This window comes from Triturus cristatus, chromosome 4_1 (genome assembly GCF_964204655.1).
Source record: "Triturus cristatus chromosome 4_1, aTriCri1.1, whole genome shotgun sequence".
NCBI lineage: Eukaryota > Metazoa > Chordata > Amphibia > Caudata > Salamandridae > Triturus > Triturus cristatus.
Window position 1 is genome coordinate 1201689641 of NC_140585.1, and position 144179 is coordinate 1201833819.

The following is a 144179-nucleotide window of genomic DNA, read 5'->3' on the forward strand; positions in this document are numbered from 1 at the left end:
GGGACTGCCTGTTGCTTTGTTGTTCTGGCCTGCTGTTTGCTGCTTCTGCCCTGAGAGAGAAAGGACTGGACTTTGCTTTCTGAATCCTGCATTTAAGGTTCTCCAAGGTCTTGTGCATGCTTGCCTTCTGTTAAGCAGTCCCAGGACCATCAAAGACTTCACCTGCATCTTGTTTACAGCACTTGGACTTCTCTGCTGGGAGTCCTGATTGCCAAGTGGTACCAATTCCAATTCCAGAGCCCTTGCAATTTTGTTTCTGGTGCAACAACACAAGAAAAGCAACATCTTCGTCGTCAGCAATGCCGCTGCCTGCACCGGAGTGAAGGGCACCGCCGTGAAGAGCACGATGCACGGCCCCGACTCACACTGCAGCCCTGCTGATGCTGATGACAGCAACTTATCAATAGGGGTTGGCAGAGCTCACGGAGTGAAAGAGTTACTGAAAAACTCTGTGGAATTCCGCAGACGTCTGCGAGCAGGCAGAGGGCGCACAAACACTACTAGAAACAACAATGAGAGTACACAGCCGTGGCAAACCACCCCTCTGAATACATTGAAAGAAACAACCAATTTGGGATTGTTTGCTGAAAATCCTTCAAATTGCTTGTAACTAACCCTCAAGTCGCAAGCCAGTGTGACTTCCCGACTTCTCAAAATAAAGTAGTCCTTGGGGATGTGGGAATTAAGAGAATGAGGAAAAACCATCTGTTTTGCCACGGTCATATCAATGGTCAAGAGGGACCATCGTGAAGCCGTCGTCAATGAGCCGTGAGAGGAGCCGGAAGATATATAAATGCACCTGTGGTGTGATGGTCCCTAGGCTCACGTGTCATGCCATTACACCGTAACTTCCTGCAGAGCGATATCCAGCCAGGGGAGTTAGGTCTCTGTCAGAGAGGGAGTAAGCAGCAAAAGTATCTGAGCACTTCCTGGGACAGCAACAGCTGCAGAGCAACACTTCCACCTCCCAGACAGGAAATGCCGACCCACTGCCCAGAACACACCACCTCCCCGCCAGCAGCAGCTGCACAGAGACAGAGCGCAGACAGGAAAAGTTAAGCAGGGGAAGGGTGAGCTTCAAATTTCGGTTAGCGTGCCGGTAAACTCCGCTCCGCCGGGGGATGACGGAGCTTTGCCAAATTCCGCACTCCAAGCAGAGCATAGAGTGGCAAAAACTCAGCAGACTTCACTGTTCAGCCTGATCTTGGTCTGAATTAGGTGTGAAAGAGGTGTGAAAACTGCTTACACTGGGAGGAGAGATGTGAAGACCAGTTGGAATGGGCACAAGAAATTAAGTAAGAGGCCTACCTTGTCAATAGCAAATGTTCTGTGACACTTGGAAAGGCCCTAGCTTTTGTCCAGGCTGGCACCTAACCCAGTGGGAGGAAAGCCACACTAAGAGCTGGTTTTGAATGATCATAGAGGAGGAGATTGCTTATTATCCTGATCATCCTGTCCGGGTGGTTACACAGGCTCTGCACAAGGGGAAAATGTTTTCCCCATTTCACATTTGGAGAGTGGGCAGCACTAAGAGATTGTTTTCAGTAGTGCAATTAGGGACTACTGAAAAACTGTGTAGGGTTGTCCATGGGAACTTTTACCCCATTGGCACTAGCGTGTGCCTATCATAAATGTGACACCACAAGGTACCATCCTCAGAACGTTTTCTGGAACTGCAGAAGATCAGATGACTGGACCTGCTGTCTGTGCCCTGAGAGGAGATTCGAAGGACTAGACCTGCTCCCTCTTATACCCAGGATAAATATGTATACTCCAAGGGTCAGTTGACTGACCTCTGCATGGCTACAGGACACAACACACTGCGAGAGGCCTTTTATTGGAAGTACCTAGCTTACTAGTGGCAACTGGATTGGACTTTGCTATTGGCATCTGCCAAACACCCTAAGAATCTTCAAGTGCTGGGATCATTAGATGTGTTCTCCTGTGGATGTTTGGGCACCAGAAGAAAGTTGGGAACCTTAGAAAACGTTTTCTCGAGAACTTCAAGGGGACCTTGGTGAAATCTTATTCGACTCACAGTTCTAATGCGTTGTATTGAATTTCAGCAGTGCCCTGTTCAAGGCTCCCAGCACCTCGCAAAAAATTACTAAGTCCCATTCTGCCTTGGGACTTAGAACATTTTCAGAGAGAAATCTCCAAAGATCCAGAGCTCCAATAGGACCAACCAGCTTCAAATATCCAGAGTTTGGTTCCTTAGCTTCGGCTGTAGTTCAGCAGAGGCCCACTTGGGGAGGATTTTTCTTCTCATAAAGAGACAAAGTCCCTTTCTGTGCTAGGAACTTATAAAGTTTTTTAACTTTTTGACTTCCAGACTTTCACCAGGACCAACCCTCTTGTATCCAACCAGGGCTCCATCATGTTCGGCCTCAAATCGCACCAAGGTTCAAAGACTGTCATTGGTGCTTTGTGCTTTTTGCCTCTATTTTCACTTAAATATTTAAAAATGTATACCTCTGTTTCCCCTTATTGGATTTTTGTCATTTTGGTCTTACTTTGCTCACAAATGTTTTCTCTTCATTTTAAAACTGGCTTTCGAATTTCATTGAACTTTGTGTGACATTGTGTACTGTGTATGCACTTAAATACTCTACACATGGCTATCGATAAGCCCCGACTGCTTCGTGCCACTCTACAAGGGATTGAGTACAAGTCTATTTCATTAAATTTTTGTGACATTCTAACAGGTGTTGGCTTTATCCTTTGAGGTGGGCACTTGCCCACTCAAATTATAATTCACTTTCCTACACTAACTGCTGGTGGTTGTTGGTGATGCAGGGCTGGGTAAAGAAAACTGTTGTTTTTCCTCTTCGCTAGATGGGTCCTTTCCCATCAATGGAAGTCAGTTCGGATGAAGCTGTCAATAAGTGCCCCCCCCCCCCATTTTATCATCCATGGACGTTCAATCTAGTGGCAACTGAGCCAACTCTTGGGGATATTAAAGGGGAACCTACAGTGCTGAGCTATATAAAGTATTTTCTCCAATTCCCAAGGGCATACTTATTTTGCTGGTCTTGTTTCCAGTACTTTCTAAATCTGATTTAGCCTATTTAGACAATTGGAGCTATCTAAATGAACTTTGTAACTATGACAATTTTCTGTAAAAAAGTCAAATTCAACTGTAAATAAGTTGTAAACACCCAATTTTATTTATCACTTAGTTTCATTCAGGTTAATGTATAATTAAGTCTTGTAAGTTGTTTAAGTGTTTTTCTGTGTGGAATTCTTGCCGAACAGAGCTCCTCTGCTTCCTCAAAGAAGTGATTGGGCTGTGGCTCTTTGCGCCCAGAGGTCATCACACGGTCTGAACACGTTCTTATAAAAAATTATTTCGAAGACGGCCGCGTTATGAGAAATATATTTTGTTTAATTTTTTTCTATGCAAAATGTGGTTGTGCGCTTATCTTTAAGTTCAAATAGAAAAGTTCGAACTAGCGAATAGTATCAAAGAAGTGTAGAACTGAAAACAAAATTATGAAAAGAAACAGAAAGTATAATGCAAGGATCCTAAAACGTTCACTAGAATAAAATAGCATTGAGGATAATTGCTCAAAATGAATGTTCACCTAAAGGAGTTCACTCTCCTACGCTGGCAAGGCAGGACTCCCCAAGAACATTATATTCACATATCCAGTCCTGTGAGAGGCTCCCCATTGTATCATATCGTAGAGGTGGTAAGGGGGATTGCTCATTGGTTCTCTGACACTGGTCACTCGGTAATTATTAATAATGGTACAAGTGAGATTCTTTGTAAGAACAAGGTGACTTTGTAAATAATAAAGTAGAGTATGCAAACAAAAGATTATTTCATGTGCTACTTTAAAACCGGCTTCTACAACGAGTAGCGCCTGAGCTTCATGGAACTCTATAGCTACCTGTAAGTAGCTCTCCTGTATGTAACTCAGCCCACTAAATTAAAACTTTTGTTTGGTTGAATTATTATGTGTATACCACAATTGAAAATTGTATATTTGAGATGAAAATATGAAAAAAGATGTGTATTTTCAGAACTCAAATGCGGATGTTTTGAAAAGAATGGTTGCATTTTTTTAAACATAATTAAAGCTGACATTTGAGTGATAAACCCTCCTGTGTTGGGCAGGCTTATTACACGTATTATTACTGTGGTGCCAGGAGCATTGCTGGCTGTTATATATAACTCATTTAGATGCATTTCAAATTGATAAAGCTTTTTTCACATTACTGCTGGCAATCCCGCCTGATGCTCTCAGGTGATCACAGCTGATCATCTTGCATGGGGTAACCTCTAAGGTAATCTTGTCAGATGTGGTCACTATTAAAACACTAATAATATTAGTACATCAGGATGCATTTCTTCGAATATAAGTAGCTCTAGTTACAGAATAAGTTGGAGACCCCTGTTTTAAAACATTCACGAGCTGAGTAGGCATAATTATATTTTATTAAGGAAATTTTCTGAGGTGCTAATCATGTTGCTTGGTGGCCATTGCAGCACTTGTCAGAAATCTGGGCAGCCAATACGGTGGTCAATGGTTTGACCAAGGAATCATCTACAAGTGCCATGAACCATCTCTGGAACTTATTCCAAGTGGCACCCTTGTATTGGTTTATTTATTTGAATAGTTGTATAAAGCGCGAACAAAACCCCTAGGGGTATCAGAGCGCTGTACAGAGTTGACGCAAGCAAGGGTACAAACACAATGTGCAAATAGGTGAAGTTACAACATAGTGGAAATCGATCAGGTTAAGAGTTGGCGGTATCAACGGTGCCCTAGAACACGAAGAGCAAAACATCATAAAATAAAACGCACCAGAGAAGTGCAATACGAATCAGGGAATTTTAACAAAAACAAGAACGAGATCACCAGTTAATGCAATTAAGGAACCATAGAGGACTAGATACAAATAGGATAAAAGCATGCAATAACACGCATCAGTGTAGAACAACAAGAAGGAGGGTATTAATAAAAACAAGAGCATGATCACAGGGTGATGGTGTTAACTTGTAGCAGGTAGATCTGCCTGCTCGGTCTGGGTGAAAGTAGTTTTGAGTCTGTGGCTGGTAGCAGGTTGGGCAATGAGGTCAACCCACAGCCAAACATCGGCTTGTCCCAGTGTTATGTACAGCAGCCAAAGTGCACCTAAACAGAGCCGGTTTCAGGTATTTCTTTAGCAAACAATAACTAGGTTTAATCATAGAGTCTAGTCCAGGTTGTTCCTATGGATTCCACCATTTCTCCTACAGGTCCTAGCTCTCACTCTTGTTTTGGTTTACCTTCAAAGTTGACATGGTGGGAATGTCTTTGCTAATAAAGGCTTTGTGAAGCTGCCCAATACTTTGAATGCTAGCCTTTATTACATTAGATGGCAGTTGTGTGTTTCAGTGGTGAGTGGACACATGTTCACGTTTCTATGAAATGAGGCACATGCAGGTAGCATGGTCTTAGATCCTCCGCATTTTTCATATTTGTGTTTACGGGATCCTGAATAAAGAGTTCCAATAGTCTAATAGTGATGGTACTAGTAACCTACTTATCTCAGAAGTGGTGTAACAGGCCTGCTGTACATTGCTTCACAAATATTGGAGACACTTTACAATAATTTTATAAAGAGGCCTTTGCAGACTACCGCCATACTGCCACATGCTTTAGAGTACCATATACCCCCTGCACGAATCATGCTACAATCTCATCTCTACATGTCATAAATATATTTAATTTGCAAGTCCGGCTAAATGAAATTGTGACTGAATTGTGATTGCACAAAACTCTTTTTCCAAGTATTTCTAAGAGACGCCATTGACTGCCGTTTAGGTTCTGCAATCGGCATCGGCTAGACCTGCTGCGCTGGCTTCCGACCATTAATCAATGCCACAAGCAGGTCTGCCAGGCATGTTGGGAGGTAGGAGAGTGGAAGGAACAGGAGCTTCGCGTCCCAGCCGGCAGAGTATCTGGTCCGTGGGTGCACCGCTGTAAGACCATGCTCCATGCAGTCAGTAACCAGTGATAGATTGTGATTGCACCTCTGCAGAATTCCATCAGCTGTCTTATAAACTGTACAAAAAGGAGAGAAGATAGTTGTAGATACAAATCAGGAACAGCTCTAGCAATGATATACAGTACGGTCACCTCAGTTCAGGGTCAATGTACTGTGTTGACCTTTATCTCCCAAGTGCAGAACCAAGCATTACAGGACATAGAAAGTTCTATGTGACACCTGATAACATTTTTGGCACAGCCTACATCATGAAAGTAGCCCAAAAAGTGAAAATACCCCCACTTTGACCAAAGCTCTGACAGCACCCAGCTCGTGATGTAAGTCTGAACCTCCTTAAAAGTCTTCTCACTTCCATCCAAACATCAATCCATCATCCTCTCACGCTTCATCTACCTGCTCATGTCCACCATTTCACATTTACATTCTGTCATCCATTCATTTATTTTCATCCATTATTCATTCAATCTTTCCCCATTCCATCCGTTGGCCATTCCATATATCTAGCCATCTGTTCACCATCCAATATCTTTGCATGCATCCATTCATACATACATCCACCCATGTACCCATCATTTGCTTACCCATCAATCAAAAAATCCTTTCAGTCATGAGTTGTTCCTTTTGTCCTTTCTTTCGTTCATCCAGCTATCTTCTCAGATTTTCATGTACTTTGCAATCCATCCATCCATCCTGTCAGATTTCCATTTACTATGACATCCTTCTATCCACTCAGATTTTTATTTACTCTGTCATCCATTCATCCACCCATCTACACATCATTTCACCCACCCACCAAGCCAGCCATCCTTTCACGCACACATATTTTCACCCACCCACTCATCCACCCAACCTTTCACCTAATCATCCACCCATCCTTCCAAACACCCATCCATCCTTTTACCCACTCTGCCATCCATCCTTTCATCCACCCATGCATCCACTCGTCCATCCTTCACAACCTTTTCTAGCAACCCACCTTTCTTTTTCCCTTTAGTTAATCATGATGTCTTATCTGTCAAGTTGCAAATAAGAAGCGCATAAAACACCCATCCCTGCTTTAGCTGCAAAAGCTGGGGTTCACTACCCCTGGCATATAGCACCAAGCTCCCTGTACGGTTCAGTATGTTGTCACTGCTTGCCATTAAAAAGAACCCCAAAACATTCTCGAAGCTGAAACATCTACACCTGTCTCAAACTTTTCCCAGCACCTACGCCCGACCTAGTCTCTTTGCTCTCTAACCACCTTAAACACACGGGCCGCCCTTGTCTCCTCCTCACCGCATTGCACCCCACTATGTACCTGGGAGATTACTCTGATTGCGTTGGGATACTCACGTTTATCAAAGTACTGCTGCCCGTAGCTCTGCTTCACCTCAGACGAGGCCCTCTCCCAGACCCGGGTTAGGCATTCACGCAGGGCTCGTGGTTCGGTGACTTGCGTCTTAAAGAAGCCTGGCTCGATCATGGTGACTTTCACTCCGAAAGGGCTGAGCTCTCGTCTAGGGGAAATGAATGAAACCAGAGCATTGAGGTTAAAAACGCCTTTTTATTATGATACTTCTGAAGATTTCATGAAAACCTGGTGTGCACACGCATGTATGTGCAATCAAGTCAGTGGTGGCTGGTGACATTTGAAAGTGGTAAGCCGTGATGTTTCCTGATTAGTGTCACATGATGGCACAAACACAACAGGGCTAGTGTTTGGACCTCCTGGATGTTCAAGCACTACTCTGTAATTTACGGCGTGCCAGTGAGCGTGGGGGAAGGTATATCTACCTTCTTCGCCCAGCTGGCGATCCTTTTCCGTGCCGAGGGCACGCCCTCTCCCTCCCAACTGCTTACCCGGCGTATCGTCTGGAAGGGTGGCTAGGTTAGGAAGACTGTTAACTTGTTCTTTTGTGTTGCAGGCAAAGTTAAAGGGTGTTCCAGAGGCTGAATGGTACATAGGAGTACCCTCTTCAGGACCAGAAGAAGGGTGCACATGCCAAATAGCCCCAGGAAGTCCTTATGGTAGGACCCTGGAGGAACGACGGCGCTTCGTTAGTTCATCAGGCAGTTGTAAACCTGAGCAACCGGGGGCTTGCCTGGATACGCTCCGCCCCCTCAAGGGGCTTGAGTAAATGGGTGGACTGGTGGTCCACAGGATGTATGGGGTAATCCCCCAAAATGTTAGCACCAATTGGTTATGCCACGGTGCAATTTGGCTCATCAGGTGAGCAGGCAGCAGAGGGGCTGCCTGCCCTTGGATCACCCGTAAGTTGACCCATCCTTTTGGCAAATTTCTTATTCAAAATAAACTTGCAGCAATTTATTCTCCAACAACCAATGTGTCTTGCGTGTTCTTTATTCTGGTATTGCTGTGTTTGCGGGTTGGGTATTGCGATATTGGCACTATGCAACTTGCAGTAGCTGCCTGACTCGTCCGCAGAGACAAATGCCTCACTTGGCTCTTGTTACACGCTAACAAAAAGGCCTGGAAAAGGATCGTATTTCTTCCAGGCCCATGCTTAGCACACTTAGACACAAGTATGTAAATCCTCCCAGATGGCACAACCGACTGGTACCGAACTTCAAAAAAAAACTCAAACGTCACAAACAATCACGTTCACATACACATACAAGCAAACATACACGCCAATAAAGCATATTATAAACACACCTACCACTGATGACCCGACTCAACCACCAGACTCCGCTCTATGATGGAGTCTCAAAGACAAGCATGCGAATGTAGCCGAACTCCAACCACACCCCGGGGCGCATAATGGCAATATAGCGCTCTGCTGTAGCTCTTTAACAGCATCAATCTATCCCAAGAGCTTTTTCCTAAATTGCCCCTGCTTCCTCGAAGGTGGTTTGCATTTAGCGCTATGGGTGATTGTACTCATTCACTGTCGCTGTCTCTGATGTCACAGCAGTCCCTCTCAAGCCTCATAAGGCAGAATACAGGAGCCCTCTGCAGCCTTTCACGTCAGAGCATGCCATGCAAAATCTTCTGCAGTTTTGGGGTCCCGGAGCTGGTCGAGCGGCAGTGGCTCGGTCTTCCTCTTACGGTGGCATGCCTCCCGGCTGCTGGAGCCGCGGTTCAGGGAAAGCATCATGACAACTATGTTTCCCGTCTGGTCAGGGATGTAGCTTTAGGAGGGGCTTTATGGGGTGAGAAGACCCTCTAATTATTTCTCAGCTGAGTCTTGGCCTCCGAGTCAGGGAAATCTGAGCGCAAAGGATCTGGCGTCATGCCCCACCGCTGCCTGCTGAATGCACGTCATCATGCCGTGGTCCCACAGAGGTGCGGCCCACCAACTACACCAATCCGAATGCTGCTTTCATGTTGTTTGTAGTAGCATGACTGCAGCACCCGGATTGGAAAGGGCAGGAAGACACAACGCTCCTCTAGAGACCTGGAGGCTGCGTCTCTGATCCTTCGGCTCACTTCCACAGCATACATGGTGAGCAGCTGAGGCACGCATGTCAGGTTGGCCATGGAGAACGATACGGCCAAACTGACATGTGTACTTTATTGCACTGCAATCATTGCGATGGGCAGGATGGGGCTGCCAATCATTATGCTTGGACCAGCCAGCCCACGGGGCGTCATTGGGCCAGGCGTGGTTACAAAAGTCACGGACGAGCCGTAACAATTTCACTTTAATACTGCAGAATAACATATATATATTTTATATGTGCCTGTGCGATGGCTGACAAGAAGGGGGGCAACGCCCAGGTGCTCCTATGGACGCACCGCTCCTGACAAGTGCCCAAAAGAACTTCTGGCCGCGATACACTGAATTCGTCTTGTGGCCTCCTCAAGAACTAGTTTATTACGATACACTCCAGTCAGTCTAACAGGAACTGGAGACTTTGGTTCAGAGACATTCATTGGACAGTAAAATCCTCGTATGCATTTTTAATGCCCCTCTGATCTGGGAGGTTGAGATCCAATGTTTGAAAAATATTAGGGAGGTACTGTTTAGAATTCTCCAGCAATTACTTCAATATCTATAGAAATGAAAAGCCAGGCATGAAGTTTTCACAGCCTAGTAACACTAAACGGAAATATGGTAAGGACTGTCATGCCAACTTTACACATTTCCTATAGGAAGAGCAAACTTTCAGATCGAACCTTTTTAAATATGTCTTACCTTTAAGGTATCATACTTTTTGAAAGCGTCTTTGACTGACCAGATGTTCCCTTCAACCTGTCTCCCGTTTGGTTAGAACAGCTCACTAGAAGTCAGACTACTGACATTATTACTAACCACATAGTTTACGTAAGGGTTACACCCTCCGAATATACGTGGAGAAATTACAATGTTACTGTGAGAAGTTGGCCTACTTTCCTACAGTTACCAACTGTAAAACACTAAAAGAAAATGACAAGGGAGGCATATTTTCTATTCTGCCGCGTTGTGGCTTTTGATAGGAAACCATTAACCATATTTACTGATCTAGTCACCCCCTACGTGATGCAATGATTTAAAAAAATGCAGGGAAACAGGCTGGCTGTCGATTCGAGAGGCAGTAGCATTCTGATATACAGGAAAATGTTATATAATAATTAGCAGGGTGGTTAAGATATGCTTCGTTCAGGCATAAATGGACCAACTTTAAGTGAAATACTTGGTCTATTTTTAATTTTAAAGCTCCTTTTATGGAAATTTGCTTTCTCTGTCGTTTTCTCTGTCTTTTTCCCCCTCTCTTCTTTTCCATGAACTACTCATGATTAAGGGCCTCCAACATTTCGGCTCCCTCTGCTTTTGTCGTTCTTATGCGTGAGGCCAATGTCCGAGTACTTTAACAGCATTTCCCCCCTCCGAGGATATGGTTGGTGCAAAGTCCACATACTGGTGGGCAGTGGCACAGCTGCCGGACCCACCTCTTAGCCGTCATACAAGAGCAAATCCTGTCATCTAGAAGAGGTGAACTTTGCCTCCATTGTCCATAGATCAGTTGATTTGGGGGGATGGAGCCATTTGCCTGATTTGCGCAAGGGTTGCACCTTCAAATCAGTGCTTCTTTTCCATCTAAATGACCGATTATTTCAAGTGCCAACACGGTCCCTGATTGAACCACCAGGGAATCACCATGTGAGATAATCATTCCTCACCTTAACTGTAGTGACTGAAAGGAGCGATGGAGCTCTTGCACCAAGGTGCACTCACTACTAGTCGTGAGGATCTCTTCTGCCCGTTCACTCTAAACTTTCAACCCCTAACAGTACATGACCTGCCTATGGTGGAACATTGCTAAGGTGGTATAGACCAGCGATTCTTAACCTTTTGACTTATGTGGACCCATAATGAATCATTACTCCAATCCGGGTACCCATACTGAGTCATTATTGGAAACTGGGGAGCCCCAGCCTAAGCAACATCTATTGATTTGGACCCCAAAACAATAAGAGAAATACAAAACCAACTATACACATACAAATACTCAAATATTACAAATTTTCAGTTATTCACAAACAAACAGAGAAAAAGTTTTCACATTTTCATTATTGCTTCCCTATTTGTATATACTTTATTAATTTTAATTGATTACTTTTCAAATTAGGTAATTTTGTAATCAGTAGCTGACCCCCTTAGTAGACCTCACAGACCCGAGGGGTCCTAGGACCACAGGTTAAGAACCACTGGCATAGACCACCACTCAAGGGAGTAAAAAGCTCTCTCTTTGCTGGTGAATGGTGCTTTTTGCTTTCTGTTCTTACCATCTGAGTTCGTGAACTCAGCAGTTTTGGTATTACAGTCAGAGCGCAGCACCTACCATTAATCAGCAATCTCTGACTAGATCAACATATGTCTCTCATTTGGTTAGAACAGGAGCTTCAAAACCTAGGTAAGGGAGGGATTGATCCAAGGAAATTTTCAGCATATTCACATCAGATCATTTTAAGAGCAATGAGCTTCATGGAAGTCAATTACAAACTTTATTGAATACCCTGAAAATCTGACAAGGATCTGGCCCTGGATTAGATGTTTCACTGATCACCATGTCAGCCTTCCCCCACCCCCAAAAACGGTCAGGCTGGAGCATGAGCTCCATGAAGCTGAAAATAGGTAAAGGTAGCCCAAGTGCTATGACACACACCTCTCTCTCTCTCTCTCTCTCTCTCTCTCTCTCTCTCTCTCTCTCTCTCTCTCTCTCGGCTCAGTAGTACACTCTTTGCTAGTCAGTATTTTGGGAAATGGGCTACAACAGAAACGCTAAGCCAGCGCTTGGTACCCTGCACTGGTCTGGAAGTGTAAAAAGTCATAGAGTCACCCTTTTAAAACCAAAATGGACAGGGTAGATGAAACCAATAAAAAAAAGATTTCCGCTTTGTGCTCACACTTCAGCCCCACTGGTCATTAAGTCAATCAGAGTGCACTGATGAAAAATTCCTGGTCAATATTCATAAACTAAACCATCAATTATGACTGTAGCTGCCAACGATTTCTGAAGGGAGAAAGCTGTGCCACTGTACCCGCCCCGCTGGGGACTACATTACCGACCCCTCCTTGTTCCTGTAAGGTGCTTGAAAAGCGTGTCACCTTCCCGCAGCGCGGAGTAGCTGCCAACGATTTCTGAAGGGAGAAAGCCATGCTACTGTACCGGCCCTGCTGGGGACTACATTAACCACCCACCCTTGTTCCTGTAAGACGCTTGAAAAGTGCGTCGCCTTCCCGCAGCGCAGAGTAGCTGCCAAAAATATCTGAAGGGAGAAATCTGTGCCACTGTACTGCCCCTGCCGGGGACTACTTTACCCACACTCCCTTGTTCCTGTAAGGCGCCTTTCCGCAGCGCAGGACGCAGGTAGGGATGCGCCCGGGCCAAAATCAGGCCTGTCCATGCCCGTCATCGCCCGGAGGATGCTGGGCCGGGCCACCCCCTAAAGCCTGCATTGTACTGAGACCAATCTTCCCCAACAGACAATGGCCAAATGGAAGCTTAAGGCATCTGAAACAGGAGGTGAGATCATCAATACATTGGACTCATTTTTTGATCAGAGCAGCAGATGCCCTTACCAAGGAGATTGAAATTAATGAGCGTCGCCTCTCTGGAAGAGGTAAGACCTCTTATTTCTACTGCAGGTGACACGGATGTGGACAAGAGAGGGGGAATTACTAGCATGCAGTCCACCCAAAGGATACCCCTACGGTTATTGGCTCAACGCAGTAATCTTAACCCTACTAGGACAGTTGACAGTCCCCCATTAGAACCACCGGGAAAACGGAAGAGGGTGAGGGCCACAACTGTTATTATGGCCAAAATTTCAAAAGGCTGTAGTTGTCCGCAATTACCTCAAAAGGATACCAGAGGTTCCTCCTCAGGGGTCCCCCGAAGTACCTACTCCTCCCCCGGCCTTACATCCTTTGCCGAACGAAGATTCCTTGTCCGTGAATCTGGAATTGGTGCTTAATACTCTCTTGCAACCAATTTTACTTAGATTGTCAAAATTAGAGAATATAACCCTTATTATACATACCAAATTGGGGATTGAGCACGTGGATCAAAGAACAGTTTCACAGGGCTATCCAAGTGACCAACAATCTGCGATGGTGCCTTTGATCCAACCTCCTGCCCCAGAGTCAGGTGCTTTTCACCCTACTATTCTTCTGTTCAATCTCCTACCAATCTTTTGGAAATTCCTGACAATGGCAATGAATTTATGGGGGTTATGGGAGTTTGCATCCAGACTTTATCCACCTCTGCACCATCTGACCTGGAACATCAATTAAGTGTGGAATGACTGGCCCGCAACAATTCTATCACACCCGCAGGGGGATTTAGTGGAAAAGTGTCAACCATGGACAAAACGAGTCTGGCTAGCCTAACAACTGCACCTGGGGATAGATTAGATCTTCCACCTGCAGCTTGCCCTTATGTCATAGTGCTTACTAACACACCTGATCTGCCGCAGTCTAAGCAAGAAGCCACAGAGCATTTGATAAATAAGGTACTACATTGGCTTTCAAGATTGCATAAGGGATATCCCAAACTGTATAATTGTATCATAATGGCCAGCCGTGTGTCGCAACAATTCTATCACACCCGCAGGGGGATTTAGTGGAAAAGTGTCAACCACGGACAAAACGAGTCTGGCTAGCCTAACAACTGCACCTGGTGATAGATTAGATCTTCCACCTGCAGCTTGCCCTTATGTCATAGTGCTTACTAACACACCTGATCTGCCGCAGTCTAAGCAAGAAGCCACAGAGCATTTGATAAATAAGGTACTACATTGGCTTTCAAGATTGCATAAGGGATATCCCAAACTGTATAATTGTATCATAATGGCCAGCCGTGTGTCTTGGGCGGGTTGTGGACCGAAATCCATCAAAGGGGACTGTATAGTCATCAACTTCAACAATCAACATTTGGTTGAACATTTATTAAGTAATTTAACAGATTCCATCAGGTTTGACATGCTAATGTTTGCGCTCCCTTTGTTTTTTTTATGGGTCTGAAGGGTTAATTATAGCCCACATCTGAGTGAAGGACCCATTCCACCTTTTAATTTCTCTAATCCTTGGAGCGGTATAGCTTCTCTAGCTAGCAACAGATATGCACCACTGAGTGAGTTAGAAGAATGTGATTGACTTTACTCATTCTACCAATATAACTACTTCATTCAAATCGCAGGATCTTTCTAGGCCGCCGCAAATATAGAAAGAAATAGTGACCAAGGATAAGACTACCCTAAGAATAGCTACTTGGAATATAGCTGGATACAATAAGAAGAATTGTGGTAATTATTGGATGTCCCTTTTCTCCAAATATGATATTCTCTGTTTCCAGAAAACTTGGGAAATTGCACCAATTTATATCAATGGGCACTATACATATCAGACTAACGCATCTCCATCTGGAGCCGGTCGCAATAGTAGAAGTTTAGTTACTTTAATTGCAAGCACAGCGAGAATTAAGGTTATTTCTTTCATTGATACCTCACTGTATTACCAAAGTCTCCTAAACGAAGGCCAAAAGGGGAGGGATTGGATTTTAATTAACTTCTACACCAATAATTTTACTGGAAGTATGCTTATATAATTGAACCAATTGAGAAGGACATAGTCCAATTAAAGGAAGCCCACCGCAGACCCATCAATATGATTTGGCTGGGGGACTTTAAGGTCCTTTTACAAAAAGTGAGAGGGACCCTTTAAACACTCAAAGGACTAGGGTTCAATCTAGAAGAAGCAAAGAATTGTCCTTTGGAGACTATTTCACCACTAATTTTTACACACCACCAATCGAGATTACAAACATCCAATCTTGAGGGTTACCATTCTTACCAAAAAAGCAGTTTACTAACACATCAAAGTAAATTGCAAAGTTGTATAAACAGTTTATTAATAAAAATCCCAAAGTAAAAAAAACTTTTTCATACAGCATAGATTGTGTAAATAAACAGGAGCATAGTTATCTGAATTCACATTGAATTACAAATACAGTGCAAATAGACAAGTTAAAAACCGGCGGGAGTATTAAAAAAAGACAGTTCTCTTAGTCATAAAAAAACATATCCATAAAGAGCAACGTTGGGGCTGGACCCTGATATATTACAGTCTGTCAGCATCTAGTGTAACAGCCAACCAAGTGTATTTATGGTGTACAGGCGTCAACGCGTTTCGATGGTTTCCTGGTTTAGACCATCTTTATCAAGACTAAAAACATATACACTCTCTGCTGATAATGTATCTTCAAACTAATTGAACCCGAGTGTAGGAGGTCCTTCCGGGGGGATATTTGATCCTGCTCCCAGTACCAACATTTGAATTTGATGATTCAAACCTTATTATGAGACTCACAATTCGCCTCAATCAAGGCAACCTCTAGCATACCCAGCTTTGTAGGGTCTTGTATTCTCCTAATGGCATAGATGGTGCCATCCAATTGCAGCGTAAAACGTCTTATTTTTGTTAAAAAGAATACGAACTCCAAATTCTTATAAGCCCTCCGATCGGTAGGGTTTGGAAATTACCGGCGCTCTTCGCGTACGTCCCGTCTCGCTTCTATTTCTCCCAACAAAGCTGGGTACGCTAGAGGTTGCCTTGATTGAGGCGAATTGTGAGTCTCACAATAAGGTTTGATTCATCAAATTCATATCTTGGTCCTGGGAGCAGGATCAAATATCCCCCCAGAAGGAACTCCTACACTCGGGTTCAATTAGTTTGAAGATACATTTTCTGCAGAGAGTGTATATGTTTTTAGTCTTGATAAAGATGGTCTAAACCAGGAAACCATTGATACGCGTAGACGCCTGTACACCATAAATCCACTCGATGGGCTGTTACACTAGATGCTGATGGACTGTAATATAGCTGGGTCCAGCCCTAACGTTGCTCTTTATGGATATGTTTTTTTCTGACAAAGAGTAGTGTCTTTTTTTAATACTCTCTCCGGTGTTTAACTCGTCTATTTACACTGTATTTGTAATTCAATGTGGATTCATATTATGATGCTGCTGTTTCTTTACACAATGTATGCTGTATGACAAAGTTTTTTAACTTTGGGATTTTTATTAATAAACTGTTTATACAACTTTGCAATTTACTTTGATGTGTGAGTACACTGCTTTTTAGGTCAGAACGGTAACCATCAAGATTGGATGTTTGTAACCTCGATTGGTGGTGTGTAAACATTGGTGGTGAAATAGTCTCCAAAGGACAATTCTTTGCTTCTTGAGGGTCTTTAATGCCCATAGCTGTGGTCGATAGTGCAGGGGATCCAATATATCATTTTACTCACACCATTTATGGCAACACATTAAATAGGCAACTAACGGTCCATAATCTTGTGATAGCAAACCCATTAGACACCAACTCAGGGCAACTTGAACACACATTTATATTCCAGTCATCAAGTTCGCTCATAGATCATTTAGTGGTGTCGGAACATATTTGAAATGGGCTATCCCAGCCTGAGCCCAATTTCTATGAATTTAGCGACCATGCTGTGATTTCTTGCTACTTTCCTTGGAGTCTGGGTAATATGGGAATCACACTTCTAAACCTATGATTAAACCTATGATTAAAAGAAAAAATGGTGTAGTGCTGAAATGGGGGAAGATTGACATGGCCACATTTATTTCTAGCTTTGTTACAAAAATGTATAAGGAAATCTTTATCTGCCTTGACTCCTCTTTGTTGACCAATGAGATTATCCCAGCATTCGACCAAATCTTATCTGAAATTAATAATGGCCTATTTTGCCCTTGTGCCCCAAGTTACCCATGGCAGTACACTGGTTTGATGATGTCTGTTCTAAGGCACTAAAGAATCTCCATTGTGCCCTAAAGGTAAAACCCCGGGATATAGTATTGGTAAAAGCATTGCAGCTTGCCTACAACGACGCGAGAACCAACAGGGTTAGGGCCCTGAAAGAAGAGGCCTGGGATAAACTATCTGAGGCAGCAGTCTTAAAGAATTGAAGTGATTTTTGGAATACTGGTAATGTCCCCTTCCTCAGAGAGGACCCAGAGATTACCACTGACGCACATGTTACAGAGGATGCCTGGGTGGCTCACTTTGGAGGAGTGTTTGGTCAGCCAGGAAATGCCATCTCAGAGACATCGGTCCCACAGATGAGTATATCTGATGTACATCTACACTTTGGTCTGGAGGAGGTGACATCTGCTCTGAATCAATTTGGCCCCTCAAGAGCACTGGGCTCTAATGGGGTACCAATTGATTTCTTTTTAACTAACCAAGTGCTTTGAGCCCCACTTATTACAAATGCTCTTAATGCTATTGCCTAAGTGGGCCCCTGCCCCTTTTTTGAAAAAATAAATATCCCAATTTTAAAAAAAGGGAATACATCGTTAGCAATGAAATTACAGACCAATATCACTTTTGGACAGCACTGCAAAATTAATGGGCCGCCTGCTTCTAAACAGGTTAGAAGCTTGGGCCCAGGAAAAAAATATTTTAGCATGTTCCCAGTATGGATTTAGAAAGGGAAAAGGGACGATTGATCAGTGCCTCAATTTAAATGTACTTATTGCTAAATATACTGCAGTGAAGGGAGGTCAATTATATATGGCCTTCGTGGACCTGTCCGCTGCCTTTGATCTGGTAATCCACGTTAAATTATGGTTGTTTATGGAAGACTTGGGCATTGAGAAACCGATCATTGAGTTCATTTGAGGAATGAACACCGGTGCTACGGCCTGTGTTCGGTTTGGTAGAGCAGGTGAAACAACTAGTTCAGTTGGGACAGCTCGTGGGGACAGGCAAGGGTGCATACTCACCCCTTTCCTATACTCCCTCTATACCAAAGGTCTGGAAGTAGCCCTGGCAACGTCTGCTAATGATTTTCCATTAATTAACTCCACTCCAGTGCCAGTGCTTCTCTATGCAGATGATGCAGTCTTGTTGGCCCGACCCGGCAATGCACTGCAGCATCTGATAGAGACGTACACTAGGTTTATGAACAACTTAGAGTAAATTAGAGTAAATCAAGCTAAATCATTTGTCATAGTTGCAGGAGAGAGACCAAAGAAAATCCCAAGATGGACATTGAAGGAAGAAAATAAGTGGTGGACTCCTTTTGGTATCGGGGGGTTCTTTTTATTTGTAAAAACACCTGGCAATCCATTACCGTTAACAGGAGGCTAATGATGGAAAGAAGCATAGGTGCACTATCCAGATTTACAAAAAGGTTGGGAACAAAGCCAGTTGATGTAATTAAAAAGATCTATGAAGCAAAAATTACATCTGTCACAACATATGGGGCTGCTATTTGGGGAACCGCCAGTATACAAGTTTAACAACAAATTTAGGACCGCTTTTGGAAGCATCTGTTAGGCCTTCCTAAAGCTTGTTCTTCATATATTTGTCATTTTGAACTGGATGTTCCCTTCATATCGGATTTGATCTGCATCGCTCAACCACTTCTGCACTCAGTCCGGAGAAGGGAAGATCTAAAGCTTACACACAACATATTAAGATTCCTTAAACCTTGATGGTGTGGTTAAGGTTAAATGGGTACAATACATAAAGATTAGCTTTTATTCCGTTGGACATGCTAATTTATTTGACGAGCCCCCTTCATGTAGTGCCATCTCAAGAACCAAGCTGAAAGGCCTCTTGCTGGCAAAGGATGGGAGATCAAGAAGTGAGCTTAACCTCACAAAGTCTAGGGCTAATTTATATTCTTTTGCACCTATGTTGAGCACGCAGGATTACACGTACCTGAATTTTGTGACGAACCTTAAACATAGATACTTTTTAGTCAGGTTTTGCTTGAATGAATTTTATTGCCCTTATGCTGGGATATCCTCCTAATACATTTTCCATGGAGGCACTTACAGTTTGTCCTTGCAATTCTCGCTAGTCCCAATACAATTAATTTTTTTTAATTCTTTTGTAAACTGTATAAGGAGGAAAGGAAGAGATATATTTTGCCACTTTTGCGAAGAATACATTTTAGACAATGTCTTCCACATCCTTTCACTTGCTTATGTCTGGCCTCCTTTATTCAGTGTGCCCTAAACAGGAGAAAACAGACCTTGTTATGATGAGTCAAAAGTATTTTATTTGTTTTTAACTATCTGTGTGTATTTTATATATTTTTTAGACAAATTCTCTTATGTTCAATTTATAATGTATCTAATTGTATGTCAGGTATATTTTAATCTTGTACTTATGTAGTATACTTTTTATATCACTGTTTATTTCATTGGAAAAATAAAGTGACGATGATGATGACTGTCTCCTTTATATATGAAAAGGTATATGTTTAATTAAAATGCATGTCATTATATTCACAATATACAGATCAATGAATATACAACACAATATAAAGAACGATAAAAAGCACAATAAAATCTAGAGTCTAAAAAACTGTTGAATTCATAATCAAGATCTAAAAAATCAAAACTCATCTATGAAGCAATTACAATATTCAATCAGAATTCTCTTATAACCAATCTTCTCATTGTATGCACCCTATATGTCTCATCAATTATGGGCATTTATAAACACATACAAACAAATACTGTATATTGCAGTGTTCTCCTTGTATGGATTATACCTCATCCCTGTCCAATTTCTGTCGACGCAGCGTTTCCGCGGTTCTCTGACTCAAATCCCCGCCTTCTTCAGGACAAATTATCATAAATTTTCTTTTCATAAAAACAGTCATTTACTCTTAATTTCCACTTCATACCCCTCTTTCGCTCCTGGGGTGTATTTCAATATTAGGGGTATGATCACCCTAGGCACAGTTTTGTCTTTAGATTAGATGGTCCACATGTTTCTCTTTTTTTGTCGCTATTTCAATTCAGTATATGTCAAGTGCTTTATCTCTCCTATAGACATCAGATTGAGACCTTACGTTGATACTAATTACACTGTCTTAGTTCAATGTTTGGGGTTCCTCTTGGTCTTTCTAAAATTCTCCCAGGTGTGATTCTTTTTAAGTTTCCAGTATCTGGTCTTGTGTGATCCAGAGCTCACTTGGCGGCAATGTAACCATCCTCTTCTCATCATGGGTGTTTTGATTTGTTAGATCTTGATTATGAATTCAACTGTTTTTCAGACTCTATATTTTATTGTGCTTTATATTGTGTTGCATATTGATTGATCTTTATAGTGTGAATATAATGACATGCATTTTTAATAAGCATAGACCTTTTCATATATAAAGGAGACAGTCATAATTGATGGTTTAGTTTATGAATATTGACTGGGAATTTTGTTCAGTGCACTCTGATTGACTTAATGACCAGTGAGGTTGAAGTGTGAGCACATAGGGGAAATCTGCGTTTTACTAATCTGGAAGTGGTAAGCAAGAATGCAAAGAGGACACTCACCTCAGACTGTCAGAAAAAGCCTCAACTCCATATTTGGATAAGCAGTACCCGCCTCCGAGGAGAGAGAGCCTTCCCATGATGCTGGAAACATTGACAATGCGACCCCGGGCTTTCCTAACCAGCGAGGTCAAGTTCAGGGTCACGTCGATCACCCCTAGCAGATTGACATCCAGCATTCTCTGGAAGTCAGCCTTGGTCAACCACTCATTTGGGGCAGTTGGGATGGAGATGCCGGCATTGTTCACCAGACCCCAGAGACCTAGAGAGAGATACAGAAGGAGGGGTTATAAGCTGTACCGTAATTACCACCAATGCCTCTTCCTGTCAGTGACTGTGATCATTCGTTTTATGGCTTTCCCTTCCTTTTGAAACTTTATTCTAGCTTTTGAGATGGCTGAGCCAGGACAAATAATGCACCTGGGATGATATATCAGTATTGTGTATCTCAGCTTGTAATATAGTTCAGTCTATTCACTCACATGTGGCAAATTTGTTTGCCACCTACATTACATGACATTACATAGAGTAGATTTCTGGCAGGCCACAGTCACCCTTTGTTTAAGGTGACAGCACCTTTTTAAAGTGACAGAGTTCTGCAAGACTGTGTTAGCAAGCTATAAACATTATTATGATGTCATGATTAATGTGATCACAAGTATTTAAATAAGATAAAAGCCAACTGAGTTGGCTCATGCAGGTTATTTTCATATCTTTGTCAGAGTTTCTATTCTGGAGCAATAGCTAGGCAGCACAGCACCCTGGATCAGTGGTTCTTAACCTTTTGACTTCTGTGTACCCCCAATTAATCATTACTGGAAACCGGGGACCCCCACTGAATCATTATTGGAATCTGGGGACCCCCACTGATCCATTACTGGAAGCAGAGTCCCCTGCTTAAGCATTTTCAATTATTTGAACCCCAAAACAGCACTCAAAAGATACAGAAACAAGCATTCATTAGACAAAGAAACAAATGATGAAATATTTTATTAAATTAGCAAACAAATAAAAAACTTTTTTTTTAATCATGGAAAAGTTGGAGCTTTTCTTAATTCAATTGAGGCCACTCATCATCCATACCATATTCTGTTTGATGCAATTGCACTGCTCCCACAAATCAATCTGAGGACATTAACTTAATTTGTAGCTTCTACTTTCGAATTCCTTCACATTTACAGAACTTTTAAAAATGTCAGTCTTACACGTTGCTTCTTTATTTATACACAGTTTATTAATATACGTTATATATGTATATATGTTAATATTATTTTATTTTCTAAGCAGTCGCGGACTCCCTGAGCAGGCTTTGTAAAACACAGAGGTCTCATGTTTACAGGTTAAGAACCACTGTTCTAGATGATTGAGCAAAACTCTTAGAAGGTTCATGCAGGAAAGCACTGAGTAAAGATGGTACAAGGGAGCCGGAACAGCACCAGGAGGACGCGCCTTTTTCCCTCTCCCTGTGCAAACCCTAAAAATGGAGCTCAACATCAGTGTTCACTTTCCTGAGTTAGTGGAAGCTATTGCATTGTGATTCAAGTGATTGATTTTCGGAGTTACACTTCACTTTCCAATTGAACTGTTTCCCCTTGCAAGTGAAGGCTGACTGGAGAAGCCCCTGCAGAAATCTGCCAAAACGCAACTGAGAAAAGCAGCAATACCGATCAAACAAAAACACCACCTCGCTGTGAGTTCCTGAGTGTACTATCACTTCCAGGCCAAGAATCACGACCAACAAATATTGTGAACTATATTGATGATCTGCGTCTTACAAACCGGCAGAGTAATGTGTGCTCCTTCTGGTTAGTTTTCTTTTGGAAGGATCATGTGCCACCATATTGCATTGTTGGATCCCAATACAAATGTTCGTGCTAACATTAGTTTATTCATTCTATTCCTGTGGTAACATCACGTTTTGTTTAGAAAAACTGCTCACGCTCTAAGGTTTGTATCTGAAGAAATCCCCGCCCTCTAGCATGTTTAAGGGGTCGAAGTTTTTCGGTATTTAAGCATATTGTTGAACTGCATTTGAACAATCAAAAATGATATGCAACACATAGCATAAAGCATATGCATATTAATCAGGTATGAATATCCTTCTTGACATTCAAAATTGCGCGCCTTTCATCCACCAATAAAATCATTTTATTTGAGTTTAGTGAGGCTTAAAATTGACCATTTCTTCTGGGAAGCCTAGAGTGGCAGTCTTTAACCTCTTTAATGATAAATCATTGGGTTCATCTGCCACAGCCTGTATTGGTGAGAGTGGTGGGGCTGTGGGGCCGGGTGGGGGAATTTCGACAGACTAGGACACACCGCCCACCGCTCTTACCTGCATGGGTCGCGGCTGGGTTTGATGTCCTAATTTAACAACATGGAGCAATATTTGCATGCCCATCTATGTTGTTAGTTACCTGCTTTTGTGGTACATTTGTTTTTATGTATACAAAATCATATTTAGACGTTCAGAGATTCTACTGATGTTAAGAGGCATAGCGCATCACCAGAATTTCAAACAAAGATTCAACCCACGTCTCTTGGAGCCCCTTATGTTTTTTTCAGAAAACAGCTTATTTTTAGGTGCTGCGCCCTTGAGCTCGCTCATAATACTTTTTTAATCTCATTAAAATGATTTTCACCAATGTGCTTCCTTCTGGCTACTTTGGAGGGCTGTCCATGTGATAAATATGATTGATTGCTGCCGATGTATTTGGATTACAATGTACATCATATTTAGGTGTAGTAGCCCGGCCACTGATGCATACTACGCCATTATATCTGGCACAATAGTGCCTCTGATCACAAGTTGCTTATGTGACAGCTCTTGTTTTTGTGGCCACTGGTTACTTTGCAAAAAAGAAATGGGCCACCAATAGCAGCCCATGTTTGACTGGTGCCGCTGTTTCGGCGTGAGTCTTCATAGTTGTCTAGTTTCTGTGACTTGTTATTCCAACCCAGGTTTTTTGTTTGCATTCTAGGACATGTAGTCTTGGCTTTATAAAGAGATTATCAAAAATACAAGTCCCAGAATGCAAGAAAACTCTGAACAAGTAACCACTGAAGTTTAAGAGTTATTGTAAAAGCTTTTGGACCGTGTTGCTTGGAGGAGTAAGCTGAGTTGAACATGCTTAATGAGTGAGTGAGTCTGATATTCAAGTACTTCTGGGTAATGGCCTACAGTATAGGATCCTGTGCTGAAATTTTCATATAAGTTGAAGCCATAGAAGTTTTCAAGAAATTGATAATTTAAAGGTATCTTTTAAATAGGGACAGCTTAGTGGTTAGATTGACCTGTGTCAGATAGTCATTTGGATCCAGACGTTGGTGGGGAACTAGTATAGCTGCAACTCATTAAAAGATTACTCACTTAAAGGTCTATGTTGATTTATGCTCATTATGCTTAGTAATTGGACATCTGACTCCAAATAGCAATTTCTGACCAGACAAAGTGTACACTTCATGTTGTTTTTACATTTAAGAGGATTTTGGACGCACCCAAAGTGGGAGAGGTCTTCCCAGCTAGTACATTCAATGTTGCAGTAGGCTTTCTTGGTTGGTGATGGTAATCATCAATCTTTTCTGCATTTGAGTCCTGGCAGTTAATGTATTTTATATTTGTAGTGCATTACAAATCCTAAATAGGGGACATTCATGCTAAATATAAGTTTGCATTACTTTATACATGATGTATATTTTCCATATTTCGACACTACTTTGATCAATGTAAATATTCTCATTTGCTATGTTGCGATAGTGGATATTCAGATATACAAGTGTCTTATCTTATTATTCCTTAATTAATTAAAATAATTTAGATGCACACTAAACATTAAAGAACATTTGTGATTTTTTGTCCTTTGTGGGTTTCTGGCGTGGTTAAATTAATATTTCAGATGGTATTACAGTCCATAGAAGTTCAAGAAAAACGGTATCCTGCTTCTTGCGATAGACTTGCCATTTTTGCCTTGGAAGCCAAATCTTGCAGATCAAGTTTTAACTTAACTGGACAATTCCACTCCCATTTCTCATCTTTCAAATAGGCCAAAGGAAACTATTTGGCAATAGAGAACCAAAGTATACAGCAGGGTTGACTAAATTATGCGGCTAGGAAAGACAAATTGTGCTGTAGTTATGCACCCCTTCCTTATCTTCAAAACAGCTCTGAACAGTGTAGGACATTTCATATTTTTATGTACATATCTTAGTAGAAGGAATTTTAAAATTCAAGCCACAAGACCTAAAAACAGACGCAATATGTTTGTGAGTCTTCTGAAATCTGAGTGCCCTGATAAAAAATAACTGCATCTTTAAGAAGTGTCTGTGATGTAAACATGAAGTTGTGATAACAGTGAAACAAAAAACCATGCCAAAAAAGGAGTCATTTTACACATACCGTTCGAATTACAGTTAAAAGACCCATCTAGCGATTGATTTCATGATGTCTCAAAACCACAGCAGACATCATTACACAAAACAACATTTTAAAATGCTAATTGTTGGGTTTGCTATGGATGCATGACTGAGAAATGACAGCAGTCGTATTGTCTTTGCTTGGTAGGTTTTTGTTTCCTGATGCAAACAAAAGCCTTCCACCACTCCATCAAATTTGGGTGTCCCCACCCCACTCTTAACATCCTTGTCATATCCTTAAATGCAGATTTAAAGGAATCAACAATGACTTGTTAACTTTTGTAAAGTATCTGATGCGGCATTGCAATCCAATTACAACCATTTTAATACATTTTTTTAGTTTTTTGTTAAAATCTACAAGTTATTCGGTAAATGTTGGTTTATGTTGTTATGAAATCCCCACTGTTTGGAAGGCACACCCGTTACAGTTTTTTGCCCCAGAAGGCATCTTCTGCGGAGATAGGGAAAATGGACTAGAATTTTCAAACCATCCGCCGATTTGTACTTATTGGCTTGATGGAAAGTTCAGAAACCAACAAAACTGTTACAGAATGTCTTATACTAGCAGGATGCAGGGAAGGGGCTGCGACCTAAACCTCCAGAATCAGGACACAAACAAACCATGGCATTTTATAAAAATCAGTATTTATTATGTGCAAATATTTTGTTAATCATGCGAATAAGAAACAGTGAATAACTCACCGATAGATATTTTTAGTGAATAAAATATATACCTCAAATATTGCTCATCATATAGCCCTAGAAACTGTATATTCGCCTTTCGAGTCCGTATTATTATTTATCTTGTTGCTGACTTCTGAATATTCCCTGTATACCTGCAGATTTTTTTTAATTGCCATGTAAATTAACACACAAAGAGTCTGAAGTATTAAGAGTTTTTGCATTTGCAAATCCTGCCCTTTGAAACCGACAGGCTTTGAGACTAGAAAGATTGAGATCTCAGTGTACAAAGAGTGTTGCATATGTCTTTCTTACTCACATATTATACTTTGAGACCCATATCAGCTTGCAAAGGAAAGGGGACTAGTAATGCCTCCCCTCCCCATTTACGAGTTGTTATATAATGCACCCATGGTTTGTAAATGGAGTTGCAGTCACAAGCCCTTGATCAAGTACCAAGACCCGAAAGGGGGTGGTAACAAATTCTCTAAATCGAAGATGACCCTAAAGGATAGCTTCCCCTTGTGAATAATGGAATGTCATCATACTGGGAGAAGCAGAGGTCCAGGGGACCGCTGCTTGTTTCCTCCAATGCTGTTCCACGAATGTAGCTTTTACTTTTAAAAGCAGCCCGAATGTATGCATGCAAATGGATGGAAGGTGGTCTGCTGACCCTCACGGTCCTCCATTCCTGCATTAATTATTCCTGCATCAAGGATAAAGTGGGAAATTGACCAGGTCCCCCCTCATTCCAGGAGACCTTCTGGTAAAGTGATAGCTGTATGCAATAAAGCAGTTCCTTTTTAGTTCGAGCCTGGACAGCACATGCGCTGCTCTGCAAAGCATGCTGTATTCGGGAATGGACTTGAAGCTCCGCCCACTCTCCGCCCATATTTTTCATTGACATATGTCATTGCCCTTTGTAAATGTTGGCTTCTGATTCATTAATAGGCTTGTTAGTCTCTCCTTAGTACCGCTTTGTCTTCATTTGTAACCTCCCATGAGGACTGGCCGTTTTACTTCTGTTGTTACACGGTGTGTCTCATTTAGCCCGGAAGCACTGTTTTCTTTAATGAGTTTCTCCTACTGCAGGCATGACATGCTTTCCTGCAACATTCAGCAGGCTATTGCCACTTTCACTCCCCAAGAAGCCCGGGACAATGGCGGCCGCTTCTTTGAAGTGAAATAGGTCTCTCATTTACAAGAGTTTTAGCTATTGGCATTCGAAATGACAATGCCTCTTATTTATGTGTTAATTATCAAAACAGATAAATAAAGGGCATTGTCATTTACAATGCCAATAGCGTAAACTCTCACAAATGTAAGACCTATTGCATTGCAACTGCTTGTTTAATTTGACAGGTGGACACAAAAAGGACATACCCAACTCTCAGCAAATTGGTGGCAATTATATTTTGGAAAATAATGTTTATTTCTGATGAATACTTCCAACTGTAGATTCTTCACCTTGTGAATTTCCCAGGTGCCAGACTGCATCTGGATTTTTTTCACAGCAATTGGTCTACACCCCAACAAGAGACTCTGCAGTGACCTTGTTCCACCCCTAGAACTGTAGGTGTGGAGTCATATACTGGCACCTCCCCTGTGCAATGTAGGTTGCTCCATTCCACACCCTTTGACATAATTCTTGAGCTGCTCCCCCATCTTTGCCCAGATACACCAATTCCAAAATTGCATTTTTTTCAAAATAGATAATGTGCTACTAAGTGTCCCTCCTAAAAGCTACAGACTTCAAACTGTATCCTACTGCAGGTGTGGGCATGGATCTACACAATGTCTACCTGTGGTCTCTCCAGTACGGGCTTGAGTCAACGTAATGTGCTAAATGCTTCCTGATGTACCTTAATGTAATCAGGGACAAAGGAACAAAGCTATACATTGCAAAACACAAAAAGTGAGGTAGGTTTCACTCTAAACAGCGAACCCTTTCTTACTCAAACTTGCGGGCCCACTCTCATTCCAGGTCACACTCCAGGCCGCCTTTCTTGCCATAAGTTGAAGACTAAGTGAGTGGCAAGTCGGGCTACAAGGCCAAGAAGTCCAAGCAGAACAAATCCCAGTGTCACCACATTGGCTCCTGGGAGACATTAAGCAGTCAATACTCCAAGAACCCAACTTAACTATCGTCTTCCGACTCTGAGTCGGTTTCAAGGCTTGTCCCGGCACGGGGTGTGTTTCCTAGCCCCTTGGTAATTCTGTGGCAGATAAGGCCTTTAGAGAGGCCATGCTGCAACTTGTTAGGCAATGACCACATCCTCTGGAATGCATTCAAGTCCCTTGGAGCTGCAGGGACCCCTAGTTGGACTTCTTCCAGCGGGTTCAACTCATTTGGCCATTTTCTGGATTCCCTGGCAGTACCAGCCAATTAATCCACTCCTACACTGAAGGTCTCATCAGAACCACCTGGCGCTGGCCCAGACTCCAGCAGCGCCCACACTGGATCCCACTATGGTACCCATTTGTGATCTGGAGCTGACATTGACACACACAAGGTCTATGTCACATTAAAATATTTCCAATGCACAGCCCTCAACCTCGGGTGAACCCCAGCCAGTTGACATTGGTATTATCATATGCTAGAAGCCTTGTTGGGAATGGATTCTGACACCATTTAAGGGCCCTAAAATGGTCTCAATTATGAGGATGACAATGAAGAGGCAAACAATTTGCTTCCCCCCATTACATTAATGCTGGCCTATATTTAGATATTTAGAATGCCAGTTGCTTAAATACTTCTCCAGAGACAGAGTTGGACTCCCCAGTGCGCTAAATCTTACATTCTGGGCCTGCTACTTCAGAGCCCTTACAGCTTTTTAATAAGATCTAGATGAAAACCTTTATGGCAATTTAGTATAAGTCATGTTCAACCCTCATAATAAGACGCCCAGTAGCTAGGCATTATAGGCCCAACTATTTAAATCAGCACCTGACACCTGAGAGCTTGGTAGTTCAAGCTTCTACTAGTAATTATGCTAGCACTTTACTGGCACTGAATGGAGCTACATTGTGCTCCCTCTGAAAGGGCAGCATGCTGTAACTCGCAGTGAAGTCAGCCAGTGGCTGAAGTGGGCTGACCCATTGCCCTATGATGCATGCTGGAGTGGATGGAAGAAAAATTTGAAGGATACAACAACAGTCTAATGGATGCAATCTGGCTGAGAATCTCCATATGTAACTATGTTGCACACATAATTTTAGTAAAATCAAAACGTCTTAACTAACACCAGACCTAAAAAATAAAGTCAATCGGTCTGGCGATGGCTGTCAGCCACTTGCCTTTGCTGATGCTTTTTAAAAAATATTTTTGTACATCTTTATTACCAATAGACAGCGTTAAAAAGAATATAAATAGAGAGGCTTCAAAAAGATAGATAGACAGACAGACAGACAGACAGACAGAGGTGAGTGGACAGACAGATAGAAATGAATGGACAGACAGGTAGATACAGATAAATGGACAGACAGGTAGATACAGATGAATGGAAAGACATGTAAATAGAGTTGAATGGACAGACAGATAGAAATGAATGGACTGACAGGTAGATAGAGATGAATGGACAGACCGGTAGATAGAGATAGACAAATAAGTAGATAGGCAGAGGTAGACAGACAGGTAACTAGACATAGATAGATAGATAGATAGATAGATAGATAGATAGATAGATAGATAGATAGATAGATAGATAGATAGATAGATAGATAATTAGAATAAACAGCACATCTTCAATCAGTAATATAATAGTTAAATATCTATATAAGCATAACATAAAAGAACACTTAACGCAAACTAAAAAGCCATACAAGCAGGACATACAGACTGAATTGTTTTACCAGCAGAACCGTAGTCCTCAATTAAAACACATACAAGCAAGACCTGCATAAGATAAGTGTAGGCTATTCCAAATTGAATTTATGACAGCATTAGCAGGCAACGGGAACTGATAAACATGGATTGCGCCCTCTGTATGAAGAACTTGGAGTAAGTGTCTTTCTATTACAAGAGGCTCTAAACACAAAAGGCAGCACTAATGTAATATTAAAGTAACAACAAAAACACTGGCACCGAAGGGAACTCCCTTGTGTGTGGATGTGCTCCTTGTGAAAGAGCAAAATACAGTCACTTAAAGAGAAGTTAGACAATGGCTGAAGTAGACTGACCTGTACGCTGTGGTGGGCAGAAGCACAATGTGAACGACACAACAACTGACTAATGGATGAAGAGCTGGTTGAAAGCCCATTTAAGTAAGTGTATTATACATATGATTTTAGTAAAAACAAAAAACCTTAGCTAATGCCAGGCCTAAAAACGTCATTGAGACTAAAATAAATATCTTGGGTGATGTGGAAACAAAGTAAAGGTAGCATCTTGGCCAGGTTTGAGTGATGGCATCATCTCCTTGCCTTATATTGTCCGTAAATGTAAGGGCAGTTACTTGTTCTCTCCACCCAGAGACAATATAGCCTGTAGGTAGGATCATGAGAGACCTAATGAAATGAGTACAGTGTTTCTTTATCCTTACCTCTATCTCCCACTTGTTCCTTCACCCACTGTGCCATGGCAGCCACGCTCTTACTGTTGGTGACATCCAGGAGGATGGTCTTCAACCTTTGGGAAGTGGCCCCCTGCAGATGTTCTGCTCCTTTCTGTGTCAGACATGCTGCAAGCACTCGCATACCACGCTTGTCAAGCTGCCGTGCTAGCTGGTTCCCAAAGCCGGTGTCACAGCCCGTGATCAACACATACTTATCCAGGAGGTTTGAAACCACCTGCTGCTCTCTGTACCAGCGATAGAGACAGTACAGGCCCAGCAGGGCTATCAGGTACAGCCACATCATGAATTTCTGGCTGAAAAACAGTGACAATGAAAAGAACAACAGTGAGGTATATCCAAAGAGACCTGTTCAAGCTGGACAAATGTTCAGTAGCATTAGGACATGTTCAAATTTACCTGGCATCAAAGGGCTGTTATTGTCGAGCTCTTACAAAGTCTTTTTACAGACATACAAGAGGCGGAAGAGGGTATGTGAATCTGCCCTACCACCATGGCAATATGTAGGTCTGTGAGTATACCTCAGTCATGCGTTGAAGAACAACCGTAATACTGCCGTACTGGCAAACACATATACCCGCCCCGTCCATCCCCTTTCCAGCCTTACCCTCCGCAGACCTCAATACTGCCTGCTGCTCAGTCATATGTGAGCTTTTGTGGGCTATAATCGTAACCTTTTTTTAGCTGAACACTGGTTTGTGAAGATTACGAGATTTAGTATGTGGTGGAACTTGCTCAGAGAGGCAATCAGTGGTAACTGGTTAAAGGTCAGACATGTGCTGAAGAGGCAAGAAGTGCAAAACTAACTTGCAGGTGTCACTAGCATGGCAAGTCGTAGCTTTAAAAGTTAAGTGAGATTGTTACTGGATCATGGTGTTGGGACTGGGAGATTTGTGGTATGTTACCGCTACATCAGGAGTCATTCGACCGCAGTCATTTCATCTGGAGTCTTTTCTTCACAAGAAAGTTTTCATTCTGTTACCTAAATTTTCAAGGTTAGGGCACTTAAAATGTTTTTTTTTTACTTATCTTTAATTCGGAATTGCACGAAAAGGCACATTACATGTTGTCTCACAAGGTTAAGGAGCAGTGAAAAGAAAAGGTAAGGATTATCATATAATCCGGATTACTGATGAAGCTTCTTACATTACACCGGGTAAACGGTCGGTACTCTCAACCCAGGAGCGACATTATGGAATACATATCTTAATATTAACATGCAGTACAATTCCTTTGGAAATGAACCATCCAAGCTAAAATATAACAATAAACACGGCAGAGACAAAGTGGAAACAGGTGCTATCGCCCACAGGAGCCCCGCTTCTAGGGCAGACAACTGTCATACCTGGGTAGGGGCTCGTCTGCAGGGTAGGCACAGAGAATCGGGCAATGAACAACTCAACCTACAGATACAGGATCATGATTTATCTGGACCTCAGTAATGTCCGGCAGCCACACATAGCCAAGTCCCACGCAGGTCCACTGGACACTTACAGGGGATCACAACCACTCTTACCGTCAGCGTTTCCACTGATAGCTCCCCCCACACATACTCCATGCCCGCAAACTCCATGTGGCATCAGTCAAACATTCTAGGGACTAACCTCCGTTGCCAATATAGGCAAGGTGGATTCCGCAGCCTGGGAAAAGTGCCATTGCTGCATCTCCCGGCTCCTCATTCGACATCAGCCTCTCCAACATAGCCCACCAGGTCAGTAGGTCGCGTTCTGCATTCTCGTCAGTGTGAACCGAGCATAAACGATGCTCCTCAGCCACACCCCATTCACTCAAATCAGCCCTTCATTTGTCCAGTGGGTGGGGTATGTCTAGTGTATTGCATTGATGCGTGTAGCCGAACAAGTCAGAGGAGGGCAAATCTGTGTCTCATAGAGGACCTGTATTATGAACGGGTAATTCGGAAGAGTCTGTGCCCCATTATTAGACATCTTGGGAGGTCCATCTCTGCACCCCACTCTGCCAATAAAGCCTTCTCAGTGTGTCGACCCTCAGCACACCATTGCGCCGCATACTGTAGTAACACTACAAAATAATAGAGGCCCAGGTCTGGAAGGCCCAACCCACCCGATTCCATATCTAGCTTCAGGACCTCTAATCTCACCCTGCTGTGTTGACCAGCCCATACCAGGGAAATCAGAAGACTATTCATGGTGGTGAAAGTAGCCCACGGGATGCAGCAGAAGGAGTTCTGGAGAGCATAGAGGCACCGGGGAAGCAAAGCCATCTTGCTCAGGGCCACCCTTCCCATAACAGAGAGAGGAAGGTGATTCCAGAACTGAATAGAAGCCTCTAAGCCGGCAAGGACCACTCCCATGTTCAAGGCATACTGAGCCTCAGCGGTTTGAGGAACCTGTATGCCCAAATACCGAAAGTGGTTGCATCATCACCAGACGTTCGGAACAGAGAGAGCTGCGGCTAACGAGGACAAATGGTCCAAAAGTGCAGGCAATGCCCTCTCTGGATAGTGAAAATAAAGCAGTCCGTTGTCAGCATATAATCAAACAACATAAGTGTGATCACCCACTAAGATACTCCACTGGGACATATCTTATCGCAGCCGGATCGCCAGTGGCTCCATTGCCAGAGCGAAGAGAGGTGGAGACAATGGACAGCCGTGCCTTGTGCCTTTTTCTATTAGGATATACCTTCAGAAATCACACCTCCACTGCGAACACGGGCCATAGGTTGGCAATAGACCAACCCAAGAGATAAACTCCTGGCCCAGGCCCATCCTCCCTAAAACTTCCCGTATGTAATCCCAGCACAGAGTATCAAGTGCTTTTTTGATGTCCAAAACGACCACCCCGTCCTCATATCTAAATTCGCCACCGAATGTAGCATATGTGAGAACTGTTGCTAATTCATATGTATCCCTCTGCCTACCATGAACCCACACTGGTCCTCTTGGACCAAATGGGTCACCACACAGCCCAAATGCATCGCCAATGCTTTAGCCAATATTTTGACATCTGCTCCCAGTATAGACAATGGGCGGAAGGAGCCAGAATCTACTGGGTCTTTAATCTGCTTGGGGAGCATGGCGATCTGGTCTTCCTGCATAGATGGTGGTAGAACACCCACACTTTTACCCTCCTAGAGGGTCTCTAGCAAATGAGGCAGCAGGGGGTCGGTGAATGCCTAGAAGAATTGCACCGGGAGACCATCCGGTCCCGGGACCCTACAGCGCTCCATGCTCTGTACCCCTTCTTGTAAATCCTTGAGTCGGAGTGCCTCTCCAAGTCTAACACCCTGCACCTCAGTAAGGCATGGAAGCGTTAGATCATCCTGAAACCCCTGATCTCAGCCGGGTCAAAATGTGGGCCCTCCTTGTATACCACCACCAAGTGATCACGCAGAAGGGAACTGACACAAGATTGAGTGGTGACTGCGAGCGTGCTGGGGTGCCTGAGCATCAATATAATTTGGGGTGGGCATTCACCAACAGCAGCCACACCAGAAGTCTCGCGGACTTGTCGCACTCGTGATGTAACAACTGGCAATATTCACGCTTAGTCAGGCAATAAAGTGTGTCCCAGATATCCCCCACTCTGCTCTGGGGCTGCTGTAGGGCCTCGCTGTGCGGTTCTGTCGTGGGTTCCGAGCCCTGCAGTCCAGCCAATACTTCCTCTGCCTCAGTAAGCTCCCTCTCCAAACATCGCCTCATGCCTCTAGACAGGCACTCCCCTCATGTCACCACCTTCAGCTCATTCCACTCCAGCCCTCTATTAGCGGTGGAAAGCCAATTAGTATGAAAATCCCCAGTGTTTACCTCCCTAAGTTCTTCCCGGAATACAGTATCTATAAGGACCTCTGGATGTAGGCGCCACAGGGGTATCTCGGCCAAACACCACCCAAGCCACATTCCATTAGCACCGGGGCAAGGTCCAGTAGGAAGCACCCCAGTGTGCATCTGTACAGCGGCAGCTGCTGCCTCATCAGAGACCAGGAATCGATCAAGCCTTCTATAAATGGCACATGTGGGTGTGAGCATGCCACACATTGATGCAGTGTAGGCAGTCCATTACCGCCTGCAAAGCAGCCATCATGTTGGGCTTAGCATGTAATCTTGGAGGGTGTCTATCCAGAGCACCATCAAGCACACAGTTAAAATCACCAGCCCACAATAGAGGCACTCCAACATACGGAAGTAATAGCTTCTCCAAGTCCAGATAAAACCCATCATCATCCACATTCGGGTGATAGATGTACAGCAGACAGACCTCCATACCATCCAGGGAACCATCCACGAAAACATATCTTCCCGCTATGTCTGCTGGAAAGCCACTAACGCAGAAGGGAACTTGTGGGGCCACCCAAATTACCAGTCTCCGGGCATAGGTGGAATATGTGGCAAAGAACATCTGGCCTCTCCGCTTCCTATGAATTTTTTGGACCTCTGAGTCCAACAAATGCATCTACTGCAACATTGCTACGTGCGTTCCATGTCTACAGAGATATGTTTGCACCCTGTAGCACTTCACAAAAGAGTTGCACCTGCAAATATTCTAAGTTATGAATTTAAATTGACACATCTTTCTGTTCCATAGCTATCTCAAGCACCCTGCCATCGCTGCTGCCAAGAACCAAAACAATATGGAAAAGAACCCCACCCACCGGGTAAACACAACAAAAATAATGTGTTCCTTCCCAATCATCTTCAACACCTACAGGTCCCACCCTAAAAAGCAAACACAATCAATGCACGTCTGTCGTCCACCCCCACCCAACAAGGGGAGGGAAGCAAGCAACAAGAAGGAATGACTAAGAGAACACAAAATACTACAAACACCGTGCACCGCTGACCCACCATGAATAGCACCACTCTCAGTCAATACAATACGTAGACCGGGGGTAAGGAGGCACGTCGGCGCCAGTCACACTTTGATAACATCCAGCAGCACCCCACTGCCCACTAGCCACTTCAATCGTTCATATCACTCAACCCCCACTCCATGCCTGTGCAGTCACCACACCATTCAAAATACAAACTATCGCATGCAACACTTCTCACAATTACCATAAAAAACACAAGGAGGACAAGAGGAAGGAGGAAAACGTCAAAGAATAGAAGCGGGAAAGAGAGGAAGATAATGGGAAACAGGGGCTTGAAATGTGGAACGGAGTAGACCAGGCCTGTCCGCCCCATGCAGAAGAGCACAATTGTCACTCGAGCTAGGGCACGCAAAATGTTAATAGTAATTTAAATTAATTTGAAAGTAAATATAAGTAGTATTTAAGTAAAATAACTCACTTTTAAGTTATTTCATTTTGAAAGTAATGTATAATTTATTTTAAAAAACATGAAAATATAAGTTTAAGATTATACGTATTTAAAGTTCAAATAAGGGTAGCAATCGGTTTTTAGGGCTCAGCATTGGGTAGTGTATAGGGATAGTAAGGACAACAGGGTTCAGGGGTGGGTAATATGTAGGAAGGAGTTTTCAGGGTTCAGGGATAGGTATGATGTATGGCATAAGAAGGACTTTTAGGCTCCTGGATGGGCTTTGTTTAGGGCTACCAAGGAGCTTTAAGGGCTCAGGTATGGGGAGTAAGAAGGGGTAGTAAAGAGTTTTTAGGGCTCAGGAATGGCTCGTGTATGGGGTAGTAAGGAATTCTTAGGGGTAGAGATGGGTAGTGCATGGGGTAGAACAGAGTTTTTTAGTCTTAGGGGTGCCACTATAAAAATATATTTAATATTAATTACATCAAAAATACAAATTAATATCTTTTTATTAGGTGACAGTTTAAAATGTAAAATAAATGAATTATGAATACTTTTATTACGTTAATTACAATTAAATGGGAAATGATATTTTTATTCACATTACCTACTGGCAGTCGCCAGTAGGTAGTTATAGTTAGGACCTATTTTCCATAGGAAATCCGCAACATTCTATTTGGAATAACGTTAGCGCCGATTGACGAATCTTCGCGAAATTTTCCAAACTTTTGGCCAGCTCAGGTCCGCTCCTATCCTGAAAATTTCACGGTGATTCGTCAAGCGGGGGCCGAGAAAAAAGGGGGTCCCAAAACGCGTTTTCCCCATGCATTTTCCCATAGGACCTGTTGACACAGCTACAGCCCGAACTGCTGAACGGAATTACACCAAATTTGGCAAAGAGGTAGTCCTCAGTTCAGACTCGTGCCTTTTGCTTAAATGGTGTAAATACGTTCAGTAGTTCCTGAGAAAACTAGAGTTAAAAAAATAGATATATCTGGGCGGAGCCTAACCACACATCTCATCGTGAGATCTGATTGGCTGTCAGTACTTCCTCCAAGAAGTGTTGGCAGCCATCTTGGGACCAATATACATGATAGCAACTCATTAAAAAGCATTGCAGTTAATAGAAGGTTTTAAGACTTTAGTTACATTATAAATCATTTGTTGATGGTACCATACTCATTTTAGGAATTGTGGTGTGTTCTAAGGTGATTTTACCATGTAAAAAAGCCTTCTGCTGTGATATCATGAATCATGTTTGAGAGAAAACTATTTTCTCATGCTTTTCCCACAGAGGTTTGGAAGGTGATCTATAAGCTAAACTGAGAGCATATTTTCTGTAAATTCACATTATCTTTCTCAGTCATGTGAGAATGAAGTCTGACATTCTCAGTAAAATATGTACATCCAACAAGGGCAGAGACTGTCAGTTGATTCCTTTGTGTTCTACTACAGCTTCCCAGAGTGTTCTAAAGAACAACTAGAGCGCTAACAGTCCTACTTATGACAAACCTATTGCACACCTGAAGCCATCATGATTGGAATAAAGTGGTAACTCTTAAAACATTTAATTTAAAAAGGAACAAAATGAGGGGGTTCATTTTGCCATAGAAAGTATGATTAGTGCTGCAGAAAGTAAAATTAGGGCACATTTTGAGTGACTTCTCAAATCCTCTTCTATTTCATAAAAAACTTCTGACATAGAGACTGAAACATGCACTTTCAATACCAGCAGCAGACTTCCCTGGTGAGCAGTAGCTTTACTACAGTGATCTAATAAGCAACTAGAGTGCTAACATTCTGATTTTATGGCATATGTGTGACACATCGGAATGCCTTCTTGATGGAATCAAAGTAAAAAACTGAAAGTATTTCCTACTGAGGAGACTGTAGTAAATGAGGAAATTAGGAAACTTCATGATAAATAAGTCTCCCAAAATGGCCACCAGAGATAAAAGAGCCCAAATGTAGCCCAAATATCACCTAGATGTAGCCCAATGACAGCATGTCCCAGAGTGTTCTAACGAACAACTAGAGCGCTAACAGTCTTACTTATGACAAAAGTATGACACACCTGAAGCCATCTTGATTGGAATTAAGTGGTAACACTTAAAACATTTAATTTACAAAGGAACAAAATGAGGGGGTTCATTTTGCCATAGAAATTATGATTAGTGCTGCAGAAAGAAAAATTAGGGCACATTTTGACTTCTTAAATCCTCTTCTATTTCATAAAAAAATTCTGACATGCAGACTGAAACATGCACTTTGAATACGAGCAGCAGACTTCCCTGGTGAGCAGTAGCTTTACTACAGTGATCTAATGAGCAACTAGAGTGCTAATATTCAGAATTTATGGCAAACGTGTGACACATCTGAATGCCTTCTTAATGGAACCAAAGTAAAAAACTGAAAGTATTTCCTACTGAGGAGACTGCAGTAAATGAGGAAATTAGGAACCTTCATAACAAATAAATCTCCCAAGATGGCCACCAGAGACAAAATAGCCCAAATGTAGCCCAAATATCACCCAGATGTAGCCCAAGTATAGCCCAATGACAGAATGTCCCAGAGTGTTCTAACGAACTACTAGAGAGCTAACCGTCTTACTTATGACAAAAGTATGGCACACCTGAAGCCATCTTGATTGGAATAAAGTGGTAACGCTTAAAACATTTAATTTACAAAGGAACAAAATGAGGGGGTTCATTTTGCAGTAGAAATTATGATTAGTGCTGCAGAAAGAAAAATTAGGGCACATTTTGACTTCTCAAATCCTCTTCTATTTCATAAAAAAATTCTGACATGCAGACTGAAACATGCACTTTAAATACCAGCAGCAGACTTTCCTGGTGAGCAGTAGCTTTACTACAGTGATCTAATGAGCAACTAGAGTTAACATTCAGAATTTATGACAAATTTGTGACACATCTGAATGCCTTCTTGATGGAATCAAAGTAAAAAACTGAAAGCATTTCCTACTGAGGAGACTGCAGTAAATGAGGAAATTAGGAAACTTCATAACAAATAAATCTCCCAAGATGGCCACCAGAGACAAAAGAGCCCAAATGCAGCACAAATATCACCCAGATGTAGCCCACATGTAGCCCAATGACAGAAGTGTGCAAAACACTTATTTTTTTGTGTATTTGCAGTTTTATATAGTGCAGACTTGTCAGGTATTGGAGTGCTTTACATGAGCATTGGTTACATCACACAAGATCAAATTCATTTTGGTTGTAGACATGGGGTGATTAAGTGATTTGACCAGAATCACAGACTGTTGAGCTGAAGCAGAAACTCCAACCTGGTTCCCCAGTTGCAAAGTCTGCAGCTCTGGAAGTAACACCACATCACCTCCCCTAAGCGCAACATTTAATCAAGTGGTCAACTGGATAAAAAAACATAAAGATTACAAATAATTTAAAAGTTCTTTGTCGCTATTTGAACACTCAGAAAATATGTCCTCATTTTAGTTTTTTAGAGTACTAACCATAATTTTGATGCAAATAAGACCCTCTCATATATGTAATTTCTAAAGGAAATGCTCTAGGGATTACAGTTTTGATGACATCAAGATGACGTCAGGCGTTTCACACTTTTATAAGAAATATAGAATGTTATCAATCTAGTTGTTTATTGGGATACTGTTGAGAAGCAGAGGCAAGGGGCACGGACTCTGAAAATTGAAGGCAGGTAGGAGAGTGCAGAGGCAACAATTTGATCACACTGGGCAGGCAGGAAGGGCAGTGGCAGCACAACAGACTATGGAGGGCAGTGGAAAGGGCGGCAGGGGCAATAAATTAACAATACAGGACTGGCAAGAGAGGCTATGGCAATACAATAGACCATTGTGGGCAGAAGGAAGAGGCAGTGGTAGTACAACCATACATACCAACAGACCCGTTTGAGCCAGGAAACGTCCAATGTTTTTAAGCTCAAATGGGCTTTATTTGATCTGTCTCCTGTCTACAATCTCCTCTTTTTCAATGTAACTCAAAGGGGAAAATCAATACCCCATTTTTTTTTCCAAATATCCCTCTTACCAAGTTCAAAATGTTCGCAAGTATGGTACATTGGATCATGGTAGGCAGGAGGAATTGGGGTAGGGACATGGACTCGCATAACAGAGGACAGGAGGGACATGGAGAGGTGCACCAAACTGACCCTACAGGGCAGGCATCAGGGTTTACAGCAGCACAATACACCACACAGGGCATGCGGGACGGGAGTGCAGCACAACAATCCATAGAAAGCAATAGGGAGGAGACAGGACCATGCACATGGACAACAGAGAACACAGGGGAAAGAGGCAATGGTAGCTAGCTGACCATAATGGACAGACAGGAGAGAAAGCTACAGCATAACAGACCATAAAGGGCAGGAGGGACGGATCAGGGGCATTACAATGGAACAGACAAGCCAGGAGGGAGGGAATAGGGGTCTGCACATGGAAACAGAGGGCTGGGGGCAAGGGGGCAGGGCAGGAGCAGCAAGATGACCATGGAGGTCAGGCGGGAAGGGCACTAGAAACAAGACACACCATGGAGAGCAACAGTGCGACTGATGGCATACACACAGACCATGGAGGGAAGGTGGGAGGGGGTCAGTGCAGCTAGCTGACCACACAGGGAAGGTGGGAGGGGCCATGGCAGCTCAGAAGACCATGCATGGTAAGTGGGAGGATTAGTGGCAGCACAATGGCTATGATGGGCAAGAAGGAGGGTGCAGGGGCATGCACAAAGGACCATGGAGGATAGAAGGGAGGGTCAGGACCTGGGCACAGACAAGAGAGTTCAGGGGAAGGGGCCTCACAACAGACCACGTGGGGCAGGCAGGAGGAGCAGTTGCAGCACAACAGACCAGGGAGGGCAGAAGGGTGTGGCAGTAAAATGGACCATGGAGGACAGGAGGAAGAGGATAGGGGCAGGGCATGTGGACAGGCAGGGTGGAGGTGGCAGGGACAGGTTACAGTCATCTGACAATGCTAGGCAGGTGGGAGGGGAGTGGAAGCTCAACAGAACACTCAGAGTAGATAGGAGTGGCAGGTCCATGGAACATGGTGGGGAAAAAGGATGGAGCAGGGGCATGCACAAAGACATCGGAGGGCAGAGGGAAGGAGAATAGGGGCAGCAAGCTAAGCACAGAGGCTAAGCAGGAGGTCAATGATGGGCCATAGAATTGGGCAATGGAGGGCAGGAGGAGTGGACTGGTACATCATGCTAAATGGAGGGCAGTGACAGTACATCAGACCATGCATGGCAGGAGGGAGGAGGCTAGTCCATGGATTCAGACAACAGAGGATAGGGAGGAGGTGGATGGGGCAGCAAGCTAACTGTTCAGAGAAGGTGGGTATTAGGAACTTTATTGTTTTTAAAATGTGTGTCTGTGCGAACAACTTAAAATCTGAACAAGTATGCAGCATAATCTCCCTTTTATTCAGGAAGAAGAGGACGTTTGTGACTGTGACTCCGGGCTCACTTGGCAGAAACACCCCCTGACCCTCCACCCCCCATCGCGAAATGTAATGCCGTGAAAAGGGTAGGTGGACGCAGTGTTATATAGAACATAGTCCTGAGAGCACGGTTGAAAATGAAAACTAGATATAGTATATGGTATAAACTATGCACCAAAAAGTGTGATATAAGATGATCCAGAGCGTGAAATATAATATGCAATACATTGTGTGCAATGACAGATTCATTGGAGAGCGCGAGATTGCACAGGTACTAGCGCGTGCTATGCGATATGCACCTTGGAGTGTAATATGCACAGGGCAGTGTTGTGTAACCTAACTAGTCTCTAAAGTTGTAATATAAAATATGTGCTGGGGAGTGTAACGTTGCATATGCACTGTGACAAAGATATGGATCCTAGATTGTAATATGTATGGCATAGCGCTGTGCTTTATAACATAGGCATCGAGGAAGGCACGTTAGATATAAATATAACCCGTGCGAAGGCAAGTGTGGCATGACATATTCACGGGGTGGTGTTACAGTGCACATGGGCTAGAGAGTGTCATAGCATACGCACTAGCTGGTGGAATACAACACAGAGGTGTGTGGCACTCAGCGGGCACTGGTGGGTGTAACACAGCATTGGGCTCAGCCAGGAGCACGCTGTGACTCTCAAGTGAGGTTCATCTCCTTTCCAGGGAGTAAAATAAAAAGTATTACACATCCGGCGGTGGATGTGTGTTTTATTAACCGTGAGGGGGGTTTCTTGCATAGTTTGGTCGAATTTTTGTCGAATCCCCTTTGAATGGCTTGGTGTGCGTGTGTATTAAATGTGCCCATCAATACCTACTCATGTTTGTATAAATAAACAACAAGGGTGTCTACTTGGAGACTACCCACCGGCGGGGGCGCCGGGATTAGGCACGGTAGGGCGTCAGACACGTCAAAGCTTCACTAGCGGTGTAAATACATTCCACGTGGATTCATTGTATGCATAGTCGCCTTTTAATGAATATCACACAAAATCGTCATGGTGATAGGTACATACTAGATTTCTACCGATTGTACTTGCTCTTGGCATTTCACATGTGAACAGGCACCTATTATACAATTATGACTTGGCCTTCCTTAATAATTGTGTCGCACCTATTCACTTGTCGCGAGACACTATTACAGTTATGCATCATTGCACTTTTCTACCCCACTCTTTTAGGGTCTCCATCTTAACTGGGTGCTCTTTTCGTCGTCATCACTCTCACTCTTGTTTTAGATACATTGTTTGTATACTTTATCCCTTTTCTTCTGTCCTTCCCAGCCCTGAAGAGTCACGGGATGTTTCCCGCATGACGAAACACGTGTCGGCTGGTTTTTTCCTTCTATATCTATTGAAGAAACGCATTATAAAATTTCATTTGAAAGACATTTCCTGGTGTTGACCTTGACATTTTGTACAAATAACGAATCCAAACGATGGTTTTACACCATTAACTAACATCCTGAGAAACGTGTGCGCAGGACTTGTTCAAATTTGATAGGTACATACAGTTTGTCCAGCATGTCCTAGGGGTTTCTATAAATATATAAAAATAAAAAAACAAAGGCGGCCCCGGGAGATGGGGTCCCCGGGGCCATAATTGGCCTGAGGAGTGGGGCAACGCAGCCCCCCTCCTGAAGAAAAAAAAAAAGGCTATGACCCGGGGGTTGGGGTCCCCGGGGCCGATTAAGGCCTTGGGAGGGGGGCCACGCGGCCCCCTTCCAAATTAATTTTTTTCAACAAAAAAAATTAGGGTGCAGGCCCTGGGGGATGGGGTCCCCAGGGCCAATAAATTAGAAAAGAAGGGGGGCCACACAGCCCTCCTTCTTAAAAAAATAAAATAAATAAAAGACAGGCATCGCGCCAGCACTCTCTAAATGCGCCCCCTGGCCAGTTGTAAGTTGGGGAATTAATTCCCCTTCAATACTGAGGGTCCCTGAGGGCCAACTAGCCCAACAGGTATCTCCAGTATGCGCCAGGGAGCTGTGTTGCAGACTGGTGTTCTGAGGCCACGCCCCTTTTTACACCTCTATGCAACGCAGCTCTGTGGCGCTTACTGGAGGTACCTAGTGGGCTAGTTTGACCCTAGGGACCCATAGGATTCAAGGGGACTTAATCTCTCAACTTAGAACGGCCACAGGGCGCGTTTACACAGTGGTGAAGGGAGGGGACGGGGCCTGAGGTGACGTGTGCAAACACGCCCTGTGGCGCGTTTTAAGTTGGGGAAATAATTCCCTTTCAATCCTGAGGGACCCTGGGGGCCAACTAGCCCACCAGGTGCTTCCAGTAAGCGCCACTGCTCTGCGTTGCAGAGAGGTAGTGCAGGCCGTGCCCCTTTTTACAACTCTCTGCAATGGCGCTTACTGGACGTACCTAGTGGGCTATTTTGCCCCTATGGATCCTCAGGATTCAAGGGGACTTAATATCCCAACTTAAATCGGCCACAGGGCGTGTTTACACAGTGTGGAAGGGAGGGGACGGGGCCTGAGGTGACGTGTGCAAACACGCCCTCTGGCGCGTTTTAAATTGGGGAAATAATTCCCCTTCAATCCTGAGGGCCCCTGGGGGCTAACTAGCCCACCAGGTGCTTCCAGTAAGCGCCACTGAGCTGCGTTGCAGAGAGGTGGTCCAGGCCGTGCCACTTTTTACACCTCTCTGCAACGCAGCTCTGTGGCGCTTACTGGAGGTACTTAGTGGGCTAGTTGGACCCTAGGGACCCTCAGGATTCAAATCAACTTAATCTCCCAACTAAAAATGGCCACAGGGCGTGTTTACACAGTGGTGAAGGGAGGGGACGGGTCCTGAGTTAACGTGTGCAAACACGCCCTGTGGCGCGTTTTAAGTTGGGGAAATAATTCCCCTTCAATCCTGAGAGACCCTGGGGGCCAACTAGCCCACCAGGTGCTTCCAGTAAGCGCCACTGCCCTGCGTTGCAGAGAGGTGGTCTAGGCCGTGCCCCTTTTTACATCTCTCTGCAACGCAGCTCTGTGGCGCTTACTGGAGGTACCTAGTGGTCTAGTTGGACCCTAGGGACCCTCAGGATTCAAGAGGACTTAATCTCCCAACTTAAAACGGCCACAGGGCATGTTTACACAGTGAGGAAGGGAGGGAACGGGGCCTGAGGTGACATCTGCAAACACGTCCTGTGGCGCGTTTTAAGAGGTAGTTTTAATCACCTGCCCTATTATATACTAGGGGTTTACAGGGGAGGTAATGCTAATCACAGGGGGACCCCAACGCATAGTGTTCCCTAGTGTATGTAGGTGTTTTCACTGTATTCTGAGTGTCTTTTAACATAGCACTGGCTCTAGGACTGGTTAGTCAGACTCAGTTACCACCAGTATCTGTCTGAAAATGTTGAGGGTACAGGATGATTTTGCAACAAGGCTTCTTTCTGCTCTTCTGTTTGTTCTTTCTGCACGTTATCCTTCTTCCTGCGCTTTTCTTCGTCTTTGAGGAATTCTGTTGCTTCTTTCTGCATTTCTTTTTTTTTCTTTCTGTGCGTTTTTTCTTCTTTCTTCACATGTCCTATCTCTATAGGCATAGTTAGAAATTAGCATTTAAAAAACCTTTGAAATTCACTGAAAAAAACATAGGTTTCAGGGGCGTTATAGTTAGCTGGACTTTTCACTCGTACAAGACCATTGAAATTCCCCCGTTATAGTTAGTTCAGCTAACTATAACTCGCGCGCCCGCAATGCACTGCTGATGACGTCACATATTACATCCCTCATGACATGGTCAGTGACATAACTGATGACATCTCAAATGACATCACTGATGACATCATCCTTGTGATAGAGTGGCAGACCTCCTCTCCTCCTAATATAACCTTTGATACACACATTCAAAAATAGAAACTAACATTTTCAAAACAATGGACATACCAATACCAGTTACAACAACCTATTCAGTAATTCTAAGATCCACATACACATCCACTATTTCACCAACAGTCCTATACAGTCACTCATACATGTACTCACTCATCATATGTACTCATACACCTATACACCCTGTTACACAACGCCACTCATCCATAGAGTTACTCACACACAGTCACTCATGCTAATAAAGAATCAAACATCAATTTACTTGCATATACAGTTATACAAACACCACCACACTTACTTCTACAGAAACTTACACATACTTAGTCTTTCAAACAATCACTTATAGAAACACATACTTATTCATACAGGAACTCTTCCAATCTCTCACTCTCACATATACTCACTTATATACTCCAATAGTCACATATACTAGTTTAAAACATATGTAGTTACTCATAAAGACACTATTGAGACAGTCATTCACTCACTAACACACCCATGCACACACTCATCCACCCATACAGTCCTGCACACATGCTGTCTTCAACACATACAAACAGTGAGTCACTCATTCATGCACCTATGCACTACGTAATACCCCCCACCGAACCATACAGACACTCAGACACTCATACTGATACTCAAAAAACCAACCAATAACCTGTATAGACACTCATGTAGCTACTCACCAACCCATGCAGCCACTATACACAAAGTGAGAGACTGATACAGATATTTACATATTTAAACATTACTCACTAAACCATGTATTCACTAAGATACACTTAATCAGTCAGTTATACAATCAATTTTTCAAAAACAAATCATCCATTTAGACACTTATATACCCATTTATTCTTCCATCGACCTTGAGATATACATATATAAAACATATGTAATTTTCAGAAAAACAACACATTCACTGGATGATGTCATCAGTGATGTCATTTGAGATGTCATCAGTGATGTCATGAGTGATGTCACTGACCATGTCATGAGTGATGTAATATGTGACGTCATCAGCAGTGCATTGCGGGCGCGCGAGTTATAGTTAGCTGAACTAACTATAACGGGGGAATTTCAATGGTTTTGTACGAGTGAAAAGTCCAGCTAACTATAACGCACCTGAAACCTATGGTTTTTTCAGTGAATATATATATATATTTATATATGTGCATGTGGAGTTTGTGTGCATGTGTGTGTATAACTACATATACACCTATATAAACATGTATACATATATATAACACAGATAATTAGCACCTTAGCTGCAAAGTAAATAACTACTGATGTACAATATAAAGATACACTCTTATATATGACCAGAATGTAATGACTCTCGATGAAAACATAAGCAATGTAACAACTACTCACATTCGTACCTTGTACCCCTGTCACTCCTTGCATTGTGATTCACAATTGTGCAGGAAGAGAGGTGGCTCCACGATCTATGTAGTTTAGTTTTGAAACCTATGCACCACAACATCTATGGCGAAATGGAAAATCTTAAATTTCTTACTGGGAAATTGGGAACCACATGTGGTAGCCATATGCTTCAAAAGAGGACAAGAATTGAGTGATGCAGAAGTGCATAGAAGCATTTATTGAGATTAACAAGCCTACAGCCAGACCAGCAGGACATGTAGGAACCTGAGTCAGTCAGAATCTGCCAACCAGAGTAGGATGGCACAGGAATCCAGACATACGTGTTGCCCACTTCTAGAATGTGGAACACATAATCATTTAATAGTGCAGATTAGATGGACAGAATACATCGAACATTTATAAATACCATACAGAAACATCATGTGTAGATTACTGCATCAGCTTACCCCATATGGAAAAATAAAATAATAAAACAACAAGATCAGTAAAGTTGAAAGTCATGGTACTTCGAAGGAATATTAACAAACCGACTTCTTCACGGTCTGGTTTGTAGTGGGGTTCACGTTCTGGTTTGTGGTTGAGTACGGGTTCTGGTTTAAGGTGGGGTGCACTCTTTTACTAATAATGAAGTAGAACTGGCGATTTTCCAATGGATATTTGTGTACTCTCAGATAAAGAGATCTGAGAATCACTATCATCAGAACGTAAAGAAACTAACTGTTTAGAAGCTACAGCACCAAGATGACCCCCAATACTCACTCCAGACCCCTCCTCACTTGCTTTCGAAACAGCATCATCACCAATCCAATTGTACAATTCCTGCTCATTTTCTTTTCATGAATTCCTATTCAGTGCAGCCTGTTTCTCAGTGACTCGTGCCAAAGCCTTTTAATTCCACCAACCCTTGTCCTAAAGCAACGCAGACCCTCTGGTTGCTTTAATAACTTTCACGGGTCCAGAAAACTATGATTCACCTTTGGTGATTCTGAAATGTGTCTTGATAAGCACACAATCCCGAACGGACAGTTCAAGAGATTCATCACCCTACATCAAGGCAAAATAACTTGTAGAGGCCTTTGTTTGCCATGAACTCTTGTGTGAGGATCTGTTATACAACAATCAGCTGTAGAATAGGGCATCTCAAGGGAATCTTTCAACCACTGGGGATATAATCTTGACCTGGGATCCATACCTCTCAAGAGCTTGGTAGGAGAGCGTACCCTGAGTGAACCCTGGGCCACTATGTGAAGTAGTGACTTATCTCCAGTGTTTTATTGTAGAAACATCTCAACATTAAGACCTGCTGCTGAGTTTGAATACCTTCTTAGAAGCTTTAATTGCCCCTTTCAACGAGACCGTCTGAAGCTGGATTGTAAATACCTACTCTCAAATGCTTGTCATTATGCAGATTAATAATTATATCTAAGCATTTCAGCAGAACAAAAATGCATACCATTGATAGTGACCATGTAATGTGGTGCATCGTCAACACAAAAACATGATTTAAAAATCTAACCGATTTGTGCTGAGAGACTCTACAGGCGAACAGTAAACCAGTTGGGAATAATAATCCACAATCACACACAAATACCCAATTTGCACCGGTAATAAATTATTTGGTACAGAGAAATCCCCCGCTAATTTCCCCATGGCCCGTCTGCTAGGCGCTGGAATTAAAGGCCTCTCTGTGGTCTTGTAGTGTTTATCAGATAAACGATACTCAGAACAAGATTTAATATTCCACTCCTCATCAGCATTCATAGCGGGTCAAATGTTTTTACAAGTAGCTGTCACACCTAAATGAACTTAAAATATATATATATATATATAAATACATCCAATACCTACAATGGCGTTATGGTTAGCAGTCTAGTAGCCTTAATAGCACCACACACAGTATATTTACGATATAGCTGCTTAATATATCTCCAGCGGGGCACCAGCTTCCTTAATTTGACAGGACTAACACGTTTTCAGTAAATACAAGATAGTAAAAATGTAATAAAAAATACTGAAATATAAAAATCCTACAAACTCTAGGTTTAGATAGTCATCGGTTAAAGTGCAATAGGTTATTAAAGTGCATTAATGGGGTAATTATGAAGTCACAATGCTATTTTAGATCAAGGATTAAATAAATACAGTACAATTTAACGAAACACACAAGTATGTATCCACCTATTAGTAAGATCCAAACTTAAGACTCCTTCCTGACCCAAGTGTGAAATACATCAAGCACTGTAAGAAACTTGTAAAGTTTAGAAGTATACTAAATCAGTACCCCTAACCGTATGTGAATGCCTCTTTGCCAGATACCAAAGATAATCCTAATCAGAGGTCGCCATCTACTCGGAAACGGGAGACTGGATCAGGGTACCCCATTTCTGCGCTCTACGTCCCTTGCACTCATATAAACTTCTTTCCATGTTATACATGGCCAGAAAAAGTGATCTCCATTCTGTGAGTGTTGGAGGCTCTGGACTGATCCACACGGAGGCTACACACATGCGAGCCACTGCCATTGCCACAAAAATCAGATAAATGTCCCCTCTAGAGTGTCCCTAATCCTCACTCAACACTAACAATACTGCTTGGGATGTGATCTTAACTTGCTTCTTGAGGATCATGCTGACAAAGGTTTCAATCTCTTTGCGGTCATTAACCGGGGACAAGAGCTAAACATATGTTAAATACAAGTCAAAAGCTGTTTTAAAGTGCTGACTTTTTAAGCCGGTGGTCAGGAAGGTCTCCTTACAGATCTTGAGGAATCCCTCGGGTAATGGCACTTCCGTACCTAACCTTGCTTCCTACTTTGCGTTCAGGGATTCCAATTCATCTGGCAGTCCCTGCATTAGTGCACCATAAATTTGCCCAATTTGACATCCCTGATCCACCACCTCTATGACCACACATTTAGCATTAGACAAGTGGTTCTAATCTAGCTTACTGATGTAGTCAAAGATCTGGAGATATTTTTGAAATTTATTTTTAGTCAGGCCAAACTTGTCCTGCAGCTCCCAAAAGAAGCATAATTTGTCATTCTTATAAAAAACCCCAATCTTTGAAATATCACAGGCTTTGAACCTCTAACACATTCCATCTTGAAATGTAACCCGCAAGGCAGGGGAGCCCCACAAAGGTGTATAGAAATTTAGCTTAGTGATATTAACCTTTCTTTTGACCTCAAGCCAGACTTTGAATGCTCCATCTACTGTTTTACACCTGGTCTTTTTGTAGTAACTTCTGTCCAAATTAAAAAAAACTGCTCTTAGCCTCAGAGCCCGGTGTAAGCTGATTTATGTATGGCGCTTCGCTGCATTCATATTATGAGTGTCACTTGTTATTAGAACCCCAAATTACTGCAGCATAGAAGACCAGTAGTGCAGCACGAATCTGGGAACCGCCCATCCCCCACGATCTCTGGAGAGGGAAATAGAAAGCTAAAGCACAAGCTTTCCAACTTAATCAGCAACTTCTTGTTAATCTCCAATGGGATAGATCTGAATAGGTATAAAACTTTCAGAAGAAAGAGCATTCTTAATACATTTGTCCTTCCTACCAATATTAAGTGAAAGTTATTGATACTATGTAAATTCTGTTTAATCTTACTCAGCAATAGGGCTAGATTTAATTCCATTACTCTCTCTAGGTTATATGTCAAATTTACTCCAAAAGAAGTCACTTCTTTGACCCAGCAGGGATCCCCAGCATCTGCACCCACAGTACAGATCAACTGGGTCTTACACTCATTTAGATGTTATTCCAAAAACGCACCAAACAGACCAGCCTCCTTTTCATTAGCCTTCCAGCATTACAAGGGTCAGGTGTTAACCACTATATCATCAGCATAAGCCAACACTTTGTAATAAATTTTACATACAGAGACTGGCTGAATCCTGCAGTTATTATCAAGTTGGGTAATGAAGGGGTCAATATATAAGGTGAATAGCAGGGGCGAGTACGGACACCCCGCCTAGTATCTCTGGTGATATGAGTCGGGAGCGACCTTTTCCCCATAATCTGCAGTCTAGTCTTGTGGGCTTCATACAGAGCCCTGATGGCTTTGATAAAGCCTGAACCCAGTCCCTTCCATCTTAATACCCCTTAGAGGTATTCCAAAGGGACTTAGTCAAAGGCTTTCTCTACATCGAGCAAAACCAATCCCATGGATGATTTAGTGGCCTAAACTATGTCTAGCAAGGTGATAACTCTCTGCACATGATCAACAGTTCTGTGTCCCAAGATAAAACCATGTTGGCAGGAGGTAACTATATTAGAAAGTACCTGCTCGACCCTTGTAGCCAAGATCTTTGGATAGATTTTCACGTCTGAATTGACCAGAGATATCGGTCTGTAGGACCCTGGATTTAAATGGGTTTACCCCCTTTCTTGAATATTATAATATTGGTGTCCTCCCATGATGGCGGAACCACCCATGCCGACTGGACAAATGCAAAAATAGTAGCCATAGCCTCTAGTAGTTCAGGGAGAAAAGTCCTGTAGAATTCCAATGGAATTCTATCTGGTCCAGCAGCTTCCCCCTGAGCCAGGAAACCTGCTGCCGCACTCTCCTCTAGAGGGGAAATAGGCTGATCAAGTGGGGCACTTTATTCATCATTCAATACATTCCCCCTCACTGTACTTAGAAACTTTGCGTAACTATCTGGTTGTGGAAAGATATCCACTGTGTACAGTTCAGAGTAATACTTGCTGAAAACACTGAGGATCTCTGTGGGGTTTTCCCTCTTCCGCCCCTGTTTGTCGCAGATAGCCTCAACCCCTCTTTCTGCCTCGTTTTGTCTAATGCGATGCACCGACAGCCTACCAGTATTCTCCCCATACTTGTAACAGTCTGACCGGTAACATTGACATTTTGCGTCCACCTCCTTGTTATGCTACTAGTTGATTCTGGCTTTGAGCACCACAATATTCGGCATGGTACCACGACAATCCTGCTCATCTTTTATTGATTCAACTAAATCTGCCTCTTGTTTTTGGAAGTCATCATTCGGTCAATGCATTAAAGTACATTTACAGCGTTTTTTATAGAGGTTAAAACTCAATGTCTCCCCGCTTATCCCTGCCTTAAGGAAATCCCATATCATTTTAGGGGTAGCGGTGCCCTTAATGACCAGGAGAAACTCCTTCAGACACCGGCGCATGTATTCCAGGTAATCTATTTCAGTTAGGAGTTTTCTATCAAACATCGAGACTCCAGATGGTCTTGTGAAGCCCGCTATTGCGCTTTCATATTTCCTGCTAGTGTAGCCTTACATTGAATACACATTTATTGGCTTAGTAGAACCATTCAAACACTGCCCATACTCTTCCTTTACTTCTGATTCCTTATGAGCTGCTAAAACCTTTGTAGCCCATACCATCGTGGCAAACCCCCCCCACCCCCACTGCCCTGTACCCCGCAGGGCCCCTCCCTCCAACCCCTTCCTTCCTTGAACCCCCCTCCCATTCCACACCTCGCTAAGGCAATTGGATCACTCCTGGCCCATTGATGGAGGTGTAACCGCCCCCCCGACCTACTCCAGAGTGACTAAGATATCCAAGCTAGATCAAACACCCCCCATTCACACTCAGCTGTCACAACTGGTTGTGCATCTAGAAAAGAAGGGGGACAGGCTTGCGCAGGAGTACTCAAGTTTACAGGCCCAATGGTCTCTCCACTGCTTTTTTGTCCGCTTATATTGGATGTTCCATGTTGCTGATCACCCTGCAGCATTTCTGGTGGTTGGAGAGAGTTCACAGGTTCCAAGTCACTAAGACCTTGATAGGGCCGGATTCTTGTCTACCCAATTATCTACAAGAACCCTCTCAGGTCGCCAGGATCTTTTTATTTGCCAAATAGCGGGAATAAACACAATTATCAACATATAACTACCGCAAGTTGACCTCATTAAAGGACAAGGGACTCAAGATCTAAAATTTCCGAGATTTTATTATGAGCAAAAACATCTGAACATAAAGGCACCTTAATACAAGGCACAAAAGATAAATGGGCACTAACACAAAAGCTAGCCTACGAAGAATTCGCATTCGACTAAAAATGAAAAGAATTACAGATTCTAAAAGCATCAAATAGAAAATCGAAATACTGATGTCAATACTGGGAATCATCAGTCAAAGCCTTTCTGTCCCTACCCTATTCTAAAGTGGCATCCCTACTTAGCATTCCCTCCCATGCAAGAGAATCACGGAAAAGGTGTCAGAAGTGAAACTCCCTAAGAAGTCTTAGTGAGCGCTCGATCTTCGATGCTCCTTCTAGCTTCCCGCCTAAGCCTCATCTGCCCAACCCATGGGGCACTGTCCCTATTACAAAACCCCAAAATTGTAGAACACGCCCTTTGGCACCCCTCTTCAGCCAGGTCTTCCTCCGGTAAATTTCCATCCAAAGCTGTCCATCTTCCATCGTCCGTTAGCTTGACCTTGGGTCCCAGGCACCTTCCATACTAAGAGATACAGTTGCACATTCCAATGCACTCCCCTGTTGGCTCCACACCGTATCTCAACTCCTAAAACACAGACTTATTCTCACTAACGAGCTAAATGTTCTTGCACCTGCAACAGAAACATGGGAACGAAAAGAAAAACTCTTCGCATCTTGAAGTTTTGCACTTCGCTGCAACTCAAACCTTAACCAAGAAATCCTTGCCGGCCTGCAAACATAGCTAAAATAAGAAATGAACAGGCCTTCTCTTCTACATATGCAATTAGGCCTTACAAATTAAACACACTACGAAATCACATCCTAGGCATTAATTTGACATTACCATCATGTGAATAGGCAACCTACAATTTCAATTCTAACATGACACGCATTTTCTCTATTACAGTATTCTGTGAAACTAATCAGCTACGTTGTAATGAATACATTCATGATAACTTGCAACGTTAAACTTCGCAAAACGTTATTACATTCTAACACTTCTATGTTACATGATTATAGCAAATACATTTCTATGACGCTTCTAGATATACATCGATTATATGCGGGTGCCAACTAACAGTGAATTTGATGCACCCCTACAAATCTCAGAATCACATGGCGCTCTATCAACCTGATCCTGCGCCCAAGCTTTGATCTGCTCTCTTGAAGAAGCCCTTCGCCTTCCTGGTCCCATCGGTGCCACTGACACCGGGGCCACCTTTCTCAGGGGGTGCATCCCCACTAACGCCTTTCTTAGGGAGGAGCTTTCCTTTTCACCCATGCGCAACCATTAGCGTTTTTTGCACAGGGTTTTTGAGCCCCCAGTGGTTTGGGGCCCATCCTGATACGAGGAGGTGTGTGTCTCTTTGAAGGTTGCCTAGCAGCCATGCTCCTGCAATGTATGCAGAAAACAGCTCCTAGATGCAACACAGCTAGCTAAAGTCTCAGTCTGTAGTGCTCACGCCAGCCCGGTTCTGCACAGCTAAGAAGCATTGCTTGTTAGGAGAGTAGCTACCCCCTCTGGCGTTTCTCGCACAATCTCGACAAAGCAGACCAGGAGGAAGGGTCAGTTCGGCTGCGATTACAAGGTTGCCGTCTTGCCCCAAAAAAAGCGCTCAATACTAAATGACCTTAATATTGTAATTGGATCATTTGATAGTACAAATAGATCATATCATAAAATCATGTCCTTAACTAGTGTGAACTCTGAAGCTACTTAAGTATAAACTCTTTTCTCCACATTAAGACATCTATGCCTTGGCCACCCTTCTTTTATATTTTTTTCTCCAGATTCAGCAAAGAATCTTCAACACAGGCCTTGTACCAAATGATTTACAGCAGGTGACTGAGACAAGGAGAAACACTGCACATAACCACTATCCCTATTAATACAAGCGGAGACAAAGAAATTCTGAAGATTGAGACTGAGTGAGTGAGTGAAAGAGTACTAGGGGAACAGTCCCCATATAACCCTTACCCAGAAACAAATTCAGTTTTGACGTAATCAAGATTTGTCTTCCCCAGCACTTCTAGTAAATCATTGAACTATGTATCAATTATTGTTGATCAGGGTCCCTCCAATATGAAATCAAATCCGGTCTAGAACATTAGCCGATGTATATCAGGAGAATCAAGAAGTCCAAATTGCAAAATTGAAGACCTCAAATGGTGATTGCCAACCTGCACGAACAGCTGCTGAAAGTTAAAGGATGTCTACCTCTTATAGATAAGTAGTAAGTCTGGTTACGTGCCCGGAGTCATAAGAACCAGTGTAGTACCCCAGTGTGACATCCCCTGTCATGCCCTTGGCGTACTTTGGAAATGATTCACCACAGACGCAGCGCTTTAAATTAAGCTAAAGCTGAAAGTGGCCCCCTGGTCTAATACTCAGAGGATCTCAGATACCTCAGTCAGTGGACTTTTTTATGTCACCAACATGTATTTACCCAAATCTCAACATCGCTCACAAATAATCAAAGTTAAAAGTATATTGAAAAACTACAAGAGGCATCAATATTTTAACTGAGCCCTCACTTTGTCTGTTGTTGCATTTCTTGTTGCATTTGCTGTGCATTCAAAGACCGAGACCAAATGTTAGATGCTGTTTTCCGAGGGCGCTTGTTCCCTGCCCCCACCCCACCCATCCCTCATTCAATGCATGTTACTGTTGCCTGGGCAGACGAGTCCCGAGTGAGTGGCACCGAAGCTGCGCACCTCGCTACTACATATAAGCTGTAGGCTCGTCTTCTCCTACTTGGGAGTGCAGCTCTAAGGCTCGAGGTGGAAGCTTCAAGACTCCCTTCTTCCTCGCTCGGTTTTCATTTTTAGGTCTCGCCTGGCTATCGCGTGAGCGATCGCTCAGCGAGACTTATGTAGGGGCTTCAGAAAATGCTCCCAACGGCTTCCCAGGTGGATCGGGTGCCGGTTACGCGCACAACCACACGCATTCCATTTGCCACCAGCTACTTCCTGCGCGTGCGCCACCTCACGCATTCAGAGAGATTTAGTAAGGGGCACAAGACCTTAGGAATGCGGTTTATGGCCAGTGCATGTGAGGCATTCAAGCGCGAAGCTGGCATCTGGCATCGGACTTGAAAGCAGCAGACTGCTTTCGCCAGCGCGCGCTCGGCCTCACTTTCTGCATCCCCTCTTACAACAATTAACTTTCGTTATAACTCACACCCCATATGCTCGTTCCCTCCCACCCTTCCTTTGATGTCCGCTTTTCTTGTTGTTTACAAACCACGCCACACACTGCTGCACGCCACACACTGCTGCACGCCGCACACTGCTGCACGCCGCACACTATCGCACGCCACACACTGCTGCGCACACTGCTGCATTACACACTGCTGCATTACACACTGCTGCACGCCGCACACTGATGCACGCCTCACACTGCTACACGAAACACTGCTGCACGCCTCACACTGCTGCACGCCTCACACTGCTGCACGCCTCACACTGCTGCACGCCACACACTGCTGCACGCCACACACTGCTGCACGCCACACTGCTGCACGCCACACACTGCTGCACGCCTCACACTGCTGCATGCCTCACACTGCTGCACGCTGCACACTGCTGCACGCCACACACTGCTGCATGCCACACACTGCTGCATGCCGCTGCACGCCACACACTGCTGCACGCCACACACTGCTGCATGCAGCACACTGCTACACGCAGCACACTGCTGCACGCCACACACTGCTGCACGAAACACTGCTGCACGCCACACACTGCTGCACGCCGCACAATGCTACACGAAACACTGCTGCACGCCACACTGCTGCACGGCACACACTGCTGCACGCCGCACACTGCTGCATGCCACACAATGACAGTGGGCCCTATTATAGTGACAGCATGTGGTGTGTCTTCTCCTGCACAAATCTTGATTGCAGAAAGGGCTTTGCAAAGCTGCGCGCATACTGAAAAACTGTGAAGTGCGTGATTGTCTCAACCTTATATATACTTATTTTGACTTGTGCTTATTTTGGTTGTCTATTTACTTATATACTATTGTGCGACCTCCTCTTATATGTCTATAAAATGTATGTTTTGTCCCAAATTTTTGTCCTGAATTTTAACCTTCTGTTCTGAATTTTGAACCTTTGTCCTGAATTTTCACACTGACCGTCCTGAATTTGCACCCATGCTAGTTGGTCACCCTACCTGTGGGTGGGGGAAAGACAAAACCTAGGCTGAAACTTTTCAAATTTGAGAAAGGCTACACAACACCAACACATTGCAGCTGAAAGAGAGAGAGGGGGGGTCGTGCATGCGAGGGGCTCTCTCTTATTTAATATTTATTTAGTATTAGTAGTACTTTAAGCGAAGGTGTCAGAGCGCTTTATAGAAGTCCCCCACCCCGTCAGTTCCTCCTCCTCCTCCTCCTAGCTTGTTTTCTCAGCTGACTCCCTTGTGGAGTCCTTCCCTCGTTCGTGTTCCTCCCTCCCTTCCTCCGTTGGCTTGCCTTTTTTTTCCCCAGATTTATTTAGCGCAAACTCGACCCGAAGGTATTGGAGCGCTTTACATGAGCACCAGCATGGTCGGATTGGGATCACAATTCTACCGGGGCACTCCCAAAAAAGTGGACCACATTCCTGGATCACTCCCGTTCACGAAACAGCATTTGGCTAGTCTCATCTGGCTCATTTTTAGGGAAATGTTTGATAAATTATGTATTTTAAAGCTCATAGAGCCAGAAACATTGGTGAAAACTAGAAGCACTACATTTTGGTGGCTGGGCGAAATTAAATAAAGTGGCCCAAAGGCCACAACTCCTTATATGGCTACGTATGCCACCTGCCCATTTTGTTTTCACCAGCATTACCAGTATTTTAATGCCCTTGCCAGTATGAAAATAAAAAAAAACACCTAAAGCTGGTATTTTCTCCCCTAATCAATATGTACTTTAAAGTTTGAACAGTAAACGTGAGGTGAAAGTAGTTTAAAATATGGTCTATATCTTCTTTAATGATCTGTGACTGATAGTTAAAACTAAACAAAGGAAGAAAAGCCATGTTAAGAAGGAATACAGACTTTTTTTATTATTGAATAAAGAATCCTCTCTTATTATTAAGTTCCAGCCTTCGCAGATGCTTAAAAAATTAGCAAACAAGATTATGTTTTTTTATTTTAGTTTTATATAGCCATAGGGCGCAATTATATGAGCACCAGTTACATTACAGAAGATCAAGTTCATTTTTATTTTAGGCTTTGAACAATTGTCATTTGCCCAGAATCACAGAATGTTGAGGTGAGGCTGGGACTCAAACCTATTTCCATAGTTCCACATTCAGCAGCTCTTATCCTAACAGTACATTACCTAAATTTACCACTCTGGAAAAGGTGCTTCACAGCGAGGTTTATGCAAACGACCCCCCCCCCCACCCGCCAAGGCCTGAAAGACAATGTAGCCGAGGTGCTTATGACAGGCCCTCAGCAAGTACTCACCCCAGCACATCCAACTGTAGCGTCGGGGTGATGGCCTGGCAGAGGAGGGGTGAAGACAAGCACAGAGCTGCTGCTGCTCCAGGGGAGCCCAGGTGATAATGGCCCACAGCAGGGGAGTGAGACATTGATTCTGGGCGTCTGCGCCGGCCCCACAGGAGGCCAAGATAAAGTCTGCAGTAGACAGAACAATATTGGCCTAGCGACGCTGCTGAAAGCAACCCCCTCAGAGCCTCCTTGCTCATGATGCTGCTCCCCCCTTACAGTGGCCTGGTGGGGAAGACAATAAGAATCTGTGGGTCGGTTGACGAAAACCGGCCCACTGGTGACCCATAGACACCGGCCCATCAGCCAAGGTCCGACTGGCCGCCTTCCCAATCCAATGCTGAGCACCAGTTATGTTACACAAGGACACAATATTTTTTTGGGTAGGCACGGGGAGAATAAGTGATTTGCCCAGAATCACAGGATGTGAAGTTGACCCAGAGGCTCTAACCTTGGTTTCCCAGCTCCAAGGTCGGCAGTCTAACCGTGAGACCACATCCTCTCCCTTTCGGCCCTTCCCCTGCCCATTGTGTGCCCGACCCTCCCTTTTACCCAGGGCCGGTTCTAGGATTTTCGGGGAACTGGGCAAAAGGGAATGGCCCCTGAAATTCACATAAGTGACACCTTCTGTGCTCAGGGAAGATGCTTTGTGCAGACTCCACCTGGACCACAGCTTCTCCTCTCAGCCTCCTACAAGCACCTCTTTTACAGATCCTATCGGGCTGAATTGCTTGGGGGCGGAGAGTTAAACCTGTGTGGGCTAAAGTGCTGACAGTGGGCATCCTGCAGAGTCTCTGAAAGGGCAGCCAGAGAGGTGTCCCCCTCCCCTAGGCCTTCCCACACCATCCCTTAGAGGGCCCAGGAAGGGGGCCCACTCCCATGAGCCCAATTGTAAAGAGACGCATTTCTTTCACTTTGATCGGCAGGGGTGCACGAGGACTGGTGGGGTGTTGCCATTGTGCGGGGCCCCATCCTGGTAGGCAGAGTGCGAGGCCCTGGGCAGCTGCCCACACTGCCCATGCCTAGCGCCGGCCCTGCCCTGTGCTGCTGGTTGCCTCTCGCATGCGCTGTACCCGTTGCTTCTGTCACCCACCCTCGTCTCAACAGGAGTATAGCCTCTGCTGCTTTTGTCCACCTCTTCATCTGTGGACTATAATGAAGGGCCAATCTGGGAGTCACAGCTCGATATTGATGCTGTGCGAGCCCTCTGGTGGTAATTTCCACCTGGAAATGTTTAACATGCCCTAAGTTTGCTGGTAAAGAGCACGCTTGAAGGGGGATTTACGGTACAACAAGGCCTCCTCCGCTCTCACACAGTGCCTTCTCTGATTTGACTGCTAATCATCCTAAGCAATAAGGGATCTGGACTAACGTCTTTTTCTATGTTTACATTTGCTTCGCACTGAAAGCTAAAGAATATGCTTAAGACAGCATCCATGAAAACGATTCACCCGTTTACATGAATCAACGCGGAGGTTCAAGCCAAGTGTTGTTTGTCTCTGGCTCTAAGAGCACGTTGCGAGCCCTGAAAATATAACAAGGAGGCAGCTATATCTTGGTTCAGGTTATCGTTTGGTGACTACATCTATTTCAGGAAAAATACTCCTCACACGCAAGGGAAACAATTTTTTTCTTGTCACAAGTGGTTGAAAAATAACAGTGCAGAGAGCAGGGAGTTTTAACACACTCTGCAGTACAGCCCTATGAAAGAGATGCAGAGTGACATTGTAGGGATCATTGCTGCCAGGCCTTACAGCAGAGAAGAAACACAGGTCTCATTCTGGATATTCAGTGTGGCAAGGAACAATGTTAAAAAGCATTGGAAATGCCATAGATCTCGCATTGCACCACCATTGGCAACACTATCCACCCCACCACACATAGCATGCATGCTAATAAATAAACACACCACACAATTTTTGTTTGGATAAAACTGCTGCAGGTTTATTACATACACCGTTATGTAATATGGTGGGTTATCTTACGGGCGATCCAAGGGCAAGCAACCATCTGGGCCGCCTGATGAGCCAAGCAGCACTGAGGCGAACCCCATCTGTGCTGCCCCTTCTGGTGATCCTCTTCCCGGATCACGTGACACATGGTCCCTTATTACTCACGCCCCTTTCAGGGTGGAGCGTAGCAAGGCAAGTCCCCGGTTGTTCATGCCCACAACCGCCCGAAGGACTAACGGGGCGCCGACACGGTTTTCCAGGAACCTCCCATGAGGCTCCTGGGCTTTGGCTCTGGCACCCCCTATGGTGCCGCCCAGAGGTACCCTTCTGTACCCATTTGCATCCAGATCGCCCTGTAACTCCGCCTGCAACGAAAAAGGACAACATTACAACTTCTCTGCCTCCTGCCTGCCACAAACCACGCCGGGTAAGCGGTAGGGTGGGAGACGGCATGTTCAGTGCGCAAAATAGAACGTCCAGATGGTGGGGGAGGCATATATACACCTCCCCCTGTCCTCGAGCACAGGAAGTGACGCTCGCATAGCACGCTGCAACAAGGCTGGAGGGGAGGGGGGGGACTCCTCCCTGAGTCCCTGCGCATAAGGGGGTGCGGGGTGCCCTGTTGGCACTAGAAATGCCAGAAACCGGTCCTAGGATGCTTGTTTCCAGTCCAGGGAGGACCTGGCTTGGCAGTTCGGGCTGGACTGTTCCCATGAGGCACAGGGTCAAGACTGATTTGCATATGGCTGGGTTCAAACTGGAATGGCATGGTGAGCAAAAAAACGATGGATTTAGGCCCAGATCTCTGTACTGGGGTGAATGTATGACATTGTTGTTGTTTTTGCATTTGTCACCCCTAGTGGGAAGGGTATGCCCAGACGTGGGTCCCTTGCTCTCCATGCCACTGGAAATCAAGCAAGCCTGGCTGAAGACGGCTGAAATGCCAGAAACCGGTCCTAGGATGCTTGTTTCCAGTCCAGGGAGGACCTGGCTTGGCAGTTCGGGCTGGACTGTTCCCATGAGGCACAGGGTCAAGACTGATTTGCATATGGCTGGGTTCAAACTGGAATGGCATGGTGAGCAAAAAAACGATGGATTTAGGCCCAGATCTCTGTACTGGGGTGAATGTATGACATTGTTCTGCATTCTGTCCATCAATTGTTGTTTTTGCATTTGTCACCCCGAGTGGGAAGGGTATGCCCAGACGTGGGTCCCTTGCTCTCCATGCCACTGGAAATCAAGCAAGCCTGGCTGAAGACGGCTGAAATGCCAGAAACCGGTCCTAGGATGCTTGTTTCCAGTCCAGGGAGGACCTGGCTTGGCAGTTCGGGCTGGACTGTTCCCATGAGGCACAGGGTCAAGACTGATTTGCATACGGCTGGGTTCAAACTGGAATGGCATGGTGAGCAAAAAAACGATGGATTTAGGCCCAGATCTCTGTACTGGGGTGAATGTATGACATTGTTCTGCATTCTGTCCATCAATTGTTGTTTTTGCATTTGTCACCCCGAGTGGGAAGGGTATGCCCAGACGTGGGTCCCTTGCTCTCTATGCCACTGGAAATCAAGCAAGCCTGGCTGAAGACGGCTGAAATGCCAGAAACCGGTCCTAGGATGCTTGTTTCCAGTCCAGGGAGGACCTGGCTTGGCAGTTCGGGCTGGACTGTTCCCATGAGGCACAGAGTCAAGACTGATTTGCATATGGCTGTGTTCAAACTGGAATGGCATGGTGAGCAAAAAAACAATGGATTTAGGCCCAGATCTCTGTACTGGGGTGAATGTATGACATTGTTCTGCATTCTGTCCATCAATTGTTGTTTTTGCATTTGTCACCCCGAGTGGGAAGGGTATGCCCAGACGTGGGTCCCTTGCTCTCCATGCCACTGGAAATCAAGCAAGCCTGGCTGAAGACGGCTGAAATGCCAGAAACCGGTCCTAGGATGCTTGTTTCCAGTCCATGGAGGACCTGGCTTGGCAGTTCGGGCTGGACTGTTCCCATGAGGCACAGGGTCAAGACTGATTTGCATATGGCTGGGTTTAAACTGGAATGGCATGGTGAGCAAAAAAACGATGGATTTAGGCCCAGATCTCTGTACTGGGGTGAATGTATGACATTGTTCTGCATTCTGTCCATCAATTGTTGTTTTTGCTGTTGGCACTAGAGGGCTACCCTCTTTAGTGGTCCCCTGCGGGGGCCTCGGGCAGCCGCATAGCACCACCATTGGCAACACTACCCATCCCATCACACATAGCATGCATGCTAATAAATAAACACACCACACAATTTTTGTTAGGGTAAAACTGCTGCAGGTTTATTACATACACTGTTATGTAATAGTGGGATATCTTACGGGCGATCCAAGGGCAGGCAACCATCTGGGCCGCCTGATGAGCCAAGCAGCACTGGGCCGAACCCCATCTGTGCTGCCCCTTCTGGTGATCCTCTTCCCTGATCACGTGACACATGGTCCCTTATTACTCACGCCCCTTTCAGGGCGGAGCGTAGCAAGGCAAGCCCCCCGGTTGTTCAGGCCCACAACCGCCCGAAGGACTAACGGGGTGCTGACACGGTTTTCCAGGAACCTCCCATGAGGCTCCTGGGCTTTGGCTCTGGCACCCCCTATGGTGCCGCGCAGAGGTACCCATTTGCTTCCAGATCGCCCTGTAACTCTGCCACAGATCTGAAGGTGGCCACCGTCGCCGCCAGAGCCTCCCACCAAAACAGCTATAGTCTTACCTGCAAACTCTCCTGTCTAGAGCCTCCTGCAAATCTAGATGAAAGAGAACATCCCTACTGGTTATAGATGCCCCATCTATATCCCAATAGCCCTTGACATTAGCCTGGATCAGCTAGTGTCTGATGAAACAAAAGGCCCTTTTGGCCTGTGAAGTTGTGCCAAGAACTATTCACCCCGTGCGGGAAAGTTCCACTGCATCACAAGACTCAGACCCGTGCCAACTCTGGGCGGGACGATTGCAGACACCATGGCTCACATTGCCCCATCTATTTGCTGATCTCATCTAGCTGCCGTCCTTCAAGCACTGTGTGTGCCTGAACCTCTGCGTGCCCCATCTATGGGACAGCCGCCCACTTGCTAGGTGACCACTCCCCCAACCCGCCTGCCTACTTTGGCTATTATGGCGAGAAGGATTATACTTAACCTTTGAACAGTCCCTTTGCTTGCTAAATCATGACGCACAGGAGTGTTCATAACTAGAAGTGTGTGACAATGGCCAAGGGGGCCTCCTGCCCTTGCCATGTATCCCTTATTCATTATGGGAATTGACCGTTCAGTTCCCCCTGTGGTGGAACCCCCTAGGCATACGGCTTAGGGAATCTGTCTGATTTAAGCAGTACGCCCTTGACGTTTGCTTGGATCTGCTAGTGTCTGATGAAACAAAACGCCCTTTTGGCCTGTGAAGTTGTGCCAAGCACTATTCACCTCACGCGGGAAAGTTCCACTGCGTCACATGACTCAGCCCCGTCCCAACTCTGGGCGGGACAGTTTCAGACACCCTGGCTCACGATACCCCACCTATTTTGCTGATCACACTGGCTGCTGCCCTTCTAGCACCGTGTGTGTCTGGACACATGTGTTTCACATCTCTGGGACAGCAGCTCACTTGTTAGGAGACCGTTCCTACCCCTGCTTGCCAACTTAGGCTATTAGGGTGAGAAGGATTATACTTAACCTTGGCACAGCTCCTTTACTTGCTAAATCAATGCGCACAGGAATGTCCATAACTAGGCATATGAACAATGAGCACGGCTGCCCTCCAGCACTTGCCCTGCATCCCTTATTCTTTATGGGAATTTCGACCGCTCAGCTCCCTCTGGAAAAGCCCCCTAGGCATACCTGCTTAGAGAACCTGTCTGATTCGATACAGGGCGCACTGTCTGTAATCTAGTGCCTAACATTTGATGTGGGAGATGCCACACACCGCCTAGCTCATGGGAACCTAAAGGAGCACACCATTTTCCCCTGGGCGTACCTCTAATTGGGACTGGCTCCACCCAGCTGTAATGCCAGAGACACACATCTTAAACCTCTTTACTGTTTTTTTGCCACTTGGCACCCTTCTGGTTGCAGCTCTGTGTATTTGTAAAGTGCGCATGCCCCCGGGGCATGATGTCGCTGACTAGCCAGTGTATGTTACCCACTCGCTGATACTTATCTATCGCTAACTGCCCTTACTTGGATTGAAGGGTTGCTGGATGCTACCCAAGGACTGAAGACTTAATGCTCCAACCCAGTTTGACCCCAGAACTTGGGGACAACCCAAGTAGTGACCATGCCTTGCATGATTCATCTACCTCAGAGCTTGACTATCAATGTGTTAGGGACCCCAGTCCCAAAAGATGCCCCTTCAATTGTCTGGTTCTAGCCCGCAGAAGGATAACCCAGGGGGGCACACAAGTCTGTGGAACCAGAGGGGAAAGTTATGTGCAAATACCTGCCCTTTCCTTTATTTTTTGGGACGCCAAAAGGTCGATAGTACCCTGTCACCATTTGGCACTAACTCAGTGTTTACCAAGCTTTTCTGCGCCACAGCACACTTGTTAGCTGACAACTACAACCACCCGCCTGGTGCCCTGGTTAAAGCGTGGGTGAATATGTCTTAACTGAAGCTACCTGATACCGGCCCTTGGCTGCAGGGGAATGCGCACCCAGTGTACATGGTATCTGATTCTATATGGTGCCCGCAGATGTTCCCCATGAAGGCCCTCGTAGCCAATTGCACAATGCAGTCTCAGTATTTCACAGTGCCTCTCTTTGCGTTGAAATTTCCTGAGTAAGTGTAAAATTATACTTTCCCACCATTGGGCTGGTAACCGTTGGCAAAGACAGACTGTTATTTTGCGGCTTCTGACATTGCCTCCGGATATATACTACAAAACCACAGTACCTACAACACGTCAGTACCCTTGGCTTTAACAAAGCTTGTTAGTTGTATAAGATAACTGAAGCCACAATTCTAGCTTCTCTGCGTAGCATATTGAAAATGCTTCCAATCTGAACTGGTGGGACTGTCACCTTAACGTGTTGAACATTCATTAAATGTCTCCCTTCGATGAATAGCAAGCTCAACCGCAAATGGGACCATTACACTGATCAACTTCCGCAACAACCAGACAGGTCACCAGCACTTAAGCCAGGTGCAGAAAGCGGGAGCCCTTTGGAAACGGAATAGCGGTGCACAATCCCCGCGTTGGAGACACAATTGACCTCATTGTACTGCGAAAGAGGCACATGCGGAGACAAAATAACTATTCTTTGCAAAACCGAGCCTGTCCGTAACTTTTGTCTATATTGGGACAAAGGCTGAACCATGATAATATCACTGATCAAGTCTGTGATGTCATATACGCTACCTCTGGCATATTTCTCATAATTCGCCATATATGACTGACACCGCACTCTCATCCTGTGCTTTGTGTGATCTTGGCCCACTTTGGTGTGAGCAGAGCCCCGTGAAGTATACTTGGCTTCAAGGCACCGCTGAAGGATCCACCCCTGAACAACACCTTCAATGAATAGCAAGCTCAACCGCAAATGGGACCATTACACTAAGCAACACCACCAATCAACGGAAATCAACCATACCCCCCTGTAAAACAGGTAAAATGTGTGTGAAACCCAGCCATAGCCAGTCAAAACCATAGAAGCAGTTTATCTGGGGCATTGTAGAGACGTAACCGATACTAGACAACCTGTCCCTTCTATCTGCAACTCGATAATCATTAACAGAATGCCAGGTGACTCAAAAGAGGCATATCACTGTAACAGCTCCCCGCGGTGCAAAGGCTCTTGCTATAAGAAGGAACCTCAACTAAGGTGCTTCCTTTACCTGCCTTCGCATAATCTGCGGTCATGTGACCTTGGCTGGTGGCGTGCTATACCTGAACCTAACGGAAAATGAAAACTCTGGAACTGCATCCATGAAAGCTAATTAAATGAAGACCAGTGAACCGAGGAACTCCTCATGAGTTTATACTCGCAAAGCTGAAGTCATGAGACAATAGACACCTTTAGGGGTACCAGAGCATGTTGAAAATGATCCCTTAATAGCCTTCTTGAATGCTTTAAACCTATGATGCATAAGGATGATTTGACCACCTTTGGAATTGCCCTCATTTATGAATGGTCCTTTGATTATCTGTTAGCCACCTCCGGTTAGCCAACTCCATGTGCTTGCAAAGAACACAGTCCCTTATCAAATTGGCGCCAACCAAGAACAAGTTTCTTTTTCTTCTTCTCAACCTGTGGGATCAAAACTAACATCAACAGTCGCACTACCGACTAACATCAACAGTCGCACTACCGACCCACAGCGCTCCGATTACCGACCCCGGTATGCCTACCTGCAAAGCTTCACCATGCGCTGCTTGGGCCATGTGTTCCACACTTACAACATCACTAAAAGGTTTCTTTTAGATCAAAACAGAACCTCCTATATGCTAAGTGGTAGAGTCACCTATTATTTGCAGTAATGATAGTGAGCTTCTGCTGTGTTACCGTATTGAAAACACATCACCTTCCCTGAATATTGTATGCACACTCATTTAGAAATTGGAAGAGTGTGTCCGTGCACTGTCAGTAACTTTCCCAAAGTGGGCATAAAAGAGCTGGACTGTATCAAATTCAACGCTGTTCCGAACAGGGGCCCCCAAATAAGTTTCTACCAAGGGCAGCTGCTAATACTACCGCATGTGCTGTTGTGCACGAGTATGCACTCCTGACCTCAAACCTTCAAACTGCCATGTTAAATGTGCCAGAGCCCCCCCACGCATCCTGAAGAAGGCTGTGCATTGCCAACAGAGAGAAGGTGTTAATCAATCAATGTGCGCCCCGGCAACATCAGGCACGTCTGTGTTTCCCCAGCCGACCATCAACATTTGCTGCGATACGATAACTAAACATCAAAAGGCCCTCGGAGGCAGTAACCGCAGCCGCGGTCGGTAGTGGGAGTAGCTGCCGGGCGGTGACGTGGGGAGGGGGAGGGGCAGGGTGGGGGTAGTAAACTATGGATTACGGAGGTTTACAGGTAAGTAAACATATGAATTAATAAAACAAATTTTGTTGCTTGAACTGCATCGCATTTGGGGATGCATTGCGCGCAACAAAATTAGTTTTATTCATTTATATGTTTACTTACCTGTAAACCTCCGTAATCCATAGTTTACTACCCCCCACCCTGCCCCTCTCCCTCCCCACGTCACCGCTTGGCAGCTACTCCCACTACCGACCGCGGCTGAGTAACCGCAAAACCTTCTCTCCTCCGTAACGAGGGTAAAAGGTATGGCTAAACCGTGCAAGCAAACTTCTTTGCATAGCAGTTGTGTCGCCCGACTAGTATGTTGCTGTTTCTGCCCTTGCATTCCAGGTATATGATACAGCAAGAACATCATAACTGCAACATGTCAGGGTTCTTGGCTTTGTCACAGGTTGTTAGTTGCCTAAGGTAAATAAGCAGCACTGTGGCTTGTATATAATATTGAAAAGCTTTCACTTAACGCCGCCGACACCATGACAATGTTGCGGCACTGCCCTAAACATCATTCTCAACAGAACAATGCAACGATGGACTTGATGTGCCTCCCTTAAAATGTGCGCATTTTCAATTTCCAAAGCACAAAGCATTGTATTTACCGTTTTCATAACCACCACAATAACATAAAGCAGCGGGGAGATAGAAGTCGCCAGAGACTGCAGCCCTCCCGTTCTCACATTGAAGAGCACACGCGCCAGGGAAACACAATTTATCACAATATAAATTTCACGGCAGCTCCTGTGCCCCGCAGCCGTAAGGGGGTTTAGGACATATCTGGGGTAGGCACGCGGGTGAACAGTGCAGCTAGCCAGTTGTAATTCCTAAACAGATTTGGAAACACTTTACTTACTCGATAAACCTGTTTAGTAAATACAAAATTGTGTTTTAACGATCAAGTCCTCTGTTTTAAGAAATCAAAAGGGTTTTCCAACCTGGTCCCAATCCTACATAATATCCGACTCATAAATATGCAGCACAGCAAACCAAATCATACGAGCATGTACACAAACTCACATACACAAGATCAAGTGGTGTGAAACAAGCGTGCATTTTCACACATAAGTGAAATTGTGAGTCGTAGACCAGCCATGTGGCTGTTTACATGAGTCTGTAAAGGGCTACAGACCTGGGGTCAGCACCCGATTTCTGTATTTGTACACCGACGCCTGTCTGAATAGCAGGAGAGTTCAAAGACACAAAAAAGGCTAGAGATCCGAATGATATCGGTGTGTCTCACTCTGATGCTAACCATGTACCAATACCAGATGTAACACAACATACCACGCAGTTTGTTTCTCTGCAGAAGCAAATGTGTAAACTTAAACAAGATGCAACAGTATGTGTTTCCGCTCAGTCAGTCTGTTATACTTTAATATTTGCATCATGCTTTCGAAAAAGAAAATTTAAGCACGCAGAAGGGCTGGATTATGCTCGCTTAACAGGGCATTTAATCATGGCTAGCTCAAGATGGTGCAACACATCCCACGGATGTTCATAGTGCTAAATGAAATGTAACATCGCCCAAGGTGCTTCCTGGCGTGAAGACTCTTACAATGCACTGAAGACGTAAACCACCCTTTAGTGTGTGGAGACGTTACCCTAATATGAAAGTATATCTGAAATCCCAACATAAAGATAGGATAGAAAATAAAACCCAGAGACGGCCGGGGGCTGATTCGCTTTCAGACACACAACAGTGTAAGACCTCGCACCCTCTTGGACTGCCCGAGAATGCGATGCTCAAAATCTGCAGCTCTTTGCCCTTATGCCACATCCTTTTCCAACCCCTTTCACAAATACACCTGAGGACTGCCCCCCGGGAGGATCGGGGCATGACTCAACGTAACTGAAGAAGCGGACCACGAGACCAGGGATGTAACCAGCACATGGCCACCGTTTTAAAAGAATTTGCACGCTGTCAAACGAAGTTGTCCTTCGTGATACCTTGGTACTTCATAGGCAAGGACCAACCAGCAATGGCCCGGCACACAGCGCTATCCCCACCTGTGGCAGCAAGTGTCCATTTCGTCCCCCAAACGTGACGGGTATGCAGAGCAGAAGAGGTCCCCCATGGCCCACCCATCCACAGCATCCTAGTGCAATCAAGATATGGCAGCAGCTACATAGGATTTAACCTATAGATTAGACAAACGAAATATAAGAACTACGGCTATGCGCGCTCTGCCCACCCCGGTCCTCAAGTCGAGGCTCTCTGCCGCAGGGACGCCCGGCAACACTGACCGCTGCTCCACCTACACCACCCCTGGCGTTGTCGGAGAAAGCCTTGCTCAGTCAGGCACTCCCTGTTCGCCCGACGGAATCACTGGGAGCGGCCCAGTGACATGAGCTGTCTTGCACCAACCAAAGTGCTGCAGGCGCTCGCGCATGCACCCCTGCAGCGCTTGTCTATGAACTGGCCCACAGGGCAATGCAAAGTATTGTACTTGAATTATGTGGCATCGGACAGTGAGTATGGAAGGAATTATGTGGAATGGTATTTTATGTTGTGGAGTGGTATGTAGTGGAGTTTAATTATGAGGTGTGCTGTTGAGTCTTGTGGCATGATGTGGAATTCTGTGGTGTGGATTGGATGTATGTCGTGTGTAATTGTGCTGTTGAGTTGAATTATGTGGTTTGGAGTTGAATTATGTGGTTTGGATTGGAAATGTGTGGAGTCGAAGTGTGTGGCGTTGAATTGTGTGGCTAGCTTTGCCTTTTTGATGAAGAAAAACCACAAATAGGCAGGAGCTAAGCTCCAGATCTTTGTCTTTGGATGTTGTAATTGTATTTATATAGCGCGTAATACCCTTGAGGAGGGGTCAAAGCTCTTTTCGGCAAGTAGCACACTACTCTGGAACCCAAAAAGGATTAGTGGTGGATTAGTATAGGGAAATATGAGTTCATTTGAGCGGTAGACATGCTAGCCTGTAGTTGGATTGAATAGGATAATGGAGAGATAGAAGAGGGAAGAGTCCACAAAGTGTTATTTGGGAGATCATAGTAGTAAGATGATGTTTGGGTGAGCCAGGAGGGATAGAAGGTGAAAGAGTCTAGAAAGGGATATTTTGGAGATGATAGTAGTAGAAGGAGGTTTGGGATGAGTCAGATAGTGGAGGTTGAGGATATATTAAGAGAAGTATTGAGTGAGACAGAGTAGTGCATTGGAGAGAGCCAAATGTGTTCTTTGTCTTTTTCTTATTCTTCAGTAGGACTAAATTAATAAATATATAGATAACAGGAGCTTTTATGGGGCTGCTTGTAATCATGTTCATGTGCAGGATAGAGTAGCACCAGAAGTCCAGTTGGTAACACCAACAAGGCTCAACAAGCTACGCAGGCCTTAAAGTCGTCAATCAGGTTGGACTGTACCCTACCAGACATTTCATCTTTAAAATGTGCTTCTCTGATGGTGGCCAACAGGGGTGTGGAGTCATTATTACCCTCAATATCCAAGTTGCAGAAAAAGTAAATAGACTTGTTTTTCAGTGCCCCTGGTAATAATACTTCTGTCTTGTCAAATATTTAGGTGACTCCTGATCTGCCGCTGAATCCATCTGTTAGTATTTTATCTGATTATGTGTTCTTTTCTAAGACTCTGCAAAGCCTTGAGCGTATTTTGTCTTCTTTTACGACTTTATATCTTGGATAACTGTAAAGTACTGCCCTATGGTATCCCACTTCTTTGCAAAAATTAAACATAATGGAGTGGTTCTACTTATCCTAGATCTTGGAGCTTTATATCTACTGCCCACAGGGTGGACTGGGAGGGTAGATTTGTTATGGTCAAGGGGTGTCTATAAGGTAGACTCGTCACTAACAACGATATATGTTCCTACCTCTGGTCAGGACACCTTTCTTTTCTCTTTCTGCAACACGTTAAGTGACTTTGCTACCAGAGACCTCATACACAAAGGGAAGTTTAATTCTGTATGGGACTCAGTCAATCAGTTAAGCTTTATTCGATTATAAAATATTCATAAAAGCGTATTTATAAAACAATAAAATCGCATGTTGCAGAAGGATGGGAAACCACAACATTATGGGATAAGGTATACAGTAAAAAATCTTACATCAGGATATTTTTTCTACACTTGAAAACAGACTTTAAAAACAACAAAACAGATAAAATTACAAATTCTTCCCCAAGGGATTGCATGACTATGAATGCAGGACGGCATCGTTGCAGGCCTAGTGTTCTAAGCAGCGGGAGAATACACCTTTTCCTCTGGACTGTATAAAATGTACAAAAGAATAAAACATGCATGGTGGATTGTGCTGACAAATCGTGACATGGGCAATTAGACAGCTGCCTAGACCAATCATTAATTACAGGAAAGCTAAACAACCTATGCACAATGCCCATCCTGAAACGTGTGAATTAAAATCTTTCAAAGTCAGAGGATACCAAAGTTAAATACGACTGCATCTTAAAAGTAGTCAGGATGTTTTAGTGAGCAAGAACAGAGATTTTTAATATCTCTGTATTTAATCTAATATTTTCGAGATACTGCAAACAGCTAAGTTTAAAAACTTTTCTATTTACTTTAGTCAAGGTATTGGGGTTATCAAAATATTCTTGATGTCCTAATTTACAAAAGAATTCTTTGACATACCTGAGCCAACTTATATGTGATACCCCATCTAACCCACAGCAATCAGTAATCATTTGATGATTTAAGGGGGTCTTCTCCGAAGTCCAAATATGATGCCAGAGGAGAACTGGTTGAATGTCAATGACATCCGCTATATAAGATATACCTAACTCCGAGTGGCAATTGAAAGTAGAAACACTAACCAGGACAGTAAGCAGGTATCTAAGAAATCTGTTTTCGGCCCTCTGTAAAATTGTCACATCTACATGTCCCCAAATACCCGCTCCATAGGTCGCTATTGCGACACATTTAACCTTGTAAATTTGAAGTAGTTCTGAGAGAGGGTGTCTACCCAATTTTCTGCTAAAGTTAACCAGGGCTGCCAGTGACTTTGAGAATAACAGTCTCCTTAGATTAACAGCCTGTGTCCACGTGGCAGTACGATCAAATAGGACCCCCAAGTATGAAAAGGTATTGGCACAGTCTAGACGATTCTTCTTTAAGAAGAACAGGCGACAATTTTTGCCCTCCGGGCCACATTTTAAAATGAATGTTTTGGAGGCGTTTACTGTAAGGCCCAAGTTGGACATAAAGTTCACAAAACTAGATAATACCTTCGAGAGACTATTCGGAGTGCGGGCCATAAGCACCTCATCATCCGCGTACATGAGTACAGGAAGTGAGCGCTTCCCTACCGCCGGGAGGTCCTGGCACTCATCTCTCAGAACCCGGTCTAAGCTATTATAATACAAGGAAAAAAGAAAGGGTGACAGGACACAGCCCTGCCTTACACCTCTTCCGACAGTAAAGGAATCAGTGCACTCACCGCCTATCCCGAACCGAACCCTGACCCCGATATAAAATGGTCACATTAATAAGACTAGGGATGGTTCCATGCCCAATCTCTCCAAAATCGGCCATAGTTTTTTTATGGATGATGCAGTCGAAGGCCGCGGACAAATTCACAAAGGCCAAGTAGAGAGGGCCCCTTTTCGCCTTAGTATATTTGGCAATAGTTAAATCTAAATTTAGGCACTGATCTAAAGTGCCCAAGCCCCTACGGAACCCATATTGTATATTACTGATAATAGAATGATTATCTGCCCAGTCCTGCAATCTCAAAAGGAGTACTCTTCAAATTATTTTAACCGTGGAGTCTAAAAGCGAAATAGGCCGATAGCACACTGGGTTGTGCCTATCCCCCTTTTTAAAAATCGGAACCAAAATCGATTCACTCCAGGTAGGAATAAGGCTGGTCGAGATACAGGCATTAATGACTTTTGTTAAAATGGGTCCCCAGAAAGTAATATTATATTTGAAAAGGTCCACAGGAATGCCATCAGGGCCTGGGGCCTTACCAGTCTTGCTCATTGCAATTGCCTCCTCAATTTCATTAAGATCTAATTGGAGATGTGAATGGTAATTTACAGTCTGGTATTCTACCCTGTCCCTCGCCAAGTCGTTACTACTTGTTTCAGGACAGGGTGCAGAATATAATTTAGAAAAGTGATCAACCCATTCGCCCTTAGAAACCGCTATCTCCATAGTTGCCCTACCTGCATCAGCTAAAAAGGGGGCATTGACCGCTTTCCAAAACGCTGAAGAATCTTTCAATTCTGACGCTGCTCTCAGGGCATTCCATGTCTCATCCTTTAAAAATATTTTCCTTGCTTTTAAAGTACATCTATAAGGCCTTCTGGCTTCTTTTATTTCTTCATGAATTTTAACCTTTCTATGCAGTGCAAGTTTGAGTTTGGAGTGGGCTTTAGAGCAACTAGAATCAAACCATCCTTTATTTTGGAGGGTTTTCTTGCTTGAGTTTACATGAAGGGTTTTACCAATGAAGTCTGCTATTTCAGAAAATTTCCAACGCAGGATGGTCATCTCCTAGACATTTTGTAATAGCCTCACTGCAGTTAGAAGTCACCTTTCTCATAAATGACTTTGTATCAATTTTTTTCCAACTCAGCGCATAACCATTTTGTCTAACCAATGTAACATCGTTAGCAAGGTGAGTAGACGAAACCTTCCCTTTAACTAGTCTACGATCAACCTTCACTCCAATACACTGCGGGAAATGATCGCTAAGGGAAATGTCATGAGTTTAAAAGTTTTTGACTCTGGAAGCATGTCTGGACGAAATTCGGATAAAATCAATGATAGAAGACAGCCCTCGTCCATTAAACGTTGGGCTGAAGGAGACCGGTGTGCTGCATAAGTTATTTGCGAAGTCCATGTCTCCAGTAAACATAATATCATTTATATTATCCCCGGGTCCTGAATGATTAAAATGTGGGCAGCTAATTTCTTTGTTATTGCCCAGACCACAGACACCAGTGTCCCAGTAGTGTCATAAATTGATGTTAAAATCTCCATCCCAAATTATAAACAAATCTTTAGTGGAGGCCGCCTGGATCTTTGTAATATGAAGGGATATGGCCCCCAAAACTCCTGCCAGCTCTTCACGTGGGGCATTATTATAAAAATTGAATGGGTCTCAAGTATAAACAGGCCAGGCATCGTAACACCCCACACAGGAGCCTTCTCCAAAAAGTTGAAATAAATATTTAGGGACATGGGCATGAGTGACCCCTGTTGAGAACAACACCTAAATGAGGCAAACTATACTTTCTTCATGCACTTCCTTGTACCATATTCTAGAATGGACTCTGTTCTGATTAGTAATGCTCGGATGCCTTTGGTCTGCGAAACTAAAATCCACCCAATCTCGATGTCCGATCATGCACCCATAGAACTTTCTCTATTCTGGTACATTATATTAACACCAAACATGCATTATATATTTCATCCATCAGTAATGAGAGATTCTGGGCCTAATGACGATCTTGGCGGATGGGATACTCCATCACAAATGTGGCGGCTATTCCGTCTGCGTTATTACAAGTTCCATATGATGTAGTGGAATTGTAATTTGGCGTGCAGGATATCCGTCACATTTGTGATGGAGTAACCCTGTCCACAGAGATTGTCATCGGGCCCTCTGTTTTAAAGCTTGATTTGAAAGTAAGCATTTGTGATTACTTTCAGTACACCATTCAAGAAGACATTAGGATAGCATGCACACGGGATGCCTTCAAATCTGCACAGCAAATTTGTTGGGATCTTAGCAATCCTAAAAAAAAAGGTAAGAGCATGGGGCGTATGCTTCTTGGACAGGAGCTTATCCAGGTAAAAGAAAAACATAAAGAGAATCTCTCAAAAAAGCAACATCTTACAGTTATATCTCTTAGATGTAAATTAAATGCCATAACAACAAACAGAGCGGAACCCATCCTCTTTCAGGTTAAGAAAACCAAATATTATCAGGCAAATAAAGTGGGTTCACACTTAGCTAGGCAACCGTGACTAAAAAGCACAAAAAAAATAGTAGGAAACATACAAAGCCTGTCAGGCCACACAGCAAAGACTGAAGAGGCCAAATTAGAGGCCTTCCAAGACTTTCATATTAATTTGTACTAACAAGAAACAATCAATTTATCTACGAGCTGCTAACTTTACACAAATAAAGAGAAAATAAATAGAATCTTTTGAAACCCTGGTACTGGAAGAGGAGGTGAAAGTACCTATTAAAAGCCATAAATTGCTAAACAAGCATTGGCAAAGCCAATAAGTCTTGCCTATGTGACAGTTATTGACTTCGCCAGTGTTTTTTAGCCATGTTGTACACAAGAGTGGCTTCTGTTCAGCATGGCCAAAAGTTAGTGATGTTGAGTGGAGTGGCGTAGAGTGGAGTGGAGTGGTACAGAGCGAAGTAGAGTGGAGTGGATTGATGTGGAGTAGAGTGACATAGAGTGGAGTAGAGTGGTATGGAGGGGAGTGGAGTAGAGTGGAGTGGAGTAGAGAGTTATTGAGTGGAGTGGTGCAGTGTCTTAGAGTGGAGTGTCATGGAATGGAATGGTGTAGAGTGGAGTGTATTATAGCAGAGTAGAGTGTTGTTGAGTTCAAGGGTGTAGAGTGAGCTAGCATAGAGTAGAGTAACGTAGAGTGGAGTGCAGTGAATTGTCATGGAGTGGTGTGTCATAGAGTGGAGTGGTGCAGAGTAGAGGGAAGTGGTGTAGAGTGAGTTGGCATAGAGTGGAGACGGTATAGAGTAGAATGGTGTTGAGTGGAGTGGCTTAGAGTAGGGTGGCGCAGAGTTGAGTGTCGTAGACTGGAGTGATATAGAGGGGAATAGAGTGTTGTTGAGTTCAGCTGCGTAGAAGAAGGTAACTTGAAGTGGAGAAGCGTAGAATGGAGTAGAGGGGCTGTCCTAAGGTGGATTGGCATAGAGTAGAGTAGTGTCGTAGGGTGGTGTGTCACAGAGTGAAGTGGCACAGAGTGGAGTAGATTGTCGTAGAGTGGAGTGGTATAAAGTGGAGTGGCATGGAATGGCGTAGAGTGGAGTGAGGTAGAGTGTCATGGAGTGGATTGGTGCAGAGAGGAGTGGTATAGGGTAGAGTAAAGTGGAGTAAAGTGTTGGGCAGAGGCGTAGAAGGGAGTAGAGTGTTGTAGAGTAGAGCAGTGTAAAGTGGAGTGCCGTAGAGTGGAGTTTCTCAAAGTGAAATGGTGTGGCATACAGTGCAGTAGAATGTCATTGAGTGGAGTGGTATAGTGGAGTAGAGTGTCATGAGTGGTGTAGATTGAAGTGAAGAGGAGTGCCGCACAGTGGAGTGTTGTGTAGAGTGGCGTGGTGCACGATGGAGTGGTGTATATTGCAGTGTAGTGGCGTAGAGTGTCCTAAAGCGAAGTGGCTTAGAGTGGGGTGGCGTAGAGTGGAGAGTCACAGAGTGGAGTTGTGTAGAGTGGAGTAGAGTGGTGTGTTTTAGAGTGGAGTGACACAGATTGGAGTAGAGTGTCATAAAGTGCAGTGCCGTAGAGTGGCATAAAGTAGAGTGGCGTATAGTGGATTGTTATAGAGTTGCATGGAGTGTTGTAGAGTGGAGTGACATAGAGTGGAGTAAAATAGCATAGAGTGTTGTAGAGTGGAGTAGTATAGAGTGGAGTGGCATAGAGTGGAGTATATAAACACAGTATGTACATGGGTAGGACGGAAAAGAAAAGGAGTGGAGAGCACTGCTTTGTTAGGACAAGAACCCTCACTCACCCAAAGGTGACATGCTTCATCAGAGGGTCCCCTCCTCACACTGGGACCGCAAGGCACCCAATGTAGTCTACAACCGCCCGCGGGGGCGGAGAAGAGGTGTTCTACAGCACGATGAGCATTACAGATGTGGGGGCATATCAACAACAACTTGCGATAAATATCGCTAAGCGCTATTTCTTTTATCGCCGGCTATCCCTGGATTTCAACGCCGAGATAGCGCCTTATCATCAACGCTTATCTCTGAGGCGATATGAAATCCAGCAATAGCGTCGAAAAGCGCCATTATCACCTGAAAACCAGAGTTAAAATGTGGGAGGTAATTAAATCCTTGCTAATACGCTCCAGTGACCTTAACCCTGCAAACCACCTCCCATTATGTAGATGGCTTAGTCATCTTTTAAGCAGGTGTTAAGATCCTGCGATAAGGGGGCTTAGCGCTATTAATCTTGTCGCTAAGGGGGTCTGCTGCAGGCTTGTTAATATTGCGAAGCCTTGTTAGCGACTATTTCCATGTAGTTTTGCTCTGGAATTCCTACTTTGCATGTCAGTTGCGAAGGCATGCAGGGCGATAAGAAAACGGGAGCAAACTCATGAAAACTAGCGCTAACAAGGCTTAGCACAAGCTTGTTGATAGTGCGATGTAAATATTGCCGCTTTTCAGGCTTTTAAAGCCAGAAAAGCGGTGATATGGCCCTTGTTATTATGCCCTGTAGGGAGAGAGGGGCAGAGTGCAGATTTAGATAAGAGAAATGTGAATAAAACAGTCTCCTGGTGGGCAAAACGTATTTTATTCTGGTGCCCCCAATGGATACGGTTTAAAAGCTAAGGGGCATATCACCAAGGGGCTGCGATAAAATTATCGCCGCTTTAGCGTCGGTTTTTGGGCGAAAAGCGGCGACAATTTTATTGCTCTATTAGCAAAGACACGCTAGCGCGTCTTTCCTTGCCTTAGTGCCTGACTTCTTTCCGCCTAGCCTTGCATCACTAATGAGATGCAAGGTAGGCATGCCACGTAAAACTGCATTATAAAATATCGCTAACCGGCCTTCGCGATATTTACAAGGTGGCCCTCAGGATTTTAGCAGATGTTAGTTCTTGGCGAAAACCGCGCTTTTTGCCAAAAACTAACGGCTGCTAAAATCCTGACTTAGCTATACTTACCATTGGGATTGGATTATGCTGATACGACCACAGGGTCGTATCAGCAAGGTTATCGCCGTTTTTCATGGAACATCGCTGGAAAACCAGCGATGTTCCATGGAAAACACCGCTATCGCTGGGAAATTATCGCCATTGCGCTATGCGTTGTTAATACAGCGCGAGCATGGCGATAATTTCCAGCGATAGGCGGCGATAATAAATCTCACGCTAAGAGCGGCCAGCGATAATTATCCCTGCTACTTGATAATATGCCCCTTAGTGAATAGGGATTATGGCTATTACCCTATTATATGGTCAACATGTTTCTGCCAAACAGGACTTAAAAAGTTCTAGGCATTCTTCAGGACCAAAATATATGTGTCACTCTGCTATATAAACAGTATGTATAAAAGTAATACCATAAAGGCCATACAGTCAGCTCAATGTCTATTCTTGTGGCACCATCATCTTAATAAGATCCACTAGACGCCTAGGCATTTATGTAAGGATCTGCTCAACCGTCAACAGTCCCCTCACAATATGCAGAGCTTGTATGCTTCTACACACCTCCTCTTTCGAAGGGCATGTGGGAGTGTCACAGAGTGGAGTGGAGTGCCGGGGAGTGGAGTAGAGTGTCTAGAAGGAATGCCTTAGAGTGGAGTAGAGTGTTTTAAAGTGGAGTGGCATAGAGTAGAGTAGAGTGCTGTAGAGTGGAGTGTCGTAGAATGGAGAAAAGTGACATGGAGGTGCGTTCAGTGGAGTAGAAGTGGAGTGGTATACAGTGAAGTCGAGCATTGTGGAGTTTCGTAGATTATAGTGGTATAGAGTGGAGTATAGTGGTGTAGAATGGAATGAGATAGAGTGAAGTGGCGTAGAGTGTAGTGTCATAGAGTTGTGTGTCACAGAGTAAAGTGGTGCATAGTGGAGTAGAGTGTTGTGTCATAGAGTGGAATGGTGTAGAGTGGAGTAGAGGGTCATAGAGTGAAGTGTCGTAGAGTGGCAAAGAGTGGAGTTGTGTAGAGAGGAGTAGAGTGTCATGAAGAGACATTGAGTGGTGTAAAGTGGAGGGGCATAAAGTGGAGTAGTGTAGAGTGGAGTGGAGTGGAGTCGCGTAGAGTGTCCTAGAGAGAATGGCATAGAGTGGAGAGGTGTGGAGTACAGTGGAATAGCATGGAATGCAGTAGTGTCATAGAGCGGAGTGGCATACAGGTGAGTGGAGTAAAGTGACATGGAGTGTCGTAGACTGGAGTGGCATAGAGTAGACTGGCGTACAGTAGAGTGGAGTTGCATACAGTGGAGTAGAGTGGACTGGATTAGAGTGGATTAGGGTGTTGTAGAGTGGAGTGGCAAAGAGTGTTGTGTAATGTCGTGGAGTGGTGTAGAGTAGAGTGGCCTGGAGTGGTACAGACTGGAGTATAGTGGCGTAGAATGGAATATGGAATGGGATAGAGTGGAATGGCGTAGAGTGCCATAGGGCATAGAGTCGTGGAGTGGTGTTTCACAGAGTGAAGTGATGTAGGGTGGAGTAGAGTGTCATAGAATGGAGTGCTGTATAGTGGAGTAGAGTGTTGTGGAGTGGCATGAAGTGGTGTGGAGTGGCATAGAGTGGTGTAAAGTGTCATAGAGTGGAGTAGTGCTGAGTGGAGAAGTGCAGAGTGGAGTGGCACAGAGTGAGCGTCACAGGGTGGAGTGGGGTCGAATGTCATAGAGGGAATGCCACAGAGTAACGTGGACTGTTGTAAAGTGGAGTGGCATAGATTGGAGTGGAGTGGCATAGATTGGAGTAGAGTGGCGGTGCAGGGACTGGAGTGGCGTAGAATGGAGTAGTGTCATTGAGTGGAGTGGCGTACAGTAGAGTGACGGAGAGTGGAGTGTCATAGACCGGAGTAAAGTGAAAAGGAGTGCTGTAGACTGGAGTGACATAGAGTAGAATAGTGTACAGTAGAGTGGAGTTGCGTTCAGTGGAGTAAAGTTGAGTGTTATAGAGTGGAGGGGAGTGGTGTAGAGTGAAGTAGAATGTTGTAGAGTGGAATGGGGTAGAATAGAGTGGCCTGGAGTGGTGTAGAGTGGAGCATAGTGGCATAGAATGTAATGGGATAGAGTGGAGTGGCATAGAGTGTCATAGAGTGGAGTGTCGTAGAGTGGTGTTGTGTAGAGTGGTGTCAAGTGGAGTGGAGTGGCATTTAGTTGAGTGTGGTTGAGTGCAGTGGCATGCAGTGGAGTAGCGTAGAGTGGAGTAGTGTGGTATACAGTGGCGATGCATAGCATGGAGTAGAATGTTGTAGAGTGGAGGAGTACAGAGTGGTATAGAGTAGAGTAGAGTGCCATTGAGTGGAATGGAGTAGAGTAGGGTGGCTTAGTAGGGTGGCTTAGAAGGGAGAATCAGGGAGTGGTAGTGCACTGCCATTACAGACAACAACACATTTTCATTTAAAATTAACATTACATTTGCACAGACATACAGTTTTAATAAAAATACTTCATAGTTCACATAAGATAATGTGGGCAAATTAACGGAGGTTGAGATTTGTTAACTACACATTACATTGAAAACACGGAATCAGAGATAACTACTGCACACAAAACTCTTTGATAATAACAACTTAACATTTACATACTAAAAAGCATATAACCAACTCACAAAAGTGTACTTTGAAGAATATTAGGCATTGAGAGAAGTGATGATTTTGGGGTCACCCCTAACCTGGGGGGGAGGGGGACCAAGCAGATGCCTTGAACACAAAGAGCATGTCATACTGAACAATTCGGTGGTGGTCCCATCCTCCTAGGACCACCCCAAGCAAAGTTATGGGCAAAAATACAATGCCAAACAAAGGCCCAGCAAAGCATTATGGGGCGAGATTCTAGAGTGCAGTGAATATTATAGTATTAGCTCTCAGCTGAGCTGGGAGAGCCTGCCCCTTGAGGAATGTTTTGATATTGGATACTATATTATTCACTGCACTCTAGCATCTCGCCCCATAATGCTTTGCAGGGCCTTTGGTTGGGATTGTAATTTTTACCCCTAACTGACTGTGCTTGGGGTGATCCTAGGAGGATGGGACCACCAACAAATCGTTCAGCATGATGTGCTCTTGGTGTTCAAGGCATCTGCTTGGTTCTCTCCCTTGGTTAGGGAGGACCCCAAAATCATCACATCTCTCACTGCTAGGCTTAACTTTCATTTTCACTTTTGTGAGATGACTATATGCATGTTAGCATGTAAAGATAGAGTTATTTGTTGTTTAACTAAAGGTACTGTTTGCTATATTTTTAGTTTCACTTTTGTGAGATAACTATATGCATTTTAGCATGTTAGGATAGTTATTTGTTGTTTTACTAAAGGTATGTGAAATTTTAGTTTTGTTAATTGGGATGAGATGGGGGAAGTTTCACGAACACGGAATTCATGCAACCACAACCCTATGAAAAAACAATGTAACCTTTACACGCTAAAAAGCGTATAACCAATACACAAAAGTGAGTTTTGAAAAATATCAGGCAATGACAGAGGTGATGATTTTGGGGTCGCCCCTAACCTAGGGGGAGGACCAATCAGATGCCTTGGACACAAAGAGCATACCATGCTCAACAATTGAGGTGGTCCCATCCTCTTAGGACCACCCCGAGCAAAGTTATGGGCAAAAATACAATGCTAACCAAAGGCCCAGCAAAGAATTATGGGGCGCGATTCTAGAGTGCAGTGAATATTATAGTATTAGCTCTCAGCTGAGCCGGGAGAGCCTGCCCCTTGAGGAATGTTTTGATATTGGATACTATAATATTCACTGTGCTCTAAAATCTCATCCCATAATGCTTTGCAGGGCCTTTGGTTGGGATTGTAGTTTTGCCCATAACTGACTGTGCTCAGGGTGGTCCTAAGAGGATGGGACCATCACCGAATCGTTCAGCATGATGTGCTCTTGTTGTCCAAGGTATCTGCTTGGTTCTCTCCCCAGGTTAGGGAGGACCCAAAAATCATCACCTCTCTCACTGCTTGCTTTATTTTCATGTTCATTTTTGTGAGATGACGATATTATCAATAGTATGTGAGTTTTCTGTTTTATTAATTGGCATATGAGAGAATGGAGGAGTTTTTGTTCAACTCTGCAGAATTCTGCATAGTGGTACTGCGCCAGCTACGCCCACCCTTATTGCATTACCTAGTGTATTGATTTGTTTTGATCATATTAAAACATTTGTTTCCACCACACTTCAGAATTACAAAAACATGTGCTTCATATGTGCTTTCCAAACTCTGATATATTCTGAAATATTTGTGCAGTTCATTTCCTGACATTTACATTTTGTGTTCGGCTAGAAAAAATAACACCCTATAGCCTTTCCTTTCACACCTGTAGTACCCAGCACAATTGTCACATAAATACTCTCCCTTTGCTGTCAGTAAAAGAAAAGTAAAGGCCTACCTCCCTTGGAAGACAGAGCCTAACATTTAATCTCTTTCATTGAATTCACAGCAAATGGGACAAGATCAAAATAAAACTTAAAGGCCTGTTTAATGCTCATTCATTTCTGAACTTCTAGATGGTTATTTTCGGAGTGCTTCAGCACCCCCACTCCCCTACTTCCAGTGTCTGAAATTGAGGAAGAGGAGTGTTTAAGTTATTCTATTACTAAAAAGCACTGACCAAAATAAACAAGCTCGTGGGCAGTACATTGTTCCTCAGTTATGCGAGATTGATGAACTGATAGTGGCTTAGATAATTATAATCAGTCAAGCAGAAAGATAGGAGGCAGGGAACCTTTTCAAAGAAATACAACATATGTAGTGCTGTGAACTAGCATACAAGGGAGACTACTGAAAACACACTACTCTTGTGGAGTGCCTCACAAAAAAGAAAAAAAGAGTTCCCAGAAAGTTGAAGAATGCAGGGAGCCAGCCAGAGAGGTGGTAAACAGGCCATGCTTCACATGAGGGACAAAGACATGCTAGGCATCATAACACAAACAAGCATTTAATATGAGTGTTTATCTAATGCTGAGAGAAAGAGCACCGAGTGTGAAAGACATGTTAAAAATGTCCATAAAAGAACATTTATTCTGCGAACGCAGAGAGTTTATAGTGGCACAGTGGAATAATGCGTCCATTGCAGGGACTTGTTTTGCCCTCTTGGTTACAAGTTCAGTCTCTGGTGTACCTACTCAGGCTTTCATCTTTCTGAGGTCAACAAAATGAGTACCCTTGAGTTGGGTTACAGTAACCATCTAGTATTTCGTGCCAAGATACCCTTGTGGGGCAGCGTTAACTTTACAGATACATTTGAGATATTATAACGCTGGGCGATGAGACGTTCTAGCAATGAATACTGAAGAGCGGAGCGCTCCACTTCGAAAGGTGAAAAAAAACATATCCGGTCATGCATTTAAAGTGTCTGTGTCCTGTGATTAGTATGCATCATCTGTGTCCTGTACTGTTTGCATAACTGTCAGGTCTGGCAATTAATCTAACATTGCTGGAGGCAGTACTGCCTTGTGATATGAGAATCTGTGCCAAGAGAAAGGAAAACTGAGACTTTTTTAAAGTAAACTCAGGGGCTTATTTATGAGCCCTTGTGTCACTTTTCGCCACCCGTGCGTGACGCACCAGCGGCATAAAAGATGAGCCTTGTTGCACCATATTTACAAAGTGACGCATCTAGGTAGATGTGTCACTTTGTAAACCCCTGCGCCACATTATACCAGCGCCAGGTAGTGTATGCAGGTGGGCGTTCCGACGCAAGAAAGGGTCGTAGAGGTTGACGCAGCGAAATCTATAAGATTTCACTGCGCCACTTCTAGAACGCAAATGCATCAATATCTTACGCCTGCCTCATGACATGCGTAAGACTGACGCAGGCACATTTCACATGGGACCTACCTATGTGTATTGACCCATTGCTGGAATTGCGTCACTTTTGTGACACACTCCAGCAATTCGTCATTTTTACATCCTACAGATACGTCAGAAATACTGACGTATCTGTAACTCCTTGCGACATGATGTGTCATACTGTAAACATGACGCATCATTGGTGTCGCAAGGAGAGCGCAATGAAAAGTGACCCATCGCTGTTTTCTCGGAGGAATGCATCACTTTTCATAAATGAGGCCCTCAGTATTGGAAACAACAGCTCTATAAAATCAAGTAGATGGAGTCAAGCTCTCAGTACTAGTGCCATGAAGCACTCGAAACCGATCATTAGACGTTAAATATTGTATATTGCGAACAAGACGTTGGGCATTAAAGACACATGAAAACAGTGTTGAAAATAAGATTTCATGACATCGCAGGAAGAGCAGCTGTAATTTAAACAGCGCAGGAACGTGCTGCCTTTTAAGCATGCGGAATTTTTTTAAACGTGTATTTGTTATCCGTACAGTTGAGAAAGGCGGGCCGGTATCGGCCCCGCCGCAGATATGGCGGGGCTCCGACCCCTTCCTCTCCCTCGCCTGTTGGCCCGGCGCGTCCACCGCCTCAGCATGACGCGGTGGGCGCGTCGCGGCCGGGATTGGGTGGCGGCAGGGAACCCTTGACCCGGAAGCAATTAAGGTGCTTCCGGGTCAAGGGGGCGGCAGGGGACAGGCCAGTTAGAACTGGCCTGCCCCCAGTATTGGGATAAAAGGCCGGGGAGCGCGGGACGCGGTCTCTTGGTCCCGCGCTCTCAGGCATCCGGACGCAGCCCCTGGGAGGCTGCTAATTATTTTGTTTGTTTGTTCCCTTGCTACAGGTTCCTGTCGGAGACGGAAGGGCTAGGTGCAGCGCCGGTGGCTGTGGTACCCGCCTTTCTCGATGCCTATACTGTGTGTTTTCATGCTCCTGGGAACCTGCATCTGGAAGCTAAACAGAGGAGGTTTGTTTGGCTGCACAGTCTATATGCTTTGTGGGTAAAGCTGACAGAGCCGTCTGCTCATTTGACTTGCCTGCACAAGGCTAAGTAGAATAGTTTTGCCCGATTTTATATTGGGTATTGGGACTTGGCTCATCGTTTTGTTTGGAGTTTTTTCTTTATTAATTATTTTGACAGCGTTGGCTTGGCACGTCTTGTCAAATCGTGTGTTTTGGCCATGTTTGGAGATTTGCCCTGGTAGTAGGATGAGGCATTTTTAGTCTATGGTTGTTCTGTGGCTTTGGCCATCTAGCAACGTTGTCGGTTTAACCGGTCCTACTCTGATTTAAAAACAGACACGCGAGCCGTGTGTTTCACACGCATACCCACTGTCATCTTTGTGGCGCGCTGAGACTTTCCTTTGATGTGTTTGTCACCATGGATCACGGGGAGCTGCTGAGGGATGCCTTGCAGCATGGTCGTGGCATGAGCCACTAGGTGCACGTCAATACTGTGTGCCTCCATCTTTACTTTTGTAACCGGGGAAGTGTTTAAAGGTTCTCAGATCAGGTCGGTCAGCCTGTGTACAACCTGTCTTTGGAGAGCGGTACGAAAAAAGGGCTGTACGAAATTTGATTGTAAGGAGCGCTGCATGGTTTAGTCAGCCTCCGAACATTAGCTTAAGCGCTGAATGCATGTAACGTGTGGAGAACATAAATTAAAAGGCGCTGCGCATCCATTCTATGATGGCAGTTTGTACAGTTATAAGCAATTTATTTATTGTGAAGTCAGCTCTCAAGTGCACAACAAGATCACGCTTTGTATTTCATTTCTGCATATACGGGAATGGAGCAACACATCTGACATTCCTACAGTCCATGCATGTCAGTGTCTCCTAGACAGGGATAGAACAAAGTGATTTAACGGTGTGCGCTAGTGTATTAGAGAGACTTTCAAAGGCCAACGCGGTAGGCAGCTTGAGCGCGGGATTTCAGTTGTAAAGTCACTGTCCCATTGATTCGGTTCAGGTAGTTCTCTTCGCATGTCCTGGAGCAACAATGTAAGGCTAGTATTTAATTTCATGATGGTTAAAATTGTGCTTCGTGTTTGCCATCCGTCTTGGTGTTGGGGTAACGAGGCAGAAGTGGGTCACTGTGGATAATATCACATACAGACAATGTGCCAAGAATTTTTTGGAACTTCACCTTAGTATAGCGCAGCTAGCCGTGTGTGGGCCATCATTTAAACTGCATGGCAAGGTGGGAACACTAATAGGCTACGCTCTGCAAATGACAAAGCATGCAATGTTGGGGGCGCAAATGGTAATGATTTCCAACAGCGGCAGCGTCCAACTTTAATCTGGCTTACAGTTAAAAGACAACAGAGCATGCACTATAAGACAAAGCCCCATATATATCAATTGCTTGCGAAAAGGGGGAGAGGATGTGGTGTGACGGCTAGAGTTGCCGAGTTTGGGGTTTGAAATCAGGGATCGCGCCCCGGGGTAGCGTACATATCCTGTGGGTATGGACAAATCTCCCTACGCATAACGGGTGCTCATGCACTAAAAGAGTACATGAATGAGTCCTTGTGTAACGTAACGGGTGCTCATGTAAAGCGCCCCAATACCTTCGGGGCAATTTTATGCTTTAAAACATTTGAACTTGAATCCCAGCCCCGTAGCTATCCTTCCATGCCTTACACAAGTTCGCATAGGCTAGAGAAACAGTCAGGTTTTATGTTCCCTTGCGGAACACAACTATGTGCTGACATGCTAACAATCCGCCTCTTGTACATCAATGATCCTCGTGTAAGTCATTTGGTGCGGTTATACACTCTCTTAAATGACAGTCCGTTTTTTGTAGGTTTTGTCTACTGTGGCAGCGAGTACTATGTTGTGCTATGTTAGGCAACGGGTGCTAAGCTAGGCGGTCTCAATTGAAAGTGAGTACGATGCTCCTCGAGTATTGCTCATGGTAGGCACTCTCCTTTGGGTGAGTCCGATGTTACCTCAAGGGATGCGACCAGTGCTATGCAGGGCACTTCCAAGTGTAGTCCCTGTGGTAGTGCATGTGGTGGTATGCTAAGTGCCTTTACAGTTAATGTCCGATTGCAAGGTTCCTTTTGTGATGGGACTGGCGGGGCACTCTCAAGGGAGCTTCCAATGATTCCGAGCTAATGCATTTGGTCTTATGTTAAGAGCTCTCAATTTGTGAGTCTGATCAACAACTGCGGTTGACGCTCCTGGCAAAGGTTCTCGGATTGTGTAGGTCTCACCTGCAGGTGACTACAGATGAAGAAGGCGGCTGAAGCTGACCGCCGTTTTTTAGTTTACAACATTACCAGGCTTCGGATCATTTGGGAACACATACGGGTGGTATATGCAAGTCAGTACTCAGTGCCTTAGAGTCAGCATTTACATTTGGGCCAATTCCAAACTGTTTTGAGAGTCATTAGATGGCTGAAAGCAATGCCTTGGCCTGCATTACAAATTCATTAGGTAACACTGTAGGAAGCCGTGTTAGGGGATTGGCTATAGATAAGGAAAAATGGAGTAGGCGGGGATTGGAACTGTAGAATAGGAGTCAGAGTTGTGTTCATGCAAAGCGGGCCAATATTGCCTATGAAAGCGTCCTAGGGTGAATGTACCAGGTCTACTGAAGAATAATTTTAGGAATACGAGAGGTGTGGGCTGACCTGGGTGTCAGACCTATCACTGTAGGATTTGCTCAAACAGTTGGTAAATTGCCAGGTTGGTACAAACCTTCACTCCTTTACATATAAGGTAGCTTTATGGTAGGCTACAGGGTTGCACATTGTGCGACATTTCTTAGTTCGTGAGTTAGGTTCGGCATGTTAACCGATGCCTTTAAATGATTGAGGTTCGGCCCATAAGGCACTGGCCTGAGGGGAGGGTCACTTAAGTAAATTCTCAACACGTATAGGCCTTGTTGTCACACCGTCAAGGGTATCCGTGGGTGCGGTGTGGGGGTACATAGGAAGGAGGGGTCTGGGTCAAGAAGCCTAGGCGCTATGTGCAGGGGAAGTAAGCTGCAGGAGAGCGTTAAGTCACACGGCGCCTCTGCGCCGGTCCAATTATACATGTATGCACTGGATTTCAATGTCTTCTCAGTGTCTGTACACTGGAGTTCAGGGAACACATTTATGCGCATACATGCAGGCACAATGATGTATTGTATCACACGGTATCTTTGCCGTTATGTGCTTGTGCACTTGTTATTTGTACGTCGTATGGCATAACATGGTACCGTCGCTCCCCTAGTGCGTATTCACGGCGGCATTATAGGCCTGGGGTTTGTCAGGTTGTATATATGCACCATTGCCCGTGCACTTACACAGTGTAATGTATGTGTGGGGCCACACATTATTGGGGTGCATTGGACTTGTAAAGGTCCGGCGGGCCAAAGAATAGTATGGATGCACTTTAAAAGCATGGGGGTGTGGGTAAAAGGGGGTGAAGTAGCGCTGACTTAAAAATCGTTGTTGGGCACCTCACAGCATTAGGCACTAATCATTGATCTTTGATTTTCATTTATGTATGCCTGGATCCACGCCTGATGCCTGGAAGTGCTACACACCGCTATGACTACAAGAGGTGGACAATTAAGGGACTGGTGGATCCGGAACGTGAGTGGCAAACGGCGGCATCAAGTGGATTGGTGATCAACTCAGTAGTTCATGCGGTGCTAGCCTGAGATAGTGCTCCATATGCTTCATAGTTGGAATGTATAGTTGTCACTCATTTGTTGTTGACATTTGTGGTAAGTCGGCAGTACGTTTGCCTGGCAGGTGTATACCTTCAGAGCGCCTCAAGCATCATAGTGGGAGGGTATGGTTGTCACCCATTGATTGTTGCCATTCGTGTTATGGTGGCAGTTCGCTGCCTTGTAAGTGTGTACCTTTACCTATGGTATAAAACATAAGTATAAGGGGCAGATGCGACACATTAATTCCTGTGTCATGGGACGGTTAACTGCCATTACGGCGCATGTGCACGCAAGCGCCTTTCAGTGCGGACATTGAGCAGTGTTGGGATGCTCCGTGTAGGGGGATAGGCTGGCACAGATCCTATCCCAGAACATTGTGCTCGGATGCAGATAGTTCACGGTTTAGGGCTCCAAAACGGCAGGTTCATTCCCTATGATGAATCCAGCCCCGTAGCAGTATTATCCTTCAAATGGGGAGTGGCCGGGTCGGAGATTATTCCTCAACACCCCTTGTCATTAAATTGGTCACTGTGCGGGTTGGGATGCTCCGTAGTAGGGTCAGCAGCCAGCACAGAACCTATCTTAGAGCATATTGGTTCGGTTTCAATGGTCCATAAGGCCCATGGTATGCTTATGGGAACTCTTTGGGAGCCTGTGGGACACTACTGGGTTAGTTTCACAATTGTATAATCACATCGGCAATGAGTACCGGGGTATGTGAGTGGCCTCTGACGGTTTCGAGCATGGTGCTAATAATACTAGGGGTGTGGGTTGCAACGTGTTACATCGCGATGCGTTCAATCAAGACCATTTAGTGGCGCCCGGACGGTATGTCAATTTTGTCTGATTCAGTCAGCCGTGGTATTTGTTATATCGTACACTAGGAAGGGGTTGCGGACCCTACGCCTGGGTAGAATAGTCGGAATACTTCGCATGGGAGTGGGAAAGTGACACGTCTCTGCCGAGGTACACCTCGGCATGGATTGCAGAGATTTCAGTAGGGGGGAGGCTAGCTAGCGTTTTTTACACCTGCAGAATATACAGACAGAGCTGAGAGCAGGGATGGTTTCCAAGTATCTTTCCTTGGCCTCAGTCAGTTTAGGGGGTTTGTTATGACTGATCTTCTGGTGAGATACAGTCCTTCGCCACAATAGTTCTTATAGTTAGTGGGGGAATGACTTGATACCACTAGGCAGAAGGGTCTTGCTGGAGGAGGTAATCTCCAAGGTTGGCTGGTTAGCACAGGAGTGCCAGGGCGGCAGCATAGTCTGGTCACATGGGGTGTCAGGGGGAACTGTGCTTCATAGAAGTCGGGGTCCACTCGACTAGGTTAGGTGAAGAAATAGTGTTTGAAAATTTGCATAAGCTTGGTCAGGGAATTGAGGCAGGGGCATGACCTTTCTGAGTTTTGGGATGGGGGGGGCCAGATAGTCGGTCAACTATGCTGGCCTGTGGCAGTAAGGTCATGACTGGTGAGCAGTAACTTTAAGGTCCTTAGGGGGCGGCGCCATTCACGGATGGGGTCGCCCAGGAGGAGGGACAAGGGGTCTCTCCTAGAACTCCAGGGGCCGTACATCCGGTTGGATGGATGGGAGCGGGGAAAGAGGGGAGTCACGCTTTCTTTAGGCTGGTTGGCCACCCCGCACTGGTATGGACGTCATTAAAATGGCGCAGAGTGCAAGAACCCCCAATTTGGAATGGAGTTCAGGGAACGTATGGGGGTAACCGGGGGGAAGTACCCTCTCGGTAAGCGGGCCCTCTGCGCATGCGCAACTCCTACGGGAGGGCGTGGTTAATTGAGAAGGATCTGACACCGGTTAGCGAACTTGTCGTAGGCCCAAATAGGATACGCAGAAAGTAATTAATGTATGATTATGTTCAGATGTTAGATTCAGATAGTAAAACTATGTATTAGTGATAGTTTAAGGTTAGCCATCTGATATCTGTGCATATGAATTGTAATCAAATGTCGTGTTATGTTTCTGCTTATAATTGTGTAAATATTGTTTATTTCAAAATTTAAATTTTGTTTTCATATTTTAATAAATACGGCCGGGGTTGTACGACCCCGCCTCCAAAAAGTAATTACCTTCTTCTGTCCATCATTAAAAATGTGGTTTACGCGGAGGGGGAGGGGGAAATTCGTTAGTCCCAGACCATAGAGAAAGGCGCGGCCGGTATCGGCCCCGCCGCAGATATGGCGGGGCACCGACCCCCTCCCCCCCTCGCCTGTTCGCCCGGCGCGTCCACCGCCTCAGCATGACGCGGTGGGCGCGTCGCGGCCGGGATTGGGTGGCGGCAGGGAACCCTTGACCCGGAAGCAATTAAGGTGCTTCCGGGTCAAGGGGGCGGCAGGGGACAGGCCAGTTAGAACTGGCCTGCCCCCAGTATTGGGATAAAAGGCCGGGGAGCGCGGGACACGGTCTCTTGGTCCCGCGCTCTCAGGCATCCGGACGCAGCCCCTGGGAGGCTGCTAACTACTTTGTTTGCCCACCCACCATCCCCTGTTGCATTATGGTCATTGGGTAATGAATGTGACGGTGCGGTTTTGTTTTTTGTTCCTTAGGTTTTTTCCCGTTTACAGGTCATCTATCGTCGTATTTATTGCTATTCCTTGGTCAGGCGGTAAGGTCATGACTGGTGAGCAGTAACTTTAAGGTCCTTAGGGGCGGTGCCATTCACGGATGGGGTCGCCCAGGAGGAGGGACAAGGGGTCTCTCCTAGAACTCCAGGGGCGGTACATCCGGTTGGATGGATGGGAGCGGGGAAAGAGGGGAGTCACGCTTTCTGGAGGCTGGTTGGCCACCCCGCACTGGTATGGACGTCATTAAAATGGCGCAGAGTGCAAGACCCCCCAATTTGGAATGGAGTTCAGGGAACGTATGGGGGTAACCGGGGGGGGGGGGGGGGTACCCTCTCGGTAAGCGGGCCCTCTGCGCATGCGCAACTCCTACGGGAGGGCGTGGTTAATTGAGAAGGATCTGACACCGGTTAGCGACCTTGCCATAGGCCCAAATAGGATACGCAGAAAGTAATTAATGTATGATTATGTTCAGATGTTAGATTCAGATAGTAAAACTATGTATTAGTGATAGTTTAAGGTTAGCCATCTGATATCTGTGCATGTGAATTGTAATCAAATGTCGTGTTATGTTTCTGCGTATAATTGTGTAAATATTGTTTATTTCAAAATTTTAATTTTGTTTTCATATTTTAATAAATACGGCCGGGGGTTGTACGACCCCCGCCTCCAAAAAGTAATTACCTTCTTCTGTCCCTCATTAAAAATGTGGTTTACGCGGAGGGGGAGGGGGAAATTCGGTAGTCCCAGACCATAGAGAAAGGCGCGGCCGGTATCGGCCCCGCCGCAGATATGGCGGGGCACCGACCCCCTCCCCCCCTCGCCTGTTCGCCCGGCGCGTCCACCGCCTCAGCATGACGCGGTGGGCGCGTCGCGGCCGGGATTGGGTGGCGGCAGGGAACCCTTGACCCGGAAGCAATTAAGGTGCTTCCGGGTCAAGGGGGCGGCAGGGGACAGGCCAGTTAGAACTGGCCTGCCCCCAGTATTGGGATAAAAGGCCGGGGAGCGCGGGACACGGTCTCTTGGTCCCGCGCTCTCAGGCATCCGGACGCAGCCCCTGGGAGGCTGCTAACTACTTTGTTTGCCCACCCACCATCCCCTGTTGCATTATGGTCATTGGGTAATGAATGTGACGGTGCGGTTTTGTTTTTTGTTCCTTAGGTTTTTTCCCGTTTACAGGTCATCTATCGTCGTATTTATTGCTATTCCTTGGTCAGGCGGTAAGGTCATGACTGGTGAGCAGTAACTTTAAGGTCCTTAGGGGGCGGCGCCATTCACGGATGGGCTCGCCCAGGAGGAGGGACAAGGGGTCTCTCCTAGAACTCCAGGGGCGGTACATCCGGTTGGATGGATGGGAGCGGGGAAAGAGGGGAGTCACGCTTTCTTGAGGCTGGTTGGCCACCCCGCACTGGTATGGACGTCATTAAAATGGCGCAGAGTGCAAGACCCCCCAATTTGGAATGGAGTTCAGGGAACGTATGGGGGTAACCGGGGGGGGGGTACCCTCTCGGTAAGCGGGCCCTCTGCGCATGCGCAACTCCTACGGGAGGGCGTGGTTAATTGAGAAGGATCTGACACCGGTTAGCGACCTTGCCATAGGCCCAAATAGGATACGCAGAAAGTAATTAATGTATGATTATGTTCAGATGTTAGATTCAGATAGTAAAACTATGTATTAGTGATAGTTTAAGGTTAGCCATCTGATATCTGTGCATGTGAATTGTAATCAAATGTCGTGTTATGTTTCTGCGTATAATTGTGTAAATATTGTTTATTTCAAAATTTTAATTTTGTTTTCATATTTTAATAAATACGGCCGGGGGTTGTACGACCCCCGCCTCCAAAAAGTAATTACCTTCTTCTGTCCCTCATTAAAAATGTGGTTTACGCGCAGGGGGAGGGGGAAATTCGGTAGTCCCAGACCATATAGAATGGAGCGACAATCAACAACAAAAGGATGCACAGTAAAGTGGTATTTAGGACCAAAAAATGTATATTGGCACAGAGCGCAGAGAACTTTAGCTATGAAAATAGAAATGTCAGTTATGCAAGAGGAACCAAAAACTAGTGAAATGAAAAACGTATCTTGTACTGTGAACAGCCGTCTCTGAAGCGTGGCAGACGGAAGGCTGAAATTAAACGAAACAGCCCAGAAACAGGAGTTGTAGAAATAAAAGTTATCAAAAGGCTTCAGTGTCATAAAGATATGTTAAATACATTCTTTATTTATTTGAAAAGGCTCGGTCTGCATGATGGTCGTGCGCCCTAAACCCTAACGGTAAAACCTCAGTCAGGAAAACAGTGTAATATTAAAAATATATATAATTTAGGTGAAGGTGAAGGGAAGCAGGAATTGATGTTGAATTGCATTTTTATGGGTATTCATCTTTTACTGCTGATATTGGTGCCGCTTGAGTCATACAAGCGCCTCACAAATAAAACAAGCAAGACGACAGGCAGCAGGAGGAGAGAGGGAAGTAGCAAGCAAAACTCCATGACAGTTAGAGAGGCACAGGGCAAGTAGGGTCAAAGTGTGGGAGGGAGAAAGCAACAGTGGGAGGAGGGTAATTGGAGGATAGGACAAGAAAAAATGTGGAGTGGGGAGAGCAACTTCAAACACATGCAATCGGTATGGACAGAGCAGCAAGCAGGGAGAGTGGTAGGGGAAAGAACAAGAGTACTACCTCAATCATGTCGAGAGCAGTGGACGGGCACTGATTGCGTTTAATTATTCTGTGCTTGGTCCCTGATCGACACCAAGCATTAGAAGTGATATTTCATCTGCACTGACCAATGAAAATGGCTGCAAAGAAGGGTGACGCCGAAGCAGACAAATGGTAAGCAACGGACGGGCTCCAAGCCCTTTTAGCAAACAAAAGTGCCCCGCAAGTGAGACGCATGCGCTAGTGCATGCTCTGGCAGGCTCAGCCCTAATAAAGCCAGAAAATAGAAATCAAGCAAAAGCGTGTTACAAAACACAAAGCCAAGGGTAAGCAGTGGGCAGGATGCATGCCTAGGTAGGCTTTCAGCATGTCCCCAATGTGCCTTTGGAACCAGACAACTGTGCTGTCTGGTCGGCTTCAACCTAGAGAGCTAGTGCCAGATGGTTTCACTGCAAGTATGTATAGAACATTTGTATTGGTCCTATCCCTATATCCAACTAAACTTATCAACTCAATGACACATGATGGGAAACAGAGGCGCAACTAGAGCCAAATTTCGGGGGGGGGGGGGCTAAGAAAACATTTTGGGGGGGGCTGAATCTTTTAAGCCATAGGCAGAGTGGAGCTGCAGGGGCTCTTACAAGGGGTGAAACAACAGCGAGGCCTCATTAACATGCAAATGGTCTTTTAAAGACCTGTGAAGTGCTCGGGTGCGGCTGTGGGGGTGCCGGGAAGCTGTCTCATCCCGGGCTGCCACACGCGACGGGGGGGGGGGGGGCTGAAGCCCTGTGAGTCCAATGGGTGTTGCGCGCCTGATGGGAAAGTCACCCTAACAATGAGGGAAGCTCAGATATCCCTAGTTTTGAAACCAGGGTATTATGCCTCTGCAGTGTGCATCCTATAGGCCAATAGCGCTTTTGAAATTAGACGCTGAATTTCTCTTGATAGCGCCCCCCCCACACAATCACTGTGCCCCCATGGAGGAATGGCTCAAACAGCTTACAAGATCTCAATTGCACCCCCTACATCAGTGTCTCTACTTGATCACTTAGTATGAGTTTGAACAAATATCTGAATATGCAAGAGCATATCAGCGCAACAACCAGGGGAGCCAACTACCAACCGAACATTCTAAGGAAAATCAAACCACTCTTGCCCTCTGATGACTTGATGATTTTCATTTGGCAGTCTAATCCCTAGTCATTTCACAAATAGATTACGGGAGTGCCACTCTCGCAGGTCTTCCCAAAGCAAGGCTAGCACCACTGAGCCATGTGCTAAACTCAGCTGCTAGGCTAGTCACGGGATCCAGGAAATGTGATCAGATCACTCCAGACCTAAAACGTCTAAATTGGCTACCGTTTGAAGCAAGGATCCAGCTGAAAATAGCCTGCGTGACCCATAAGGCCCTTCACTACAACACTCCCATATACCTGCCTAATAAACTAAAACTGTAGGGGGCTGTCGTTCTTTAAGGAGTGCCAACTCCCTATTGCTGAAACTGCAGAAGCTCAAAAAAATAAAAAACTGTCATCGCTATTTCCTAGTTTAACCTCTAGAATATGGACCGCACTGCCACCCATTTTCAGGACCAACCCTTCAACGACCTCCTTCAAAAAAGTGAAAAGGCTTCTGATGAACAAATTTCTCTAATAATAACCCCGAGGAATGCAGCTGGATAAATCCCAAGTAGATCACTCTGTATCATGAATCTGCCTATCCGTTGGTTACTTTACAGTTTTTCTATTCTTACTTATAACTGATTGCTTCTTTTATATGTATGACTTTTTTGCTATTTGCACAGCTCTCTGATACCCTGACGGGTCATGTTCGAACTTTATAAAACTCCTTGGATAACATTCACGGTATCTAGCAACACTTCCCTTTGGGTCGTGAACCATGTCAGTGCTGCCCATTTTCCCCTCTCTTCTTTGCCCTCAGTATTGAACTTTTCGCAGAAAAAATAAGGTTGGATGGAGGTATAGATGACATCCCCTCTGGAAAATCTGAACATAAGATCACATTAGTCGCTGTTTTCTTGGTATTGTTAACATCTCTGTCCACCTGTCTGGTGCACCTACAACTCCAATTAAAGAAATTCGAGGCTGTGGATAGATTTTAAAATAAACACCCATAAATTTGAAATACTAACTCTCACACTAACACAATCAATCAATCAATCAATCAGGGGTTTTCTAAAGCACACTACTCACCTGTGAGGGTCTCAAGGTGCTGGGGTGGGGGGTGCAGCTCCGGATCAGTTGAAAAGCCAGGTCTTGAGGCTCTTCCTGAAAGTGTGCAGGGTAGGGAAGCGTCTGATGTTGACTGGAACTCGTTCCAGGCCCTGGCTGCGACATAGGAGAAGGCTCTTCCCCTGCTCTGTTTCTGCGGATGCGGGGGGTCTCTGCTAGGACGAGGTCGGCAAAGCGGAGGTTCCTTTTGAGTACGTGGAAAGAGACTCTTTCATTGAGGTATTTGGGTCCGATGTTGTGGAGGGATTTGTAGGTGTGGGTGAGTAGGTTGAAAGTGATTCTCTTCTCGACGGGGAGTCAGTGGAGGGCATCAGGCATTTACCCAGAGGCTGGAAGGGTGGGGGCTGGTTTTGTTACTGGGGCCCGGTTTTGCAGCATTGCTGCAATATCGGCCTCCAGTAACAAAAGCAGCAAATAAGCATAATCCACCTACTTTAGTTTCCAGCCTCTGGGGGCCAACCAGTGCTTCACATTTACACCGCCCCCCAAAAAAATACCCCCCAACCTCCGGTTGTAGTGGTCAGACTTGGTCACTACGCACCATTGCTGGTCTGCTGAAATTGCCCTTGCTGTTTTCGGCTCCCAGCCCGGCCCTGGCTGTAGGAGCACAAACAGTTTCTTACCTTAAATGATTCTCCGTTTTATCGTGGCACTCCCTCGTCCTCTTGGGACTCCTGCCGTGTGCTCAATGAAAGGGATGCCGAATCAGCCAAAGAAGAATAGGAAACAAAATGTTTCGTTTTCTATTTATCATTGGCGGATTTGGTCTTCCCTCCAACCAAAAGCAAGGGGCGGATCCTATAAAGCTGTGTGTGAACCTGGTTGCTTGAGAAGAGCCTGAGGAAGCCCTACAGGAGAATGGAGCTGGATTTTTTCATCCCATTTTTAAGGCGGAGACAGCTCCTCCAATGATTCCAGGGCTCAAGGCACACCGAAGGGCCCTTGCAAGCAAGCTTGCATCGCAGGCATTTGAAACTAAATATAGTCAGCTAAAGGCTCATTCTGTTTGGCTGCTCAGTCGTAATGTTACATTTTGGGTTTTAATTATGCAAGTGAATACACAAATAGGTGACATACTGCTTTCCATTTAGCCGAAAGTGAGCAGGAGAGACTTTAAATTGTACCTATGTTCCGCTCCCCCCGCCATCTTTCAACTGAATGAAATGAGGTTGTACCTTCATACAATGTACAGTCATCTTTTGTTTGTCTCTTTCTAATGGAATTACCTCCGGGTGCACTATGAGCATCAACTGTTAGTGACGATACTCCCAAAGCATAAACAAGATCCATTGGTTTTGGCAATGTTTTGTTGTTTTGACACATTGTACAGCAGTGTGGCCCCAGTGCAGCATGCTTGAAAGTAAAAAAAAAAAGAATGTACTATGACATGGTCAACGCTGCCCAAGTCATAGCACTTTTCTATTTAAAAATAAAATACCAACTATGCTGCACAGCAGCCATAGATTGGACCTATTGGCTTTGCCAATGCTTAGGTAAAAAAAGCACTATGGCAAGTCATAGCTCTATTTTTTTCTGGAGGGAGGGGGTTGGCTTCGGAGCAAGTAAAAACAAGCATTGGCATAGCCAATAGGTCTCGCCTTTGGGACCTTATAAGTGTTTAGCCATGCAACAGTTGCATAACTAAATACTTATAAGGTCCCAAAAGCGAGACCTATTGGCTATGCAAAGCGGCTGTGAAAGTGAAAGTAATCGCGGTAAAGCACGGCGCGCGTGCCCGCGCACATGCACTGTAGCTCTAGGCTGGCCTGGTAGCACTTTTTGGAGCCCTCTCAATAAGTCTCGCCAGGCCAGCTCATGCGCTGGGTCAGGCGAGACCTAATGAGTTGACAGTTACAGGGAAAGAGGGAATCAACAACGAGGGGCTAGATGTGAGCAACGGTGTGAGGCGAGTGGGGGTGGGGAAAGTCCAAGCAGTGCCATGGGAGGAGTGCGGGGAGGAGATACACTCATATGGCGTGCTTTAGAAGCAACAACAGGGGGAGGTGGCCCCTGCTTGATTCGTCTCTCGGCAGGCTGAGCAGTCTGTCTTACTAAAAAAAAGTTTTCTCAGTCACAACTTATGGCGCACCTTCCAGCCGGCTGCACATGCCTCGTCTGCATGAAATAAATAGGTCAGCATTAAGAAGAAGGCGGAAACCACAAGCGTTATTGCCTTCTCAGATCTCAATAGCAAGAAAAGCCCTACCACTGCAGTTAATTTTTTGTTGTTTAAAAAAGAGAACTTTATTTAGATATATAATGCAAATAAAGTCACAGAAACAGTCACAATAAAATGTGAACAATCCATATTCGAATTACTATGGCACTTCTGTAACCACAATACAAAACAAGGAGGAACAAAGGGGCTATTAAGGAAAGGTCCGGCATACTCAGCCCAGGTATAAATCTAAATAAAGAAAGGTATGCTGTTCCTACAGAGGCTGTCAAGGGTTATGAAATTTGTATGAGTCAGGAGGTGGTTCCTCCCTAAGGAAAAAGACCCTCACACATCCGGCAGACTCGCTGTCATGTATCGTCAGCAGGTGGCCCAGATGTCAAGTATCATCATCAGGTCTGCTCCGAATCGGGGCGGCGCTGCAATCCCCGATCGGCGACCTGCAAGGCGCCTTTTAGTGGAGATCTTTATTCCATTCTTTGCCGGTTGATGAGTGCAAGTGAGGGCCCTGTAGTGAAGTGCGTGTGAGATTAGGTGTGTTAAAAATAAGTAGTGGAGATCCTAGATAACCAGTTTTAATAAGAACGGTCCCACTCTTAATTAAAAACAAAAACATGCGTAATCATCCAGTGAGGGTGTCTGAGTTACGCTCAAGTGGTCAACATGTTTCTTGCAATGGTCAACTAGACCGCAATTCTTCAGGACCAGAGGAGTACACACACTTATTGGTGGTGGCAGCAACTACTACTTACCACCGGTACAGCACCCTAATAAGTGGTTACTTAAAAATTAGTGATGCCTGTGAAAGAAAAGGTAAAAGGACAAACATACAAATCATATAGATAAATTTGCTTTAAAACACTGTAAAGTCAAATCGCCTCATAAACTGCACCCAAACAAAGTGTCATGCAGAATCAGTGATGTGTAGGTACATAGCATGATACGGAATGTTAATCAAAAATTCTTAGTGACTGGATTGACCTATTAGTTAGGTCAGGCAAGGGCTGTTGCAGAACCGATATCGTAAAAATATGCCAAAATGTGTAAAAACTTGAAGAAAGAAACAACTCACCCTGGAATTCAGGGCGTCTCGTTCCAGCGAGCAGGCGCTAAACAATTACACTGAATAGTACAGTGTTCTGTGGACACAAAAGCACCCGTCCATGGGGTGTATTTAAGCAATGTCATGTATGTACAATCAAGGTTTCTACATCGTCATTAGGGGAAGGCACTGTTACATGGTGTAAATTCAAAAAAGGGGGATAGTCGTATGTATCTCGAAGGGAGATCATGGTATACCACAGATAACTTGAGGTTATACAGAGCTATCTTGGCTACCTTCGAATATCATAGTAATTATGTATACAAACTACCCTCAGTTAAGGATCAAGTAAAACAGGACCGAGTCTCTGGAGCTCCTCCAACGATCGTGTGTTAAAGCAGCCCTCGTATAAAGGACAAAACAGGGGTCTCCAGAGCTCATCCTGGGGAAATAGTCAATACTCACAGCCGTCCTTGATATGGAGAGACTCGGAACCTATCTTCCGTCCGCGCCAGCTCGGTGGACACCCCTGGAAAATGGCGGGGAGAAGACATAGCTAGCGCGAGCCAATCAATGAAGAGAGCTAATCGTTACACGTCAACCGGTTGCGTGTGTAGACGGTAGAGCTACTCTGATAGGCTCCCCTGTGTTTGATCGATTTCGAGTCGACGTATTCTTGACGTTCCGTGTTAGAGACGTCAGCCAATAGGTGGTAGTGTATTTGGTTTTGTCTCCTAGTAACGGTAACTACACAATATGAATGTATTTACGGAACTCACGGATCTGGCTGTATACTAGTGTCAAAGTGATCCGGAAAAGAACTTCTTAGCAGTGTAAGCCAAGGAGTCACAAGGATTAGAGAAAATCTACAAACTGAAGGAAAAGGACCCCAGCGTTATCTGTGTGAACCCAGTTCACAGGTAACGTGAACGAATATATTTACACGGCCATCGCGGAAAACAAGAGTGATTATCATGTAATACACGTCATAATAGGTAATGTGAATATACAACTAGATCCAGATATTCACGTGATAGCCGTCGGCTATATCGAGAAAACGGACAAAAAAAGTCCCTATGTTAGGGAAAGATAGTCAGTGATGTTAGACCAATTCAGGTGTATACAGCCCGTTTGAGATTAATCGTGTGTGAGCTGAAGAAGATTCAAAAGTGTGGTCAAATGTTCAATAGGCTAGACCACGGGATGTCTTCATTCAACCCTGCCAGGTGTGAGGAAAGTCTCATAACCCACCTTTGTTCAATGGAGAACAATTTAGCATTGCTAATGGTCTTAAAGGATTGAAGGACTGTCCACTGAAAGGAGTCGGGGGAGTGTTTTTTGTCAAGAAAATGTTTTGTCATTTTTGTGTTATCTCTGTTACACCGAAAGTTGCTCCGATGTTCAATAATTCTGGTTTTTATTGGTCTCGTGGTCATCCCTATATAGGGGAGATTACAAGGGCATCGGATCAGATAAATGCAATTATAGGTGTTGCAATTAGTGTGTGTTCTGTTTTGCCAAACGAACCCATTAGGAAAATCAATATTTTTCGTGACTTTGGTCAGAGGGCATACTACACAGGAGCCACAAGGATAATGGCCCATAACAGGAGGAAGGTTCTGTAACCACAGCATACCCTGACAATCAGTACATGCTTGGTCCATCACATTCACTGCCCACAATAAGCCAAGCCCGCTGGGTCTCTGATAGGTCTTGACAACGTCATGTGAAGCGGAGAATGTCCAATGGGAGAGGGAGTATGCTCTGTGACGTGATGTGACTCACACAGAATTAATGAAGGGACGACCAGGAGAAACAATGAGTGAATACTCCAGGGGAGTGAACAACTTCAAAAAGAGTGAGGACAGGAATCCCAATTACCCAAGCAAGCATCCGGCACTGTGCAATCATTGAAAACGGCATCTTGCACAGTGCGAGCTGTAGTTTTCTGCCGCTCGAGTAGATTTTTACTCGAGCTGCAGCTTTCTCAACGTGGACTGGTAGTTTCTCATCGCGAGCGGTCGCGAGCATAAGCGACCACTCGCAATGAGAAACCTGACCTCCCCGCGTTGAGAATCTCGCCGGGATGTTTATTTTCCACGCTCGCGATCGCCAACTTGATGTTGCTGATCGCGAACGAGGAAACAGTCTCGCCGGGATGTCATTTTCCTTGCTCGCGGTCGCCAACTTGACATTGCGGAACCGTGAGCAAGCAAAAAATGACCGCTGCACTACGCAATGCTACGCTACGCGTGTTTGCACTGTGCTACGTGCAATTCGCGTAGTGCAAAGTAGCGCAAACTACGCGAGCATAGCGTACTGCTTTGCCCAGGCTTAGAGAGAACCCTTCATGAATGTCCCTGATTGTGTTGCCAGCTGGGAACCACTGTAGCCAGGTCAACGCACGTTTCAGTGGAAATTGTTAATTGTCGCCACCTTCAACAGGACCTCTCTTTCTAGATTCATTAAAGGTGAGTGATGGGGGATCGTATGGGGTGATGATTAGCATTTGGGGTGATGATCTTCGCTCTCCTGGATGCGAAGATATGATTGCCATCTCATTGGTGAATCAGTGTGACTGGATATAAGTCCAACTCCAGTTGATGTGTGACATAAAGCTATGCAGCCTCCACTGTTGATGGACAAAAGGAGGGTGACTGAGGAGAAAGTATACTAGGCTATATTTTGTCTTTATTCGGCCACTTGTGGGGTACAAATCATTATGCTAATTGTGTATACATTCCTGGATGTGAATTCCTTCAAATGCCAATGCCAATGCGGCGGATATTCTTTTCAGAGCTACATGTTATACGGAGCGGCTGGGTCGCAACGCCATCGTCCAGCCGCTAGGTCAGGTGGCAGTTCTTCTAACAATAAAGCACTCCATGTTGTTGCAGTGCTGAGATCCACATGCAGCTCTAATAGTGCAGCTCTGCCATTACCCGCATCACCCACCTTTGCGCCTTAATCACATGCCTTAGGCACAGCTTTCCCTACTGTTGCACAGACTGGAGTTGGAATAGTAAAGTGGTTAAGACGTATTTGTTGTTCCAAACGCATTGTTAAGGCACACTTGGTTTAGCCATGCGTGGCTCCGTCATACAACCTCCATCTTTACCATTGCAAAGATCCTCACACTTCTCGGCCAGTGTATCTCTGTGGTGATTTTAAGAAAACCTCTAGTATTCCAGTGCTGTCCCCAAACACACATATCTGACACAGCAGCTCATCTAATGCCACCCTAAGAACTACAGAAACTGCTTTACCCCTGCTTCTCAATCTCAACCCTGTGCTGCCAACTCTGCAACAGACGCCCACACCACACAGCCCTCTGTCTTGCTCTGCTGCACCACTGGAACCAGCACACGCAGCTGACTAAATGATTCTCAATCATGCTTCACATACAGCACTACATGTTATGCCACAGGACATACAGATGATCATTTCTACGATGGTTGGCCAGATGTTGAAATCCAAATGCCGGGATGTTCCACAAACATAGTAGTAGGGTTACAAGTGTTAGATCGACTATGTGTGTGTGTGTGTGTGGAGGGGGGGGGGGGATCCGCGAAAAACTGGTTCTGCTGATTACTCTATTCCGACTGCAATTCATGGTCGGACTGCGACATAAAATAGTCCCTGGCACCAAAGTGGTCTCCATTAGCGAATTCAGATAGTTAAAAACAGAAGGGGGCCACGTATTAAAGTTGTAAATACAATGCCGTATACGTGTTCGGCAAGGCACATGCGACTGCATGCATTTGTGCTTACTGCAGGTAATGTTTGTGGTAATACCAGAGATATGAACTGTAAAAACAGGCCCACCAGACCTTAAACAGTCCCACATATAGCCACGAAAACCAGCCCATGCGCTGCGCTGCGAAACCAGCCCTTGGGCACTGGCAGCTCGCCCTGCAAGCCCGGCCGACTCTGCATTGGTTTGGGGTATTGCCAGGGAGCCATAGGTCCGCCACACGCGTGCAAAGTCCTTTGTTTCTAGTGCCAGATGGGTTCATTGGGTGCGCCGTGCCCAGCACTCACCTTACCTGCCCGCTGCAAGGACGCCCGTCCTCAGATCCGTCACCTGGGCCGCCGCCTGGTGTGATCGCCCGCACACTTGAAGCGTCTTAAACGTCCAGGCTGAGTTACGCCCAGCATGGGACTTCCTAAGCAACAGTTATATTTGGACTTTGACCTGAGCTTATCTCCCTCTTCCAGCTTGAACTTCGAACTCTCCGAAGCACCGAGCCCACTAGAGAAAGGGTCCGGGTGTCAGGATATGAGCTGAGGCAGAGGTCTGCACGAGAAGGGCCGTAAAGCTGCAGTGGAGTCAGTCACACATCGGGCTCGCTTGTGAAGGGCTGGGGCATTATCAGTCACAAATCGAGCTCGCCTGTGAAAGGCCAGAGGGCCTGGCTCAGAATCACTAACATATCGAGCTCCCTTTTGAAAAGCCGGCAGGGCTGGGGCAGAATCAGTCACATATCCAGCTCACTTATAAGAAGCTGGCAGGGCTGGGGCAGAATCAGTCACATATCCAGCTCACTTATAAGAAGCTGGCATGGCTGGGGCAGAATCAGTCACATATCCAGCTCACTTATAAGAAGCTGGCAGGGCTGGGGCAGAATCAGTCACATATCCAGCACACATATGAAAGGCTGGCAGGGCTGGGGCAGAATCAGTCACATATCCAGCTCACTTATGAAAGGCTGGCAGGGCTGGGGCAGAATCAGTCACAAATCGAGCTCGCCTGTGAAAGGCCAGAGGGCCTGGGTCAAAATCACTAACATATCGAGCTCACTTTTGAAAAGCTGGCACGGCTGGGGCAGAATCAGTCACATATCGAGCTCACTAATGAAAAGCCAGGGCTCGGGCGGAATCAGTCACATATACTCGCGCACGAACGCGCATAAAGGTCCGGCGCTCTTCCCGCGTCGCGGGACGCGCGCGGGCGGGCGCCGGGCTAAGCCCGGGCAAAGGGCGGGTCCTCTGAGGCCCTCAGAGGCTGAGCGAGGCTGGGCTGGGCCCACTTTCTTTCATGGTGTGTTAGTAGCCTAATTTCTGTTGTTGTAAAACGGACTACATATAGCTTGTATCATTGTGTTGAACCTCCTGTTTTGAGCTTGTAGGTGGCTGGTTGTGTTCACACGGCACGGCAGCACATACCATCGTTGTTCACAATGAATTCTAAATTAGGCAAAAGAGCTGTGGGTTTGGGGACTTTAGATAGTTATTTAAAACACGCCGAATCTGCTATCGTTAAGGAAATTGCCTCGGTGGAGCGTAGACTCTCATTAGAACCACCTAGGTTAAACCTGTCTCCTCCCTCTCCGAGGATCCTTGTTGTTAGCGATGCACCCCTTGATGTTGTCCGTTCTTGCGTATCTCAAAATGGGTCATGTATTGGGGTTAATTCCACTATCACACCTGTATTGTCACCTACTACGACTTCTGCCCCCTCTCCTGTGGCTGTCAGAACAAGACAATCTAGAGCAGGCTCGAACCCGACATTAATAGGGGGTAAAAGTATGGCTGGCAAACGAAAGGCTAGAAACAACCCCCAGGGAACCCGGAAACAAGCAAAAATGTTTAGAAACAGTAATTCTGCTCCCGGGTTGCCCCAGGTTGACCATAGCACTCACCAATTAACTAGAGAGACAATGCGTGTGGAATCCAATGACTGTATAAACCGGGGTACCGACACCGTTACTGAAAGCTTGGGGCCAGAAATTGCGACAATTATTGAAGTTCGCCTTAAGATACTTATTGCACCTCTTATGGCCACCCTGAAACGCATCGAGGATCGCATTATTAAAATCGAGTCACATCTTAATAATAAGGGTTTAAATGTTGAGCCAAGTACCTTGGCAGTTGACTCATTAAATACGTGTACAGCTACTGTTGATAACTTATTGGATTCCATGATTACTACTCACCAACATCCCATATTATCTAGCACCACCCCGGCTGTAGGCCATAACATTATATCCCGATCATCAAATGCTGCTGAAACAGTTCGGGGTAAGGACACATGTACACAGAATTTAGGGGGGACGCTTCCTTCTCCAGCTCGGCCTCTAGGGAGGGACTCGACATTACATTTACCACCAGAGGCCTGTCCCTACTCAATTATCTTAGCCAACGTACCTAAGCTTGAAGATGGGAATCGGGAGCATTGGACCTCCCTAAAAAATAAGGCCCTTCATTACCTATCGAACAAAACTGTTCTGGGGCAACACTTACACAGTAATTTTTTGATGATAAGAGTCCCGTGGGTGGGCAAGGTGAATAAATGTTTTGACGGTGACTGTATTGTTATAAGTTTGAGATCCCCTAGGTTGGTTGAGGATATCTTGAGGCAGGCGGGCTCAGTTAGGACTCATCATGAGTATGTCAACGTCCTTCCTTTGGGTTTTTTTTATCCCCCAGTTTATGCCAGGAGGAGGATTAATGATTTTCCAATGAGTCATGCTCCTTATGACTACACTGTCCCCATCTTAAATAGATATTCTGCCCTATCCACTTTGGATGAAAATGAGTGACTAGGGTCACAAGACTCACCCATTATCTCCGAAATTCAGCCCGTGGTCACTGAGACAGTGTTACCAGTAATCAATGGCCCTGCTCATGGTTCCATCGGTCTCTCAACTAAATTGGTCACTTGGAATATAGCCGGCTTGAGAAATAAAATTGATGACCCAGCCTGGAGAGATTTTATTTGTTCAGGAGAAGTGATTTGTCTCCAGGAAACCTGGGACATTGATAATACTCTATTTATTGACGGCTACACAAGTTTTTTTGTGTCCGCAGTTCCATCTAATATGGGTAGGGCTAAGGGGGGGTTGGGCACCATGATTTCAGCAAGTATTCCTGGCACGCTGACTCAACTTGATACAGGCTCACGTAACTGTCTGGCAGTTCAAATTTCCCTGATTAGGGGTAATGATTTTTTAATTGTTAATTTTTATAATTCTTATTGCAGAGAAACCACGGTTGAACATCTCACCGCTCTAAATTGTTTTTTCACAAAATTTAAGGAGGAAATCGTGAATAACAGTGTTATCATTATCATGGGTGATTTTAACATTCACAGATGTCCTGAAAAGTGTATACTGACGGATCCCTTAGGGCCAATAGAGTCGAGGGAGGCTCATTTTGAGCACTCTCCACAGGGTGATTTGCTGGAAATAATTCTCGCTGACCACGGTTTGTTACTCCCACCTACGGTCGATGAGAATATTCCCACGTTTAAAGGGAACGGCAAACACTCTGTGATTGATTATATTTTTGTCAGCACAGCATTGGGGGACAGGCTCAATGGGTATTCAGCAATCTGGACACATTTTAGCGATCACAATCCTGTAGCTCTTTTTTCGTCTGATCTTTTCTTAAAATCTGTTATGACCCTTGATAAAACGGATAAATCTAATATCCGCCCCACAGATCAAGACCGCAGGATCAGGTGGAATAAAGTTATTCCTGGTGACTTCTTTGCCAACTTAAAAAGGAAGGTCGGCCTAGAGTTGATTACGTGCCTTGACCAAGTGGCAGGGAACGTGGAAGTATTAGGGGCGTACTCTGTAATTTGTGCGCAGATCTCAGTAGATTTACAGTGTCCTGTTAAAACAACAGATAAGACTGTGTTGGGATGGTTTGACAAAACCTGCTCATTGGCCAACAGAAACCTGAGGGCGGCCTTGAGCTGTAATCCACCGAATCGGTCTACCGTAGCTCAGCTTAGGAAAGAATATAATAAAACTCTTGAAATTAGGAAAAAGGAGATCCGGGAGAACGCTTGGGAAGAACTCTTATCTGTCGACGTCCTTCGTAATTGTGCAAAGGTCTGGTCTGTGGTTAATAAACCTTTTTTCCGTGATCCCTGCAATGATCAAATAGATTGCGGCATTGGGGAACACCTGTGGTATTCACATTTTAAGTCAGTCTATGAAGTGGGTATAAATGGAGGGCCGAATTCCCCCCCTCCCACCTTGAACCAATATACTTCATCGGTAACCAAGGGCGAGGTGGCTGAGGCCATCGGTAAGATGACGAGCAATAAGGCTCCAGGACCCGATGGCGTCCCATCGGACCTTTTTAAATCAGACATTGAGACTTGGTCGACACTTTTAACGAATATTTTTAACAGGGTCTGTGTCGCAGGCATCCCGGACACTTGGTCTGAGTCTGTGATCATACCCATTTTTAAAAAGGGTAATCGTGGGGACCCTAGTTGTTACCGCCCTATCTCCCTCATTGATTCCGCAGTTAAAGTCCTGGGGTGAGTAGTGTTGGGTAAAATAACAGAATGGTTGGAGGATACCAACACGCTCTCATGTCTACAGTACGGGTTCCGAAAGGGACGAGGTACTATAGACCAAAGCCTGAATCTTTACCTATTAATAGGTAAATACACCATAGCTAAGAAGGGCACGATATATCTTGCCTTTATGGACCTATCCTCGGCTTTTGACCGAGTAAATCGGTCGAAACTGTGGGAACTTCTTCTTAAGTGTGGCATAGATGAGAATATCGTCTATTTCCTAGCAGATCTTCATAGAGACCTCTCTGCCACTGTCAGATTCGACCGTGTGGGTAATTGTACCGGCAAGATCGGAATCTCTAATGGTGTTAGACAGGGCTGTATTTTAGCTCCCCTGCTTTTTACACTCTACATTAACGACCTATCCACTGCCCTAACTGAGTCATGTAAGGACATTCCTAGAGCTGGGAAGCAACTTATTCCTGCACTATTATATGCAGATGATGCCGCACTGCTTGCACGTACGGCAGTAGGGCTTCAAAGTTTACTAGACACATTTGCTGATTTTATGAAAAAACTTGACTTAAGTGTGAATTTTTCCAAATCCCACGTTATGACTGTAGGTCGCAAACCCAAGAAAGTTAAGACCCTGCTCTGTGAGGGACATGTCCTATCTAGAATTACTAGTTTCCCATATCTGGGGATCATCTTTGATGATAAGTCTTCATGGGCACCCCAAATAGCAGCAAAGAGAAATGCCTTTGCTAGATCTATTATAGGTGTGCTGGACTTTGCGCGTAAGTTAGGGGTGAAACCTATGCAAGCCATATTGAACATCTATGCCGCAAAGTGCATTTCGATTGCCATGTATGGAGCGGACCTGTGGGGTTTTAAAAACGTAAAGGAACTTCAGGTGGTAGAGGATAAGTTTCTTAAATCTATTCTATCACTTCCTCAGGCTACCTCGGGCTATATTGTTCATCAAGAATGCGGGGTCGATTATTTAATTGACCGGATAGCATTAGCCCCTTTATTAAAATGGCTATCAATTTGGCAAAACCCGGAACTTGAGCTAAACCGTGTAATCATAAAAGACTGTTTATCCCTCGAGCTCGCCAAGGCTATTCCCTGGCTGAGCTATGTTAAAAATTTAACTAATGAATTAGGCCGCCCTGAATTATTTGACAATCCCAACAACTTGTCAAAGGGGGACATAAAATGGGTAAAAGATACATACAAAAATAGGACAACCTTAGCCAGAGAAGAAAAAGAGTTAACAAAACCTACAGTTAAGGCCCATCAGTTAATCATAACTTGCAGTAGTATTGAACCTTACCTGACCATAGTGAATAACATGAATCATCGCTTTTTATTGACCAGGTTTAGACTGAATAAATTTCATCTCTTGTTTACTGATTCTGTAGGGTGGATGAAGGACAGGGATCTGGAAATTTGCTCCTGTGACGGATCCTCTCTCAAGGATACCGCTCATTTTCTCTTTTTTTGTAAATATTTGTCTCCCCTCCGTAAAAAGTTTATCATCCCCCTAATTAAAAACAAAGGATTTAAACAAGTCAAACCTGCTCTTCTATATCTCCAGCTGCTAGGTACTACGTGGGAGATTTTTAACTTAGCTAATTTTTTGTCTATTGCGATGAGAATAAGGAAAAAAATCAAGTGGATATAGTGTTGTTTATCATTAATCTTGAATTCTTGATGAGTTTTGACTAAGTCCCATTTTTATCATTGTCTTAACATATTTGTAAATGTTTATTTTAAATGTTATTCATTTTGTATGTATTTTTGATGTTTTGCACTTTTATGGTTCTTGATATGAGCCGAATAAAGTAATTTTGACTGACTGACAGTCACATATCGAGCTTACTAATGAAAAGCCAAGGCTTGGGCAGAATCAGTCACATATCGAGCTCACTTATGAAAGGCAGGCAGGGCTGGGGCAGAATCAGTCACATATCCAGCTCACTTATAAGAAGCTGGCATGGCTGGGGCAGAATTAGTCACATATCCAGCTCACTTATAAAAAGCTGGCAGGGCTGGGGCAGAATTACTAACATATCCAGCACACTTATGAAAGGCTGGCAGGGCTGGGGCAGAATCAGTCACATATTGAGCTCACTTATGAAAAGCTGGCAGGGCTGGGGCAGAATCAGTCACATATCAAGCTCACTTATGAAAAGCTGGCAGGGCTGGGGAAGAATCAGTCACATATCGAGCTCACTAATGAAAAGCCAAGGCTTGGGCAGAATCACTAACATATCGAGCTCACATATGAAAAGCTGGCAGGGCTGGGGCTGAATCAGTCACATATCCAGCTCACTTATGAAAAGCTGGCATGGCTGGGGCAGAATCAGTCCCAGATCGAGCTCACTAATGAAAAGCCATGGCTCGGGCAGAATCACTAACATATCGAGCTCACTTATGAAAAGCTGTTAGAGCTGGGGCAGAATCAGTCACATATCGAGCTCACTTTTGAAAAGCTGGCACGGCTGGGGCAGAATTAGTCACATATCGAACTCACTTTTGAAAAGCTGGCAGGGCTGGGGCAGAATTAGTCACATATCGGGATTATCACATGTGAAAGGCTGACAGGGCTGAGGAGCAGTCAGTCTCATATTCATCTCTCAATAAGACAGTGGAAGTCCCTCAAGACAGAAATAATTTACTTCAACGCAGGGATTTACTCATTAATGGGGCACAGAAAATATGCGGTAAAGCAGTCCCAAACTATGAGACACAGTGGAGGAATTTTGCAGCAAGGTAAATATTACAGTATATTAATTATTAAGACATTTAGGAAATAAAGATCTCACAGGAAAGACAATTATACATATTTTGGGCCAGATGTATCAAAGGGTTTTACCAATTCCATGGCTATGGGAAAATGTGGCCCTTTGAGATGTATTTTAAATATTTTTTTAACAGCAATTAATGGTTACATTTTGCATGGAACCACATGGAGACCTTTTTAGCAGTACTCCCAGCTGTATTTCCCTTTTTAAACTAGTTCAAGTCAAACACAATGTCCCAAGTCCGCAGAACACATACCGATACTGACCTCTTCCAACAAAATGAGGCCACCCTTTATTCTGTGCTGCAGGGCGCTGCTAGGTGTCTTTTCTGATAAAACTGTCGGATCCTGGGAGCCTCTCTTTCTTACAAATAACCATCCTCACCCCAGTGCCCTCACACCAGTGCCTCTGTTACAGCCTATCTCTTTGAGGCACGAAGATTAACCACCAAACCTTAGTGAAGATGCAAAATGGTCGGGGCTCTTCTAAACTCTGAGCGCCCTCTTTAATTAAAAGATGCTTTGAGGCCAAGTGATGTAAACTTCAACCAGCACTGCCATGCGCACTGAAAGAATGCCGCTGCCCGCGTCCCAAGCAGTGGGACATCAGCAGGGCAGCCCTCTAGTGGCCGCCCGTCGGAGCTTCCCCCCTTTTCTGCCTCGCGCGCGAGGCTACGCCCAGGGAGGAGACCTCCCAATAGTGTGTAGGTGGAGGCGGGCCGTTGGGGGTGGGGGCGAGGCTTGCCCCCCTACTTAGCAGCCCCTCTCGCCCAGTTCCTCCTCTGTTTCCTACGCGCCGCTCCAGCCTGGACACGCGTAATCCCACCCTTTCCACTTACCCTACGTGTCAGAGGCAGCGCGTTATTGGAATGTTTTAATGTTTTCTTTTTGCGTTGCAGGCGGAGTTACAGGGCGATCTGGAGGCAGACGGGTACAGTAAGGGTACCTCTGCGACAGGCGGTACAGTAAGGGTACCCCTGTCCGGCACAGTAAGGGTGCCCGAGCCAAGGTCCAGGAGCCGAAGGGGGTTCTGGGAAGACCGCGACGGCGCCCCGTTAGTCCTTCGGGCGGTTGGGGGGCCTGACCAACCGGGGGTGTGCCACAACACGCTCCGCCCCTGCCGGAAGGGGCGGGAGTAGGAGACAGATCACGTGACCCAGTGGATGATCTGAAAATAATTATGTGCCACACTGCCGGGCATCGACCCACCGTGTGTGCTGGCTCACCAGGCGGGCGGAGCAGCTAGGGGCTGCTTGCCCTGGATCGCCCGTAAGATAACCCAATTTTATTATCATACTATGTTGTATGAAATAAACCTTCAGCAGTTCTTCACCCACAAAGAAAGTGTCAGTGTAATCATTGGGTGACGTCTGTGTATGCGTGTTGACTGAAGCGGATGACGGTGTGGTCACTAGATATTTTTCGTGAGATTCTCCACAGTGTTCTTTGCACTCTGGGTAAAATGTGTACATAATATGTACAGTTTTTGTTGCCACCTGAATACAAACCCGAGCCCACCCCATCTCCATCTCTTTATTGCCTAAATAGATCGCTTAACAAGTGAAGACCATATGGTGTCCTGCTGGACACGTTCTAGTATATCAGCTGGCACTAGTTTTACCATCCACTCCCTCGAGGGTTGGACACACACACATCCCACACTCATCCACCACAGGCGTCTCAAGTGATGTGGGTCTGCTAATACCAAGCATTGTCTTAGTGTCTGTGTCATTAATTACTTAGCATGTGGGCCTAGGGCCCACAACTTTACAATGGCAATGAGGGGATCTGACCCCGCGTGCCTGTGGCTGCCACCCTGCTGTGCCCGTCAGGGAATTCTAGCCCGAGGCACCCCCACTCCTCCTGCTTGCACAGCAGAGTCAGTGGCAGGACAAGACAAGCCTATGTCCACCCGGTAAGCTAGGTTGATGGTGCCAGTCTGCTAAGGCCCCTGCAACGGCCCGCCTGTCGCGAGTCGGTACACCGGCGGGCCCTAGAGAGTGAGACGTGGTAAGGAGGGCAGTGTGCCGCATTCAACACGCGCCCACACGCCGCCAATGCAGTGCAGGAGTAGCGACCCGCAAAATCAGGACCGGCCCTGAAAGGCAGTGCAGCCCCCCACCCCCTACTGTCACCATGAGTGCAAGATGACCGGGAGGCCTCTCATGCCATTTGACGAAGGCCTGCAACATCAGTGGGGTAGCACAGGCCCCGTCAGCCCCAGTGGTGCAGGGGTGTGCCCCAAACTGCAGGGAGCCCCCTCAGAACAGCAGTCTGCCCTGAGAGCTTCAGAATAAATCCAGAACGGGAGCCCCTCAATATCCGTTGCAGGGGCCTCCCCTCAAGTTTCTTTACGCCACTGCTAGCGGCCCATACTTGAAGTGCCAGCGCCACCATAGGAGTTGGGTCCGATCGGACGGGAAACGATATAGAGACTGAGATTGCCCCTACAATAAGTGGTGAGGAGCCAAGGGCGTGACTGTATTTACAGCCCCGCACCGGCATCTCCAGCCAAAGCCCATTATGGGCATGAGGAGCACAGCAACATAAAGGAAGCCAGCATTCACCTCGCACCTGAATCAGCATCACCCGCAGAGAGGAACCAATGTCTCCCATGCACCGTGAGACCTGCAGTGCCATGAAAGCTGCCACAGCCTCTTGAAGTAACTTTAGCGCCACCTTGCGGTCACCCGTGTGAACATCTGTGTGATTCTGCTATGCGTTCACTTCCTAGACTAGACCCTAACGCGGATAGTTACGGCGACCATCGCACACCACACAACTTTATACTTAAGGCTTGTCCCTCCCACTCCGACCTTGGACGATCATTGCCTCGCATACGATTCCTTTATTTAAGGTTCCGCAATCTCCCGAGCATCGTACCCGCGTCCCCATTCAACATCCAGTTCATGATCACACGCAACTGCACAAGGTCTACAAGCCCAAGCCCAATCCTTTCTAAAGGGCCTCCCTCAAACCCCCGCCCTCAGAGTTGAATCACAGGCAATTGTTTACAGGCACTTTATTCGTTAGTCCTTCTGATAAGGATCGAAACGCCGTCGACACAGTTGTCAACCTTACACACATTATCTCTTGTATATAATCTTGTGTGAAGGCGACCTTTTCCATATTAGTTGTTTCGCCATTTAAGTATTAACTAATTGAAACAACCGCAAACTGCCTGAGCCTTTTGCACCTTAATTGTTTGTCTGATATGTAGGTCTTCGGATGCAGGCTTGTATCCCACTGTTATTTGACTTGCATTTTATGTTTCATTGTTAACTATTGTATATATTACAAAAATGGCCTCTATCCGGCTGGATATTGGCGTAAATGTAGCACTGATTGAGGCTATATTCATTACATACGATCAACTTAACTTTCCAGGGACCACTGTCTCTTGTACTGAATGCAGGAAGAGAATCCACACTTCTCAACTGCAGAAGCACAGCCCAGAAGTGGGCCAAAGATGGCACAGTGTGTCCTCTCCCACTTCCTCAAGATGGAGTCGCCAGTGGCCCAATACAGGCAAGAGGAGAGTTGCACACTCCAAGTGTCAAGCTGCCACCACAGCATGTGCAGAGAAGACATGCGATGTGGCTTGATGCCACATCACATTGCAAGCAAGAAGTGAGCATGGCACAATGCTATATAGTGAAGAAGAAACGGAAAGAAGAAGAGAGAAAGCAGTGTGACCAGACCAGTCACACTGAAGAACTGGACGACCACAGATTAACAAGAGCACAAGATCCCTGGGTGAATAGACCGAAGACTTGTGCCACTATGGGAGAGTTCTCCTCAGACGCAAGCCAGATACCAAGGTGGAGTAACGTCCCCGGCGACAGCACCGAGGGGGAACCAAACATAAGCCGCCAGCAAGTGCAAACTCCGTCTCTATCCCGCGCTTGCCAGTGCGACTGTCAGTTTCCAGGCTTAGGATGTTTGAGACAGATGGCATCCCTGCGTACAACCGCAGATGCCAAGGAAGAATGGATCAAGCAAAGATATGGTGCTACTTGGCTGCGAAGTCCCTCCAGTCAACCGTGCTCCAAGCAAAGTCATTAGGATTAGTCATCCAGGTCTAATGGTAATCACTTCATCATTTCCACGTACATCACCCAATCCAGCAAAGGGCCAACCTGTTACCAGGGTGGAGCCTTACACCCGCAAAGCACAGAGAGACCAAGGCACCCCTATCAAAGTGAGAGACCAAGGGCCCGATTACGATGTCAGTTGGCGAATCCGATTCGGAAGCCTTGTTTCCAACGAATTGTACACATTTCCAAACGACCGATTATGATGCCCAGAAACTGTTCGGGCTGTCCAATTTGGTTCCGAAAGGCATTTGGACAGCCCGAGTCTTTTGGAGCCGAATCATACAGCTCTGTGGACACGGTTTCCGAGCGAGCGATTACGATTACCGATTTGGACAGCCGTTCCAATTCGGTCTGCCTGACATGAAATGGCTGTCGAAATCTGTCTTTGGGGGTTGGTTGCAGGCCCCCTTTCACCCAGAGGTGTTCAAATGGGGCCTGTGGGGGTACCCAAGGGAATCCTCTTTCTGACCATGCACAATGTGTCAGGCACCATGGCGTGCCCGCCACAGCCTGCAAGGTTTTCCCCAACCACCCCTTTTACCAATGGGAGCCTGTGTTCTCGTTCAGAGCATAGACTTCCATTGATATCAATGCAAGTTGGACCGAACAATGTTGGGAAGCATCGTAATAGGTCGTTCAGACTCTCAGAACCCGATTCGTTCGGAAACGATTCCGAGACTGATGCAGTCGGAACAGTTTCTGAGCTACATCGTAATCAAGTTCCAAGTGTCCAGAGACTATTTTACAGCCCATTCGCACCTGTGTCCTGTTGGCAAGCACACCGATCATTGTGTCAACTACCATGGCAGTTGCACAAACAAATTTTTGAATCAGTCAGTGATCCTGCAGCAGCCCCCCAGGCGGCCCACAAGTAGCCCTGCACATTCCACGCGGTCCCGTTGCAACCCCGCACAAGGGCCTCAAGGGCATTCCTGCACAAAAGTATCCTTGTAAAAGAGATGGTCTGGAAGCCTCTCCACCAACAAGGCACCGGAGCTTCAGAGGAGAACGTCCCAAGAATTGTTGACGCCATCCCAGTCACTGCAAGATCTGTCATCATAGTGCCCAGATGCCGCAAGAGAAGACTTTGTAGCGGGACACCACAGATGCTCCTGATGCACTGTTTGAAATGTCTGATACCAGCAGCATCACCGAAAGAGCACACAGGCCCATCGAACAGTGTGTAGGTGGACATTGATCCAACGGACACGCTGCCGAAGAATCTGGATTCCGTCGAAACATCATTCGTGCCCAATGGTAGCTGGTTAAATTATGGGTATTTAGACAGAATTTCGAAAAAAAATTCTCATGCCAAAATATCGAGTCTAAAATATCGTAATATGGAAAACATCGTCAGCAAGAATATCGAATATCGATTTTAAAGTAAGTTAAATCGTTTTTAAAAATCGTGAAGTCATTAATATGATTAGCGAAAATTAGTTGTTTAAAATATATTTTTTTATTAGAGTTATGTATTTTAGACTACATTTTAAATGTAAGTGATGTAATTGTTTTTGTATAAATATTGTTTATGTTTTCTAATATATGTGTTACATTTTTAGTAGTTATGAAATTAAATATTATTACATTCTGGTGCCGATTACGATCCTGTAAAAACCGGGTACGAACCGTCGGACGGAGCATATTCTCCGTCCGACGCGTACCCGGTCGTACAAAATTACAAACATGGAATTACGATTCGCACGGGAACACCATTTCCGTACGAATCGTAAAAAACCCCGACCGAACAAAATAAACATACAAATGCGAACCGGGAAAGCGCCGACCTGACGTCGGGACGCACGCAGCCTGCCATTCACGAACCAGGAATTACGATTCGCACCGACGTCATCCCGCACGGTGAATATTTTCCGGCTGCCAAAAACTGCCGGGAAATCAGGATGACGCGAACAAGGACTACCAGTACGCGACGGACAGACAGGACGACGCGAACAAGGAGGACCAGTACGCGATGGACAGACAGGACGACGCGAACAAGGAGGACCAGTACGCGACAGGACGACGCGAACAAGGAGGACCAGTACGCGACGGACAGACAGGACGACGCGAACAAGGAGGACCAGTACGCGACAGGACGACGCGAACAAGGAGGACCAGTACGCGACGGACAGACATGGACCCGAACCTACGAGTCATCCCGGCCCTCATAGCAGTCGACCTCCTCTACAGGTTCCGACGCAGACGCCGCAGAAGGTCAGAACAACTAAGGGAGGGGGGAATGTGGGGTGGGGTGGGGGTGGCAGGACCAGGGCAGGCCACAAACCCCCCACCAAAGTCACACAGCACACATGCCCTGGACATACCTGACTCCCATGCCCTGGTCACTACGAGGGGGTGGGGGCGTGTCCAGATAAGCCAGCGACCGCCACAACGGAAGTCAGTCACGACGCGAACAGGCAACACAACCAGACAGGTACGTCCCGTACCCACGCCTGAAGAGCGTGGGTACGAGTCGAACCACGCCCACACCCACGTCACTCCAACAATGGCGGGACGGCTCGTACCCACGTGGCAAAGGCCTGGGTACGGCCCGCACAAGCATCACATAGCGTGGGGACGGAAATGTACGGACCCTACCCCCACCCGTATGCATGGAGCGTACCCCCACCCCAACAGTGTAAGTACGACCCGTACCCACCCGCGTACGTATGGAGCGTACCCCCACCCCAACAGCGTAAGTACGACCCGTACCCACACCCGCGTACGTATGGAGCGTACCCCCACCCCAACAGCGTAAGTACGACCCGTACCCACACCCGCGTACGTATGGAGCGTACCCCCACCCCAACAGTGTAAGTACGACCCGTACCCACCCGCGTACGTATGGAGCGTACCCCCACCCCAACAGCGTAAGTACGACCCGTACCCACACCCGCGTACGTATGTAGCGTACCCCCACCCCAACAGCGTAAGTACGACCCGTTCCCACACCCGCGTACGTATGGAGCGTACCCCCACCCCAACAGTGTAAGTACGACCCGTACCCACACCCGCGTACGTATGGAGTGTACCCCCACCCCAACAGTGTAAGTACGACCCGTACCCACACCCGCGTACGTATGGAGCGTACCCCCACCCCAACAGTGTAAGTACGACCCGTACCCACACCCGCGTACGTATGGAGCGTACCCCCACCCCAACAGTGTAAGTACGACACGTACCCCCACCTCAAATGCATGGAGCGTAGCCCCACCCCAACAGTGTAAGTAAGACACGTACCCTCACCTCGAATGCATGGAGCGTAGCCCCACCACAACAGTGTAAGTACGACACGTACCCCCACCTCGAATGCATGGAGCGTACCCACATCCGTGTATGTCATGAGCGTACATATTGTGAAATTGGAGAGGTGGGTGCAGAGTCCTCCCAGCAGTGCCCAGACACAGGAGGGGTGTGTGCAGAGTCCTCCCAGCAGTGCCCTGAGACAGGAGGGGTGGGGGCCTATCACTCCCAGCAGTGCCCTGAGACAGGAGGGGTGGGTGCAGAGTCCTCCCAGCAGTGCCCTGAGACAGGAGGGGTGGGTGCCTATCACTCCCAGCAGTGCCCTGAGACAGGAGGGGTGGGTGCAGAGTCATCCCAGCAGCGCCCTGAGACAGGAGGGGTGGGGGCCTATCACTCCCAGCAGTGCCCTGAGACAGGAGGGGTGGGTGCAGAGTCCTCCCAGCGGTGCCCTGAGACAGGAGGGGTGGGTGCCTATCACTCCCAGCAGTGCCCTGAGACAGGAGGGGTGGGTGCAGAGTCCTCCCAGCGGTGCCCTGAGACAGGAGGGGTGGGTGCCTATCACTCCCAGCAGTGCCCTGAGACAGGAGGGGTGGGTGCAGAGTCCTCCCAGCAGTGCCCTGAGACAGGAGGGGTGGGGGCCTATCACTCCCAGCAGTGCCCTGAGACAGGAGGGGTGGGTGCAGAGTCCTCCCAGCAGTGCCCTGAGACAGGAGGGGTGGGTGCCTATCACTCCAGCAGTGCCCTGAGACAGGAGGGGTGGGTGCAGAGTCCTCCCAGCAGTGCCCTGAGACAGGAGGGGTGGGTGCCTATCACTCCCAGCAGTGCCCTGAGACAGGAGGGGTGGGTGCCTATCACTCCCAGCAGTGCCCAGACACAGGAGGGGTGGGTGCAGAGTCCTCCCAGCAGTGCCCTGAGACAGGAGGGGTGGGTGCAGAGTCCTCCCAGCAGTGCCCTGAGACAGGAGGGGTGGGTGCCTATCACTCCCAGCAGTGCCCATGGAATGCAAAGGGTGGAGTAGTCACAGATACCATGCCCACAAATGTCAGTCAGGTGCACAAAGACCCTGCAGTACATGTACCACATGTGTTCGAGGCTGGGAGTATACGCATGCATAGCGCAGAAAAGAAAACATGTACACATGAAGTCATGTCAATAGGCCACATACACAAGTACAATGACTACCAAGGATGCCACGAATGACGCAGGTGGAGACATCGCTCAGCATGCATGTGCAAAGGTGAAGGACTACGTCACACACCCAGCTAATGGACACACAGCTCTGTGCCTAAGTCAGGGGACACCCTGCAGGGAAGAAGTCAGGGTACACAGAGGAAGGAATACACCTTGGGACAATTGCAACATGCAGCAACTGCATACATGAATGGAGAAAGGTAGCTAACACAGTGGGATGGCACACAGATCCCAGGGTCCCCCCTATGAGCAGCACACTACTACATTTCCCACACACCCAACACATGACCAACACCCACAACCATGTAGCAGCCCCACCAACAGCAAGGCCAGCAATGCAGGAGTGTTCCAAGGGCAAAAATAAATAGCTTTATTCAGCATGATAAAAAAACTAGTATGACGTGAGTCCCTTTTCAACAAAGGCCATAGGGCAGTCCAGGAGTCCCAACTGGATGGGGGACACAGTGGGATGCGTGTCCCCTAGCTTGCCTGCACAGTCACAATCCGTCGTCTTCCACAGGGGTCAGGGCATCATGTGGGGGGGAAGAAACAGGCACCGCAGGGACAGGAGGGTGAAGGGTAGGTGTCGTGGGTGCAGGGATGGAGGACTCCACCACAGGGGGTGGGGCAGGGCCAAAGGCGGAGGCCAGGATTTCGCTGCACACCTTAGCAAGGTCCTCCAGGGACTCCCCTGCACCCGAAGGAACCACAGGCCCCAAGGAGGGGGGGGGGGGGGGGTCAGAGGGATGGGTCGCAGCGCCACTGTGGGAGGGTGTGGACAGGGGGGGGGGAATCAAGCACCATGACCGGGGACCTCCTTGACCGCTTGCGGGGTGGTGTCACTGTGGGGCTCAGGGACAGAGCGGCCATGAAGGAGTCTTTGGGGGAGATGTGGCCAGGAGAGCTGAGGGGAGGGGATTTGGAGGGAGTGGATTGGGTGGAATGCGGACTCCCACTCTGGCTGCGTGTCACACGTTTGCCCCCGACCCAGTGGGTGTGCCTACTGCACCCTGTGTGTGCGTGTCAGGAGGTGTGCGGCGGACCTTCCCTGCTGGTGTGGTGCCTGTGTCTGTTGTGGTGGTTGCATGCTTACGTCTGGGTGTATGTTGGACAGGCATGGGAGTGGGAAGTGTGGAAGGAGCAGGGGTAGGGGGTGGGACGTAGCGCTGCAGGAGACCCACTGCTGCAGTCAGTGTGGAGTCTATGGACCTCAGCAAATTGCGTTGGTCAGCCTGCGATGAATGAATGCCCTCCAAGTATGCCTCCATGTTGTTGAGGACCTGGCTGTGGCCATGGAGGACATTAAGGATCGCAGTCTGACCAATCTGCAACTGCCGCTGGATGTCCATAGACTCAGCATTGGCGGCAGCAGTGGAGACAGGGGCAGGGGGTGCGGTGCCTGGCAGGAAGGAGACATGTGGTGACCGGGCACGTTGGGAAGGGACACGAGCACGTGGGAGGCGGCTGATGCCAATGGAGGGGGCGGTGCCAGATGTAGGGCTGCTGTCAGATGGTGGTGCAGCCACCGCCCACTCAGAGTGATCATCCTCGGACCCGTCCGCTTCATAGTCTGTTGTGCCAGTCGACAGGTCCCCGGGGTCACTCTCCACCGCCTCTGTCCCCCTCGAAGTGCCAGCCCGATGTCACCGCTGGCACTGGTGCTCGGTCCCTCCGCGCCGTCTGTGTCCATGTCTCCCACCGTGTCCCCCGACGATGCTGTGGGCAGGGTGAAGAGACAGAAAGTAATCATACACCTGTATACATATGTCACATGAGTACAATCTACGTAGGTTACAGTGCATAGCCTGAAACAAAGGATGAGTTACAACTACAAAACAAGGTACATACGTAGGGCCTGCAAGACACAGTTGTGTGACCCACCATGGCATGGAAAAACTATGGAGAGCATGACACAATAGCAAATGAGATGACATGGCATTCTGACTGAGGAGCAAGGCCCTGGGGACAATACAGCACTGCATCTGCACCACACAGCGTGGCAGGAAATTGGGATGAGCAGGGACCAAATCCAGGAACTAGAGGCACATGCAGCATAGGGAATACTGAGAACATGCCCACCCTGACTGCCACGCTGCACCTTGAGTGTATGTCCAGACAAACATCACACACTGGCCAGTCCGAGCAAGGAGATGACAGGTCTTGACATGTAGGCCATGGCCGCCCCACCCACCCCCTACATGAGACACATCTGTGGAGACACAGGAAGCACTTACATCTCTTAGTCTGGGTGAAATACACATGGGATGCAATAATTCAAGATTGCACACAAAATACCCAAGGTGCGGCTGTCCAAAGAATCATGTACAAATGGCCATCATCAGATGATTGCTACGAGACACACAGGCAATGGCCACCGTGAGTATGAACTTGGAAAATCATGTCAGGCTGGACAGTGGACACTTGTAATACATCTCACGTCAATAAACATGGTGCCAGGGGACAATGGCACAGAGCACAAGCGATGCTGTAGACACAGAGATTGTCGACATTCTCGGATTACACACATGATACCTAGGAAAATATGCCCCTGGGGACAGTAGTGGCCACACAACTCCATGCTCCTGAATGGAAATGACTGCAACACACGCTAACATCCCTGCACTATGCGTAACGCACACTCATGCACATCATGTCACAGGCCACCACATGGGACATGCCTGCTGGAAGGCCTCGCACTCAAGAGATTAACTCCCATGTCTGAAATCAGCATTAGTGCCAACTGACATGGAACCCACAAGTCCAGAACTGGACAGGGCACAGGCAAGGTCACTAAACCTCTTACACACCACCCCCACACATGACGCTGCAGGCATTGTACACTTGGAGAAGGTGTCAGGCTACATTACTTTGTGATGGAGTGACTACACAGAGACCAGGGAACACATTGCAAGGTTGGGAAGGGAGGCAGGTGAGGCCTGCAACACTGTGGGTAACAGGATCGTCACAACACCATAAACCCTGGAAGTGTATCCATGGAACAGTGCACTTACAAATGCTGGTGAAACACAACAAACACACACATGTACCTACCCCCTTCCGGCTGCTGCATGTCCTGTAGACGCCTGTCCAAGTCAGGAAAGACCACCGCCAGCACACGTTTCTGGATGTGGGAGAGACGGCGGCGCCCGCGGTTCTTGTGGCTCTCAGGTGAGTCCCCCAGCAGGACCCGTGCGATCCTCCGCGTCCAGCACCGGATATCCTGCCAGCGTTTCCTCACCTGGGACAGGTGCCGCCTCCGACCATCCGCACTCCTCACGGCGCTGACGGCGTCCAGCCATATCTGCTCCTTGGCAGAGGCGTCTACCTGTGAGGATGAACAAGTGACACTACATCAATACACCTTGCACATGTCACGGGGACACAGATTAGAACACATTTGCAGTCTACAACAAGGCATAGTATGCATCCAACGCATTGCACCTTTGTCATAGGGACATGATCCTCTGGGGGAAGGCCAAAAGCAGTACGTGCCATTGGAAGGACACAGGTGGAATGAGGGCAACTACACAATCAATGATCCTGGCTCACACTGTGCATCACACCCACCCCTCCTGTCTCAGGGCACTGCTGGGAGGACTCTGCACCCACCCCTCCTGTCTCAGGGCACTGCTGGGAGGACTCTGCACACACCCCTCCTGTCTCAGGGCACTGCTGGGAGGACTCTGCACACACCCCTCCTGTCTCAGGGCACTGCTGGGAGGACTCTGCATACACCCCTCCTGTCTCAGGGCACTGCTGGGAGGACTCTGCACACACCCCTCCTGTCTCAGGGCACTGCTGGGAGGACTCTGCACACACCCCTCCTGCCTCAGGGCACTGCTGGGAGGACTCTGCACACACCCCTCCTGTCCCAGGGCACTGCTGGGAGGACTCTGCACACACCCCTCCTGTCTCAGGGCACTGCTGGGAGGACTCTGCACACACCCCTCCTGTCTCAGGGCACTGCTGGGAGTGATAGGCCCCCACCCCTCCTGTCTCAGGGCACTGCTGGGAGTGATACGCCCCCACCCCTCCTGTCTCAGGGCACTGCTGGGAGACATCAGGCATTCCCCCCCCTGGGACCCCCCCTGCAGTACAAAGCATGTGTGTCACACCTGGACACAATGGCAGACGTCACAGTCACTAAAAAGGGACACAGTCTGTGCCAGTGGACACTGAACTCACCTGATAACCTGGTCGCCCATACAGCATGGGGTACCGTGGGAGGATCACATCCACCAAAGCCATGTTCTCCTCTAGGGTGAATGGCTGTGACCTCTCCACAGCCCTTGACATGGTTCCAGGGAATCAGTAGCAGCAGCTGGGTCGTGGAATACAGAGATGTGCAGGCAAGTGCTCCCTCATGGGACCTGGCTGCCTTATATCTGCCTTGCTGGCCCATCTCATGCACAGGAGTACAGAGTGATTGGTCACTCACATTTGCATCCTATGTTTCCTCCAATCCCTTCAAACCTAGCAGTCTGTGGGTTCTCTATCGGTTTCATTCTCCAACATGATGTCAGCCCCACAAACACATTGCAACAAAGTAGAAGAATTCCAACTGACTACTGCTGTGCACCTTCCAGAACACATTCAAATTTTGAACTTGGTCTCCATGACAACCAGCATGCATGTAGGCCTCAATACTTGTCCCTCATGTGTCCCCTATGTAATTTGGAGCTCCACACACAGGTACGGTGCGTTCCGGGGCCCTAGGGCACCCCAAATGCATTGCAACGGACCGTACACGCGTGCCTACGTTCACTATCACTATGGGTGTCCTCGCGTATGCGTAGTGGTACGGGCCGTACACACGCCTGTACCCTCCCTATCACTACGAGTACGCATACGCGAGGCCACCCATAGTGATAGGGAGCGTACAGGCGTGTGTACGGCCCGTACCACTACGAGTACGCATACGCGAGGCCACCCATAGTGATAGGGAGCGTACAGGCGTGTGTACGGCCCGTACCACTACGAGTACGCATACGCGAGGCCACCCATAGTGATAGGGAGCGTACAGGCGTGTGTACGGCCCGTACCACTACGAGTACGCATACGCGAGGCCACTCATAGTGATAGGGAGCGTACAGGCGTGTGTACGGCCCGTACCACAACGTGTACGCATACGCAAGAACACCCATAGTGGTACGGGCCCGTACACACGCCTGTACGCTCCCTATCACTATGGGTGGCCTCGCGTATGCGTACTCGTAGTGGTACGGGCCGTACACACGCCTGTACGCTCCCTATCACTATGGGTGGCCTCGCGTATGCGTACTCGTAGTGGTACGGGCCGTACACACGCCTGTACGCTCCCTATCACTATGGGTGGCCTCGCGTATGCGTACTCGTAGTGATAGGGAGCGTACAGGCGTGTGTACGGCCCGTACCACTACGACTACGCATACGCGAGGCCACCCATAGTGATAGGGAGCGTACAGGCGTGTGTACGGCCCGTACCACTACGAGTACGCATACGCGAGGCCACCCATAGTGATAGGGAGCGTACAGGCGTGTGTACGGCCCGTACCACTATGGGTGTTCTTGCGTATGCCTACTCGTAGTGGTACGGGCCGTACACATGCCTGTACGCTCGCCATCACGATGGGTACACATACGGCAGCACTCCCATAGTGATATGGGAACGTACACAGGCCCTCTTCGCAGCAGTACAGCGGTTTTCACACATCACAGTGGTGACAGGCGGCACACAGGTAGGGATAGGGCGGACATACTTGACAATGGATGGACATACTTGTCCATGGATGGACATACTTGTCCATGAATGGACATACTTGTCCATTAATTGACATCAAGGCATCGTCTGTGCATTACTACATGTGTGGGGCACAGGTGTGACGGCCTGTGATGTGGAACATTACTCCTGAGTCGAGAAGGCACCAGATGTATGATGAGATGTGTACAGATGTACTGTGTGATGGTGCAATGTGTGCCAGGCATGCCCTTGACTCCTTTGACATGTGTGCATGTCGTACTGCACACTTGGGGTGAGCGTCACTGGCATGGCACGGACACCAACACACGGAAGTGTCCCCTGATGCCCGGTACAGGGGTTATCACACCTGACTTGTCACTACCCACGGTGCACAATGTGACTATGTCATGTATGTGTGGGGGCTTCCCATCAGGTTGATGTTGGAGCACCCTCAAAAGCTGCAGCCGTTGCAGCAACCAACATGTGTCTGTGTGTAGATTGTCATTGCACACTGTTCCGCACACCATGCCACATGTGGTATCGGATGTGAGGTGCACATGTATGCATGGGACACGGAGTAGCGTGACAAGGACATGTCAGCATCCTCACAAGGAATGTGTGGTGAGTCATGACATGTGCACCTTCATGGCAAGGTGTGTGGGCTGTCCTAGTGTAATGTCATGTGACCTGTGGCTCCAGTGTTCCGCTACCAGTCTCTGCAATCGGCATCCTACTGCTGCTGATGTGTGGGCGTATGTCACTCCTGTCTTGCGTCTGGCTGTTCACTTGCACTGGGACACAGCTATTCCCATGGCGTGGCATGGGGAGGTTCTCAATCTCCGTGTGTAGCTGGGTCTTGGTAGGAGTGTCACCTTGCATCCATACGTGTCCTGGGCATGTAGCACATACCTGACTCCCTATGTAGCATATGTGTATTGACAGATTAACATGTGCTCAGTACACATGATTTGTTGTCGTAGTGCACTCACTCTTCCTTGTCACTTCCAAATTACTGCAGAGCGCCGCCTCTTGCCCGACCAATTCCGGACTTGGCTGCCATGCAGGAGAATGACAGCATCCGGCTCTTGAGGTTCCGTGTGGGACGGAACGACACTTTTGAGTGGTGACGAATATGGATGAGTTTGGTGTCTACGAACCGCAAATGACGAGTATAGTGGGTGTACTCAGTTTCGCTATGCAACCACGTATGGTTCGTCTTATTTTTGGGTTTGTTCATCCGAACCCTCGGGTTCCATTTTAGATACAGCATCCATTTTGTTTCTTGCCCTCAAGTAGCCAGCGAACGGACTTTGTCCGCTTCGTGACCCTGGGATTCCCAAGCTTACACGAGGGACACGTGTTTCTTTGAGGGTGACTTTTTACGATGAGGGAAATGACACGGCGAAGGCAGATGGCCCCGCTCGAGGCTCATCTTGCCTTGCCGGTCTATTGTTTCAGTCATGCATACATTGGACACGAGGTCTTTGATCCCGTTATCAAGTTTCCTTTATTACTCCCAACACTCTTTCCTAATCTGTTGTGCATCCTTGTCCTTTCTTTACATCTGTTTTCGTCCCTTTTCCTAATGTGTTTACGGTCAGGATGGAATGTGTTTTATTGCAGAAAAGATATGTTTTTACAGTTGGGAACCGGCAATGCTGTTGTAATTATGTTCCGGCCCCCTGAAACATGAACACGACTCTTTTGAAGTTTATTGTGGGAACTGAGTTGTAACCTTTGTTCGCCATACTGTGCAATGGCAAAAACGTGTATAAAAGGAGGGATCCACTTTTGCAAATCGAAGCAGTCTCCGAGAACCTACACGTTGTGTACTTCTTGTGATTTCTGTATCCCTGCAGTAAATAAACGCTGATCTCTGACGTCGCTGGAAGTGTCCCGTGTCTCTGTGTTTTGTACGCCAGAACAGGTAACCCACGAAGGTTTCAGGTGTTGTTCCCTGGCACCGCTGGGTCTTAGAATAACCCAGTCCTTCAGTTGGCGCCCAACGTGGGGCGACATCAACGGTACCGGTCCAAAGCCCGACGATCGTGAGGAACTTCGTGTGAAATCGCCGAGGGAAGGTGCACCCCGCTTCATCGATCCAGTTGTCGAAATAAGTGGCCCAAAGACTTTTCCCGCGAAGATCCCCGCCTCCTGACGGCTGCGACGGACTGATGCCCTGACTGTCGACCTGTTTTGGCGCCTGGCGTAGTCCTTTGTACGGCGAGACGATAGACGGGTCTTCCTGGTGACGCCATTGTTCTCTCAGTTAAGTATTTGTGGGTCGCTCCCAGTGTTCCTTTGTTGTTTGCATGGTTCCATAGCATTTGTGGTTCTTAGTTGTTGGATTTTATTTGACGATTGCAATTGCCAAAAACCGAGGGTCTTGCATTTTTGTGCGAGGACATCATAATTCGATAGCCCTTGAAGTTTGTATACTCGGTTAGTGTGCACGATGCCTGGCCGTAGTACTTTGTTTGGATTTTTCAAATGTTGCAGAACGGATTCCCGGCTGGAGGATTCGTGTCCGATACCTCCGGTTGGAACTCCAATTTACGAGCTCTATAGTCGCCATGGTGTGGGTCCTATCGTATATAATGAATATTGGGTCCGCTACACTAAAAATGATGGCGTTCTTAGTTGGCCATCATATGGTAGTTTCGAAACTGCCGTCTTAGATAATTTGGAAGCTAAACTGTTTAAAAAGAAGGCTAGGCCGGCCATGTTTGATTCCTTCCGGTTATGGCGGAAAGAGGCCAAGCAGAAAGAAATCAAACAGAGTAAGAAAAATAAAAAAGAAGGTGTCATTACGGTGATGCGAAATGCAGAACAGTATCAGCGAGACAAAGATGAGAAAGAGCAAGAAATTAGTGCTCGACTTCATCATATGGCGGTGGATAAATGTTATCCAGTGTTACCATCTAATGCCGATAAGACGGGAGAAGAAGCGATAGAGGATTCGCTACTATCTTATTTGTTGAAATCACCACCTCCCTATGCTCCTGATACTGTGGGTCCTGTGATTCTACCTCTTCCTCAACCTGCTGTTTTGGCGGCTGCTGGTCAGCCCGCCGTTCCTCCTGCTCTCCCGAATCCTCTTGTACCGCAGATCGTTCATCCTCCTTTACCGGCTTTTCTTCCTACTGCGCCTCTCCAAGTCCCTCCTCAGTCTGTCGTTCCCGCTACTCCTGGTGCCGCGTCTACTTCTATTGCCTCCACTCCTACTGTCGCTGCGCCTGCACCTTCTTCTTCTTCTCCTTCTGTTCGTAGCCGTCTCCTGACTGCTGTTGCTACTCTTTATTCTCCGCTTTTTGGGCCAATACTCGGCTCGACTCTTTCAGATGTTGCCCAGAGGCGCAGCCAGATTCCTGATGGTAGGGAACGTGAATCGTTGGTAAAAATGGCACGTAAATGGATTCGTAATCCTGTTAAATACACTTCGCGTGTAGTGTTTGAAACATTTTCTCAGTTTAATGCGCCCACGCAACGACTCGTGTTTGAGGAAATGTGTAAATCGTTGAGGGAGGAGTGGGATCATGATGTGGTCGATAATGTACCGTCTGAGGTTTCTGAGCTCCAGCATCAATTCACGACTGGCGTGATTGTAGGTGATAAGGTTTGAGATGCTCTAGAACGCCTGTTATCCTTTCGGTGTACAGTGCAACCTCGAGCATTGTTTAAAGAAGAGACCGCAGAGTGGATGGCGAAACCTGGTCAATATCCTATGCGGGAAGTTCCTCCAGTGTGGATGCCAGGTGATCCTAATGCTAACCCTGCTGTCCCAGGCCGTTTTCAGAGAGTGTGGCTACACCTCCCTTGGAAACGATCGGAAGTTTTACAGGTGAAGCAAACTTTGCCTGATCCTCGTAAAAATCCTGCAGGTTATTATAAGGAGCTGTCCCAATTAGTGGATGCTACTGTTATGAACCTTGCTGATATTGACATGTTGTTTGGCAATGTAGTGCCTCAGCCGATTTGGGCGAAAATTCGTCACGAGAATCACGCGGCCGAGTTAGGCGGTGACTGGGCTGCCCTTACGGCGGCAGACGCTCAGCAAGTTGGTGGGGCTAAACCTGAACAGCTTATTGTGGAGCTGCCCCAGAGGATAATTACCCTTATGAAAACGCTTATGCCAGCGATGCGCGTCAATTGGGACAAGTTGTCCGCGTGCAAGCAAAAGAGGGATGAAAGCGTCTCCGATTTCTTTACGAGATTCGTGGAAGCATTTGTTGATCATAGTGGTCAGGACATGAGTTCGGAGGGTGGTCAGCGGTTGTTCGTTGATAAGTTTGTATCGAACTTGTTGCCCGAACTTAGCAACAAGTTGAAAAATTCTGAGAGTTCATGGGCCGTTTCTACCACTGCTCAAATATTGGCTACGGCCCAATATTACGAAAATAGAGAAAAGGAAGAAAGTGAACGTGCAGATAAGAAAACGAAGGATCTTAAAACTAAGGTCTTATTGCAGCAGGCGTATCCTCCGCGCTCAAATTTCAGTGACTCGCAACAGCCAAATCGATCACAATCACAGTTTTCCAGGTCGCAGACGCGAAATGACTCTCCCGCACCTCGTTTTGTGTTGGGATATAATCAGTGTGCGTATTGTCGAGGGGAGGGCCATTTGAAGTTTAATTGTCCAGTTCTCCGTGATAGGAACAATGGTGTGTCAGCTCGAGGAGGTCGTAGTGGTCCTCAACAAGCTTCACGTGGTAGAGGTCGGGGAGTTACTCAGAATCAGGCCGAACGTCTTGCCGCTTCCTCAGACTCGCAGAATTGTTTCGATCGACGCAACCTCTCGTCTGGTAGGTCTGCACAGTATCATGTGGATGACTATTACGTCGAGCGTGATGTTGATACGGATGGTATCTACTAGGACAGCCATAGACAAAGGAAGGGAGAAGTATCAGTTCCGGTTGATCAGAGAGGGCCTTATGTTGCAGTTGCTGCATTGGGCGTCGTTGAGCCTTTTCTGTTGGACACTGGTGCAGCAAAAAGTTCCATTATGCATTCGAAACTCCCTGGCGCACCTTTGTCTGGCTTAACGAATGTTTCCGTTGGATTCTCTGGCGCCCCCGTTAGCAATCCAGTTTCTAGCCCCTTGCCCCTTACGATTGGGTCTCATGAGTTAGAAGCTCCTTTGATTTTGACTACTGGTTGTGGTGAGAATCTTTTGGGCTTGGATTTGTTGAAGAGGTTACATGCGACTTTGTACTGCTCTCCTACAGGTGTGGAGCTTACATTGGGTGAGAGGGTGATTTCTCCTATGTATCTATCGATCGATAAGCTCCCACCGGAATTGAGTTCTCTTCCGGCTTCTTTGTGGGCGACAGGTCCCAATGATGTGGGCCTGCTGGATATACCACCTTATGTTGTTCAATTGAAAGTTGATGCGCGCTTACCACGCATACCACAGTATCGTATCTCCCTTGATGGTGAACGGGCACTACTAGCGATCATTTATGATCTGATCGATAAAGATGTTATCGAGGAGACACGAGTTAACGTGTGTAATAGTCCCGTGTTGCCTATTTTGAAGCGAACTGATCCCTCCAAGCCTCCCGTGTACCGTCTAGTTATTGACTTACGGGAAGTAAATAAAATTGTTGTCCCGCAGTTTCCTGTGGTACCCGACATTACAGCTTTACTGACTCTGATTCCAGCCTCTGCATCATGGTTCTCGGTAATCGATCTGAAGAATGCGTTCTTTAGCATTCCGATTGCTGAGGAAAGTCGTGATTTGTTCGGCTTTTCATTAGGAGGTCGCAGCTTCCGGTTCAAACGTGCACCTCAAGGCTACTGTGAGAGCCCATCGATCTACAGCCAAGCTCTTAAGAGTCAACTGGATGCATTTGTGCTGCCGACTGGTGCGGCTTTGATTCAGTACGTCGACGATCTGTTGGTAGCTGCAGACACTGAACAAGTTTGCAAGACTGCTACTGTGTCACTGTTACAGCATCTCTGTGATTTACACCACAAAGTGTCACCTTCTAAACTACAATATTGTTGTCAAGAAGTTACCTACTGTAGGAGAGTAGGGTCTGCTTTTTATGTTCACCCCCACTTTTTGCTTTTGCTTTACTGGTTTTCGACTTAGATGTGGCTGTGGGCCTGCTAATCAGACCCACAGCCCTGCTGTTCTCTCTCTAAATTAATACTATGTACTTTAGGTGCATAACCCATTTGGATAGGATCACCTTATTGGCCCCTGTACAGTGTACCCTAGGTACCCAGGGCATAGGTGTACCCTAGGCCTACCAGGGGCTGCAGCATGTATTATGCCACCCCTGGCCTGGCCTTCCATTTTGACACAACTGGCTGATCACTCAGCTGGGGCAAGGTCGTGTAATCACCCCTTGCTTAGGTGTAGTATTCCTATACCTAACTTACATATAGACACATGTGTACCTATCAGTCACTCCTATGGCAGGCCTTGACAATCCTGGAGGCAGAGTGCTTGGTAACATGTGAGATGGTGCTCTAGCATGAGCTGAGCCTGTCTGCAGCTTTCGGAACCTTGTCCTTATAGCTGTTCTATGATATAGCCTACCATATACTCTTAAAGTGCCTTATAATCTTAGACGGTTATGGTAACTATGGTTTGGCTTTATCGAAACATGTCGTGTAAGGTGTCTAACACTGTGGAATAATACCCCCATGCCATTTCTGGACATGAGAATATTATTCCCCCCTTCTAGAGGGAAAGACATGTTAAAATCATACTTCAACTGTTAGCCTCTGACCAAAGCCTCAGCATCACAAAATGGATGCTGCTGCCACGACACAAGTCTGACCTCCTGCAGCTGGGAGTGATCCCAGCCAGGGAGGCCTGGACAATAGGCTTCCTGCTTGGGGAGGTGCTAGCACCTCCCCAGACAGCCTTTAGTGTATTGGGGCAGGGTGGGCTGAAAGGAATGAGACATGCCTGGGGCACACAAGGTGTTCCTTGCATAGTCCAGTTCAAACCGGCGCTGGGGCACTCCAGCCCCAGCTCTGGCGCGAAACTGGACAAAGGGAAGTGGGTGTAACCACCCCCTCCCAGGTCCCACCCATAAGGCGTGACCTAGCAGGTATCCCAGCCCCCCAGATTAGTATAAGAGTGGGAGTTGGGCCTCAAGACTTTAGATTATCCCGAACCTGCAAAACTGAACAGAAACTCTGGACCTTCGACATTCGACGAAAGAAGAAGACTGAAGAATCTCCCTTGTAGCCAAGGAGTGGCTACCCTGTGCAAACAGGCACCATCAAGAGACTACCCTTTGCTTTGCCCACGTTCTACGAGGAACCGACTGCAGAGCCCGACCAGAGCCTTGACTTCCAGACTTCTCCGACCCTGATCCACATCGACAGCAAAGCTGAGATCCGTGGAGGCGACGAGCGACGTGGGACCGGCTACCTGGAAAAAGTGGCTAGTAACTTAAAGCGCAGCTTCTGAGGTACCCTCGAAGTTGTGCACCGGGGATTGAGAAGCCCCAACCCCAAGCACCATCTGCACCGAAGATCAGCCCCCCACACTCCATGAGTCCTGCGTGGGGCCCTTCTGCATTTTCCTGCTTGCCGCGTCTGTCCGGTTGCTTGCCCGCTGGCTAGTGGCCTTTGTGACGACGCTCCCTGAAATCTTCTGCGCTGGTTTGGCTCCTCCAGACTGGCTCCCGCTTCTCTGCAAAGAAGAAGCACCCCAGACCTTCCTGGTCTGAACCAGAAGCAAGTCCTTCGTTCTTCGTGGGTTCCGCTTGCCAAGGCTTGGTGAGTCCTAGTCCAACTTCGAAGCCGCCGACAGCAAGAGCCTTCGTGGGACAGCTCGCCTCCTGGTCCTGGTCATCCTCGACGCTTCCTGGTCCTCCTGGCTGCAGCGACAAGCTTCACCTTCACCTGCAATCTTCACGACATCGCCTGGTTCCTTCCTGGTTCCACGTGGTCACTGGCTAGTGACCTTGACTCTGTCCCTTCTGCTTGCAGGTTTCCTCTCTTCTTGATCCCAGCCTTGGGATCCACCGGACACTCTTCACTGACTGCCTGTCAGCATCTTTCTTCAGGCATCCATAGGAGTCGACGACGAAAACGACGCATCTTCACCCCTATGCACCCGCAGCCTGTGGGCTAGGTAACTTGGGTACTCCGGTGCTCATCAGGATAGTGACTATCCTAGTGTCTAGTTTTCAAGTCTCAACTTCCTAGCTACTCCGGAAGTGTCCTAAATCTACCGTTTTCTAAACTGTACTATTGCTATTGACTTTTACGCATTACGCGTGAGTGTTTCCACTCTGCACACGAATCCCGTGGGCCTCCCACTTCCTAACTAACGCTAGTGTAGTGTAGCCCCAGCGATTCCCTAGGCCTAGGCCTATTCTATTTCCGTGACAGTGGTCCTTATACCACTTACTTAGTATATGGTTTGCGTGGCCCCTAGGGCCTAACTGTATTACTTACCTGTGTGACTTAATGTATGCTTAAATAAGACTGTGTTGTACTTACCTCTAATCTCATAAAGAGTGCTGAGGGTTTGACTAGAATAAATACACTTTATTTTATATATATATCTGTTGTGGTGTCCTTTCATTTGGTATTCAAGGGATTATATATGGTATCACAGCTGGCTTCACATGCCATTCAGAGTTTAGCCTAAGACTGCTCTTGTCCATGCTACCACTAGGATAGCTGGTCTATAAGGTTGACTTTACAACCAATCACCATAAGGGTATTTGGACTGATATAAGGTGTACACTAGAACTAGTGACATCATACATCAGGCGAACTTCTCACATTGGTGAGCAGCGGTTGGGATCTGAGCTTGCTGTTGTAATACCATTGTAATCTTGAGATACTAAATTGAAAGATCACACAGATATTGTCTAGGTACATATAACATAGATTATAATACTTAAGTCCTACTGGACTTTGTAGTTGTAGGTTGAATGGAGTAACACACCCTGACTACAACTACTAGAGAGGTTTAGTAGATACAACTAGTGTAGGTAGGTGTACACACCACACCCTCACTAGATCATGTCTCTGAGAGGAGATCAAGTAGATGCTCCCTCAGGAGGATCAGGTCTGCAAAAGACCCCCTCTAGATATGATACCTTAACATTCCAGGAGATGAGACACTTGTGTACCTCCAGAGGAATAAAACAGGGTGCAAACCCTACCCTCCTTCAGTTAAGACAACTCCTAGAGGAGTATGACATTATTAGGGCATCTCAGGCAGGTACCCTAGGTACAGAGGAGGGTCTACCCACCACAGAGGAGTCAGAGGAGACTTCAGATGAAGAGGTAGACAGCCAGGGCCAAGTAGGAAGACTTAGCCAGGCTAACCTAAGCTTACATGGGAGTTTGAATGGGGTCCCCCCTTACAGACCCCCAAGTAGGCTTACACAGAGAAGCAGGAGGGACAGATCCCCTTCAAGGGAATCCATCCACTCCCATGTCTCTAACATCTCTAATGCTTCCTCTCACATGGGAATGACTTCCCCTGAGAGAAAGGAGCATGAAGCCAGAATGAGGGAAGCTAATCTGAGGATTCAGAGGGAAGAACTTGCCCTTGCCAAAGAGAAGCTTGCTCTGGCTAGAGAACAAAAGTTGAGTGGGTCAGAACCCACTAGTGGCAGCAATATCCCTAAGGATAGAGACAGGCACTATGATAATAGAAACCTGATCAAGATTGTCCCTCCCTACAAGTGTGGGGATGACATCCACAAATGGATAACTGCTTTGGAGAGAGCTTGCAAAGAACAGCAGGTACCCCAAAGTCAGTGGGCAGCTATCTTGTGGCTCTCCTTCTCTGAGAAAGGCAGAGACAAGCTCCTCACAGTTAGTGATGAGGATGCAGATAATTACACTGTCCTGAAGAGTGCTCTGATTGATGGGCTTGGCCTAACCACTGAACAATACGGGTTGTTGTTCAGGGATACCCAGAAGACACAGACTCAGGACTGGACTGACTTTGTAGATTGTGCCACTAAGGCTCTGGAAGGCTGGCTAATGGGAAGTAAGGTTAAGGACTATACAGGATTGTATAATTTGATCATGAGAGAGCAAATACTTAACAACTGTCAAAACCAGCTATTGCATCAACACCTGATTGATTCTGATCTGACTTCTCCCCAAGAATTGGGAAAGAAGGCAGATAGATGGGTCAGGACTAGAGTTAAGCAGAAAAACCAGAACCAGGGCGGTGATCAGAAAAAGGCAGACCAGAAGGGTAATGAGCAGAAACAAAAAGACCAGAAGTCTTCACCAGGCCCCCAAAAGGCTCAGGGGGAGGGTGGTCCCAAAAAGGATAAAAAGAAAGATGGCCAAAAGAAACCATGGTGCAACTATTGTAAGTCCAACTCACATTGGTTTAGTGAGTGCACCAAAAAGGATAAGCCCCCAGCCACCATTGCCCCTAAGGCAACTGTACCCCCTAGTTCAGCTGTAAGTGGTGGTTCCCAGCAAAAGGGTGTAGTAGGGTTAACCCTGGGAACTGAGGAGGATTCTGGCCTAGTCAGAGTACCTACTCAGGCTGTTCTGATCTGTGATGGGGACTTAGCTTTGTCCTCTACTGTAGGCCCCAGTAACCTGGGCAAGTACAGACAGACACCTTTTATCAACCAAAGAATGGCTCAGGCCTACAGGGACACTGGAGCTAGTGTCACAATGGTGACACCTGCTTTTGTGGACCCTGGACAGATCATACTAGGTGAGAATTACCTAGTGACCAACGCTAGCAATGCCACTACCTCCCATAGTGTGGCTATTGTTAACTTCTCCTGGGGAGGGGTAACTGGCCTCAAGAAAGTTGTTGTTAGTTCAGACCTTCCTGTAGAGTGTTTACTGGGCAATGATCTTGAAACTTCAGTTTGGTCTGAAGTGGAGTATAGGACCCATGCAGAAATGCTGGGGATAGATGCACATGTCCTTGCTGTGACCAGGTCACAGGCCAAAAAGTGCACCACTGAACAAGTGCTGGATCCTGAAACTATGGACCAGTCACAACCCAAGAGAAAGAGCAGTAGGGTTAAGGCTGTGCCTTCCCCCCTGCCTCAGGTGGTGGATCAGCCCTCCCAGGAGGATGATTCTGAGAGCCCTGAAGGAACTGTCCTAGAAGAACTTGAACCTGATCAGGTTGAGTTTCTTGGGACAGGGGACCTTCAAGGGCAGATCTGAGGCAGGCTCAATTAGACTGCCCCTCTCTTGAACCCCTCAGACAGCTGGCTGCTGCTGAGGCTGCAGGGAATGCTCAAGGTACCCATAGAGTGTATTGGGATGAAGGGCTACTGTATTCAGAGGCTAGAGACCCCAAGCCTGGTGCATCCAGGAGGTTGGTCATACCACTGAAGTTCAGAGGCTTCCTTCTTACCTTGGCCCATGATATTCCCCTTGCAGGACATTTAGGCCAGAACAAGACTTGGGACAGGCTTGTCCCTCACTTTCACTGGCCCCATATGTCAGAAGATACTAAGGAGTTTTGTCGCTCCTGTGTCACCTGCCAAGCCAGTGGCAAATCAGGTGGCACCACAAAGGCCCCCCTCATACCACTACCTGTGGTGGGGGTCCCCTTTGAAAGAGTGGGCATAGATATTGTAGGACCAATGGACCCACAAACAGCATCTGGGCACAGATTCATACTGGTGATAGTGGACCATGCCACCAGGTACCCAGAAGCAATTCCCCTGAGGACCACAACAGCTCCTGTTGTGGCAAGGGCCCTGCTTGGAGTATTCTCCAGAGTGGGCTTTCCAAAGGAGGTCATTTCTGACAGAGGTACCAACTTCATGTCAGGATACTTGACTGCAATGTGGAAGGAGTGTGGTGTTAACTATAAGTTCACCACACCCTATCACCCACAGTGCAATGGGCTTGTTGAGAGATTCAACAAGACCCTAAAGGGAATGATAAAAGGATTACCAGACAAGCTTAGGCGAAGATGGGACATCCTTTTACCCTGCCTTCTGTTCGCTTACAGAGAGGTCCCACAAAAGGGGGTTGGCTACAGCCCTTTTGAGCTTTTGTTTGGGCATCCTGTAAGAGGACCCCTGTGTTTGGTGAAGGAAGGATGGGAGAGACCTCTCAGACAACCCAAACTAGACATAGTGGATTATGTACTTGGTCTCCGCTCCAGGATGGCAGAGTATATGAAGAAGGCTTCTAAAAACCTTGAGGCAAGCCAAGAACTCCAAAAAGCTTGGCATGACCAAAAGGCTGTACTGACTGTTTACCAGCCAGGACAGAAAGTGTGGCTGTTGGAGCCAGTGGCCCCAGCAGCACTCCAAGACAAATGGTCTGGACCCCACACTATTGTTGAGAAAAAGGGAGAAGTCACCTACTTGGTGGACCTTGGGACTCCCAGAAGCCCCCACAGGGTGCTTCATGTCAACAGATTGAAGGCATATGTTGACAGGGCAGACATGGGGCTACTCATGGCTACAGATGAGGGGCAGGAGGAAGAGAGTGACCCTCTCCCAGACCTGTTGACTCAGAACCCTGATGATGGCTCAGTTGATGGTGTGGTCTTTTCTGACAGCCTCACTGTCCATCAGCAACAGGACTGCAGACAGGTTCTGCAATCCTACAGACATATGTTCTCTCTGACCCCAAGTCAGACAAACTGGTGCACCCATGAGGTGGACACTGGTGACAGTCTGCCTGTGAAGAGTAAAATCTACAGGCAACCTGACCATGTCAGGGACTGCATAAAAGTTGAGGTACAAAAGATGTTGGAGCTGGGAGTCATTGAACCTTCAGTGAGCCCTTGGGCTAGTCCTGTAGTTCTTGTGCCAAAACCTCACACCCAAGATGGTAAGAGAGAGATGAGGTTTTGCGTGGATTACAGAGGTCTCAATGCTGTCACTAGGACAGATGCCCACCCAATACCTAGGGCAGATGAGCTCATTGACAGACTGGCAGCTGCTACGTTTTTGAGCACATTTGACCTAACAGCAGGCTACTGGCAAATCAGACTAGCTGAGAGTGCAAAGGCCAAAACTGCTTTCTCGACCCCAGGAGGACATTATCAATTTGTGGTTATGCCCTTTGGTTTGAAGAATGCACCTGCCACTTTCCAAAGGTTGGTGAATCAAGTCCTTACTGGGTTGGATGATTATTGCGCAGCTTATCTTGATGATATTGCTGTCTTTAGCTCCACCTGGGAGGATCACCTGGTCCACCTGAGGAATGTTTTAGAGGCCCTGCAAAAGGCAGGCCTCACTATCAAGGCCACTAAGTGCCAGATAGGGCAGAGCAAGGTTGTATACCTGGGCCACCTAGTTGGTGGGGGTCAGGTTCAACCACTGGAGAGCAAGATCCAGACCATAAAGGACTGGGCTCCTCCAACTACCCATACTCAGGTCAGAGCTTTCTTGGGCCTGACTGGGTACTACAGAAAGTTTGTTAAGAATTATGGGTCCATAGTGACACCACTTAATGACTTGACCTCCAAGAAGATGCCAAAGAAAGTTCAGTGGACAGTAAGCTGTCAAAAAGCATTTGATGACCTGAAGCAGGCCATGTGCAGTGCACCTATTCTGAAAAGTCCAGACTACTCCAAAGAGTTCATTGTCCAGACAGATGCTTCTGAGTTAGGTGTGGGAGCTGTTCTTTCACAACTGAATGTAGATGGTCAAGACCAGCCCATTGCTTTTATAAGTAGAAGGCTGACCCCTAGAGAGAAACGTTGGTCTGCTATTGAGAGGGAGGCCTTTGCTGTGGTTTGGGCCCTGAAGAAGCTGAGGCCATACTTGTTTGGCACTCACTTCAAGATTCAGACAGACCATAAGCCCCTCTTGTGGCTAAATCAGATGAAGGGTGAAAATCCCAAACTTCTTAGGTGGTCCATTTCCCTACAGGGGATGGACTTCACAGTGGAACATAGACCTGGGACTGACCATGCCAATGCAGATGGACTCTCCAGATATTTCCACTTAGAACATGAAGACTCAACTGGTCAAGGTTAGTTTAATGTCCCTAAGTTTGGGGGGGGGTTGTGTAGGAGAGTAGGGTCTGCTTTCTATGTTCACCCCCACTTTTTGCTTTTGCTTTACTGGTTTTCGACTTAGATGTGGCTGTGGGCCTGCTAATCAGACCCACAGCCCTGCTGTTCTCTCTCTAAATTAATACTATGTACTTTAGGTGCATAACCCATTTGGATAGGATCACCTTATTGGCCCCTGTACAGTGTACCCTAGGTACCCAGGGCATAGGTGTACCCTAGGCCTACCAGGGGCTGCAGCATGTATTATGCCACCCCTGGCCTGGCCTTCCATTTTGACACAACTGGCTGATCACTCAGCTGGGGCAAGGTCGTGTAATCACCCCTTGCTTAGGTGTAGTATTCCTATACCTAACTTACATATAGACACATGTGTACCTATCAGTCACTCCTATGGCAGGCCTTGACAATCCTGGAGGCAGAGTGCTTGGTAACATGTGAGATGGTGCTCTAGCATGAGCTGAGCCTGTCTGCAGCTTTCGGAACCTTGTCCTTATAGCTGTTCTATGATATAGCCTACCATATACTCTTAAAGTGCCTTATAATCTTAGACGGTTATGGTAACTATGGTTTGGCTTTATCGAAACATGTCGTGTAAGGTGTCTAACACTGTGGAATAATACCCCCATGCCATTTCTGGACATGAGAATATTATTCCCCCCTTCTAGAGGGAAAGACATGTTAAAATCATACTTCAACTGTTAGCCTCTGACCAAAGCCTCAGCATCACAAAATGGATGCTGCTGCCACGACACAAGTCTGACCTCCTGCAGCTGGGAGTGATCCCAGCCAGGGAGGCCTGGACAATAGGTTTCCTGCTTGGGGAGGTGCTAGCACCTCCCCAGACAGCCTTTAGTGTATTGGGGCAGGGTGGGCTGAAAGGAATGAGACATGCCTGGGGCACACAAGGTGTTCCTTGCATAGTCCAGTTCAAACCGGCGCTGGGGCACTCCAGCCCCAGCTCTGGCGCGAAACTGGACAAAGGGAAGTGGGTGTAACCACCCCCTCCCAGGTCCCACCCATAAGGCGTGACCTAGCAGGTATCCCAGCCCCCCAGATTAGTATAAGAGTGGGAGTTGGGCCTCAAGACTTTAGATTATCCTGAACCTGCAAAACTGAACAGAAACTCTGGACCTTCGACATTCGACGAAAGAAGAAGACTGAAGAATCTCCCTTGTAGCCAAGGAGTGGCTACCCTGTGCAAACAGGCACCATCAAGAGACTACCCTTTGCTTTGCCCACGTTCTACGAGGAACCGACTGCAGAGCCCGACCAGAGCCTTGACTTCCAGACTTCTCCGACCCTGATCCACATCGACAGCAAAGCTGAGATCCGTGGAGGCGACGAGCGACGTGGGACCGGCTACCTGGAAAAAGTGGCTAGTAACTTAAAGCGCAGCTTCTGAGGTACCCTCGAAGTTGTGCACCGGGGATTGAGAAGCCCCAACCCCAAGCACCATCTGCACCGAAGATCAGCCCCCCACACTCCACGAGTCCTGCGTGGGGCCCTTCTGCATTTTCCTGCTTGCCGCGTCTGTCCGGTTGCTTGCCCGCTGGCTAGTGGCCTTTGTGACGACGCTCCCTGAAATCTTCTGCGCTGGTTTGGCTCCTCCAGACTGGCTCCCGCTTCTCTGCAAAGAAGAAGCACCCCAGACCTTCCTGGTCTGAACCAGAAGCAAGTCCTCCGTTCTTCGTGGGTTCCGCTTGCCAAGGCTTGGTGAGTCCTAGTCCAACTTCGACGCCGCCGACAGCAAGAGCCTTCGTGGGACAGCTCGCCTCCTGGTCCTGGTCGTCCTCGACGCTTCCTGGTCCTCCTGGCTGCAGCGACAAGCTTCACCTTCACCTGCATTCTTCACGACATCGCCTGGTTCCTTCCTGGTTCCACGTGGTCACTGGCTAGTGACCTTGACTCTGTCCCTTCTGCTTGCAGGTTTCCTCTCTTCTTGATCCCAGCCTTGGGATCCACCGGACACTCTTCACTGACTGCCTGTCAGCATCTTTCTTCAGGCATCCATAGGAGTCGACGACGAAAACGACGCATCTTCACCCCTATGCACCCGCAGCCTGTGGGCTAGGTAACTTGGGTACTCCGGTGCTCATCAGGATAGTGACTATCCTAGTGTCTAGTTTTCAAGTCTCAACTTCCTAGCTACTCCGGAAGTGTCCTAAATCTACCGTTTTCTAAACTGTACTATTGCTATTGACTTTTACGCATTACGCGTGAGTGTTTCCACTCTGCACACGAATCCCGTGAGCCTCCCACTTCCTAACTAACGCTAGTGTAGTGTAGCCCCAGCGATTCCCTAGGCCTAGGCCTATTCTATTTCCGTGACAGTGGTCCTTATACCACTTACTTAGTATATGGTTTGCGTGGCCCCTAGGGCCTAACTGTATTACTTACCTGTGTGACTTAATGTATGCTTAAATAAGACTGTGTTGTACTTACCTCTAATCTCATAAAGAGTGCTGAGGGTTTGACTAGAATAAATACACTTTATTTTATATATATATCTGTTGTGGTGTCCTTTCATTTGGTATTCAAGGGATTATATATGGTATCACAGCTGGCTTCACATGCCATTCAGAGTTTAGCCTAAGACTGCTCTTGTCCATGCTACCACTAGGATAGCTGGTCTATAAGGTTGACTTTACAACCAATCACCATAAGGGTATTTGGACTGATATAAGGTGTACACTAGAACTAGTGACATCATACATCAGGCCAACTTCTCACACCTACTTAGGTCACTTATTGTCAAAGGCGGGAAGAAGGTTGACCCCTGAAAGAATCGCAGCAATTGCTCGAATGGCTGTGCCGACGACTCAGAGAGATGTGCGTGCCTTTTTAGGTATCACGTCATACTGTAGACAGTGGATTCCAAATTTTTCACTGTTAGCGAAGCCATTGATAGCTCTCACGTGCAAGGATGTTTCGACTCCCTTGCCATGGACGGAGGAATGTCAGAAAAGTTTTTCGGAACTACGTGATGCGTTGTGCTCGGCTCCTGTGTTAGGTACTCCTGATTACAGCAAGCCATTCACACTATACGTCCACGAGAGGGAAGGTTGTGCGTTAAGTGTTTTAACGCAACAATTTGGTGGCAAGCAGCGCCCGTGTGCATATTTTTCCTCGACCTTAGACCCGGTAGCCAGAGCGTTGCCAAGTTGCTTGAGGGCGACAGCGGCAGCAGCGGCGTCTATTCGGCAGTCCGCAGGTCTTGTCATGGATAATATGCTCATGGTGATGGTTCCGCATGCGGTTGACACTCTCTTGAACCGGACAAAAACTCAACATCTGACGAGTGCAAGGTTGTCTGGGTACGAGCTGACCCTTTTGGCAAGTCACATACAGATCAAACGTTGTAATGTACTGAATCCGGCAACATTGTTGCCGATTAATATGGAATCAGATGATATACCGCCACATGATTGTTATTTACGAACTGAGGAAGAAACAAAGGGTCGTGTGGACCTGAAAAACACTCCCTTGACAGATCCTGATGGTACTTTGTATGTGGATGGTTCTTGCTTCAAGTTGCCGAATGGCGATGTGACGACTGCGTATGCTGTAGTGACGTTGAGCACGGTTGTGGAAACTGCGAGATTGAATCAGAATTCAGCACAAGCGGCAGAATTGATTGCATTGACAAGAGCGTGTGTTTTGTCTAAAGGAAAGCGAGTGAATGTGTTTACCGACAGTCAGTACGCATTCGGCGTTGCGCACAACTTTGGAAGAATGTGGAGAGAAAGAGGATTTATGACATCGCATGGTACGAAGATCCAACACGGGCAGCTCGTGAATGATCTTTTGGATGCACTTACATTGCCTAAACAAGTGGCGATCGTTAAATGTAGTGCACATCGGAAAGTGACGGATGATGTTGGTCGTGGTAATGCGTTTGCGGATGAGATTGCTAAGGAAACGGCTAAGGATTTTACGACCCGAATGTATGTTACGAGTTCAGTGAGGTGGCCGACGGAGACTGGTATGTGTGAAAATACTGTTGAGAGTGTGAAAGCAATTCAGAACGAAGCTTCTAAAGCTGAAAAGACCAAGTGGAAAGAAAGTACGGGGAAGTTGGATATGCATGGATGTTGGGTTGACCTGACGGAATGTCAGAGGTGGATGTTACCAGATGCGTACGTATTAGCTGTCGTGACGATGGCTCATGGGTTGTCACATATTAGTGTAAAAGGAATATGTAGGTTCTTGTCCCCTGTATGGAAGAATGAGGGTATTGCTAAGTGCGCCGAGAGAGTGGTTAAGAATTGTATGGTGTGTTTGATGCACAATCCTGGCAAGGGCACCCCCACTCCACCTGGTCATTTTGCTCCTCCTGTCTGTCCCTTTGAGGTTATCCAACTGGACTTTATCCATATGGAGAGATGCAATAACCTGAAGTATGTTTTGGTTGTGGTTTGCGCGTTCTCCAGATGGATTGAGGCCTATCCTCTTAAGGATAATACTGCCCTGTCCACAGCGAAAATCCTGCTGAAGGAATACTTTCCTCGGTATGGAATGCCACGGATCGTGTGGTCGGATAATGGAAGCGAGTTTGTGGGAAGTGTAATGCAGAGTGTGTGTAAGGGCATAGCGCTAATCATCCTCAGGCAGCGGGTTTGGTTGAAGGGTACAATGGTACCCTGAAACTCAAACTCGCAAAGATACAAGCTACGACTGGTCTATCATGGCCAGATGCCTTGCCTCTGGCTCTCCTTTCAACCAGAGCGACTGTACACTCTCGAGTAGGGCTTAGCCCATATGAAATTGTGTTCGGCCGCCCTGCGAACATTTGGGGAGTCCCGAGACCTAAGGCTTTTGATAGTCTTGAGTATCCAATGCTAATCGATTACCTTCATGATTTGACCACTAAACTACGGTTAATCCATCAACAGGTTTTTGAAGCTCTACCGGCGCAGACAGAGGGTCCTGGACATCAGCTCCGGCCAGGCGACTGGGTCGTTACCCGAAATTTTGGTCGGAAATGTAACTTGGAGCCAAGATTCGTAGGACCCTTTCAAGTCTTGTTGACAACGAGGACTGCGGTTCGACTGGAGGGCCGGAAAAACTGGGTGCACGCTAGCCACACGAAAAAGGTACCGATCCCCTTACCAACAGACGGTTGGGTGAGAACTGGGATTTCGGCAGCGGAAACTGAGACTCCTTTACACTTTGTGCCGTTTAGTGACGCTCAACCTGTAGGGGATGATTTGTCACTGCCAAACCCACATGTGGAGTCATCGGTAGCAGAGAACCCAAGGTCTGATTCGTCGTTCATTTCATCGAACACTGTTGCGCCAGCTGAACAATTGTTTGTAGAGCAAACTCGACCTGGAAGAAGTCGATACTTTCTTCGTTCAAGGACTAATGAAAATTAGTTGTATATTTGCTTTTTGATGCTATGAGTATTATGAACAATTATATCCTTTCTTTTTGAGTTCTTATGTGCTTTTCACTGCTAAGAGATTTGTAATAAAACTGAACGTTTTGAGGAAAACCTACCATCCGGGTTACCGTAGGGCCGTGCGGGTACTCCTTTTTGTTTAGCAGGTTTCTGACGCTAGGTCGGTTACTTTTGTCGATTCCTGGGAACTCCTGGGGATTGATAATCGCTACTCAGAACGAAGTGCGTCAAGTACGTCACGGACGGTTTGTAGAGGATGGCATTCTCTAAGCTGTTGGAAGTAGAAAGGATGTCGGCGCAGAGATTAGAGTTACGGAGGGTTGTACGAACAAAATGTTTTCTGTTTCAGGTGTTCCTACTGTTTCTGACCGTATCTATGCTATTGGTGGGTGGTGTGTATTTTGGAGTACTGTTGTTATTACCTTCTGTTCCACCTACTCTTTCTCCCAAACTAAGCTCCCTCACCACTGTTTCCCCACATTCTTTTCATCCTTTGCCTCAACATGAACAGGTTAGACGTGCAGA

At 46.3% G+C, this 144179-nt stretch overlaps 1 protein-coding gene across 2 annotated transcripts; it reads right to left on the reverse strand.

Annotated features, from left to right (window-relative positions):
• Positions 1–3364: 3364 nt before the first annotated feature.
• LOC146856385 (retinol dehydrogenase 16-like) lies at positions 3365–103829 on the reverse strand. 2 transcript variants are annotated; one of them, XM_085654505.1, is made up of 5 exons: positions 103012–103829; positions 30433–30758; positions 20801–21059; positions 7333–7496; positions 3365–6053 (listed from the first exon to the last, which is right to left on the reverse strand). In XM_085654505.1, exons 2-5 carry the CDS (start codon positions 30746–30748, stop codon positions 5833–5835), a joined length of 960 nt encoding a protein of 319 aa, XP_085510631.1. In that variant the 5' UTR covers positions 30749–30758; positions 103012–103829; the 3' UTR covers positions 3365–5832. The 2 variants fall into 2 exon arrangements, with proteins under 2 accessions (XP_085510631.1, XP_085510632.1); XM_085654506.1 differs by having other exon boundaries at positions 103007–103297.
• Between the last annotated feature and the right edge of the window lie 40350 nt (positions 103830–144179).

Coding starts and splice junctions, on each gene's coding strand:
- LOC146856385 (XM_085654505.1), bottom strand. CDS start 30,748: ATGATGTGGCTGTACCTGATAGCCCTGCTGGGCCTGTACTGTCTCTAT. Junction 21,060..30,432: donor GGAACAAGTGGGAGATAGAG/GTAAGGATAAAG, acceptor ATCTCTCTCTAG/GTCTCTGGGGTCTGGTGAAC. Junction 7,497..20,800: donor GCTTTTTCTGACAGTCTGAG/GTGAGTGTCCTC, acceptor CATTTCCCCTAG/ACGAGAGCTCAGCCCTTTCG.